Below are 144,179 nucleotides of genomic sequence, written 5' to 3'. Positions count from 1 at the left end.
TGTTATTAGACTCTACCCCATCCAGTGTTTTTGAGTTTTAGTTATTTCCCTATCATTTAGACTGAACTCTGACTTATTTTCTGGCTACAAGTATCTAAACTCATGCTTCTAAATTTTTCTCTCATTTTTTTTACTTAAACTCAAGAAATTTTAACTACCTCGTTTCCTGAGGCCTTGAAAGCTATCACTCATGTATAAACAAGCTTGTGACATACAAACCATAGACCCAGGAAATCTGTCAGATTGCCACTGTCTGCCATGCTCCGACTGAAGATGTTTCAATTCCAACCCAGCAATTTTTGCCACTGAATTCCCTACAGATTCTAGAAAAGCTAGTTCACAGGCTACCCCAGGCATTAACATTTGGTTTTCTTCTCTCTCTTTCCATAGAAATGACTCATATTAATGATGTGTTTTCCACCATTAGATACAGAGGCCTAGCTTTAAGAACCCATCTGCAATGCCAGCTTCTAAAGTAAGATGCACCTGTTTAATTGGACTGACCTCTTCCCAAAAAGGTGACATTGGTTTGATTGGGTGTGGAAAAAAAAATGCTTAGATGTGTTCTTTTCCAGGTATTTATTATCTTCCGAATCCATGTTTTTTTCTTCATTTTCAGATCTCTTGTCATTTGATTACTAATTCAGTTTATCTCTCCATAGCTACCAATCCTACTTTAGTATGTGAAATTTGCTAAAAATAAAGTTTCAAATGAGGGACTGAAGAAAATCAGAATATTTCACTCTGAAATATGGTTGAACTGAAAAAAAAAAAATTTTCCAGGTTTCCAGGTTCCCCTTTTGTCTCAACCCTTTGTCTCTCCCAAAGCATAGGATGATGCTGTTGAGGAATGCAACCACACCTGAACAGGCTTCTTTACAAGATAATGCCTATCTCTGGGGATCATTCAAATTCCAAAGATAATTAGATACAAGTTAATTTCTGTTTCCTAGGTCCATTCATTCTCTCTAATAATCATTTGCTGGCCTCAAAATAATTACATTCCTCATCCTTCTCTTTCCCTGTGAAGAAGGGTATATAAGCTTCTATACTCCATTGGATTTTGAGTAATTATTCTCCTGTTATTCCCCTGTGCTATGCCGGTTAAAACAGACTATGCATGTCTTTTCTTCTATTAGTCTTATTTGTTAGGTGATTTTCAGGGAATCTTCAGAGTGTGAAGGGAAAGTTTTCCCTTGGCCTCTACACTGTCTATAAAGTAAACCCCCTATGTTTAGCTCTTTGGTAAACATTCTGTTTTATCGAATGAAGTGTTAGTCTGATTCTACAGTTGTAAATAAAAGCCAATTGATTCTTTAAATTAAATTTGTCTTAATTTTTTCTTTTGAAAAAATGAAAAAAAAATGTACATCAAAATACAGATCCTGTACCTCCCATAATAATTAAAAATAGGCATGTGAAGACCAAACAGTGCTCTATCAGGTACATACGTATAGAACTCTGGCTTTCTTACATTTTTTGATGAAACATTGAGGTTAGCAGTGTTTTATTTTTTGGTGGTTGTTTTGCTTTGGTTTTTTTCCCCTGCTTGCTTTTAGGGTCTAAGCTACATATAAGTAAATAAAGAGTGAAGAAATACTAACAAAGGAAACAAGTAACAATCAAGAATATTTGTTTTACTGAACAAGTTTTAAGAATGTGAATAAATGTACCTATCTAAATTTGAGAATTGACTATAGAGATTTCAGCAGATGAATTCTCATGTCGTCTCAAGGTACATAGGAATTGTCCTATGTATCCTATTGTTTAGCCACATTTTGATAAAAGAATTTAAATTGACGAAAGTTCCAGCTTTTAATCTTGTTTTTCCTGATTTATGTACATTGCCTGATTTGGCTTAACCTGGAATGAACCTTTGAGTGTCAATATTTTATATGAATGTATGTTAACTCCAAGTGGCAAGGGACCCCAGGAGAGTACTGAATAATAAATATCAACATTTCTTCTTTGTTAGTCTCTCATATCTATGCTTACTGAATATCATGCTGAGTATCCAAAGAAAGTGTGTATTTGTGTGAAAAAGAAGCAAGACACCACAGAGCCAACTTCAGAGGATCTCATGCTGTGTCATCCAGACAATTAAATCACCATATTCCCTTGGTGAATTACGTGGAACACAGCAGTGCCTAAAAAAGGAATTTAAATTCATCTTGTTTTCACTGTTTTTTTAGGATTATTTCAAGTAAGATTTTAAAGATTTGATTTTTAACGTTTGTTTGCTTACTCTGCTATTGTATTTCAGGTAAGTGAATTTTTCCAATAATGGCATGTAACATATTTTACTAACCTAAATAAATCTTAAATGGAATTATTATGGAATAACTGCATTGATAAAACCCTGAACATAAAAGAGTTTTACTGGTCACATAAGAAAGTAAGTAGCTCTGTAATATTAATCAGCTGCTGCAACTCTAAAATATGATGATAGATTATGACTAAGATCAATGACAAAGTGAAACACAACAATAATGCTGCAATAATATTCGTGTATTACAGAATTGAAAAAAAGAGGTTAAATATAGAAAACTTAACTATAAATAAATCCTATATCTACTATTGTGTCCGGAATTGGTGGGTTCTTGGTCTTGCTGACTTCAAGAAGGAAGCTGCAGACAGACCTTCGCGGTGAGTGTTACAGTTCTTAAAGATGGTGTCTCCGGAGGTTGTTCCTTCAGATGTTCAGATGTGTCTGGAGCTGCTTCTTTCTGGTGGGTTCGTGGTCTTGCTGACAGGAGTGAAGCTGCAGACATTCATGGTGGATGTTACAGCTCTTAAAGGCAGCGCGTCTGGAGTTGTTTGTTCTTCCTGGTGGGTTCGTGGTCTCGCTGGCTTCAGGAGTGAAGCTGCAGACCTTCCCCTACATCTCATAAAGGCAGAGTGGACCCAAAGAGTGAGCAGCAGCAGGATTTATTGCTAAGAGCAAAAGAACACAGCTTCCAAGATGTGGAAAGTTATCCCAGAGAGTTGCCACTGCTGGCTCGGGCAGCCTGCTTTTATTCTGTTATCTGACCCCACCCACATCCTGCTGATTGGTCCATTTTACAGAGAGTTGATTGATCCGTTTTGACAGAGTGCTGATTGGCCCATTTACAATCCTTGAGCTAGACACAGAGAGCTAGACAGAGAAGTTCTCCAAGTCCCTATAGGTTAGCTGGATGCAGAGTACCAATTGGTGTATTTGCAAACCCTGAGCTAGACAGAGTGCTGATTGGCATATATACAATCCCTTTGCTAGACATAAAAGTTCTCCAAGTCCCCACTAGACTCAGGGGCCCAGCTGGCTTCACTTAGTGTATCCTGCACCAGGGCTGCAGGCGGAGCTGCCCACCAGTCCCAAGCTGCCCCTGCACTCCTCAGCCCTTGGGCCGTGGATGGGATCGAGTGCCACAGAGCAGGGGGCAGTGCCTGTTGGGGAGACTCCGGCCGTGAGGGAGCCCACCATGGAGGGGGGACTCCACCTTGGCTGGCTGCAGGTCCTGAGCCCTGCCCCATGGGGAGGTGGCTGAGGCCTGGGGAGAATTAGAACATGGTGCATGCCGGTCGGCAGTGCTGGGTGACCAGGTGCAACCTCTGCAACTGCTGGCCCAGGTGCTAAGCCCCTGACTGCCCTGGGCCGGCGGCAGGCTGGCAGCTCTGAGTGCGGGCCCACCAAGCCCACCAGCGCTGCGTGCAGCACCGTTCCCACCTGCGCCTCTCCCTGAACACCTCCCCGCAAGCAGAGGGAGGCGGCTGCGGCCTCGGCCAGCCCAAAGAGAGTCTCCCACAGTGCCATCGCAGGCTAAAGGGCTCCTCAAGTGCTGCCAGAGTGGACGCCGAGGCTGAGGAGGCACTGAGAGCGAGGCCTGCTAGCATGCTGTCATCTCTCACTATTATGACTACATATCGAAGAACATAAACATCTAGTATGAAAAGAGCATTTTTCAACCTTAAAAGCAGTCAACTATTCTTTTAAATTAGGTAAATCTAATGAATTGTTATTTAAATGACACTATAAAATGTCATTCACAGAATTATTTCAATAATGATTTCATGTATGTTGTCCATTCTGCTTTTTAACTATTCACGTTGACTCATCAATTCTTTTTAAAAATTCAATGAAATCATACAATTGAAAAATAGTTCTTTAGTTACTGGGAAAAACCAGAAATATTGGTATAATTTAGTCCTTTTTTTGTGTTAAGAGACTATTTTTATAACTAATACATCTATTTTTATATATTTTAATATTTACTATGTATAGATTCTTCTCTATATTATAGGTAGTTTAATTTATATTCTAATACATGACTTTATACTAATATCCCAGCTGACATTATACTTAGAAAAAATACATTGAATACCTGCCAATTTTCACAAAGTTTGCTTAAAAAATTCTAACTTTCTTAGAATAATTATATTATAAATTAAGTTGTTCATTATAATTATTTACCTGAATTATTTGAGTTATATTAAAGGATAATAATTGTGAAAAATTGAATTTTCAAAAGAACATCACAATTTTGTCTCCTATGAAACAAGTTGTCTGTAATGTGACCTTATCACTCACTCATTAAGAGATAGAATCTATTTCTCCAACACTTTTAACCTGGTAGATCCTGTGACTGCACTGACCAATAAAATACAACAGAATTGATGCTGTGTCAGTTTCAGGGGTTAACATTAAGTAGCCTGGAATCTTCTGCTACCTGATACATCAAAGCTGTTCAATTTTATGAAGTGCAATTACCCTAACACCACTATGCTGTAAAAAGTTCAAAGTTCAGGTTGATGGAGAGGCTCATAAAGGGTGAGCTGTCATGTGGAGAGACAGAAAGAGAGGAAGACAGAGACAGAGAGTGGCAGAGGGAGACAGAGAAAGATAGAAAGCAAAATCATCAAGATGCCAGACATTTAAGTTTAAAAAGTCATCTTATTTTGTTGCTCTTTTGTATTTTGTTAGTCCCTATTTTGTTTATTTATGATCTGGTATTTATGGTCTTTATAATCTCTTTTTTCTAATTATTTGGGGTATGGATTCTTCTTGTTTTTCTAGTTTCTAGAAGTCTAACATAAATTGTTTGTTTGTTTGTTTACTTTTTATATAGGTGTTTATTGATATAAATTTTATTCTTAGAACTGCTGCTGCTGTATCCCATAGGTTTGGATATGATGTCTTTTCATTTCCATTTTTCCCAAAAAATTCAATTAATAAAAAATTACTAAATTGACCCAGTGGTTGCTCAGTGAACATTTTGTTTAATTCCCATGTTTTTGTATAGTTTCTGAAGTTCCTTCTGTTTTGATTTATAGTTTTATTCCATTTATACTTGATAAGATTTCAATTTAAAAAACTAAGATTTGTTTTGTGGCTTAATATATGGTTTGTCTTAGAGAATGTTCTATGTGCTGTTGAGAAGAATTTGTATTCTGCAGATGTTGGGTGGAATGTTCTGTAAATGTCCATTAGGTCCACTGGGTCTAGAGTACAGTTTGACTCCTATGTTTCTTTATTGATTTTCTGTGTGAATTATCTGTCCATCACTAAAAGTAGTGTTTTGAAGTCTCCTACCATTATTGTACTGCAGAGTATCTCTCCCTTTAGATCTGTTAATATTTCATTATATATTGATGTGCTCTGGTATTGGTGCATATATATTCATAATTGTTATGACTGTGTATTCACCCGTTTATCATTATGTGATCACCTTCTTTCTCTATTTTTATTGTTTTTGAATTACAGTCTATCTTATGTAAGTAGAGCTACTCCTGATCCTCTTTGTTTTATGTTGCATGGAATATCTTTTTCCATCTTTCCTTCCATCTTTTCGTTTTTAGTTTATGTGTCTTTATTGGCAAAGTAAGTTTCTTGTAGGCAGCACATAGTGCAGTCTTGTTTTTGTATCCATTCAGCAATTCTGTCTTTTAAGGGGAAAAATTAGTTCATTACATCCAAGGTTATTTATGATAGTTAATGAATTACTATTGCCATTTTGTTACACGTTTTCTGCTTGTTGTATTAACTCCTCTCTTTCTTTCTTCCTCAAAATCAACAAACCTTTAGCTACACCATCTATGAAAAAAGAAAACTCAAATAATGTCAGAAATGGAAAAGAAGACATTGTGACTGATGCCATAAAAACATGAAGTACCATAAGAGATTACTACAATTATATGCAATAAATTGGAAAATAGAAGAAACTGATAAATGTTTGGCACATACAACTTACCAAGATGGAATCATAAAGAAATATAAAATTCAAACAGATCAATAATGAATAACAATATCAAAGTAGTCATAAAATGTCTCCAAATAAAGAAAATCTCAGGACCTGATGGCTTCACTGCTGAATTTTACCAAAGATTTAAAGAACAAATAGAGACACTACTGGAACTATTTCAAAAAATTGAAGAGAAGGGAAAGCCTCCAAACTAATTCAGTGAGGTCAGTGTTTCCCCCTAATACCAGTCAAGGACATAACAAAAAAAAAAGAAAACTGTAGGCTAATATCCCGATGAACAGAGATGCAAAAATCCTCAAGAAAATATTAGCAAATCAACTTAAACAACACATTTAAGACATCATCACCATGATCAAGTAGATTTCATCTCAGGAATGCTAGCATGGCTCAATAGACATAAATCCATACATGTGATACATCACATTAACAAAATTAAGGACAAAACCATATGATTATTTTAGTAAATGCTGACAGAGGATTTGATAAAATTTAGCATCCCTTTATGATAAAAACTTCCAGCAAACGTGGTGTAGACAGAACATACCTAAACACAATAAAACCAATATATGACAAACTCACATCTAACATCACAATAAATGTGGAAAATTTGAAAAAGCTTGTCCTCTAAGATCTGGAACAAGAGAAGGATGTCCACTTTCATGATTTTCATTCAATATAGTACTGGAAGTTCTAGCCAGAGTAATTAGGAAAGCGAAAGAAAAAAAGGATATCCAAATTGAAAATGAGGAAACCAAATTGTGCCTGTTTGTATATGACTTTATCATATGTGCAGAAATCCCTAAATATTCCACCAAAAATCTGTTAGAAATAATAAGTAAATGTAGTGAAGTTTTAGGTTATAAAATCAGCATACAAAAATCAGTAATGAGTTCCTATGCTCCAATAGTAAACTACCTAAAAAGGAAATCAAGAAAATAATCCAATTTACAACAGCTACAAAAAATAAAGTAAAATACCTTGAAATAAACGTAATAAAGGAGATGATAAATATCAACTATGAAAACTGTTAAAAAACATTGACACCAAAAATTAGAGAGGACACAAAAAGATGGAAAGATATTCTTGTGTTCATGGATTAGAAGGTGAATATTGTTACAATGTCCATATTACCCAAACCACACTCCCTAGTCCTCTCAAGCCAACTTCACAAATTCAGACATAAATAAGCCAGATGAACTCTTTCTGAACCACTAACTCATAATTATTTAGGACAAATAAAATAATTTTAAATACTTATGTTTCAGAGTGTTTTGTTTTTAATTACCCATATGGAACATTTTAACTGGAAGAAAGATGTTACCATAATAAGCCAGTGAGAGGAACCTGGAAGAGACTCAGGAGACTATTGGGGAGACTGGAAAGAAAGTCAGGAAATTGTATTCAGACTAGAGAAAGATGATCATGTTCAGCATTATTGCAAAGTTTAGTGAAGCTGGTACCTGCGGTAACATGGAAAATAGAAAATGTTTTTAACAAATCAATAGACCTGGAGAAGGAGCTATTCAGACAGGAGGTTTAAAGTGTCAAGTGTTTTGTTAAGCTATTAAGAAATAAAAGAATTTACAGAGGTCCTGGAGGATGAAACGTTGTAGAGAAATAACAAGTCCAAGGAGCCCCAAGACAACTGACACATTAGTAAAAGACTGTATTGAAAGTGGATCTTCCAGCTTCAGCAGCCCCAACTGACAACATGTTCAGATACACTTCACTCAACTACCACCTTGCAAATTCATCTGCTTTAAATTGTAAGCAAAAATAAGTTATTTTAAGCTACTTAGTTTCAAGTATTTTTATGCAGCAATAAATAACTGGAACCTAATTGTTGTTTTATCTATGTAACTATCATTTAAATAGATCACTCCATTAATTTTTTAATTGCAGAAAAGAAGTTAGAAAACTGGTTCTAAATGTATAATTTAAGGCTATGGAAATCTCTAAACCATAAACAGTATGTAGATTTAATAACTGAATAACTAGATTTCAGGACAGTTTTCTATTTTCCAAATACTATATTACTTATATATAAGAATTCATATTTTGTAATGTTATTGTCTTTATTTGTGTTTTCTTATATTTAAAGCAAACTAAGTAAAATATTAGTAAGACTAACAGGTAACACATCCATTGTAAGATTTAAAATCATGGGTACCTCTATGTATGTTTCTGTATGTTTTTCATCAGTGCTTTGCATATAGTATTCTATTTCTGCCTGGCATCTATTTTTGTTGATAAGTTTCTTTTCAGACTATCTGTCACTCTTTTATAATCAATTTTTTCTTTTCTTTAACAGTTTTAAAGAATTTTTTAATTTATGTTCTGCAGTATAACTACAATGGACTAGTGATGGATTAAGTGTATTTATCCTTTCTAGTATCCTGTGGGTACTTTCAATGTGAGACTCAGATAATTCTTCAACTCTGACATTTTCACTTTACATAAGTTTTTCCACCTATCGTTCTCTCATATGGGCTATGGTTAAGTCATAGGTGTATTCTCTGTGACTATCCATTTCTCTTCCTTAATTTTTATTTCTTTGTCATTCAATGCTACATTCTAGGTGAACTTCTCAGTACATTCCTCCCATTCAAATTATCTATCTTTGTGTTAGTAGAGGTGAAAAGATATGATATTTTTCATCATCGATCATGACTGACACTCCATTAACAAAAGATGGGTTTACAAGAGAAGGGCATAACAAGTTTATTTAATTAAAGTTTTACACAGCATGAGAGCTTTCAGAAATGGAGACCCAAAGTCTCAGGGAAAACTATCTATTTTTATGCTTAAGTTCAATGAAGAATGGGCAGTAGTGTAGAAATGTGATAGACAGAGGGTATGATCTAATTAAAAGAGACTGATTGGAGAACCCAGCAAGTCCTATCTGTTCAGGTTGTTTTTGATCTCCCTAGGTAGCATTTCTACCTCCCAGGTATAGGGCAAGGTCCCTTTGCAGTGAAGGTCTTCAAGGGAGAAGAAGAATTTTTCTAGGATCTGTAGTTTTCTTTGGAAGAGAGGAGCACTAGTTTCTGTGACCTGTCTTGTAGAAGTGGAATTCTGGTTATTATGCTTCACTTCAGGGAAGGAAGACAGACAGGGAACAGGAGGATGAGAGAAAGTCTGAAAGACTTTGCTTCTGAGCCTTTTAATTATTTTTAATTCAAAATGCTTAGCACACCAAGGCATCATACCTGGGGTTTTATATTCTGAATCCAATATGATGTCTATTTATTATGGCACCTTAGAGAATTTTATTTTTATACCATATTTTAATATCCAAGATCTATAATTTGATTTTGATATCTATCGATTCTATACGACTTTGTATTTGTTTCATAATTTCTCACTGTTTCTAAGAATTCTTCCTTCCCATTTCTCTTTTAGAATCTTAAACCTCTTGTAAAATCATTTCAAACTTACTCTAACATGTGCATTTTGTTGACTTGCTCTTATCTTTCAACTGTTGATTTTTTCTGATCTCATGTGAGAAATCTCTCTCTCTCTCCCCTTTTTCCCCCTACTACTCCCCTTCCTTGTTTGTCCAGCAGTTTTGCTTTATCCTCCAACTGGCTTCCCAGATTCCATCTGGAATCAGGAATTATATTGGCTCTCATACTGTAAAGTTCCAGGACATTCTAGATCTAGTCATTGAGATAACGTACAGTCCATCCCAGACAGGGTCTTAACTGTGCTCCTAAAAAAGAAAAAAAAAAAAAGGCAATAAAATAACTCCTAGAAATGGTTTAAGCTTTTGTAGTCTCCTTTCTTCCAGGGATAGGGAGTCTTAATTCAGCCTTCATTTTTATGCTGAGCGGCTAGTTCTTGTTCTCTGTTCCAGTGATTTGCCATTCAATATGTCTACCCCATAGGAGATGAAATGTCATGATGTCTCTGGCTTACTTAGAATCCGTCAGATCAGCATACTCATGGTATCATGGTATAAGGGGTAACTTACACAAATGAATAATTTTTTTTAATTTAGTTTTGTCATGTTTGGGAAAAAAAAAAAAAACAGGGAAGTAAAGTATGAATTTACCATTTTGACCAGAAATTCCCTAAGAATTCACTAATGCTTACCTTCCCCGACCTTCCCATTTAAACCTCAATGCCCTGACTTCAAATATCAGGCAACATTCATTGTTTCCATATATCCGTATGCCCTAAAGGATCCTTAGTCAGAGAATGTATACGGACAATAAAAAGGTTCATTGAAAAGGAAACAGTTACACACTTACTGAAAGACGTAAAGTTCCTGGTATAAAGCGCTATAAAATGAATAATAACAATAAAATGTGTTCTAATAGCAACCTCCATTTCCTGTTTCGTTACCAAAAACAGGGAATAGTTTTTAACTAGTTGAACTGAGAGTCTGCTTTGGAATCTGACTAGTCTCTATTTTGTACATTTGTGATCCTCTTGTGCATCCCTGGTTGTCTTGCCATATGTCTTACATTGAGTTGTTCGTCATTCATCACAGAGAGTCATTATTTTTCTTCTTAAGCTTTGAAATGGCTGTACAATACTGCTCCCTCTTTCTTTCTAGCCAGATTCCTGGAAGTCTATTTATCTCTGCTGCAGACTGCACTTCTACTCTGTTCTGGATAGGTGAACTTTATAAAATAACTTCGGTGGAAAATGTCACTACGAACATGCACTTGAATCTAAATAGTGATCTCCAATGGCAAAAAATCTATGTACCATGAATCTGCCTACCTAATGCTATCACATATTCTCATGATCAGCTAGTAGTTTTCCCTGCATTACTGTTAGCTACTCGATGATCAACATCACATAGGTCATCTAAGTAGGCACAGTGTCAAATGCTGTCTTAGGGGTATACATTGAAAGGCATAATTCTTTTAAGGAGTTTGCAGACTGTTTGGAAAGGACAATGAAAAAGAACTTTCAATATTTTGTTGTTGCAGATTGGATCAAAAGAAGGAGATGTGAGTGAAAGAGAGTTTGGATAGGAGAAAATTGTAATGGCAATATGAAATCACAAGGGCCTAAATGATAATGATGGCTCGGGAATGGAAGGAGCAAACCAAGAAACAAAACAAAAAGGAGTTATACCATGGGACAGAACCTGTGAAAGAAAAGAACAAGGAGTTAAACACAACAATAATGAAAGTGCAACAACAGCAAGAAGAGTAATAACAGGTGAACTTTGCTAACTGTCGACTAAAATATTTCAAACACAAGAAACCAAAACAATGTTAGTAACAGTGACAGAACCTGGAAAGAGATCCATTTTAATGAGAAAAATTATTATTGGGTCACAGAAATTCCAACTTTGATGTGATTGTGGGCCATGATAAAGTAGAACTTTGAGTCTGTTGAAGAGGTATACATTTCAGGCATCAAGGAGTCAAAATTTAAAAAGTAGTTCAGTAAGGAGGGAGCAAAGAGTCTTAATAAAATGAGAAATTAACTGAGTAGCTTATTACCTTAGAAGATTTAGTTATTTTTTTAAAACAAATCTATATAAGTTCTGAAGACTTAGAGAGGAAAAGAAGATTTTACATTCTGTTTATCACTTGAGCAAAGAAATAATGGAAGAATATATATTGTTTTACTTTTTATTTTCTAGATCTTCCTTACTATAAATATTTATGCTTTAATTGTATTGCTAGATTGCTATATAGCATCTCTCTAAAGTACCACAGCACTGTGGCAACAGTCAGTATAGACAACCAAAAATTCCTTTGCTTCTCTTTATAAATCCTTTCTCATTTTCATCTGTAATTTAATTCAAAAGAAAACTTATCATTTTAGAGATGCAGAAACATAAATTACATCTAAATCTACAATGGCCTCTGAAATTATCTCTTTAAAATGTCTTAAAGTATCATGCAATACATGGTGAATTAGTAAAATTGTAACAATTTTTCCAGATTTCATTTTCCAAGCAACTAAGATACAAAAAGAGAAGAATTACCAGTAAATGAAGATTGGAGTGATCATTCCCTGTTTGTTTTTATTGTTGTTTGACTTCAATGTAATGTTTCCTAATAAGGTAACATGTGCAGTATCTCTAAACAAACTTCAAATGAACATATTAATATGGAACTCACAGAGTCCCTTTTTGTGTCCCTTTTTACCTTGGTACAATAATAGTCTACTGTGCAGAGTGCTCCATGGAGAATTCTTTAACACTGGGTGGCGCTATATACTAACAAAAAAAAATCTTTATTTAGCATGAATATATATATTTAGTTTCAGTTCATTTTTGCAGTCTTGATATCAACTATCACTGGATATTATTTTGTGAGTCCTTCTGATATTCCACTCACACAACTGTCTGGTGCAAACTGGCCTATTAGCAAGGAAATGTCAACCATGTTGCTCCAACTAGGTAACATGTTCATGATAAAGCATTATGACAAATAAACTGGAAGAAAATACAAATATGTGATGGAGAAGCATTTGTCCCTCATGTCGATGACTGAGGATATTTGTTGGAGGGAAACATTAAGCGACTTACAAATTTGCATAGCCGGTGAATTCCAAAGTAACATCACTTTTTCTATTACCTAGTTATAAACAGTGATGCAATAAATCATCAAATGTGATATGGAAGTTATTTAATTTACTGACCTAGATCACTTGCAGAGTCACTCACATTAATTGAGCTATTTTTTTTTCAAGAAATCGGATAACAAGGTTTTTATATTCAAAAGGGATAAATATAAATGTTTTTGGAAATTTTAACACAGTATCTGTTATACAATTGAAGACAAAAAAAAGTACATTGGAATAGTTTACTGAAAAACTATCAGAATCTCTGATTAAAATAATAAAAAAATAAAATATATTTTATATTTTTATTTTTCTTTCTTTTTATTTTTCTTTTATCTTTTTATTTTTCTCTTATAAGTGATATATGTTAGTATACATTTTTTAAAAATTATTGAATAAAGAACATATTAGCATATGAATTCCTCTTCCACCAGCACCCTCCCTTGCCACCAATTACATGCCAAACTCACCGATGAAAGTTTATGTATATATTCAATCATTTTTACCTGCATAAAGTCCACTTTTGTATATGTGCGCAGATTTTATTGTATATTAGCAAGATCATACTATGTATATTGATCAACACATTGTTCTTTCAATTAAAAACAGACCTTAAGTATCTTTCTATGTCCTCATAAAGGTTTGATTCTTTTCAACAGTAGCATGATATTCTATGGCATGAGTAAGCCATACATTTTAAACTGTTTTTCTAACTGAATTTTAGAGTTTCAATTTTTAGGTTTTTTCTCCTTTATTATAAACAATGGCACAGTAAACATCCTTGTACATACATCTCTGTGTATGTGTATATTTCTGTTGAATGAATTTTAGAAGTAGAATTCCTGAGGTGAAAGGAATGTACACCTTCCTAAAAAGCTTGTCTAATTTCACATTCGCTCCAACAATGTAGTAGAGTGGCTTGTTGGAATCCTTCCCCAGTTCTTGGCAGCAATGAACAGTATCAATCTTTTTTTTCTCTCATATTTGAAGGTTGAGGTGCTATGTCTTGGCTGTTTTCATTGTTGATTATATACAGATTGTGCATTGTTTTATATTTTTATTGAAATTTATGGACTTTCTTTTTAGAATTGCACATTCACATCATCTTTAAACATCTTGATACTGGGTTAATTCTATTTTTTGCATATATAGCATTATAACAGACATTTATATCATGTGTACTTACTTTTTGTTAATAATAGAAAATGTAAATATTTTCCCCAGTCTGTCACTTGTCTGTTAGTATTGTTTACGTCATTTTTGATGATCATAATGATTATGTCATCTCTACGATTTTTTCTTTATCAATTCTGACTTTGTATCATGCTTAAGAAAGCATTTTTCTCCCCAAATTGTTTAAGATATTTGCATTTTTTTAACCAATACTTTTATAGTTCAGGTTATTATATTTATCTCTTTAATTCTTCTAAAATTTAATTATATATATTGCTTGTGGGAGGGAATTAAGCTTTTTCTCAAATAAATGGCTAGTTTTCCAAATTATTTATTTAAAAGTCGATCCTTTTCCCATGGAATTGAAATACTGCTTTAATCATAAACTCAAGAAATCTTTCTTGAGGTTTTGGACAAGTATGTTGACATTCTCTGGTTTTATTGTATACATTTTGTTTTATTTTTCTAAAACTTCTTGTAGTAACAATCAAATGATCATATCAATAGCATTCATAGGCTAATTATTTTCCTAAATTGCTTACATAGAAGTCTTATTTCTCAAATTACAATACAACTGAGTTAAGCTATGAAAGATCAGTGTTCTTCTAATGCATACTATTCAGCCTTTAAGAAGAGGGAAATCATGTAATGAAAACATGGATAAACTCGGAGGACATTATACCAAGAGAAATAAGCCAGGCACAAAATAACAAATACTGCATGGTCTCAGTTATATGTGAAATCCAAAATAATCACTCAGAAGTAGTGAACAGAATGATTAGCAGAGGCCGAGGAGTTGGGGGGAATGAAGAGATGTTGGTCAAAGAGAACAGTGTTTCAGTTGTACCAGAAGAATAAATGGTAAGCATTTGTGTTAATAGATATGTTAATTACCTTTATTCAATTATTCCATATTTTGTGTGTATATATACACATACATGTATATATCACAGCATCATTTTTTATCCCATAAACATATACAATTACAGTTTGCCAATATCTAATAAATAATAGAGAAAATGTGAAATGACTCTTTTCCTACTTTTAAGCTTTTTGAAATAATTAACACAGTGACTCTCTTCGATATTCAAAAAAAAAAAAAAAATTGCCTTTCTCAAGGGCTTTAAGAATGGCTAGCCTAAACCTCAAAATGTACAGTTACATATTGACCTCAGTATAAAACCACTTATATTGGCAAGGAAAAGATGTAATGATTTTTGTAGTTTTGCATGTATTGTATCTATTCTCAGTAAGCACACTAAAAGTGCCTACATACCCTGACATTTTTTAAAGAGTGAAACTAGACAAATGAAACATTTCTCCTAACAATATAGAAGAAACTTTTTTTTTTTTTATTTTTTTTTTTTTTTTTTTTTACTAAATACCTTGCCTTCTGGGACATATTCTAAATATATGATTTTTCGATGATTTCTTGACCCAAGGCCTCCTGTTCCATTTGGAATATCTTAAATTGGAGGAACAGCTCTCCACATTTACTTCTTCATGTAGAATACATAAATATAATGTGAGATGTTATGAAGTGTTTTACTAACAGCACATCGCTTATCAAACGTGGGATTTTTCCTCATAGCAACCAATTCTCTATTTGGACACCAACTGGGTGTACTACAATTCAATTCAATTCTGTCAGTAACCACCTGGAGTTAGTACAATCCCCACAGGTTAGAGGCTAAGTCCCACAAGACTGCCCCCCTACTTCAGACTCCAATTCCAAGTCTTGGGCCTCCTGTAGTTCTGACTGGCTACACATTAGGGGCTTCAACGACTCCCTCCTCAAGTTTTGGTCATTTGCTGGAACAATTCTCACAACTTAGGGAAGTTCTTTAGTTAGCACTACCAGTAAATCATAAAGGGTATAACTCAAGAACAGCCAAATGGAAGGAAGGCACCGGGCAAAATACTGGGGAGAGAGTGTTCATGCACTTTCCAGGTGTTTCACCTTGACAGCGTCTTGCTCTGTTTATCAACCAGAAGCCCTCTGAATGTCATTGTTTAGGAGTTTTCATGAAGACTTAATCATGTAGACATTATTGATTTAATCATTGTCCATTGGTGATTGATTTAATTTCTAACTCCTTTCCCCTCCCCAGAGGTGGAGGAGTGGGGCTGAAAGTTCCAGCTCTCTAATCATGCCTTGATCTTTCTGGCAACCAGTCCCCATCCTGAAGCTATTCAGGGCTCCCCAGCATAACTTTATCAGCGTAAACTCAGACGTGGTTCTTAGGGACTCGTAAATAATAAAGATGATCCTATCACTCAGGAAATTCCAAGAATTTTTAGAAGCTCTGTGTCAGGAACCAGGGACAAAGACCAAATATGTATTTCTTACTGTATCACCACATGCTTGCACAATCAATATCCACAGTGCAAATTTCTAATAATAGATTCAAGTTTCTAATATTAATGTTTGTGTGAGAAAAAATTAAATAATATAAAACTGATTTTTGCAATTTTTAGAAAATATTATATATTTAAAAACATTAAATCTGATTCCTTACAAGCATGATCTTACTGTAGATCATAATAAAAAAATGTAATAATCTTTATGGTAAAATGTATTGATTAAGCTATTAAATCTACCTAAGTGCTGTTTGAGTATTTTTCAAGTATGAAACACATTCATAAACAGAGTGGACTATAATCCTGTCGTAATACATATTTTACTGTTTCATAATTGAAAGTTTCCTTCAACTTAAATTCATTTTTTAAATAATAGATGTCATTAAGCTCTATGTTTTAAACAATATATATGGCAGTCGATAAGTCCTAAGAAAAAAAAACAATCCAATGTGTAATATTACTTTCATTGAATTAAATGTATTGTCTGAGATATACTTAATTCAAAATAGTAATTAATTACATCACACTTATGCTTTTTATTCCTATCACAATTATCATTGAATTAGGAATTGTGGGATCTATACACATAGCATTCAAATATGAACAATATGAACTACTCTATGTTTGTTATATTGCAATTATTTTCTACACTAGCATGTATTCAATATTACTATTCAAACTCCAGAATATCTTTATTCCACATAGGTCTTTACAGAATCTGGACTTTCTTATATTTAATTTTTAAGTCAATAATAGTCCACTCAAATTTGTATCAGTATCCTTTTTACTCACTGAGTCTGTGTAGATTTTAAACAGGAACAATGTAAAATTTGATTAATTCCTGCACTAACATTTAACTTTACTAGTAATTATTATTCCATGAAGAAGAAAAAGAGAAAGGATTGCTAACTAAAAATATTTGCATTAATTTTATTAATTGTTGCCAACGTATGATAAAGAGACTTGAATGATTGTGTGTGTGTGTGTGTGTGTGGACATATGATTAGATTTTAACAGACCGTAATATTCATATGTTTAAGGAAAACATATGACTTCAATGTGAACATGTCTATACTTGATTTTAATGAATAATTTCCACAACAATTTATCATGTTTGCTAACAGGAAATTTGAGGATCCTTAAAGGCGAACTTTGAGGCTATTAAAGTACATTTAATATTTTTAAAGTGTGTCTTCATTTTTATATATGCATCTTTTTACTTCAGTATATTTCCCAAAAAATGTGGCATAATACGTACACTTAAATGAATGATATGGATAGTATAGACATACAAATTTATTCTGTTTCCAACAAAGACTTCTCTAATAAGATTTAATATGTTACTGATACTTCAGATGCCTTTATTAATTTTTAAACTAGTCCTATTATTCTATCTAGCCTGATCCTTCACATTTCCCATTTCTAACCATCTTGGAAAGGCCAGAGAATGCCCCACCTGCCATATAGCATTGCCTTAGATACATGGGACTTCATACATTGATATAATTAAAGCCATTTTTTGTATCTAAGCAATCTCTAGGAGTTACAATACAAGAAACTTGCAACCAGTGTCCTTAGAAAATTAAGGTAAATAGAGAAGTTCATACCAGAAACTAGAAAGGACCCTGTCTGCCAATCTCAAGTGTCTTCTCCCATTGCTGAGTGGGATTTATCACCTGTTGCTGTAAGGAACTTCATGTCTGGCAGTGCTCCAATGTATGGAAATCCTCACCTAGGCATACCATGCCAAACAAACACCTTTCTTTATATCTGTATCATAGAATCTAATATATGATTATAAATTAAGATGGTGAGAGCATGAATGCATATGTATGTCTGCCTTTGCAACGTTTCCAGCTAAAATTTTAAAATCTTTAAAGTAATGAGGTATTTATTTTTGTTTTATCCCATATGACAACAATCCAAAAATAAAGAAAAAAAAGTAGATAAATTTGTACATTTGTTTTTAAAAGTTATAAAAATAATTATTTCATAACATTATAAAGATTAATAATACATGTAAAGTGGTGAAAATACAACAGTGAATGGCACACAGTAAGTACTTTCCATGTGATTGCTATTTTTTTATTTTTATTTTTTATTTTATTTTAAGTCCGGGATACAAGTACAGAACGTGTAGGTTTGTTATGTAGGTATACGTGTGCCATGGTGGTTTACTGGACTTATCAACCTGTCATCAAGGTTTTAAGCCTGCACGCATCAACTATAATTAAGACAAAATAAGTTGATTTCAGAGGTTAGTCGTCAATGGTGTGAAGGGTATTAAAGTAGGTATCAATCAAGACAGGTGTTTGCTTGCCTAAAGAACTTTGCCGGGGCTAAGGGGGGAAAATCACTTGAAGCCAGGAATTCAAGACCAGCATGGCCAGCATGGCAAAATCCTGTCTCTACTGAAAATACAAAAATTGGCCTAGTGTAGTGGCACGCACCTGTAATCCCAGCTACTCTGGAGGCTGAGGCATGAGAATCACTTGATTCTGGGATGCGCAGGTTGCAGTGAGCCAAGGTTGGGCCACTGCACTCCAGCCTGGGTGACACAGTGAAACTTGTGTCTCAAAAAAAAAAAAAAAAAAAAAAAAAAAAAAAAAGGAAGAGAAAAAGAAAGAAAGGAGAAATAAACAAACAAAAAACACCTGTCTCTCTCTCTCTGGCATTTTTTTATAGAACAAAATAGAGGTTTAATTACCTTTAATTGATTTTGGTTGTTGTGTTCTCCTTTGAATACTAGATTGAGTTTAACTTGGACAATGTTGTTTCCTGCTTTTATTCTGACTTATTTGCAATAACCAAAAATTCTTGATAAAAAGAAAAAACTATCTAATATATTTAATAAAGGAATACAAGAAAATTTTGCAGAGCAGAAAGCAAAAGAAAATGGAGGTGAGGTAATGAAAAATATTTAATAGGAATAAGTTAGAAAAGTCAACCACAGCTGAATGTTTTGTAAATTTCTCCAAGTTTTGTTCCTCTACAGACTTGAGTACCTGGAAAATTTTCTGTTGGTCTTAATCAGTCTCTCTTCAATGGAAGTGTATGCAAGGATACTCAACTGAACTTGTATTAAGGAAATTGCACACGGTTTAATAAGGCTAGAGTTTTGGATGAGTGGTAGGTATGAGACCAATCATGAGAGACAGAATAACACAAATTAAAGAATATTTCTACCAGTAATGCAGAGCCACTGTAAGATTTTAAGCAGATAGTAACATCAGATTGCATTTTAAAGAACGTACTTTAGGCCCGGAGCGGTGGCTCACGCCTGTAATCCCAGCATTTTGGGAGGCTGAGGCAGGTGGATCATCTGAGGTCAGGAGTTCAAGACCAGCCTGGCCAACATGGTGAAACCCCATCTCTACTAAAAATACAAAAAATTAGCCAGCTGTGGTGGTGTGTGCCTGTAATCCCAGCTACTCAGAAGGCTGAGGTAGGAGAATTGCTTGAACCCGGGAAGCGGAGGTAACAGTGAGCTGAGGTTGTGCCATTGCACTCCAGACTGGGCAACAAGAGTGAAACTTTGTCTCAAAAAAAAAAAAAAAAAAAAAAGGAAGTACTTTAATTCAATTGAGTGTATTCTTTCATTTAACAAATGTTCACTGTGTTGTTATATGTGCTGTGTACTGCTCAAGATGTTTGAGACAGCAAGGTTAACAGGACAAAAACCAATCTTTTTCATGGAGCTGACAATCTATCAGGAAAACTTGACAAGAAACAAGTAAATATATAACTAGTAACCTTCTCCATAGTGATAATATCATAAAAGAAATAGCTAAATTTAGTGGTGGTACAGACTGCTTAGTGGGAATAACCAACACTAAATAGTGTGGTAAGATCTTTCAAAGAGCACTATCAGATTTGAGACTGCAATACGGAGAAGGAAGTCACCACTTGAAGGGCTGAAGCAAATGCAAAGAACTGGATGGAAGAAAACGAGCTAGGCATGTTAAAGGAATAAAAAGTGAGCCAATGTGGTTACAGCAAATTGCATGAGAATTAGATTTGCACAAGTGGACATTAAAAGCTAATTAGGACACAGCTTATGTACTGTGTCATAGCATAAGACATGGGGAAGACTCCAATTTTATTTTAAGGATGTGAATCTACTGACTGATGTTTTAAAGTGGAGCAATATCATTTTAATTTTGTGTTTAAAACATACTTTCAGCAACTGAATGGATTGTGAATGAGCTCATATGGAAATTGGGAAATTAATTAGGTAGCTACTAGAAGCCTCCAAGTGAGAGATAGTGGTGGTTTGGTGGTTTGTCCTAAGTGGTAAAGGAGGAGATGATTTTCATCTCTACGTGTGGTTAAACATAGAGATAGAGCTGCAGGTACTCACTAATAGGATTGACGGTGTAGATGATGGAAAGAGAGAGCTCAAAGATGATTCCAGAGCTTTGAAATAGGAAAGAGTATGAATGAGGTGTGTCATTAACTGAGGAATATAAGTAAATTTAGGTATCTATAGTTAAGACCACATCAGATATGTAATGTGTGTTTATGAAACATTCAAGAGTTACTTCAGGGCTGGGATGATGGAAGATGAGTCCAGGTTGTACTCAAGACTAAAATGAAAAAGGTCATAGCAATGTCTTTCTCCATTTCCCAAGTTTCGTTTCCCAAGATTAAGTGTTCTCAAGTCTACTCTCCCATTGATCAGTGCTCTTATGGTTTATAGTTTTCCCTTAATAGTAATACATTCCTCACTGTGAGAAATAAATCAGATAAAAAGGGACATTATATAGTTATGACCATCGAAATAGCCATTTTTGTAAAAATATTGGCATCTTTATATGTTTCAACACAGTAATACATAAAGTTATTATTAAACATTAATAATAAATGTTATTGCTATCCAGAAGTATTTGTTTATTTAATAAATTTTTAATTTTCATATATAATGTGCTAAGTACTGCTCTAGGTGTGTTTAAAATAGAAGTGAAAAAACACAAGTAGTAATTACCCTGCACTTATAGCATATTCTGTAAAGAATTCTATTAAGTTTAGATAAAAAAGCAGAACAAGTAAATAATATGCAAAAAATAATTCATTTAACAAAAATTTACTGATATCAACATTCTGAGCATTGTTTACATGCTCACGTGTAAAAAATACATACAGTAACATAACAGACGAAAAATCTTCACCTTTATGAAAATTGTATTTAGGCAAACAAATAATACATCTGACTAAATCATAGGTAAAGATTTATAATGTGGTGATGTAATAGACTCAAGGGTGCCAACACTGATTGCTTAGACGGCAAGTCCCAGATTCCATTTGTAATCAAGAAGAGATTACACAAGGATGTGAATCCTTTGACATCATCTTAGTGTATTTCCACAGTCCCTAAATACTTAGCCTAAAAGTTGCAGATGTTCTAAGACATATAAGGATGCTCAAACATATTAATTCATTTTCAATACAGGCTTAATTTCTATACAATTTTTACAAATAGCATAGTGTGACATTACTAATATTTAATAAAATTCAATCTTATCTCTTTAAATGAAAGACAGTATTCACAATGATAATAGTATTTGGCTTTCAAGTAAAATATCTTACATTTAAAATGATCAGATGTTATTTTAGAGAAAAATTTAATTATTTTTGTTTACCTAAAGGGAAATTACAGTATTAAAGGCATGAAGGAACCCAAAAGATCAGTAGTGTCTCATTGTCATTCATTTCCTTTCAAAAGTAAAAGGAAACATTGCAATTAATATTTCCTTTACCAACTCTCTTTCCACTGATATGCTTCAGATAGTCCTGACTGGTGACACATAAGTCACTCCACTGAGGACAACTGGGATAAAATCATCAGTCAATTACATGATGCAAATTAACATAACCTAAGTCCCTTTCTCAAGAGGAACAGCATAGAGTGATGAAAAGTGAGTGGACTTTAAATTCAGACGATGTGACTAGAATTACACTTGTTAGCTGAGAGAGCTTGGTGAAATTCTTGAGGCTTAAATTCCTCATCTGGAAAATGGAAACAACAATATCTTCCTCACAGAGATATGGCCAGTCTGGAATGAGGTAATATATGTAATTCATTGAACACAGTGTCTCACACAGATATTCACCTAAATAGATTTCAGATTTTCTCAGGAATTAATAAAACTATCCTTGTACCAGCTTAGTCTCCATCTTTCTATGTCCTCAACATCAGAAAATTGTGATAGTTAGTTAATTAACCATTTAATCTTAGCTAATAAATCACAGACATATTATGCCTCATCATTTTTCAATTACTACAATGGCAACATTTTAAATGAATAGTCATTTGAAATAACATTAGAAAAATAATTTTGTTTGGGTACACTTATTGCTAGATTCCAAAATAAATGATTTTCCATAGTTGCTTTTAGAAACAGAAAATGCAAAACCTTAACTTGGCAGATATCTCATTTTATTGATTTTGCCCAGTTTCATTAGCAATATTTTTCATCATTATTTCACACTCATAGCAAATGCAATTCGATTTTTCTCATTGTACTATTGCTCTCTATCTCCGTAGATACTATTTCCTTTTTCTACTCCTCCCTCTCCACTTCTCTTCAGCTGTTTGAAGCACATTCTTTTCTCTAAGTATAGTGCATATGTGAATTTGTGTTCCCAGAAAAGCAATTACGTTGCTATCTTGCAGAACAGTGTCTGCCAGGAGTTTCTTGAGATGGGAGTTATTTCCACATCTCTATCCTCTCACATTTAGGATAAAGCCTAGACAATCAGCCCTAAATAAATAATTGATGAAATAAAATTAGAAATGTTCAGAGAGAAATGCATAGAACTCTTCTGACATGCTTTACTAGTGTGTAGGATTACAAATAATTTTTTGAAATCTGAAATAGACTGAATGTTTGTGCCCTTCTTAAATTCATTTGTTGAAGCCCTAACCCCCAATATGACTCTTTTTGGAGATAGGACCTGTAAGGAAGTTATAAACGTTAAGTGAGATCATACAGGTGGGGCCCTAATTTCACAGGACTGATGTCCTTAAGAAGAAGACACACTAGAGCTCTCTCCCTCTCTACCTTATGAATAGGCACCTTGATTTGAGATTTCCCAGCCTCCAGAACTGTTCGAAAATACATTTCTGTTGTGTAGGCCACTAAGTCTATGATGTTTTTTGATGGCACCCAGAGCTAGGGCAAACCCAATTAAACTTTATATAATATGGTGGATTTTACACTCTTTATAATACACCCACACTAAGATAACTCTGCTGGTTGAATGTGTATAATTAGTTTACCAAATGAAAATTAATATTAATAAATTGTGGAGGAAAACTGCATTTGGCATTTAAGACTTAGCTAAATGATGTGCAGATGCAAATGCAGAGTCTATTAAAAATCCCACTGGTTGCCAACGATTCTACTTAGAACTGAGCCACCTCCAGTTTTATACATCCACTACAACATTTGTTCTACTTAATGTATTTTAACCAAACAGAGTGCATTTTTGAGACCCAAATTATATCACTTAAGAAAGCTTTGAATCACAAAAACATAGATATAGCTCCTCCAAGGAACCTATAGTGAGAACAGCATCTAAGAAGATATTTCTTTCATAAAGCTACTCTGAGATTGAATCTTCCTAATATTTTATTGACATGTGAATTTGGACTTCAAATTTTAAAATAAAAACCAAAAAGAGCTTCAAGCATTTAGTAGGAATTCTTCCTGAAAAGGAGACCTCTAGTTCTATAGTGAATTAACTATATTGTCCCATAATTTTTCCCAGGTAATTAATTTGCTATTATTTTAATCTCTTGCAGTTTATCTCCATACTCATCAAGCCAAAAAAAAAAAAAGTTTTTGTCATCTAGCTGATTTATTAAAGGGAATGTATTTTTTCATAATTTCTCAACTGTGATCTGAGCCTTAAAGACACTTATAAAATGTGCATATTGAAAGGAACCCTCATATTAATTTGAGGTACACAGAAGGGAATTATACAGGCTAAATGCTTATGTCACCCTCACACCCGTCCTAAAAAGTTGGTGTTACCCCTGTTTTATAAAACAAATCAGTGGAACAAAGAATTAGTAAATAACTTGTTTAAAGTGGTATTAGTAGTGAGTGATAGAGCCAAGATTTAAATTGCATTTCCTTTAGAAAGTCTGATATTTTTACAACACTGAGGAGTAAATAATAATAACAATAATGAAATGATTTCCTCTCTTTCTCAAAAGCTTGTATAACAATGAAAGAAAAATAAGTCTTTCACTTGATAAAAATGTATATAAAAGATACTAAGTTATGTGTTCATAAATAAAATGCAAAGTCAAAAAACAGAGAGAAAATACACTACTAAAGCCATGGAAAGGTTCACACATAAACCCATTGTGCCAACATTGTTTATTTTTCATCTTAAACAGCATGATATGTTATATGCAATATGTCAATGTTTTCCCTTGAATTATACAGTGCCGGGATGTGTCATGTTTTTCTATTTTGACTATTACCTTAATCTCAATTTTAAAATGAAGAAACACTTTAAGTGGTTAAGTGACATGTTCAAGGTCACTTAGCCAAAATACATCAGTGTTAGGTCAAGAAACTTTTCCACTGCTGTCCCAGAAACCTTTTCCTAAAATCTTCAAGGCCAGAACAAATGACACTTCTTCCTCCACAAAGCTGCGCTTAAAATTGCCCTCAAGCTGTAAGTAATCCATACATCTTACGATAAGAAATGCTAATATTCATTAATCAAAGCACTTGTTTATTGGATTTGATACCAAGGTAAAAGACGTACATTAAATATTTAATTTTCTCCTCGGGGCACAGAACAAATAATACCATCTATCTTCTATCCCTTGTATATACAGGCAGAGAAAGTTTGCTGAGAAATAAAGAGCTTGCAAGGCTCAATATTAGACTGTTTAGACTTACAAATGATTGGTGGTAACAATGTTAGTAAACATAGGCCATTTGTCACCTTTAATTTTAATCACAGAATGAAAAAATACCTCTTACTTGTCGTAGTATATGCTGAGTTATGAAACCAACAATCCTGAGATCAAATATTAAGTAAAAGGACTGACATAAGCAGAACAATGGATCTAAAGTGACATAAATTTACTAAAATTTAAACTTGGAATAAAATGCAAAGAAAAAAAGCACTGAAACTGTTTAATACTTTCAGAGTACAATCTCATTTTCAGTTACATCCCCAACTATAGGACTAGCATAGAGATGCTACATGAGTGTGTTTGTAATAGGTTTAAAAGGCATTTAAAGGAGGCATTAAAGTCTTACATGGTAAAGACAGCTTTAAACACTTTAAAAGGCTGCCAGCTTGTGTTTTGTACAACATTTCCAAACATAGAAATGGTATAAAACATTATACAATCTAATGATGATTTGTATTATTTGTAAACTGGAAGTTTTTTACTCATTAGGCAGATGCTAAAAATAATTAGTAATTAGGATACCAATAAAGTTTTGCTGCTTCCAATTATTTTAGTAAATTCATATTTTGATTAATTGCATTTTCTTTCTTTTTGATGCTTTTATTGCCCGGAAGAATGTCTCTTTTATCACTATGTATTACTAAGTAGCAGCAAGCTAAGGAGAATGTATTAATGTCCTTCTTTTACAGGTTAACATTTGTACAATTAAATAAACAACATACTGCTGACAGTTCAACACATTGGATTAATTATACAAGATAAGAACAAGGCTTTATTTTATCTTAGCCATTTCTAGTCATTGTTCATTGAGTTAAAAAATATATGTAATTGGTAATGATACTTGTTACTACCTAGACAACAATCCCAGAGTTCATTAAAATCTACAATGTAAATTTTTATTTTAAAACTTCTATGAAATTTTAATTATGTTATTTTTCTCTGTATTTATTTATTTACCTAATTATACTTTTTGTAATTATAATCATTATATCTTCCATTGTTGCCAAAGGAAAGTTAACCATTAAAACTTGAAAGATGATAAAAATCCAGTGATCTCGTTTTATTCTTTTATTTCTATAGAGCAGAATATTGTTATTTTAAATGGATTTTACACATTTGACATGTAAAAATAAATGTATTCTAAGATACTGAGTTATAGGCTGGGTGCGGTGGTTCACACTTGTAATTCCAGCACTTTCGGAGGCTGAGGCGGGCAGATCAAGAGGTCACGAGTTCGAGACCAGTCTGGCCAATATGGTGAAACCCTATTTCTACTAAAAATACAAAAAATGAGCTGGGCATGGTGGCAGGCGCCTGTAGTCCCAACTATTCGGGAGGCTGAGGCAGAAGAATGGCGTGAACCAGGGAGGCGGAGATTGCCGTGAGCTGAGATCTCACCGCTGCACCCCAGCCTGGGCGACAGAGCGAGGGAGACTCCATCTCAAAACAAAACAAAACAAACAAACAAACAAAAATACTGAGTTACTAATAGGGAGTCAGTTTCTAATAACATTTTTTATCTCTGAAATTCATATTAAATAAGACCTCAGGTCCTATATATGTAAAATGGTAAAATATAAAACATTCAGAATGATGTAAAGTCAATGAAATTCTATCAAGAAAAAATACTAAATAGATAAACATTTCTAATATTTTCTATTCTCATTCTTTGTGAGTTAAAATCATTTTAACCGAAGATCAAATATTCTGTCTGAATTTTATGATGGAGATTTGATTAATCACTCCATATCTATTTCAAAATTTTAACAATTTATACTTCTGTTATTTTTAGGTCATTATTTCTTTGAAGTAAAATGTTGTCTAAATACATTGGGCAGATTAAGATAATATATAATAATTTTCTTCTATTTACAGTCATCAGTAACTATTTTTGCTCTTTTAGTTGCCTGTTTTATTTTATATTGATTATGCTTACCAAATGTATTTTACCAGGTAATTGTTTGTACTTTTTAACATTACTAATTACATGAGATTTTTCTGTCTGTTTTAATTCTTTTTTTTTTTTTTTTTTTTTTTTTTTTTTGAGGCGGAGTCTCGCTCTGTCGCCCAGGCTGGAGTGCAGTGGCGTGATCTCGGCTCACTGCAAGCTCCGCCTCCCGGGTTCCCCCCATTCTCCTGCCTCAGCCTCCCAAGTAGCTGGGACTACAGGCGCCGCCACCACGCCCGGCTAATTTTTTTTTTGTATTTTTAGTGGAGACGGGGTTTCATTGTGTTAGCCAGGATGGTCTCGATCTCCTGACCTCGTGATCCGCCCGTCTCGGCCTCCCAAAGTGCTGGGATTACAGGCTTGAGCCACCGCGCCCAGCCTGTCTGTTTTAATTCTATTAAGAATTTTCCCGATGCAGTTTTAACTTTTATCAAGATTATTTTGAATAGCCTATATTCTTCAGGAAATGAATAATACCTTTTGTGCATTCCTGGGGAGGATCAAAGAGTATGCCTAGAGCAAAGGTTTACAATCCAAATATAGTCAAATGAGACAATCCAAAATACTGAGACACTGCTATCTATAAAGTAAACTAGGAGGAGGTAAAGAGTTAGTTACCTTTATATTCAGATTTAACCCAACCCATTAGTCCAAATAGAAGATATAACTTGTCATATTTTACCCTTATTACTCATATGCTTTGTAACTGTAAAAAACATCCCATTTATTTAAGGTAATCTATTTACGCATATAATCCATAGGTAATTCCAGGCAGACCCTTGACAAAACTATTAAAATGAGAAAATGAGAAGCTTAATTTTCAAATACTTGGCTTCTCTTTTCATGTAAATATTTCATAATTTATAATCCATCATAGTTTCAAAATTCTCATTATTTTCTTCCTTTGTCTCATTGATGACGTTGTGTGAAATTAAGTCAGCATTAATATATAAGGATATATTAATTTAGTATGAATAGCATGCCAAGCTCTGACAGGTTCAAATTATTATTATTATTCTCACAAGGAAAACAGATGGCCTACAAAGTTTCAGGGGGGTGCCCAAGATGGCCGAATAGGAACTGCTCCAGTCTCCAGACCCCAGTGTGAGCGACACAGAAGACGGGTGATTTCTGCATTTTCTTTTTTTTTTTTTTTTTTTTTTTTTGAGACGGAGTCTCGCTCTGTCGCCCGGGCTGGAGTACAGTGGCCGGATCTCAGCTCACTGCAAGCTCCGCCTCCCGGGTTCACGCCATTCTCCTGCCTCAGCCTCCAGAGTAGCTGGGACTACAGGCGCCCGCCACCTCGCCCGGCTAGTTTTTGTATTTTTTTTTAGTAGAGATGGGGTTTCACCGTGTTAGCCAGGATGGTCTCGATCTCCTGACCTCGTGATCCGCCCGTCTCGGCCTCCCAAAGTGCTGGGATTACAGGCTTGAGCCACCGCGCCCGGCTGATTTCTGCATTTTCAACTGAGGTACCAGGTTCATCTCACTGGGGCATGGAGGACAGTCGATGCTCATCCGTGGGTGCAGCCCAACCAGCCAGAGCTGAAGCAGGGTGAGGCATTGCCTCACCTGGGAAGCAAGGGGGAAGGGAATTCCTTTTCCTAGCCAAGGGAAATTGAGACACACAACACCTGGAAAATCCGGTAACTCCCACCCTAATATGGCACTTTCCCAAGGGTCTTAGCAAATGGCACACCAAGAGATTATATCCCACACCTGGCCCGGAGGGTCCCACACCCATGGAATCTCCCTCATTGTTAACACAGCAGTCTGATCTAACTGCAAGGTGGCAGTGAGGCTGCAGGAGGGGTGCCTGCCACTGCTGAGGCTTAAGTAGGGAAACAAAGCCACTGGTGAAGCTCGAATTGGGTGGAGCTCACCACAGCTCAAGGAGGCCTGCCTGCCTCTGTAGACTCCACCTCTGGGGACAGGGCATAGCTAAATAAAAAGCAGCAGAAACCTCTGCAGATGTAAAAGTCCCTGTCTGACAGCTTTGAATAGAGCAGTGGTTCTCCCAGCATGGAGGTTGAGATCTAAGAATGGACAGACTGCCTGCTCAAGTGGGTCCCTGACCCCTGAGTAGACCACTAAGTGCAGACAGACACCTCACAACTCACACAGCTGGGTACACCTCTGAGACAAAGCTTCCAGAGCAAGAAACAGACAGCAACACTCGCTGTTCAGCAATATTCTATCTTCTGCAGCCGCCGCTGCTGATACCCAGGCAAACAGGGTCTGGAGTGGACCTCAAGCAAACTCCAACAGACCTGCAGCTGAGGGTCCTGACTGTTAGAAGGAAAACTAACAAACAGAAAGGACACCCACATCAAAACTCCATCAGTATATCACCATCATCAAAGATCAAGGCAGATAAAACCACAAAGATGGGGTAAAAGCAGAGCAGAAACGCTGGAGATTCAAAAAATAAGAGCGCATCTCCCCCTCCAAAGGAACGCAGCTCATCGCCAGCAACGGAAGAAAGCTGGATGGAGAATGACTTTGGCGAGTTGAGAGAAGAAGGCTTCAGTCCAACAAACTTCTCAGAGATAACAGAGGAACTATGTAACCAGCGCAAAGAAACTAAAAATCTTGAAAACAGAATAGATGAATGGATAACTAGAATAATCAAGCAGACAAGACCTTAAAAGAACTGATAGAGATGAAAACCATGACACGAGAACTGCATGACAAATGCACAAGCTTCAGTAACTGACTTGATCAGCTGGAAGAAAGAGTATCAGTGATTGAACATCAAGTGAATGAAATGAAGCAAGAAGAGAGGTGTAGAGATAAAAAGAGTAAAAAGAAATGAACAAAGCATCCAAGAAATATGGGATTATGTGAAAAGACCAAATCTATGTCTGATTGGTGTGCCTGAAAGTGACGGGGAAAATGGAACCAAGTTGGAAAACACTCTTCAGGATATCATCCAGGAGAACTTCCCCAACCTAGTAAGGCAGGCCAACATTCAAATTCAGGAAATACAGAGAATGCCACAAAGATACTCCTCGAGAAGAACAACTCCAAGACACATAATTGTCAGATTCACCAAAGTTGAAATGAAGGAAAAAATGTTAACGGCAGTCAGAGGAAAAGGACGGGTTACCCACAAAGGGAAGCCCATCAGACCAACAGCAGATTTCTCAGCAAAAACTCTACAAGCCAGAAGAGAGTGGGGGCCAATATTCAACATTCTTAAAGAATTTTCAACTCAGAATTTCATATCCAGCCAAACTAAATTTCATAAATGAAGGAGAAATAAAATCCTTTACAGACAAGCAAATGCTTAAAGATTTTGTCACCATCAGGCCTGCCCTACAAGATCTCTTGAAGGAAGCGCTAAACATGGAAAGGAACAACTGGTACCGCCATTGCAAAAACATGCCAAAAAGTAAAGTCCATTGATGCTAGGAAGAAACTGCATCAACTAATGAGCAAAATAACCAGCCAATATCATAATGACAGAATCAAGTTCACACATAACAATATTAACCGTAAATGTAAATGGACTAAATGGTCCAATTAAAAGACACAGACTGGCAAATTGGATAAAGAGTCAAGACTCATCAGCTTGCTGTATTCAAGAGACCCATCTCACATGCAGAGACATACATAGTTTCAAAATAAAGGGATGGAGGAAGATCTACCAAGCAAATGGAAAACAAAAAAAAAAGCAGGGGTTGCAATCCTAGTCTCTGATAAAACAGACTTTAAACCATCAAAGACCAAAAGAGACAAAGAAGGCCATTACATAATGCTAAAGGGATCAATTCATCAGGAAGAGCTAACTATCCTAAATGTATATGCACCCGATATAAGAGTACCCAGATTCATAAAGCAAGTCGTTAGAGACTTACAAAGAGACATAGACACCCATACAATAATAATGGGATACTTTAACATCCCATTGTCAACATAAGACAGATCAAGGAGACAGAAAGTTAACAAGGATATCTAGGAATTGAACTCAACTCTGCACCAAGCGGACCTAATAGGCATCTACAGAGCTCTCTCCACCCCAAATCAACAGAATATACATTCTTCTCAGCACCACATCGCACTTATTCCAAAATTGACCACAGAGTTGGAAGTAAAGCACTACTCAGCATATGTAAAAGAACAGAAATTATAACAAACTGTCTCTCAGACCACAGTGCAATCAAACTAGAACTCAGGACTATGAAACTCAATCAAAACACACTCAACTACATGGAACCTGAACAACCTGCTCCTGAATGACTACTGGGTACATAACAAAATGAAGGCAGAAATAAAGATGTTCTTTGAAAACAATGAAAACAAAGATACAACATACCAGAATCTCTGGGACATATTTAAAGCAGTGTGTAGAGGGAAATTTATAGCACTAAATGCCCACAAGAGAAAGCAGGAAAGATCTAAAATTGACACTCTAACATCACAATTAGAAGAACTAGAGAAGCAAGAGCAAACTCATTCAAAAGCTAACAGAAGGCAAGAAGTAACTAAGATCAGAGCAGAACTGAAGGAGATAGAGACACAAAAAACCCTCCAAAAAAATCAATGAATCCAGGAGCTGGTTTTTTGAAAAGATCAACAAAATTCATAGACCATTAGCAAGACTAATAAAGAAGAAAAGAGAGAAGAATCAAATAGATGCAATAAAAAATGATAAAGGGGATATCACCACCGACCCCACAGAAATACAAACTACCATCAGAGAGTACTATGAACACCTCTATGCAAATAAACTAAAAAACCTAGAAGAAATGGAAAATTTCCTGGACGCTTACACTCTCTCAAGGCTAAACCAGGAAGAAATTGAATCCCTGAAGAGACCAATAGCAGGCTCTGAAATGGAGGCAACAATTAATAGCCTACCAACCAAAAAAAGTCCAGGACCAGATGCATTCACAGCCAAATTCTACCAGAGGTACAAGGAGAAGCTGGTACCATTCCTTCTGAAACTATTCCAATCAATAGAAAAAGAGGGAATCCTCTCTAACTCGTTTTATGAGGCCAACATCATCCTGATACCAAAGCCTGGCAGAGACATAACAAAAAAAGAGAATTTTAGACCAATATCCCTGGTGAACATCAGTGCAGATATCCTCAATAAAATACTGGCAAATCGAATCCAGCAACACATCAAAAAGCTTATCCACCATGATCAAGTGGGCTTCATCCCTGGGATGCAAGGCTGGATCAACGTATGCAAATCATTAAATGTAATCCAGCATATAAACAGAACCAAAGACAAAAATCACATGATTATCTCAATAGATGCAAAAAAGGCCTTTGACAAAATTCAACAGCCCTTCATGCTAAAAACTCTCAATAAATTCGGTATCGATGGAACGTATCTCAAAATAATAAGGGCTATTTATGACAAACCCACATCCAATATTACACTGAATGGGCAAAAACTGGAAGCATTCCCTTTGAAAACTGGCACAAGACAGGGATGCCCTCTCTCACCACTCCTATTCAACATGGTGTTGCAAGTTCTGACTAGGGCAATCAGGAAAGAGAAAGAAAGAAAGCGTATTCAGTTAGGAAAAGAAGAAGTCAAATTGTTCCTACTTTCAGATGACAAGATTGTATATTTAGAAAACCCCATCGGCCGGGCGCGGTGGCTCAAGCCTGTAATTCCAGCACTTTGGGAGGCCGAGATGGGCAGATCACGAGGTCAGGAGATCGAGACCATCCTGGCTAACACGGTGAAACCCCGTCTCTACTAAAAATACAAAAAACTAGCCAGGCGAGGTGGCAGGCGCCTGTAGTCCCAGCTACTCCGGAGGCTGAGGCAGGAGAATGGCGTAAACCCAGGAGGCGGAGCTTGCAGTGAGCTGAGATCTGGCCACTGCACTCCAGCCCGCGCTACAGAGCAAGACTCCGTGTAAAAAAAAAATAAAAAAAAATAAAAATAAAAATAAAAATTAAAAAATTAAAAAAAAAAAAAAAAAAAGAAAACCCCATCATCTCAGCCCAAAATCTCCTTAAGCTGATAAGCAACTTCAGCAAAGTCTCAGGACACAAAACCAATGTGCAAAAATCACAAGCATTCTTATACACCAGTAACAGACAAACAGACAGCCAAATCATGATTGAACTCCCATTCATAATAGCTGCAAAGAGAATAAAATATCTAGGAATCCAACTTACAAGGGGTGTAAAGGACCTCTTCAAGGAGAACTACAAACCACTGCTCAGTGAAATAAAAGAGGACACAAACAAATGGAAGAACATACCATGCTCATGGATAGGAAGAATCAATATTGTGAAAATGGCCATACTGTCCAAGGTAATTTATAGATTCAATGCCATCCTCATTAAGCTACCAATGAGTTTCTTCACAGAATTGGAAAAAACTGCTTTAAAGTTCATATGGAATCCAAAAAGACCCTGCATTGCCAAGACAATCCTAAGCCAAAAGAACAAAGCTGGAGGCATCACGCTACCTGACTTCAAACTATACTACAAGGCTACAGTAACCAAAACAACATGGTACTGGTACCAAAACAGAGATATAAACCAATGGAACAGAACAGAGCCCTCAGAAACAATACTACACACCTACAGTCATCTGATCTTTGACAAACCTGAGAAAAACAAGAAATGGGGAAAGGATTCCCTATTTAATAAATGGTGCTGGGAAAATTGGCTAGCCTTAAGTAGAAAGCTGAAACTGGATCCTTTCCTTACTCCTTATATGAAAATTAATTCAAGATGGATTAGAGACTTAAATGTTAGACTTAAAACCATAAAAACCCTAGAAGAAAACCTAGGTAATACCATTCAGGACATAGGTATGGGCAAGGACTTCCTGTCTAAAACACCAAAAGCAATGGCAACAAAAGTCACAATTGACAAATGGGATCTAATTAAACTAAAGAGCTTCTGCACAGCAAAGGAAACTATCATCAGAGTGAACAGGCAACCTACAGAATGGGAGAAAAATTTTGCAATCTACTCATCTGACAAATGGTTAATATCCATAACCTATAAAGAACTCAATCAAATTTACAAGAAAAAAACAAACAAACACATCAAAAAGTCGGCAAAGGATATGAACAGACACTTCTCAAAAGAAGACATTCATACAGCCAACAGACACATGAAAAAATGCTTATCATCACTCACCATCAGAGAAATGCAAATCAAAACTACAATGAGATACCATCTCACACCCAGTTAGAATGGCAATCATTAAAAAAATCAGGAAACAACAGGTGCTGGAGAGGATGTGGAGAAATAGGAACACTTTTACGCTGTTGGTGGGATTGTAAACTGTTCAACCATTGTGGAAAACAGTGTGGCAATTCCTCAAGAATCTAGAACTAGAAATACCGTTTGACCCAGCCATCCCATTACTGGGTATATACCCAAAGGATTATAAATCATGCTGCTATAAAGACACATGCACACGTATTTTTATTGCAGCACTATTCACAATAGCAAAGACTTGCAATCAACCCAAATGTCCATCAGTGACAAACTGGATTAAGAAAATGTGGCACATACACCCCATGGAATACTATGCAGCTATAAAAAAGGATGAGTTCATGTCCTTCGTAGGGACATGGATGTAGCTGGAAACCATCATTCTCAGCAAACTATTGCAAGAACAGAAAACCAAACACCACATGTTCTCACTCATAGGTGGGAATTGAACAATGAGATCACTTGGACACAGGTAGGGGAATATCACACACTGGGGCATATTGTGGGGAGGGGGAAGAGGGGAGAGATAGCATTAGGAGATATACCTAATGTAAATGACGAGTTAATGGGTGCAGCACACCAACATGGCACATGTATACATATGTAACAAACCTGCACATTGTGCACATGTACCCTTGAAGTTAAAGTATAATAATAATAAAAAGAAAAAAAAAAAAAGATGGCCAAGGAGACACAGCTGATAATAGGCAAAAATAGGCATTTGAACTCAGGTCTCTTTGATTAATTGATTAATTTATCTTTGAACAACTGAATGCTTCTGTTTTTTAAAGGAATTTGCGACATTGTCAGATACTCAGTGTGAAGCCTAACAAGTCAGGATCTCTCCTCCTCAGTATTCGTTAACATTTACAACTAAATGAGTCTACACACATACACACACACACACACACACACACACACACACAAAGGAAACATTCTTATTTTCAAAATATACAATAGTAAATGATAATAGCTATTGATCTACTTTTTATCTTAAAAAAAGTCCGTTTCTGACTCCTTCATAAATAATAGCTGAAAGTCTGAGAGTCTGAAAAAAATTGGTGGATGAGTGGTTGAGCAGCTAAACAATGCTTTCTCAGTGTCAGTCCAGAAAGGAAAATAATTCAAATTCACACACACACACACACAAATGGTGGAAGTTCAGTCTTTAAATTGTGACTAACAGGAAAAGCATACCTACCACCTAGGTCTTGGTGTTTTAATACTATTATTTACTAAAAGGGACTAGAACTCCTTGGAGAAATGCCTAATTCCAAGACTGGGGCTGGGAAAGAGCAAGATAATCCTGGAACATCTTTTTTGTTCCCCAAATTAAGGAATTGCTTAAGAGTGATGGAAACATGATTCTGAAACTAGCTTAAAGGTGATCTTACTTGTCAAATCTGGAGGAAAGTTAGCTTCAGAATAGTTAAAAACGGTAACTTTGTAGTGCAATGAATGAAATATAAAAATATGAATCAATAATAATAACAATTAATTAATAAACAGAAAGTTTGAAAAAAAGGGGATGCTCCTAAAGATTCATGTACCTCACCATGAGGTGAAAAGTAACTTTACACACACCTCTGCTATACAAGCACTTCCATTATTAAGTGTTGATGTGCCAAGCAAATAGATCTGCTGAGTGAAGTTCTGGATGCCCTCCTGACATTATGAAGTGGAAGCCAATTACATAAGGCATTGCATCACATTCCTGTGAGTATTGTCTTGCCTTGCCTCCCCTTTTTAAAGCACCTCAAAGTTCTGGCCTTATATCTCCTTCATAAAGCCTAAGCTTTTTAATCATAGTCTAAGCACTGCTGTTTCAGGACACTATAAGACATTTGGTTTTACACTTATAAATAAAACATACGGCCGGGTGTGGTGGCTCACGCCTGTAATCCCAGCACTTTGGGAGGCCGAGGCGGGTGGATAATTTGAGGTCAGGGGTTTGAGACCAACCTGGGAAACACGGTGAAACACCATCTCTACTAAAAATACAAAAATTAGCTGGGCATGATGGCACATACCTATGGTCCCAGCTACTTGGGAGGCTGAGGAAGTAGAATTGCTTGGACCTGGGAGGCAGAGATTGCAGTGAGTTGAGATCACCCCACTGCCCTCCTGCCTGGATGACAGAGTGAGACTCTGACTCAAAAAAATAAATAAATAAACATAAATAAAACATACAACTGCCACATCAACAAAGTCAAATAGAGCAATCTACAAAATTATCGTGATAGATTAAGGAAAAACATTTAATAAAATTCAAAATTTAATTTATAATAAAGCTGTTAACAACCTAGTAATAGAGATAACTTCATTAGCGTAATATTGAATATCTGGAAATAAGTATCCACAAATAACAGCATAGTTGATGTTAAAAAGGGATATTTCGTCTAAGTTGAAAGTATCATAAGGCCTATCAGCACCTGTAATCAATATTATATTCAATGTTCCATGAAATGTAAGACAAATAAAAATAAGAATTTCAAAGAAATAAATTAAACTGTCATCATTTGTAGCTGGGATGATTATTTATACTAAAAATGTATTATCTAAATTACATCAATAGACAAAAGGCAATAGAGTAACATCGTTTTACATAAGTTCAATGTACAAAAAGTAACTATGTTTCCGCATACCAGAAAAAATATTTAAAAAATTAAAATACAATAGTATTTGTAATTCATTCAATGTCACAAGAGTCTTGTGAACAAATCTTTTTGTTAGGAACTTCACACACGTGCAATACAGAAAACTGTGAATATTTTCAAGAAAGATTAAACTTCTTTAAAAATTTAAAAATATACTAGCCGGGCGAGGTGGCGGGCGCCTGTAGTCCCAGCTACTCGGGAGGCTGAGGCAGGAGAATGGCGTAAACCCGGGAGGCGGAGCTTGCAGTGAGCTGAGATACCGCCACTGCACTCCAGCCTGGGCGCAAAGCGAGACTCCGTCTCAAAAAAAAAAAAAAAAAAAAAAAAAAAATTTAAAAATATAATATGTCCATGGATAAAAAGATTCGGTTTTATAAAAAAGTGATCAGTAGATTCAATGCAAACACAAACAATGTAGTTTTTTAAAACATATGTGTACATGTGTGTTGAAATTTGTTTAGTTTTTTTTCTAAATTTATATGTAAATAAAATGGATAAAAAATGCCAAGACAATAATGATAAATCAAACATTGATAAAAGACTTAAAATGGTGTATATCAAGATATATTTTATTACTTTATTAATTAGAACTGAAGCTGTTGATGCAAGGAGAGTCAAAATGAACTAATGAAATACAACATTCAGCTTGTGTCAAATATGGCATATCAGAGCAATGGGAGAAGTCTTTACAATAAATCGTATAAATGGATTATATACCATTCATTCCTGGCTCCCACCATATACAAACAAAAAATTAGTTTTATGTGAATTGTACATAAAAATGTGAGCGGTAAGGCACCATGCTTCTAGAAAAATAGCAATAACAAAAGAAAATAGTAGTAAATGACTGTATATAAAATTATATATTTTGAAATCTTTTGCTCATCCAAATGTACAATTAAGGGAGTAAAAAAAGCAAGTCATAGTATGATAGAAGATATTTACAACATATGTAACCAACAAGTTATAGAAAACTACAAAACCTCAATAGAAATGAGGGCAAAACTTTTTTGGGGGTAGGGTAATATTAATTTTATTAGATATAATTAATACACAGTAAACTCACCTTGTATACTTTTATAATGTTGACATATATACAGTTTATTTTTAAACATCACAAAAATTGCTATTTATAAGAAAAAAACTATAATAAACTGGACTATGTAAAATTTGTAAAACTCTGATTTTCAAAAGACATTATTAAAAAGTAAAAGGTCAAGTCACAGAATGGAAAAGAAAGTATTCGCAATGCTTATATCCAACAAAGTATTTGAATACTAAAAACATAAAGAAAATTTCCTAAGTGAAAAATATAAGCAAAAATAAAAGAAATGATACGAGCAGACACTTCAAAGCAAAAGATATTAAAGTGGCAAACAGCTGGGCACAGTGGCTTATGCCTGTAATCCCAGCACTTTGGGAGGCCGAGGCGGGTGGATCACAACGTCAGGAGTTCAAGACCAGCCTGGCCAAGATGGTGAAACCTCGTCTCTACTAAAAATACAAAAAAACTAGCCGGGTGCAGTGGCAGGCGCCTGTAATCCCAATTACTCGGGAGGCTGAGGCAGGAGAATCGCTTGAACCCAGGGAGTGGAGGTTGCAGTGAGCCAAGACCATGCCACTGCATTCCAGTCTGGATGATAGAGTGAGACTCCATCTCAAAAAAATAAAATAAAGTGGCAAACAAATTAAAGTATGCTCCAACTCATCAGAGGAATGCAGCTTAATATCAAACATTTGATCCTATCTTACATTCACCAATGCAAAAATAGACAAGTCTAGCGTTAGGAAGATTGTAAAGTAACTAGAACTTTTATACATTGCTGATGGGAGAATAAGGTGGTACTAACACTTTGGGAAGCTGATGGTATACTAAATCCAAAAACATATAAGCTCTATAACCCAGTAACTCCACTGTCAGTATATACCTAAGAGAACTACATATCAAAATATGTACCTGAGAATGTGCCTAACATCAGTAATAAATACCAAAAGTCTTCAGATGACTCAAATATCCATTCACAGAAAAATGAATAAACAAATAAGGAAAGGTAGCATGTTCACCCAATGCCCCATTATGCAATATAATAATTGAGCTATTCAATGACTTGTATGCAACTGAAAAATATGATGTGAAAGAGGCCAATAATAAAAGAATAAATACTTTTTCATTTCACTGAAATAAAACACAAAACAGAAAAAAGTAATCTATGGTTTCAGAAGTGAGGCAGTGTTTATCTTTGCAGACGAGACTATAAGGAGACTGAAGGATGGTTAAGGAATTGCTTCATGCAAGTTAAAGAGTGGTTCAATTCATAATAAGTCATCAAGCTTTATACTTAGGATTTGCTTACATTTCTTTAAGTATGGAATGCAGAGATAAAATATTTATTAAATTGATTGGTATTTTAGTCTCCTCCATTAATATAAATATAACCTGTTAACCTAAGTGCCATAAAGAAAATTTGACATTCACAGAAAATGTACCAGGTTTATCCTACGGTTTGGAATACTCCCTGTACTACCATTTCGGTAGTCCTGAAATTGCATGTACAACAGTTTGAGAAAATGGTAATTAAGCTATCTTCAGCTAATCTGAACTTGTTAGATAATAACGTAGCAGCAAATAGTAAGAGAGTGCAGTGGTCACCAATGTGAGCGTCAGTCCAGCCTCTCTCCTGGGGACTGCCTGTCCTAATTATAAAGTTGCTTGTGTCAATGTTTCTTCTCTGTAATTCTATTCCCCTGGATGCACGTGACTGACTATAGGAAGAAATAACACCCAAATTGGGACATTTTTATTCTGTCTCTTGGAAACTTAAGTTGGAAAACAGCAAGCCCACCATGAGTTGGTATTTTAAGTGAAGATAATCTAAACCTGGAAGCCATTACTGGGCTAGTTTTGCGCCCCTCCCATCACCCCCCCCCCCGCCCTCGCTTTGGACAAAGAAGCAAAAAATGCTGCTCTGCAGAGAAATAAAATTGAGAAAATATGCAGAAAGTAGAAAAATTGAAGTCCAGGGAGAAAGATTGGCTAACTTTCCAGTATAGAATTTCAGTTCCTTCTTAAGAATCAACCTAATTTCTGCCTTGCATTACACAATTAATTCCACTATTGTTGTAATTTTTTTTGCTCTTTTTATTTTTTATGACAAGCTTACATGCATTATAATTTTATATAGGATAATGTATATTTTATATTTGCATGTGTATACATGACAGGTAGTGGAAAGGAGGGGTAATGCAAGACTTTTTTTTCTATTTCCTTTTTTTTATTTCCTTTTTCCTTTATAATATGACATAAGATTTATTAGCTTCATACCAGCATTTAAGTATGGTTAACGTTATGTGATAGTATTTGTGTTGAGGATTGGTGCATTTCCAGTTTTATGAAGGATAGTTGTATTACGTTAGGCATAATTATGATCTTATTGTTGTCTTTATTTAAGGATTATAATCTCAGGAGATGTGTATGTGTTCAATCTGACAAGGTGTGGACTTGTGATGGTTAATATTGAGTGTCAACTTGATTAGATTGAAGGTTACGAAGTACTGATCCTTGGTGTGTCTCTGAGGGTGTTGCCAAAAGAGATTAACATTTGAGTCAGCGGGCTAGGAAAGGCAGACACGCCCACAGTCTGGATGGGCACCATATAATCAGCTGGCATTGTGGCTAGAATACAAAGCAGGCAGGAAAATGTGAAGAGGCAAGACTGGTCAAGGCTTCCAGCCTACATCTTTCTCCTGTGCTGGATGCTTTCTCCCCTCAAATATCAGACTCCAGGTTCTTCAGTTTTGGGACTTGGACTGGCTTTCCTTGCTCCTCAGATTGCAGATGACCTATTGTGGGACCTTGTGATAATGTGTGAACACTTAATAAACATATATATATATCATACCAGTTCTGTCCCTCTAGAAAACCCTGACTAATACATCCGGTTTTCAAAGGGAATGCTTCCTGCTTTTGCCCATTCAGTATGATATTGGCTGTGGGTTTGTCATAAATAGCTCTTATTATTTTGATATGTTCCATCAATATCTAGTTTATTGAGGTTTATTAACATGAAGAGATGTTGAATTGTATTGAAGGTGTTTTCTGCGCCTATTGAGATAATCATGTGGGTTTTGTTATTACTTCTGTTTATGTGCTGAATCATGTTTATTGATTTGCATACGTTGAATCAGCCTTACATCCCAGTCATGAAGCTGACTTGATCATGATGGGTAAGCTTTCTGATGTGCTGCTAGTTATGATTGGCAGTATTTTATTGAGGATTTTCACATAGATGTGCATCAGGGATGCTGTCCTGAAGTTTTCTGTTTTTGTTGTGTCTCTACTAGGTTTTGGTATCAGGATGATGCTGGCCTCATAATATGAACTACAGAGAAGTCCCTTGTTTTCTGTTGTTTAGAATAGCTTCAGAAGGAATAGTACCAACTCCTCTTTGTACATCTGGTAGAATTTTGCTGTGAATCCATCTGGTCCTGGGCTTTATTGGTCTTTTCAACGATTCAGCTTCTCTCTGGTTTAATCTTGGGGGGATGTATGTGTCTAATAATGTATCCATTTCTTCTAGATTTTCTAGTTTATTTGCATATAGGTGTTTATAGTATTCTCTGGTGGTAGTTTGTATTTCTGTGGGGTCAGTGAGGATATCCCCTTTATCATTTTTTTTTATTGTGTCTATTTGATTCTTCTCTCTTTTCTTCTTTATTAGTCTAGCTAGCAGTTTATCTATTTCAGTACTTTTTTCAAAAAATCCGCATGTGAGTTCATTGCTTTTTTCGAAGGATATTTTTGTGTCTCTATCTCCTTCAGTTCTCTATCTCTATCTCTATCTGCTCTGATCTTAGTTATTTCTTGTCTTCTGCTAGCTTTTGGATTTGTTTGCTCTTGCTTCTATAGTTCTTTTAGTTGCAATGTTAGGGTGTCAATTTGAGATCTTTCTAGCTTTCTGATATGAGTATTTAGTGCTGTAAATTTCCCTTCTAACACTGCTTTCGCTGTGTCCCAGAGATTCTGGTACATTGTCTCTTTGTTCTCATTGGTTGTAAAGAACTTTCGATTTCTGCCTTAATTTCATTATTTACCCAGGAGTCACTCAGTAGCAGGTTGTTCAATTTCCATGTAGTGTGGCTTTGAGTGAGTTTCTTAATCTTGAGTTCTAATTTGATTGCACTGTGGTCTGAGAGGCTGTTATGATTTCAGTTCTTTTGCATATGCTGAGGATTGTTTTACTTCTAGTTATGTGATTATTCTTAGAGTAAGTGCCATGTGGCACTGAGAATACATATTCTGTTGTTTTGGAGTAGTGAGTTCTGTATATATCTATCAAGTCCACCTGATTCAGAGCTAAGTTCAAGTCCTGAATGTCCTTGTTAATTTTCTTTCTTGATGATCTATTGACAGTGGGGTGTTAAAATCTCCCAGTATTAGTGTGTGGGTGTCAGTCTCTTTGTAGATCTCTAAGAACTTGTTTTATGAATCTGGGTGTTCCTGTATTGTTTGCATATATATTTAGGATAGTTAGCTCTTCTTGTTAAATTGATCCCATTTGCCATTGTGTAATGCCCTTCTTTATCATTTTTTTCTTTGTTGTTTTAAAGTCTGTTTTGTCAGAAACTAGGATTTCATCCCCTGCTTTTTTCTGCTTTTCATTTGCTTGATAAATTTTCTTCCATCTCTATATTTTGAGCCTCTGTGTGTCTTTGCATGTGAGATGTGTTTCTTGAATACAGCACACTGATGAGTCTTCACTCTTTATTCAATTTGCCAGTCTGTGTCTTTTAATTGGGACATTTAGCCAATTTACATTTAAGGTTAATATTGTTATGTGTATTGATCCTGTCATCATGATGCTAGCTGGTTATTTTGTACATTAGTTGATGCAGTTTCTTCATAGTGTCATTAGTCTTTGTATTTCAGTGTGTTTTTGCAGTGGCTGGTACTGGCTTTATTTATTTATTTATTTATTTATCCCCAATATTTAGTGCTTCCTTCAGGAGCTCTTGCAAGGCAGGCCTGGCAGTGATTAAAGCCCTCAGCATTTGCTTGTCTGTAAAGGATTTTATTTCTCCTTCGCTTATGAGCTTAGTTTGGCCAGATATGAAATTCTGGTTTGAAAATTATTTTCTTTAAGAATATTGAATATTGGCACCCCCTCTATTCTAGTTTGCAAGGTTTCTGCTGAGAGGTCCACTGTTAGTCTAATGAACTTCCCTTTATCGGAGAACTGGCCTTTCCCTCTGGCCGCCTTCAGCACTTTTTCCTTCATTTTGACTTTGGAGAACCTGGAAATTATGTGTCTTCGGGTTGATCTTTTCGTGGAGTATCTTACTGGGGCTCTCTGTATTTCCCGAATTTGAATGTTGGCCTGTGTTGCTAGGTTGGGGAAGTTCTCTTGGATGATATCCTGAAGTATGTTTGCCAACTTGGTTCCATTCTCCCCATTTCTTTCATGTACCCCAATCAGTCGCAGGTTCAGTCTTTTTACATAGTTCCGTAGTTCTTGGACGTTGTGTTTGTTCCTTTTCATTCTTTTTTTCTCTAAACTTGTCTGCCTGCCTTATTTCGGAGAGATAGTCTTCAAGCTCTGATTTTCTTTCTTCCTCTTGATTCAGCTATTGATACTTGCGTATGTATCAAGAAGTTCTTGTGCTGTGTTTTTCAGCTCCAACAGGTTATTTATGTTTCCCTCTAAACTGGTTATTCTAGTTAGCAGCTCCTAAAACCTTTTATCATGGTTATTAGCTTTTTTGCATTGGGTTAGAACATGCTCCTTTACCTCAGTGAAGTTTGTTATTACTCAACATCGGAAGCCGATTCCTGTCAATTCGTCCATTTCATCATCTGTTCAATTGTGTGCCCTTGCTGGAGTGGTGGTGTGATCATTTGGAGAAGAGGCACTCTGGCCTTTTGAGTTTTCAGTGTTTTTTCATTGATTCTTTCTCATCTTCATAAGTTTGTCTAGTTTCAACCTTTGAGGCTGTTGACCTTTGGATGAGGTTTTTGTGGGTACTTTATGGTTGGTCCTGTTGTTGTTGCTTTCTGTTTATTTTTCTTTCAATAGTCAGTCCCCTCTACTATACGACTGCTGCAGTTTGCTGGGGGTTCATTTCAGGCCCTATTCATCTGGGGCACTCCTGCACCTGGAGATGTCACCTAAGGAGGCTGGAGAACAACAATGATGGGTGTCTGCTCCCTCTTCTTCTGGGGTCTCTGACCTCGAGGGGCACCAACCCTATGCCAGTAGGAATGCTGCTGTATAGGGTGTCTGGCAATCCATGTTGAGGGGGTCTCACCCAGTTGGAGGACACAGGAATCAGGACCCATTTAAGAAGGAACTTTGGTTGTCTCTTGGTGGAGGGCGTGTGCTGCGCTGGGGGGAAACCCACGTGCCTGGGCTGCCTGGATTCCTCAGAGCTAGCAGAGGGAAAGACTAAGCCTGCTGATCTGCGGAGACTATGGCCAACTCTCCTCTGCAGATTCAGGCCCAGGGAGATCAGAGTTCTGTCCCTAAGCCCCTGACAGGAGTTCCTGTAGGGAGGCCCCACCCAGTGAAGAGGGATGGCTCAGGGTCTGGACTAAAGAGGCAGTCTGGCCACTGTCTGCCATAGCCAGTGTGCTGTGCTGTGGGGAAGAACTCTCCAGACCAAGCCATCCAGTCTCCCCAGCTCCAGCAGGGGAAAATCTTGTCCTGGAGCTATAGTGATGGCTGCCACCCTTCCCCCTCCAGGAGTTCAGTGACTTAGGCAGTTAATGGCCACAGTGATGCTGGCTGCCCCTCTCCTGGGATCTCAGAGCCCCTACCCCAGGAAACTCAGAGGGCTTAGGCAACAGGCACTTGCAGTGATGATGGCCGCCCCGTTCTCCACCAACTTGGTGGTCTTAAGCATACTCCAGCTATGTGGCTGTTGAGAATCTGCAAGGTTCTGTGGTTGGAGCCCAAGGCTCTGGTGGCATGGGCTCATAAGTGGGATCTTCTGATCTGTGGACTACACAATTATGCGGAAAAAGCACGGTTTCCCAGGTTAGGTAGCATGCTCATTCACCGCCTCCTTTGGCTGGGAATAGGGACTCCCCTGTTCCATGTGGCTCTCAGGTGGGCCCAAGCACCGCCCTGCTTTTCCTTGATCTCCAAGGGTCACGCCAACTGCCTACTCATTCATGATGACAGAACCTGGCTAGGTTGGTTGCCAGTGCAGGATTCGCATTTTATTTTGGTTCTTCTCCAAATAAGTAGTGGGAGCCTCCAACCACCACTTCTTCTAGTCGGAAATTTTGGCCCCATCTCCCCACAAATTTTTTTCTAGTGAAGATATTTATGATGGATTAAGAATTAAGAATTTAGATTTTAAAAATTAGGGTGTCTTGGTTAACTGATGATTTTTATAACTAACTAGAGAAATGCATTGAAATCAAAGAAAAACTTAAATGACAGAAATTTAGGCATAAAAATAGAATACACCAGAGTTAAACCAATAACTATTTGTACCTCATTAACCAATAACATTATCTGAATTGTATATTTGCACTCCGACAGACCACTACATTGTGATGAAAGCTTGTACCAATATTGTGTTTATACAGAATGAACATCCCTGAATTATCTTCACAAGCCATTCATTACTGTTGTATAAAAAGCACTCCTTAAAGTGACTTATAATTTAGCTGCAATTTTTGGTTTACAAATAATCTTAATGATAGTGTATAATGCTAACTATGGACATAACACAAAGTTTGGAGAATAATGTCACAAGATCAAAATTATACTACAAAAAATTTATTCATTATATATTTGTGCATTTGACAATTATAAAGCTCCACTTCTTCGGAAATTAAAACAAAACAAAACATGCTTCAGAGGAAGGAATTAGGGAAGGGGTGTATGTGTGTGTATGTGCATGTGTATGTGTGTATTTGTGTGTATTTGCATAAGCAAACTTGCTTCAGATAATATAGGAATTAAACGTTATAAAAATAAACATAAAATGAAAAGCATTCTACATTAAACAAAATATTGGTTGAAATACATTATCTTTTTACCCTAGTTTTTTGTAGAGAAAAATTATCAAACAAATACAAGCTTTACATCAGTATATCATTTTAACTCTTATACTATAGGCACCTGGGTTAATAATAAAAACTAAATTTTTCTGTTTTGCATCCCTTGAAGAATTTTTACTAATACCCAAGCTCAAATAGATATCTTTCCTCTTTATTTTTTCCCATCCATTAATTGAGCCAATGTTATTTTCATAGGCAATAATTGGGTGCACAGGGTTCAAGTCAGTATAATTCCAAAAGTTCTGAATTTGAGGTTAAAAGACTTGGGGTTATATCCTTGTTCTTTGACCAGCTAGCTGTGTGACAAATGGGAACTTACTGTTTCTCTGAATGTCATTTTTCTAATTTAAAAACAAGAGTGGTACTTTTTTATTCGCAAATCTCTTAAGAATTAACTAAAATATTAAAGATATTGTTCCTGCCAGAAAAGTATGTTTTTAGATCGCATTTTCTTCTTATTTGTAGAGATACTACTTGAGATTCTAGTAATACTGTCATCATTAATTCAATAGTTGCCAAATATTTAATTGAATGTCTCCTATGATTTAGGTTTTGGAAATATGGTGCTGAACACAACCTTATTTTCTTGAACTTTACATTATAGTGAAGAAGGTAATTAAACAAAAACAAAGATATAGTTATTTGTAATAAATTTGGTAAAATAGTAATATAGGACAAGATTATAGACAACAAGTAAGATAAGTTGGTCAGGAATGGCCTTACTGAGTAGATGATATGTGAAGGGAAAAATACAAAGGAGTTAGGCACGAGCAGACTTTGGATAAAAAGAAATAGAAGGAAAATGTTGCTCTATTGTAGTGAGAGGAAACTTTGTGAATATATTAAAAAGATAGGTACAAACTGAGAGCCTTGTCATCCTTATTAAAGAGTATGATCATTTCATATGAAAATAGAAAGTTATGTGAAGATTTTTAAGTAGGGCAATAGCATAATCTCTTCTACAGTCAGGTTACAAATCCTGATACAATCCATATTTGGTGTGCTCATGTATTAGAAGAAGGTGAGTAGGAAATCCGGACCAGTTACAGTATTATTTACACAAACCACAAATGAAGCATGTCGTCCAGTATTAGAAGTAAAGAATATTAGAATATGCCCCAAAGAAGAAATTTAAAAATCAACCCAAAACATTCAACACTTATTTTCTTCTTGTCTGTACCAAGAAGTCTATTTTATTTCATTTATTTATTTATCTTTGTTTATTTTATTTTTTTTTTAGAAAAAGCTACACCCTAAGAACTGAGAGCATACAGTTTGTTACCAACCTTACAAGTAGTATCTGTCTTACACATGTTACTGCAGCTGTCCAAAGTTTCATCAATTCTAAAACAACACTCCGAATTTACAGAGAATATAAATGCAATCAAACTGGTATAATTTGATTTTCCTGAAACAAAGTGCTACATCTTCTCTTATGTTAAGACAGATAATTGGTTTACTTTCTCTAAAGCTGTTTCTCAAGTCCAGAATTTTGCCAACTTTGGGAACGTTTTACTATGTACTAATTCTCTCATTTTGGATTATACTAATATTACCTCAACTATGTATCTCAATAAATTGAATACCTAGTCAAATTTCTCCTGTTAGTGGTTTTGATATAATTCAGGCAAGAGATGAAAGGAATTTGGGAAAAGGCAATAGCAAGAGAATGGAGGAGAGTGTGTGTGTACATGTATGTGTATATACAAACATGCATATAAACATGCTTATGAATATGTTTTATGTATATAGAATATATTCAATAGATATATGGAAAGTACAAATAATCAAACTTGACAAATCAAAAAACAGAAAGAAAAAACAGTAGTGATACAACTCAATGTTACAGATAATTTTAGAAGAAGTTCTAAAAAAATAGCAGCTGCAGAAATGGAATACGATAATAAAAAGTACAGGAAGGAGAAATGAACATAATTTACCCTTGCAAAGAAGTTTGGCTATAAAGATAAAGTAAAAGGAAGATAAAAATCAGAAAAAAAAATTTAGTTGGAGTGGGATTTTGAAAATAATGATGTTTTATTCTGCTGTTGTCATTGTTGAACTTCAAATATTTATGTACTTACGGGAAGAATTTGGTAGAACAAGAGATGTTGAAGATCTGGCATGGGGTTTAAGGAGCTAAATTTGAGTCACATCCATAATGATGCACACAGACTTACACAGAAAAGTAGTTGGTAATATTCAGTAAGATAAACACTTCTTTGAATACTGAAAGAAAAACATACGAAAATGTGTGCAAAAGCAGTCACTTATTATAGATAATAGCAGACATTTGAAGGAATTTCAAAAGGATGATGTTGCAGCCATAGACATTCATAACTCATATCTTTCTTCGAGAGGAAAACTGCTGTGAGAAGTGTAGTTAGCTGATCATCTCTAGTCACTGCCAACTCAGAATTCACCGATGTTTACTCCGAAGTCACCTACTGCCTGGATTGCTTTGAGCCAAAGTCTGAGCACTGAGACAGTATCACAGCCTGTCATTCAGGCCCAATGCAGGCGTCTTCTAATGAGCAATCTTTGTTCTGAAGGTCCCCATCCCCACTGGCTTGGTCAAGACTTTCTCAGAGCTGCATCTCAACCTGAAGTTCTTTCTACCCAATTTTTCCTCCAACCTCTCTTATTTCACAAGTGTCAGATCTGCATTGCAATTTGAAGATTTTCTCTACCTACTTCTGTTCACTCTGTCTTTATCATTTACAAGCATGTTCCCAACTAAATCTTCTGTGTTCTTAATTCCATCTTGGTATCTATTTCTCAGAGAGTTTGAACTCACAGTGATAGACTATCAATCTTTGATGTAGGATTGTATTTAATAATGACTTAGAAAAATTTAAGAGGTAAACTACAAAGAGCATTTTATGCTTAGTTACTAACATATTAGTTATGAAACATATCAATAAACTATAAGCTATGATAAACAAAATACACAGGAGTAAGGCAAATGAATTAAGCATTATAAGCTTTTCAGCAACAGATTCTAATATTATTAAACTTTTTCTTATGATAAAGAGAATGTTACAGATGACATTGAATCTGCTTCTATTTGAACAAAATTGACTTGATCTTCAACTCAAATCATTAGCTATACAACATCACAAATGAAATAATGGAATGAAAAGTATAAAAAATTAAAATAAAGACAAAATGTGGGGATTCTATAAAATAATCATTGGAATGAGGAGTTGCATTTAATCTTAAAGCAATGAAACATTGTACAGAAAATTATTGACATATGCAATTATAATAAAACAAGTGTCTATATATTGCAAAAATTCTAAACAAAACTTAAAGACAAAGAACAGTATTAATGGGTACAAAAATACAGCTCGATAGAAGGAACAAGATCTAGTATTCAATAGTGCAATAGGGAAATTATAGTTAATAATTTATTGTATATTTCAAAATAGCTAAAAGAGAAAACTTGTAATGTTTCTAACACAAAGAAAAGATAAATGTTTGAGGTGATAGATATTCCAATTACTCTAATGTGATCATTTCACATTGTATACATGTATCAAAATATCACATGTACCCCAAAATATACACAACTGTGATATATCAATCAACCAATCAATAAACAATATGTAAAAAAATTCAATAAACATTCATACAAGTGTTAATATTTTCAGTATAACCATTTTACTAAAATTTGTATTAAAGAGATGACATCAGCAAGATGGAGGACAAGGAAAATTCAGGCCTTTTTTTCTTCACAAGCGAACTGAGTTAACAACGATATACCAACAAAAATACCTCTGTGAAAACTCTAGAGACCAATTGAGAAGCTACTGCACCAAGGCCATTGTAAAACCAAGAAAGTATTCCAGCAAGAAAGTATAAAAATTAGATGCTTTTTTCACACGATCTGTGCTCCTCTTTCTACATGGCATAGCATGCACACAAAACATATTATGATAAAACTAACTCAAAAACAAAAAGAGAATCTTGAAAGCAGCAAGGGCACAGTGATTCATCACATACAAGAAAGCGTTCATAAGATTATCAGCAGATTTCTCAGCAGAAAACTTGTAGTCCAGGAAACAGTGGGATGATATATTCAAAGTGCTTGAAGGGAAAAAAAATGTAAGCCAAGAATACTGTATCTGACAAAACTGGTTTTCAAAATTGAGGGAAAAATTAGGACTTTCTCAGATAAACAAAAGTTGAGGGAGTCCATTAACACTAGATCTTCTGTGAAATACATGATAAAGGTACTCTTTTAAGTTGAAAAAAGGATGCTAGATAGCAACATGAAACCTGATGAAAACTTATAGCTCTCAAGTAAAGATAAATTACTGACAAATATAGTAATCTGAATTATTATAATTTTGGTTCATATAATTTAAATGACAAAATATTTTAAACTATAAATCCAAGTTGATAAATGTAATATTTAAAAGCATTGTTTGGGACATTAATAACATCATGTGGTGGAAATGGCAATGGAAAAGTGTAGAGATTTTGTATGCAATTAAAGTTGAGTTGTTATAAGTTTAAAATAGAATGCTATAAAGTTAAGTTATTTTATGCAATTGCAGTGGTAACCACAAAGAATATATCTACAGAAAGCTTATCACTGCAAAACATCAACAACACATAAAGAAAGGCAATATATTAGTCTGTCCTCATGCTGCTAATAAAGACATACTAGAAACTGGGTAATTTCTAAAGGAAATAAATTTAATTGACTCACAGTTCCATATGACTGGGGAGGCCTCACAATCATGGCAGAAAGTAAATGAGGAGCAAAGTCACATCTTACATGGTGGGAAGCAAGATAATGTGTGCAGGGGAATGCCCCTTTATAAAACCATCTCATAAGATCTCATAAGACTTATTTATTATGATAACAGCATGGGAAAGACCCACTCCCATGATTGAATTACCTCCCACTGGATCCCTCCCATTACACTTGGGAATTATGGGAGCTACAATTCAAGATGAGACTTGGGTGGGGACACATCCAAACCATATCAAGCAGTAAAAAGGAAAAGAAGAATAAAATGTTACAAGACTAAGAGAAAACAATGAACAAAATGAAAATGGTAAGTTCACTATCAGTAATTAAACTATTCAATCAAAAGACATGGGTGGATGAATAAATTTTTTTAAAAAGAAAACAGGATTTAAATGTATGTTAAGAGACATATATAAAGAGACTCACTTTAGATCTGAGGACATACCTAGGCTGAAAATGAAAGGATAGAAAAAGATGTTCTACAAAAATGTTAACCAAAAGAGAGCAAGGGCAGCTATACTAATGGCAGATAAAATTGGATCTAAGTTAAATTAAAATACATAAGGACATTATATAATAATAAACCAGTCAATTTGCCAAGAAGATATAACAAATATAAATATGTATGCACCAAACTTCAGAAATCCTAAATAAATAAAGCAAACAGAATTAAAGGGAGAAACAGACAGCAACACAATAATAGAAGGATACTTTAATACTCCACTTTAAATAATGGATAGAACAATCAGACAGGAGATCAATTAGTAAATAGAAGACTTGAACAATACTATAGACTAATTGGACCTGGCATCCATATCCAGAACTTTCCACTCACCAACAGCAGGTTGTACATTTTTCTAAAGCATGCAGGGAACATTTTCTAGGATAGACCACATTTAAGCCACAAAAAAAATCTTTACAAATACAAGAAGGTTTAAATCACACAAAATATCTAGTGTGATAAAAATAAAATGAAACTAGAAATTAATAGCAAAAAGACAACTGGAAAATCTATAAACATGTAGAAATAAAACAACACAGTCTTACATAGCCAATGGGTCAATATTTTCTAAGAAATTAGAAAATATCTTGATGCAAACAGAAACATAAAAACACGACATATCAAAACTTGGAATGCAGTGAAAGCAGTGATAAGATGAGAGTTTATAGCTATAAATATGCACATTAAAAATAGAAATACATGGGCAGTCCCAGACTTAATATCAAAACATAACTTTATACTCAATAAATCAGAAAAAGAAGAACTAGACCCAAAGCCTAAAGAAGGAAGGTAATAATAAAGATTTGTGCAGTGACAAATGAAGTAGAAAATAGGAAAGCAATAGAAAAGATCAAAGACATTAAGAGTCTTTTTTCTGAAAAGATTGACAAAATTGTCAAGCCCTTAGCTAGATTAACTAAATCAGAAACAAAAAGGGATATTCCAATGAATGCCACAGAAATAAAATGGATTGTAAGAGAATACTATGAACAATTATATGCCAATAAACTGGATAACCCATAAGAAATAAAAGCCTAGAAATATAAATCTTATTAAGACCGAATTTTGAAGAAAGAGAAAATCTGAACTAGTAAGGCATTTGAATGAGTGCTCTAATAGTCCCCACACCCCCCCCAAAAAAATTCAGGAATAGGTAGACTCATTGGAGGATTTTATCAAACATTTAAGGAAGAATTAACACCAATCCTCCTGTAAGTCTTCAAAAACTTAAGGAGGATGGAATACTTGTAAGCTCTTTCTACAAGATGAGCCTTAGCCTGAAAGAAAGAATGAAAGAAAGGAAATTGTCAAATACCTAATGCTAATTAAAGGTCAATAACTCACGTGATTGCATTTTTACCATCATTTAATCATGACCACAAACACTGTTCTACAACGTATCTATCTATATACTAAAACTTCATCACATTTTGTTAACTCTTAACTTTGGCCTTGGAAATTTAGCTGAGTTGCTGTTGAAACTTACAGAATTTTAACCATAAACAATACTGAATTGCTTAATTTTTTGTTGTTTTTTGAAGACTATTCACAGTGTTAATTTCATAAATGTACCACATCACCTTTAAAACAAAATTATATTTCTAACATTAAAACATTTTAACACACTACTAGAACATGACAGCCCCAACAGTTAAGTAAGCAAATATGTATAAAGGTTTTAATCTATAAATGGCAAATAACCACTCACTAGTTCAATCTCCTTAGCAATCAAAGAAATTTGTATTAACATAACAAATGATACATTTCAAATTAGAAATTAGCAGAACATTAAAAATTGGCATCATTCGAATCCAATAAGATTGTGGTACAACAAAGTCTAATGAGAATGTAATTCAGTCATATTTTTGTGGTGAAAGTGTAATTTCATAATAATTTCAGGGGAGGTTTCTACTCTTCTGCCCTAGTGAAGAAGCAGAGACTGACCATCACAGACTTAATAGTGCTGAGAAAACAGGACAACTATTGTACTCAGCTGGTTATACAAAGCATGAAAATGAAGGACAGAATTATATTCAGAAGCATAACATTTGGGCCAAAGGTCACATGTATACAGATGTAACAAACCTGCACATTGTGCACATGTACCCTAGAACTTAAAGTATAATAATAATAATAATAAAACATTTGGGCCAAAGGTGTTCACTATAACCCATGTACAGAAAAGCAGGTAGCATATAAATTAAGAGTAAAATGAAACAGTATTTGGAGCAATACAGCAGTTGGTTTCTTTTGAGCAAGATAATTGCATTAAATATGAGGAAATCTATTTGAAAATATAAATTAAGGACATAGAAAAAGAAAGTGAATCTTCAACTGATAAAGAAAAGTTGATGTGATACAGAAAATAAGCACTGGTAGCCAGATAGCTGTCAAGAGGATAGGTTACAGAATCAGATAGTTGAGCTATGAATCAAGTTCCAACATGTTATAGCCAATAATACCATTTTTATCTTTGTTAGGGGATACTGGTTGGCTTTTATACTCTAGAAATTTTCTCCATTGACCTTATTCAACCAGAAATGTTTTATTTTCTAAAGGATCAATATTTCAGTATCTTTGTCTATCTTGTCTCATTTCCTTGTAGCTATAATTTCAATTCCCACTTTAAAAAAATGTGTCTTCTTCGTAGGATTCAGATGATAATAGGGAGAAAATGTTTATATTGGACAAAAGAAAAAGCAGAGTTTTATATCCCTGGGAAAGGGTGCAGTAGGACTAGAAAGTTATGGAACCTCATGAATAATATAAAAACTTCAGATTTTCTTGCATTATTTTTATTTTGCAAAAAAAAAAAAATTACATGTTAGTATGAAGGTTGGACATTATTTGTGGAAAGGTGCAATTCTCAACTATTTCATATAGAAGGCATACATTTTAAATAATCTATATTTTGCTAATGAATAATACTTTTTAACAAGATCAGAAGCTAGTCCCACATTACTTGGGGCATGTATATGGGAATTTTATGAAAAAGTATTGAATAAAACCTAGATGCGATGCTTGAAATTGATTCTGATATTGAAAAGATTGTAATTACATGCTACGCTGCTATGTGCAATTGTTTAGTTTTTCATACTTTAGTTGAGAATCCTTATTAATATTGAATTATTAGAGGAAGGGATACATCATTTAAGGTAAGCGTCATCTCAAGAAGATTGGAAGATTTTCATGGTCCTCTCTCTAACTTCTGCCTCCACAATCCCCAACCTATATCAGCTATGTAAAGAATACAAATTAGATAGCCAGAAATTGTAATTTCTGACAATGAAGTATCACTGAGTTGAATTTAAGAAACATGTGAACAGAATTTTTTTTCCAAAATCTCAGTTGCCTCTAGTCACCCTTAAGCAATTGCCACTCTGATAGAGTAGTATTAGATAATGAGTGCTCCCTGAAACTGCGTTTTGAAACATAAGTACCAGATGTGTAAAACTTTCTTTTATTCAAACTTTTGTCTATATTCAAACACAGGGTAAAATATAGGGGCTAAGAAAATAACATTTAGATTTCTCCCAACCTGGACTTAAACGCCAGCTCTGTTACTTCCCCATTCAACGAGATTTATCACGTTACTCAAACTTTTAAATCTGTGTTTTCATCTAAAAAATTTGGAAAAAAATTTCTACCTCATAGATAGATAAAAGGATTACCTTAACTAGAATAATGTGGGTAAGTTTCAGAGCAAATATTTAATGCATAATAGCTATTATTAAGGTAGTAGTAGTAATGTCTATTACTTTGAAAATTTACCTCTATCATATCTGAATAATGATTTATTGAACTAGCAATAGCACATTATAGACCCCACTTAATATCACCATTATTATGAAAGTGAAATGTACTAATTTGATTAGTGGAAACAGAGAATTAAAGTTTTACTAAACCACTGGAACAGGTTCACTGGGAACCCATTATTTACTTGGCAAAAATAAACCTAACCTTAGTGAACACTGTCTAATGGACCAAGTACAACTACTTGTGGTGTTGACAATAGCTAAAATTTATATTCAAGCCATTGAAAAATTTTATTTTCTCTACCCTATGGTCATGGGTTTCTAATTGAATACCAGTGGGAATAAAGGAAGAAAAATTGTTCAGCAAGAATTGAATTGAGCCCAAAACTGTGTAAACACATCTAATGTCAACTTTAGGTGACATCCAAGTCCAAGAAATGGCTTCCAGAATCCATGAAGGAGGCAGCCAAATCATAAAGATTAAGATCAAAACAGTTTTCTATACAAAAATTAGCCAGGTGTGCTGGCAGTCGCCTGTAATCCCAACTGCTCAGGAGGCTGAGGCAGGAGAATCACTTGAACCTGTGAGGCAAAGGTGGCAGTGAGCAAAGATCGTGCCACTGCACTCCAGCTTGGGCAACAGAGCAAAACTACATCTCAAAAAACAGACAAATAACAAAAAACAGGTTTTATATTGTACTTATTCCAATTTGCATAAAAGCCACACGGTATGCTAGAGAATTGAAAAGTGGTCACTGTTGCTAAATGTTCTGTAAATAGTAACTACATAAGTATATTAGCTTAATCAAAGGCATTCATTAAATCCACATGTGGATTAGCTGGTGGGGATGCTGTGTTGGGCATGGTGAACAAGGCAGCCTAAAATGTAAAGAGTCTTACACTCCTTGAAACAAACAAACTGTAAATGTGGCACTAAAGACAAATGAAATAGCATTAATCAAACATAGTAATAAGAAATGTATATGTCTTTTGTGTAAGACAGAAAAAAGTAAGAAAAAAATCTTCATATTTCAAAATAATTTTATATCAAATATATCTCTTTCATTGTTCCTTCAAAGAAATAATTATCAATGCACTTACATCAACAGAAGTTTGATTCAATCCCAATTTGAAATGTTTTATTAATGACATACACTGTGACATATTTAACAGATGTCATCTGAGCACATTTGCAAAAGCCGGAGGAAGTAGTCAGTGTAGGGTACGCTCAGCAACCCACGAATTTCAAAATTGTCATCTTCAGAATTATCAGAATAGAAAGATCTCTGTATGTTCTTACATAATGGATTTTCGTATGAGTGGTTGCCTTTATTACACAATATTTTAACTAATATTTCATATTAGCAGGATATTCTAGCATATGTGTTTGTGTGTGTGTGTGTTATAGCAGGTGTGTGTGTCTGTGTTTGTAAAGAGGGCTGAATCAATGTATCTGAGAACAGGAGATAATTGTTCAGAACATTCAGAAGTCTGTATCCTGCACTTAAACCTGTCTTTGAGTCGAAATGCCAAACATTACGTATTATTTTAAAAGCGATGCCTAGAAGAACTAATCAAAAATCTTCATAAAATCATACATTTTTAACAATATTCTAATTATATATGGAGAATACCAACCTCACTTTTATTTGCACATATCAGTTCTCATGTTGTGAGATGTCATTGAAAACATACAGAAAATGTGCAGCTGTTTTATAAATGGATACACTTTGGTTTAAAATGTTTCTTTTATCCTCAGGTAAAGAAAGATAGCATCAACCAATCGAAAGAAGAAGCAAGAGCAATTCAAGGAGAAACTTTTTTATTGCTAATTTCCAGAGGGAATTAACCAATTTTCTGTATTATGATAGAATCAGCATATTGAGGATTGGACCTATAGATAATGTCAAAGCAGAAGAGGTGCTTTCAGCTTTGTGTGCCTGCTGAATCTTAAATATGAGCAACTGCTGAGCTTCTGTTTGCTCCATGATTTCCGGTCAGGTTTCATCAGATCGGAGCCTGCTGTTTAAGCTATATTTAGGACATGACCCTAACAGCTGGCTTTACTGAATGAGCCACTTCAAGGTGGTTATTACTATGCATGTAATAACTAAAGAGTTTGGAAGAGCTAAGAAAAGCATTTGTCCCTGTGTATTTTATTGAATATTTTGGTAGATTTGAAATCCAACTAAGAAAGGCACATACGAAAAATAAAAGTATGGTAATTTACACTAAATATAACTTTAATATTACCATCTGGATGAGAAAAAAATGCCATATGACTATGTCAGAGTAAAAAGAATCTATTTTGTAAATGCCCATAACTTAAAAGAAGTTTGAAAATTTTTACTAAGTTTATAAATTTGAAAGCATATTTTTGCAAATAATTGATTTTTGAATATCTGACGAAACAAAACAAAGTCAAAATACATTTACCATTATATTTACTGTCTATAAGAATGAAGATTATAGCTTATTCGCCATATAATAATAATAATTCGAATGTAGTGACATTCCGGTAAAACATGCCATAATTTAGGATGTTTTATCCTTGTGAGACATACTATGTCATAGTCACCAATAAATGTTTCTTGAATTTACTGTTGTCTTTTGACATTTGAAAATAGAAAATGAGAGCTTTGGAGAATGTCTAATGAATTTTTAAAGCACTAAAAAAAGCACATTATAATCTGAAAAATCCTGAATACTCAAGTAAACTCAGTCTTGTATTTTCTGTGAGAAAGACTAAAAAATGAAAATACAGCCTAATGATAATTATTATATTTCCAATATTATAGATGAAGATCATGAACCAAAAGTAATGACTATATTCTTGCCAGCTCTTGTAATATCTATGTGACTCCAGAGAAAACAAGATGTGAAAAGGACAGTATCATTTTTTCACACGGGTAAACAACTTGAACGCGATCAATATAGTCATCTGTGCATGCATACATGCACGGGCGCGTGTGTGTATATACACCAAATACTTCTGTACCTGTATATATTACTCACCAAATACCATTATCAAGGTTATCAAACAATGTGAAAGTTCATAATAACATATACTGAAAATAATTTCTAAGTATTTCCATGTAAGGTGGTGAATACGATGGTTTAGGGTAATATTCAAGGGTGGCTTAAACACTAAAATATTCATAGAAGCCCCAGGACGCATTGTGTCATTAGAAACAAATGTGAAACTAAAATGTTGGACTGAGGGAATGTGGAGAATGTAATAAGGAAATTTTATCAGCACTGAAACTGGGATAAGATATCAACCATATTTTATGACATTATGATTTTAAAAAGTAGTATTGTTTTCACCTTTTTAAATATGAAAAATCACATAATTTAAAATATTTCTCCCTCACCCTTTCACTAAGATGTAAGTGAATATTCTTCTGGCCTCTTTCAGTCACCCTACCCTATCTGAATAATATACCAGAACTAAATTATATCGGATCAAGAGTTGTTTGCAGTTGGTCTCTGATAGTAGACTCAATTTCTAGAATCACAGGTATCTCCATGACTTTATCTTCAGTGTATCCTATTATATCAACAGTGTCACTTGGGTGGCGATATTATAATCTCCCTGTAGGGAATTACTATAGCGTGAACATTTATCTTCCCAGGAAATCTAGGGATAATATTTAAGTATAAAGCTACTCTCACATTTAGTTTTACTAAGAAAATTCAGAAATAAACATTTTATATATAAATATAAATAAACTCTTTGAGTTAATAATTTTCTTTTGACCTGTCTCTATTCAACACAGACAATGGATTCATTTCGTTTCCACTCAGTTCTTTCCTATTCATTTCAATTGCTTAATGCAATTGCAGGTCATTACACTGGAATTGTTCAATAAGAAAATACTTTGAAATAAATAGGAGTCTATAAAATCATTTTGGATTATTTCATTTATAACCAAAAAATAACTGCATATACAATTATTATTTTAAAAAACACAACACAATAAATAGAAAAACTAGGCTTAGATTTTTTTCATGTAGATTGCTAAAACTGAAATATGAACAGTATCATTTGTTCTTTCTTTATATCAGGCTAAATGTGAAGAATGTGAAGAATGTAGTTGTCAGACAGCAATGAATTTAAACTCATTTATTCTACTGCAGCTTTCAGCATTTATATGTTAACATGTCCACATTTATTAATGTATTTTTGTTTATTTTTATTTTACTAGAACTGCGTCAGGAAAGATAACGCTTTTCAAAGTCATAATTTTAAGCAATTATAAAAAGGAAGCATGACATTTATATTTAATAAATTAGTAAGTATATTTAAACAGTTCATATTCAAGATATTTAGTATATCTAGCTTCTAACCTTTAAACATATTAGAATGACTGTAATTTTCAATTGTACATAGCATGCAACTACATAGCATTTTCAAGCTCATACTAATAATTAAAAAGGAATATTCATCTAAATAATAAAAAGGCATTATAGACTGTTAAAGTGGTCAGTATTATGATGAACACAAGTATCAATTTCTGTTTCTTTTTCTTTACATATAAATTTTCTGCATGATCCCTGATATTTTGTAATTGAATATAAGATATGTTAAATTACTGCTGTTGAATATTTAATTTTCACATTATTTCAGTATCTGTAAAGAAATGACAGATTTTCAAAAAGTTTCACTTATGATAAAGTCAAACATGAGACTGTCCCATTTAGAATCAGGGTCTCATTTTCTTTCTCCTATACCCCAAATTTATAGGAAAGTCCTATTCGCTCTTCCTCTTCTAATCAAAGTAAAACTTATACTGAGGGTGATGGCTTCCAGCTTTACCCATGTCCCTGAAAAGGACATGAAGCCACGATCTCATTCCTTTTTATGACTGCATGGTATTCCATTGTGTATATGTACCACATTTTCTTTATCCAGTTTATTATTGATGGGCATTTGGGCTGGCTCTATGTCTTTGCTAATGTGAATAGTGCTGCAATAAACATAGGTGTGCATGTATCTTTATAATAGAATGATTTATATTGCTTTGGGTATATACCCACTAATGGGATTGCTGGGTCAAATGACATTTCTCATTCTAGATTCTTGAGGAATCATCACACTGTCTTCCACATTGGTTGAACTAATTTACATTCCCATCAGCAGTGTAAAAGTGTTCCTACTTCTCCACAGCCTTGCCAACATCTGTTGTTTCTTGACACTTTAATAATTGCCATTCTGACTGACATGAGATGGCATCTCATTATGGTTTTGATTTGCATTTCTCTAATGATCAGTCATGTTGAGCTTCTTTTTGTGTGTTTGTTGGACATATAAATGTCTTCTTTTGAGAAATGTCTGTTCATGTCCTTTGCCCACCTTTTGCTGGGGTTGTTTGTTTCTTGTAAATTTGTTTAAGTTCCTTGTAAATTCTGGATATTAGACCTTTGTCAGATGGGTAAATTGCAAAAATTTTCTCCCATTCTGTAGGTTGCCTGTTCACTCTGATGGTAGTTTCTTTTGCTGTGCAGAAGCTCTTTAGTTTAACTAGATCCCATTTGTCAACTTCAGCTTTTGTTGTCATTGCTTTTGGTGATTTCATCATAAAATCTTTGCCCATGCCTATGTCCTGAATGGTATTGCCTAGGTTTTCTTCTAGAGATTTTCTAGGGTTTGGGGTTTTACATTTAAGTCTTTAACCCATATTGAGTTAATTTTTGTATATTGTGTAAGGAAGGGGTCCAGTTTCAGTTTTATGCACATGGCTAGCCAGTTTTCCCAGCACCACTTGTTAAATAGGGGACCCTTTCCCCACTGCTTATTTTTGTCAGGTTTGTGGTAGATCAGATGGTTGTAGATGTGTGGCATTATTTCTGAGATCTCTATTCTGTTCCGTTGGTCTATATATCTGTTTTGGTACCAGTACCATGTTGTTTTGATTTCTGTAGCCTTGTAGTGTAGTTTGAAGTCAGGTAGCGTGATGTTTCCAGCTTTGTTCCTTTTTGCTTAGGATTGTCTTGGCTATGCGGGCTCTTTTTTGGTTCCATATGAATTTTATTTTATTTTTTCCAATTCCGTGCTGAATTTCAATGGTAGTTTGATGGGAATAGCACTGATTCTAGGAAGAGAAAACCAAACACTCATAAGTGGGAGTTCAACAATGAGAACAAATGGGCACAGGGAGGGGAATAGCACACACCAGGGCCTGTCGGGGGGTGGGGACCTGAGGAGAGGAAGACCATCAGGACAAATTGCTAATGCATGTGCGTCTCAAAACCTAGATGACAGGTCGATAGGTGCAGCAAACCACCGTGGCACATGTACACCTATGTAACAAGCCTGCATGTTCTGTACATATATCCTGGAACTTACAGTAAAAAAAATAAAAATAAAAATAAGAAAAATAAGTAAGTTATTTCATTTCAAACCTTTAACACAATTAGGGTGCACAGGAAACTAAATGTTAACTATCATTGTAGTTTTGATGCAAATTCTGATGGTAAATAATAAGAATGTTATCAATCTATTGGTAGGATGGTGGTCATTGGCTTGGTAGCATCCCTTTATTAACATCAAGTTTGAGATAATTATATCCTGTTTTGAAAAGGTGGTATCCTGTCACTTTGTCACCGTCTTCACAATTTGAATAGCAACTATTTCAAGTAATTGAGTTTATCTGCTTAAGAAAATTACTAAAACAATTAAAATCATATCTCTAAGAGGCAACAATAAATGGATACAAAAGAGAAAAAAAAGTAAAACTTTTTCTAGGTTTTATTTCTTGCCCAGTTATCATAATAAAATAATAATGAGCAAGTAAGATAAAGCAAAGCACTAAATGAAAAAGGGCTATGGTACCAAAAAGAGTAATTTGAGATCAAACCACTCACTTTTTGGAATGGCATATATAAAATTATATAAAATTATATTGAAATACCTCAGGCTGGTACTTAATACATGTTGAAACCACATTAGGTTAACTTATCTTTAACAAAGTATTTAAAATTCAATCAGCAACCATGATCAAGTGGGATTTATCCCTAGAATACAGAGATGTTTCAACATACACAAATCAATAAATATGATACACCACAAAAATAATGAAGGATAAAAAATCACATGATTATCTCACTGATGCAAAAAAAAGCAGCTGACAAATTCAACATCTTTCTATGATAAAATCTTCCACAAATTGTTTATAGAAGTAGTGTACTTGAAAATAATAATGTCCACAGCTTCATTATATGACAGGCCCACAACTAACATCACATTAAATAGTGAAAAACTGAAAGCTTTTCCTGAGATCAGGAGCATGAAAAGAATGCCCACTCGTGACACTTCTATTCAACATAGTATTAGAAGTCCTAGCCAGAGTAGTTAGAAAAAAAAAAAAAAAGAGTATCCAAGTTAAAAAGGAAGAAGTAAAATTGTCTCTTTTTGCAGGTAATGTAATCTTACATAGAAAATCTTAAAAACTCCAGCAAAAAACTATCAGAACTAATAAATGAATTTAGTAAAATGGCAAGGTACAAAATGAACCTACAAAAATTAGATGCATTTTTATACACTAACAATAAACCATATGAAAAAGAATTCAAGAAAACAATTCATTTACAATAGCATGAAAAAGAATAAATTTAACCATGGAGGTGGAACATTTATATATCGAAAACTATAAAATATGGATGAAAAGGAACTGGGCTTGGTGGCTCACAGCTGTAATCCCAGCACTTTCAGAGGCCGAGGTGGGCAGATCACCTGAGGTCAGGGGCTCGAGACCAGCCTGGCCAACATGGTAAAATCCTGTCTCTACTAAAAATACAAAAATTAGCCAGGCGTGGTGGCACATGACTATAATTCCAGCTACTTGGGAGGCTGAGGCAAGAGAATAACTTGAACTCAAGAGGCAGAGGTTGCAGTAAGCTGAGAACATGCCACTGAACTCCAGCCTGAGTGACAGAGTGAGACTCTGTCTCAATAATAACAATAATAATGAAATAATTCGTTGAATACACACATGAATGGAAAGATATCTCATGTACATAGATTCAAGAAATCAAAATCATTAAAATGTCAATACTATCCAAAGAGATATAAAGATTCAATGCAATCTCTATTAAAATTCCAATGACCTCTTTTTACAGGAGCATAAAAATAAACCTAATATTTCTATGGAACTAGAAAAGACCCTAAATAGCCAAAGCACTCTCAAGCAAAAAGAATGGAGCTAGCAGCATCATACTATTTGATTTCAAAATATACATCAAAATTACAGTAATAGAAACAGTATGATACTCCCATTAAAAACAGACATGTAGACCAAGGGAACAGAACAGAGATCCCAGAACTATAGCCACATATTTATGGACAACTGATTTTTGACAAAAATGCCAAAAGCAAACAATGAGGAAAGGGTTGCCTCTTCAATAAATGGTGTTGGGAAAACTGACTATCCATATGCAAAACAATAAACATTGGCCCTATTTACACAATATGTAAGTTTCAACTAAGAATGATTAAAGATTTAAATGTAAGACCTCAAAGTATAAAAGTAGTAGAAGAAAACATAGGGGCAAAGATTTCTTACATTGGTCTGGAATATTATTTTTTTGGATATGACACCAAAGCAGAGACAACTATAGCAATAAGAGACAGGTTTAATCCCATCAATTAAAAAGCTTTGCACAGCAAAAGAAATAATTGATAGACTGAAGAGACAACCTATGGAACAGAAGAAAATATTTGCAAGCCACAAATCTGATAAGTTCTTAATGTCCAATACAGGAACACAAGCAATTCAATAGCAAGAAACAACTAACCCAATTTAAAAATGGGCTAAGGTCCTGAATAGATATTTTTCCAAAGAAGACATACAAATAGCTAACACGTATATGAAAAAAAGTTCAACAACCCTAATCATCAAAGCAATGCAAGTCAAAACCACAATGAGATATTAAGCTAACACCATTAACAATAGCTATTATCAAAAAAGATAAAAGATGAGTGTTGGCAAAAATCAGAAAAAGGGGAACACTAATATACTATTGGTGGGAATGTAAATTGGTACAGCCATTATAAAAAAAAGTATGTAATTTCCTCAAAAAAAATTTATAATCAAACTACAATATGAATCTTCAATTCCACTTCTGAGTATATTCAGAGGAAATGAAATCAGTATGTCAAATCATATGTATATTGCAGTGTTATTCATAATAGCCAAGATATGAAAACAACTTAAGTATCTTTTGATGGATGAAAGAAGAAAATGTGACAAATATTTAAAAATTACATATATATGTGTGTGTATATATATATAAAGTAATGTTTTCAGCCTCTTAAAAAAAAAAAGGATATCTTGCCATTTGCAAGAACATGGATGAACCTGGAGGATGTTATGTTGAATGAAATAAGCCATACTCAAAAAAAGAATGATCTCATCTATAGGTGGAATCTAAAACAGTCAAACTCATACAGGCAGAGAGTAGAAGGGTTGTTGTCGGAGTCTGGAGAGTGAGGAAAATAGGTACATGTTGGTCTACAGTTACAAAGTTTCAGTTAGGATAAACAAGTTCTGGAGACCTAATTACAGCATGGTGACCTAGTTAGTTATAATGCATTGTACACTTGAAATTTACTTCCAAGCAAATTTCATTTTTAAACATTCTCCCTGCACATACACAAAGGTAATTATGTGAGTGATGGATATGCTAATTAGCCTGATGTGGTGATAATTTCACAATGTGTATGTATAGCAAAATGTAGCACTGTACACCCTCAGGGGAGCCAGGAAAAGCCACACCCAGAGTTGTGCCACTCTTCAGAATTTTCTGTGAATCAAATCAGAAGTGTGCTAGGGAAAGCTACTGACTGCTGAGTGCTGCTGGTTGCCTTGAACTGCAGAGCCAGTTGCTACCAAAGCCCCAAGTTGAGAAGAACACAGCGGAGCAGGAAGAGAGAACCCCCTTCTCCTCCAGCATCTCTTCAGGGCACGCTGCTGGCAAAGCTGAACATCAGCTCAGCTGGCAAAAGAGGCTTTCCTGACTTGGAGGTAAACTGATCAGCATCCCATTGATATATCCCATTGATATCTTATCAATACATATATCTCTTTTTACCCACTCACCTTTTCTAACTAGGTTTGTAACACCAATTCTCCTAATAGTTTTGTTTTCTTTTCTTAACAGAATATTAGAAAGTATCAACTATAAACTCTTATGACTTTTTATAAATCTTTGTTCAGTTTCCCCATTATGGGAACTGAACCAATTCTGTTACCCCATTATGGGTAACAGAAGAAAGTAGTTTTATCTTTATAATACTTTTCAATCATAAGGAAAGTTTAGTTTAACTACCATTGACAACTGCAAGACAGATGTAGGTCTCAAGGCTTTCTAAATTCTTCATTTCAGTAATAATCAATATATATAAATAATATATATTTTATAGCCCTATATGGATTTAAAAGTTTTTCTTTCTTAACTTTTAAAACTAACAGTAGGATGGTAAAAGCTATTAACTCCATTATACAGGAGACAAATCTGAAGCAGCCAATCCAATCCATTACTGCACTCTTCTCACAGTAAGCTCTCCCCTTCCACCACCACCCTCACCCTGTTAGGAAACTGCTTAAAATGTACGTTACTTTTCTTCTTCTTGGGTAATGAAATCTAAACTCCTTAATTTGGCAAATAAATCTTCACATTCTTAACACAACTGACATTTCTTTTTCGTCCTTTATTTTCTTTGAACATATCACACTCAACATTCACTCTTACAACAGAAAGTTGTTCCTCAATAAGCCACGTCTTTTTGACCAATGTGTGACTTCGTATAGCTTAGTTCATCTTTTGGTTAAAAAAGCCAAGGCTAATAAACGGATATATTATGTCAACCTGGTGGAAGTAGAAAAACGAAATTACTTTATTGTTTTTAAATACAGTAAATTAATACATGTAATATGTTCAGAACACTGCTTTGCATATTATAAGTACCCAATAAATGTTAGCTCTTATTTGCTTAACTTCTGTTTTCTCACCTCCAACATTTGTGAAGTAAGCTTTTATATAGCTACTACAGTTTCCAATTATCCTAACTCTAGAGTGAATAGAAATTTAAAAATAAATACTGGGCAGTAGAGGTAGGAAAAACGCCAAGTTAAATGCATAAGTGCCACTTTCAGTTCTTACAACCAGAAGTGTCTCCTAATCTTTGAGATCTCTGCCTTCTTTCCCGGCCTTCATCATTATATATAAATGTAAAAAGCATTGAATCTTATTAATTTTGATGTTACCTGAATCAATCACTGTAGTCAGATAACATAATATTAAAATCGGCCAAGATTAAGTTTAACACATCCCTGTACCTATTGAAATTAAAGGAACTGAGTGTAGGATGGTAGCCTACAGAGGAGAAACCAAAATATCAAAAGAAGGCTGGATGGATGCTGGAGGGCAAAACAAAAGGACATATATCCATAGAAAATTGTTTATTTTAAAGAATTGTATAGTAACAGAATATCCGATACACTTTGACAATTTAGGTACCTTGATCATCACTTTCAACTGTATTTATATTTTACGTTATTTTCTAATTGTATTATTTTACATGAAATACAACAATGGCCCAAAGGTTATATATTTAGTCCAAGATCAAATGCTGGAAATATCAGAGCCAGGAGTAGAACCTAGTTATTTTAATTAGGTTTATTGCTCTCAAAAAGAATTATTCTCTAGAAAGGTACTTTAACAAGCCAAGAAATGTAACCAAATTAGTAGCATCAGCAAAGAAAACTAATAATTTACAAACTGCTGCATACTAAACAGCAAAGAAGGAGTATCCTGCTGAATGCTGCATCAACCCTTCAAATCTAACCAAAGTTCCAAAAACATCCTAGGAATGCATTTTTCTAACTTTTCTCTAAACTCATTTATTCAATAATGTATCTTGGCTTCGTGGTTCTCATTAGCTAAGTTATTATTTTCACGTTGTGCAGCTTTAGCATAGCTATTTGTGCTATGCTCTTCAGCACTGCTCAGGAATGCTGATGCTCTTTGCTTCCTGATAGCATGCTTTCTATTTTGACATTGATGATAATATTATATAAACTGTATGAAACCAAACAAGTAATCAAAAATGCAGTAGATATTACAGATTTGCAAGTTCTCATACAATTTTCCTACCGATAAAGCATTCTAAAATTCAGAAGATTTTATTAATTCACAAGTTCTCATATAGAATTTCTCCACCAATAAGGTGTTCTAGAGTAGGTCTTGACACAGAGGCTAAGATGTTTGTCTCAGGATTCAGATTTGAGTTCAAATCCCAGCTGGAATTCAGACGTGTGGTGACCTATGGCAAGTTAATAAACAATTTGTAACTCATATTACACATCTTTCAAACAGATATAATATTAACATCAAACCTGTAGTGTTAATTTTAACGTTAAAAAATAAAAGTATATCAAGTACTTACTACATTACCTTGCCCACAGGATTTACATAACTAATGCTGAGATTGTTGGTGTGGTAGCTATTTATGGTCTGTAGGGTAAGTCAAGGAGTGCAGTGAGGCTAGTAGTATCACCACAGTCAGAAAATTAAGTGACAGAATAAAACACAGGGACATCAGCCCTTATTAGTGGGAATGAAAAGGTCAGCATCAAATGAGCCAGATATCAAGGCCTGTAAGGTCAGAGGGAGCATTTATAATAAGGAATGTCTCAAATATGAATTAATTACAATAGCTAGAAAAATCTCCTTTCAGAAACTCATCTCCCCTAAACCTCAGCCTCTTCTCATATCTAAAATGACATTCACAGTTGACATTCACTGAGGGAAATTCTTTGGAAGGTACTATTAAAATATTCAAAACAACCTTATGAGTTAAGTTTAATTATTATTCTCTTTTCACAGATGAGGAAACAGAGGTCAGAGAGGTGACATAAATTGCCCAAGATCAACCAAAAAAAAAAAAATAATAATAATAGATGTTGGAGTAGGGCCATGTAGTTTGGATCCAGAGATCACACTCTTAGTCATTTGCCAGTTCTTTCAACTATGCCAGCATGAAAGGTTCTTTGTAAGGTTTGTCTAAAGATAAAGTATAATGCTGCACATAAAATAATAATCACTAAGCCTGTCACACAGATAAACTTGTAATAAATTTTAGCTATTGCCACAATAAAACGTTGGAATAAAAAGTCCACTGGAATTGGATGGCTTTGTTATGCAAAGATAACTTAAATGTATTTGTTTTACATAAATAATAAAAGTTGAGATAAATTCACTATTCAAAGAAAAAAATGTATACTTAGGTGACTGAATATCTGAAAAAGCAACACTTTCAATGTTTTCATATTTATTATATGATATCATTATTAGTAACATTATATTTATGATTAGTATTATGTCTTATATATGGTTATAAAATTATCACATATAGCTTCCATTTTACTTTTATGTCATTTGTCTGTTATAAGAATAAAGAAGTAATATATCCTTTAGATGTTATATTACCCAGACTTTTGGTACCATTTTTTTGATCAGGCCTTCATCATAGTTTATTAGCATGAACTCGTGTACTTATAAAAATTATTTAGGCTTCTTGAGAGTACTTTCTAAATTCTATAACATAGAAATCATAACTAACCACTTTAGAATGATCCTAGGCAACAAATTTGATGGCAGATTTGAAAAAAAAAAAAAAAAAAATCTTACTTGGCCGAGTGCTATGACTCACTCCTATTATCCCAGTACTTTGGAAGGCCAAGGCAGCAGGGTTGCCTGAAGCCAGGAGTTCAAGACCAGGCGGGGCAACCGAGCAAAACTCCGTCTCTACAAAAACTACAAAAATTAACCAGGCATGGTGGCGCATGCCCCAGTAGTTCCAGCTACTCAGCGGGGAGGCTGAAGTGGGAGGGTCACTTGCCCACAGGAGTTTGAGGCTGCAGTAAGTTATAATTACTGCCACTGTATTCCAGCCTGGACAACAGAACAAGACTCTTTCTTAAAAACAAAAACCTTACAAACTGTAACATTCTTTCTAAAAGTAGAGAAATTTATCAATTTATATTTCTAGTATGATGGCTCCAAAAGATCCATTTCAAAAGCAGAATTCTAGTCCATATTTGAAGACCATTGAATCCATGAGCAAAAAGATACCTTCAGTTTTTAAAGTGTATAATTCTAAGTTCCATCTTTAATGCATAGAAAATTTACATGAAAAGCCACGGTTAACAGAATCACCTCTTTCAAGCATACTTTTCTTTAAAATGTAGCAAAAATAAAAAAAAAAACTATGTTTCTAAGAACGTTTTAGTAAAACTTAGGTTGCATAAATTACATTTGGCCCTTCCTACCTGTGAGTTCTGCATTTAAGGATTCAGTAAACTGCAGATTTAAATGGTGGCTCACGCCTGTAATCCCAGCACTTTGGGAGGCCGAGGCGGGTGGATCACCTGAGGTCAGGTGTCTGAGACCAGCCTGGTCAACATGGTGAAACCCCGTCTCTACTAAAATACAAAAATTAGCCGGGTGTTGCGGCCTGTGACTGTAGTTGTAGCTACTGGGGAGGCAGGAAAATCACTTAAACCCGAGAGGCGGAGGTTGTAGTGAGCCTCGCACCACTGCACTGCGCCCTGGGCGACAGAGCAAGATTGTCTCGAAAAATATGTATATATACATAAATTGTGTCTGTACTGAACACGTGCAGATTTTTTTCCTTATCATTTTTCACTAAACAATACAGTATAGCAACTCTTGATATGGCATTTTCTTTTTTTTTTTTTTTTGGAGATGAAGCTCTGTCGCCCAGGCTGGAGTGCAGTGGCACGATCTCAGCTCACTGCAATCTCCGCCTCCGGGGTTCAAGATATTCTCTTGCCTCAGCCTCCCAAGTAGCTGGAACTACAGGCATGCGCCATCACGCCCAGCTAATTTTTGTATTTTTAGTAGAAATGGGGTTTCACCATGTTGGCCAAGATGGTCTCGATCTCCTGACCTTGTGATCTGCCCACCCTGGCCTCCCAAAGTGCTGGGATAACAGGCGTGAGCCACCGCATCCTGCCTTATATAGTAGTTTCAATAAAGTAATCAAGAAATAATTTAAAGTATACAGGAGGACATGCATAGGTTATACACAAATACTATGCCATTTTATGTTAGGGACTGTGCATCTGTGAATTTTGGTATCCTGTGGAGTACCAGGAACCAGGGATACCAAGGGACAATTCTGCAATCAAAAGTTATTTATTATAAAGAGAGTTTTATATAAACTAAATTTTTTAATCTAAATGTCTATTATTTTGAAGTGTATAATGTTTCATTAAAACACATTCCTGTAAGAAGCTGTTTAACACATTTTCCTTTTTTTAGTTTTCATTTGTCAAGTTCTCTGAATGTGAATCACTGTAGTCCCTCTCTGTTATATTTCTACATATTTCCAAGTCTTCGTAACAAAATTTAAAATTCAATATGCATATTTATATGTTTGTAGATATATGTGTTAAAAGATGTTCTGTGAAGTATTGCTTTGCTACCATACATCATATAATAATATATACATCAATTTAATGTTTTATAATGACAGCTCTAGCTGTTTTCCATTTTTCTGTGCCTCTGTTCTTCCTGCTCCTTTAAAATACACACCATTGAAAAGAAGTGAAGCTATTAGAATACCCACTTTTTATTAGCACTCATAGTACACAGTAAAGTTGAATAAAGAAATTGGCAAAGGATAAGAGTTTGACAGGGTTTTTTCTGTTCTTTGCTATTTTTCCTGGGCACATGCAGATGGCTGTTTAAGAATGGGCACAGTGTTCACCCTGAGGTTTGATGACAATGTAGACTTAGAAGGTAGAATAAAGAGAGTCATCAATGAGCATAGTAATGGCAGGAAATGGTTCCAAAGAGAGCCCTGCGTTGCATACAGAAATATCCTAAAAACCTAAAAGAAACTTGAGTAATCATTAATTACAAAATGTAGGTTTTCAATTTTGGCGAAGTGTGTATAGCTGAAAATAAAAATTAGAGCTGAATAATTTAGGTATCTAAAAGCTTTTAGAAACTAATATTTATAACTAGGATATGATTAATCCATTTATTTTCGTGTATAACATCAACTAATATTTATAGCATGTTAATGATGTGCCAGACACTATAACCTGAAACTAGCGATAAAATGTTGGGCAAGGTATCTTGGTTTTGGTCTCATAGAACTTTCATCGAAACAAAATAAACATACAGTTAAACACACAAATCTATTAATAATTAAGAATAATGTGTTCCATAAAGTATTTTATCTAGAGAGCTCTGTGGTGTACCTTAGAGACCCTGAGCTTTGGAGTCACAGATAATTGCTTTTAGGATTCTCATTTGAAAGCATGCTAGTTTAGATATCTTTAAAAAGTTATTTAACCCCTAAAAAACTGTTTCACTAATGGAACAATAACTAAATCTACTTTGTTGTGTTAGCTCAAGTATTAAATTAGACAGTGAATATAAAGACATCATATCTGGCTCAATATGAGTAATTGATATTTTATATCTGTTGTGCTACATTTTCAATAATAAAAGCAGAGATTAATGAGGTCCTGACATTTTACCTAAATTATTCGCAGAGAAATTCCATGGGCCATTCCAAAGTCATTACTGTATTTAAGGTGAATACTTTGAATCTGTGTAATGTTATTCCAAGGGTATTAATTATATTCTTTCTCCTTATTCTATTATAAGAAGGAATACTACAAAACAGAGTTGATCTTTAATATTAGAAGACCCTATATTTTGCCAGTTTGCCTAGTGGTTAAAATTTATTTGTAATCCCCAAAGCAATGTTTTCAGCACTTTGAGGTCATTTGCTGATGTAGGGGAGAAAAAAGAGCATAATTTTTTCATTTATTACAAAGCTCGTGGATGACACTCCTATAATAAAAGACGAATTTACAAAATAAAAGCACACAAATGAATTTAACCAAAATCTTACATGTCATAGGACCTTTGGAAATGCAGATCCAAAAACAAGGAAAACTGTGTATTTGTATGCTTTGGTATGATAAAGAATGGACAGTCATGTAGAAGTATGATAGGACCAAAAGGGTATATGACCTAATGGAAATAAAGAGGGTAAGGGAATTTAGCAAGATCTGTTTATTTTAAATTCTTCTTCACTTCTGGGTATTGGACAAGGACCCTCTTGAGTACAAGTCTTCTGACCTACTTCCAGGTGAGGTAGTTCAGATAATTCTATTATGGCCGTGCTTCAGGAAAAAAAAGGCAGGAAAATGTCAGAGTGACCTTCGAACTTCTGTAGCTTTCTCTATTACTAAGGTGCCATATTTTGCAGTAGTGTGTTCTGAGGCCCAAACTCTTTCATATGTAGAATAGAAAAAAAAAAATTGAACTGTCCAACTTGCACATTCCTATCTGATGTCATATTAGGCAATCCTTTGCCTTCTTGTTTTGTTTTCATATAGAGATGACCAGAAGCCAGGGGTTGCAAATGGAAGTGTAATGCAAGGGTCTCCCGATCTGGGGCCAACAAGAGAGTTCAAACTCCAACTCTGGCACCTATGAGTGTAGCAGACTCAGGCAAGTCACTTAACACATCTGAACTTTGCCTTTTCTTTCATATAATAAAGAAAATGTAATCTACCTGTTGAAGTGTTTTTAATATAATCTATGAAGATATGTGTGTATGGAGATGAGAGATGATTGATAGATAAATGATGATAAATGAGAGATGATTGTTGATAGATGATAGATAGGTAGATAGAGAGATAGATGATAAACAGATATGTACAAATATCTCCTAGGAACAACACCTTTAGTACTTGCTACGTCAGTGTTTGTGGAGATTTCACAAAACATAACTACCATGAATAATAGAATAGATGATTGTAATTTTTGTTTTCCAAACTTTATCTTAAATTTTGTGCTATTAAGACAACTATGAAATAATAAACTACTTCAAAACATAACTTAAGTATTTGGGTTAATTTCATTCTGAAACAGAAAAAGGCATAAATATTAGTGTTAGATGACAATGAACTCCACCCAGGAGACAGAGAAGTTTATTTTTTATTATAAAGCAATTAAATGGCTTCCTATTTATGACATGGTAAAGGAATTCAGAACTGAATTTGTTACTTCTGTGAATAAATTTTTAAAATTATGACATCTTGGGAAAGTTTAATTTTCCAATTTGTGAAACCAAAAATTATCAGAGTCTGTCACATTCCAATTACTTAAGTAAACAAAATCATAAATGAAATTACAATGGACATAAGACATCCTCAGTAATCTGCCACATATATTTTATGGAAATAGGGACAATTGATATAATCTCTGCTTAGACTGATTACAAATAGCTGTATTTCTATATTAGATACACCCATCGTAAATTGTAACCCCATTATTTGAAATTTAAATATTAAAAGAAATCCTATGCAGTTCCTATGAGCTAAATAAATATGCATTTTGTATCTGAAATACACTTCAACACAATACTCTTCCTTTATCTTCCATGATACAAACACCTCAGAGGGAATAGTTTCAACTTAAGCTATAAATTGCTCAAAATTGTGGTCTCAAACAATAAATTCTGAAAAATATGCCATGATAACTTAAAAGTCTTCCTGTGTTAAGCATGTGGCTCTTTTATATAGTTCCCAACAAGATCTGTCAGGCAATGCAAACTGCAGTTGAAATTATAATCTTCAAACATACCAGAGATATGCTAAGCAAAATCAGATGCTCAGAACTAATGTTCATATACATCACTATGTATTTTAAGCCAAGTTCATAGCTAAGAAACTGATAGAAGAGAATAAATTTCAGTGCTCAGAGTGACCTGCCAGCCTGACCCAATCTTTCTTCCTCTTTCTCTTCTTTCTCGAACAACTAATTTTCAATGTTTATTAAAACATATGTTGTATATATAAATGTTCACTTTAAAGTAAAAGAAAGTGTACCTATGTGGAAATGTATCGTATTATTCTTTAGATGCTTACCTAAAATAAATTGCCATTTTCTACAAAGAATAATTTGTGATAGTGTTGTGACCCTGATTTTACCAACTCACAATATTTTCAGATGTTCTGCCAGTAGGTGAGAAGAGCTAAAATAATCACATTGAAAGGGATAGGAATCACAGATGCAATACAATTCTTATTGTGCAATAATATGATTCTTGTAAAAAAGACATAAAACTAAAGAGGCAGATATCTGAATAAGATTATATAATTCCCTTAGTAGTCATGTAACCTGAGTACAACTTCTGGGGTTTCTCTTTTCTCATATGGAATCAAATTGCTCAGGGATCACAGATACTTTATTTTTTGAATCCTACCACACAAATAGAACTCTATGGATATCAATGCAGGAAATAGAACTTGACATTGTTTAAAATAACATGAGCTAAGTCTCTGGCTCCGTGGATTTGCCACAGAATTGAACAAAATGAAAGTAAGAAGAAAGCATCTTGATATTAAATAAGGCTGAGACATTTTAAGAGTAAGTTCAGCATTAGCAATTCTAGAATCATTAATAATAGTAACTAAAAATCAGCTTATTTGATCACTGCTGCCAGGCATTTTCTACCATGCGACTGTCCTTCCTTGAAATGGATTTGAAGCACAGTTCCAAATTTCATAAATATATTAGCATTTCATTATATCAGAGTTCATTATTAAATGTATTGAAATACATGTTGGGTCAAATCATGTCCCTTAAACCTCAACTTCCAGCAAAAAATGTCCTATAAAAAAGAGGATAAGCCCATAGTTGACATTCAATCTATAGCCTCAGAAAAGCAGAATAGCAGTATTATTTTATTTTTCAGAATTATAAACCAGGAAAATATAAAAGAAGAAAAAAGTACTACATTTTCAGAAAAGCAGAGTATGTAAAATGTGCTGTGGTAAGCAGAGTAATGCTTTCCTCCCAACCCCAAAGGAAGTTCATGTCCAAATCTCCAGTCTCACAGGTTCACAATATGCAAACACATGTTGCAACCACTATGCAACATGATAGAAGGAATTTCTCAGGTGTGATTAAATTGAATATCTTAAAACAGAAGGATCATTCTGAATTATCCAGGCAGGCTCAATGTAATCAACAGACTCCTTGAACGATGGAAGTTAGAAGTCTCAGAACCAGAAGACAGTTATATGAAAAGAGCTCAAATTTGCTAGCTTGGAAACGGTAGAATGAGGCCATGAGACAAAAAGGCAGATGAACTCTAAAGCCTGAAAAAGGAAAGATAGAAGATTCTCCCCTAGGGCACCCAGAAAGAACTACCCTGACAACATCTTGATTTTAGCCTAGTGAGATCTACTTTGGATTTTGACTCTCTAAAACTATAAAAGGTGTGTGTGCATGCATGTGTGTTAAAGCAGGTTATTTTTGAGGTACTAGAACTGTCCTATACCTTTATTTTGTTTGTAATTATATGTTAGCATGTGTTTGTTAAATCTCATAAAACTAGAAACCAAACGTACTAAATTTTATATTATAGGTAAATTTAAGTTTTTCTAAACTCTTTTTGCTTTAATACTGAGGCAATGCTTCGCATTTCTATGTAAAGTTTTCTTGATTTATCTTTCTTGTTTCCTATGTAGATTATTTTACTTTAATACAAACTTCAGAAAGTAAATTAATGTATTATTTTCTCATTAAAATACTTCTGAAATATTTGTACTGATTAGATCTACCTCTTATATTAGACCTTTAATACTGTTTTGGAAGAATAAAATGAATTATACTTAGCTATTTATTTCCTATGTAAAAATTTGAGTGCATACTCTTCTTCATATGTTTGAGTTTTGACAAGCATGAATGGAAAGATGGTGCCTGATACAGTTTGGCTGTGCCCCCACCCAAATTTTGTCTTGAATTGTAGCTCCCATTTCCCCTGTGAAAACAGTTATACCCTGCAAAGCCACAGGGTGATTCTGCCCAAGGTCCTGGGAGCCAACATCTTGCGTAAGTGCAACCTGGATGTGAGAAACAAAGTCAAAGGAGATCATTTTGGAGGTTTATGGTTTAATGACTGCTCTACTGTATTTTGGACTTGCATGGAGCCTGTAGCCTCTTTGTTGTGGCCGTTTTCTCCCATTTGGAAAGGGTGTATTTACCAAATGCCTATAACCCCATTTTATCTAGGAAGTAACTAACTTGCTTTTGATTTTGCAGGCTCATAGGAGGAAGGAACTTGCCTTGTCTCACATTAAACTTTGGACTGTGGACTTTTGAATTCATGGTGAAATGAGTTAGGACTTTGGGGGACTGTTGGAAAGACATGATTGTTTTTGAAATGTGAGAACATGCAATTTGTGAGGGGCCAATGGTTAAATGATATGGATTGACTGTGTCCCCACCCAAATCTCATCTTGAATTGTAGCTCCCATAATCCCCACGTGTCATGGGAGGTTCACAGTAGGAGGTAATTGAATCATGGGTGGGGGGAACCCATGCTGTTCTCATCATGATGAGTAAATTTCACTAGAACTGCTGGTTTTGTAAAAGGGCAGTTCCCCTACACCTGCTATCTTACCTGCCACCACATGAGACGTGGCTTTGCTCCTCCTTTGCCTTCTGCCATGATTGTGAGGCCTCCCCAGCTATGTGGAATTGTGAGTCCATTAAACCTCTTTTTCTTTATAGATTACCCAGTCTCATGTATTTCTTCATAACAGTATGAAAATAGACTAATACAATGTCAAATTCTAAAAAATCTCTAGTAGATATCTCAGACAGTTGCAACTCAGGAATAATGATAAACTATTCAATAATTCAACATTTGTGGAATTTATGCACATTAGAACCCAATCAAGAATAACTAGATAGGCAAAGAAGCAGAAAAAAATAAGAGTCAGAAGATAAAGAAAAATAGTCAATTGAAACACCCAAAAGTGACAGAGATGATGAAATTAACAGGCAGGAAATCAACAAAGAAATTTCGGACTTAAATTGGACTTTAGACCAAATTAACCTAACAGACATTTATAGGACATACTACCCAACAGCCAAAGAACATATACTCTTCTTATTTATGTGTGAAACATTCTCTAAAATTACCCATATGTTTGGCAAAAAAAAGCAAGTCTCTATAACTTAAAAAAAAATCAAAATTTTATGAAGCATATTTTTGGACCACAGCAAAATAAAAGTGGGACCAATACCATGAGGAACTCTCAAAATTATACAAATACATGGAAATTAAACAACCTACTCCGGAATATTTGCATCAATGATAAAATTAAGGCATAAATTAGAAATGTTTTGAAATCAATAAAAATAGAGACACAACATACCAAATTCTCTGGGACACAGCAAAAGCAGTACAAAGAGGGAAGTTTATAGTGTTAAATGCCTCCATGAAAAAGAATAATCTTAAATGAACAACATAATGTTGTACCTCAAGAAACTAGAAAACAGCAAGAATAAATCAAACCCAAGTTCAGCAGAGGAAATTGCAAAGATTAGAGCAGAACTAAATGTTTCTGAGTCAAAAAAAATGTTTTAATCAATGAGTTATGTGAAAAAATAAACAAAATTGATAGACTGCTAGCACGTGAACATGGAGGCAAGAATCCTCAGCTAATACTAGCAAACCAAATCCAACAGCACATCAAATAAACTATACACCGGATCAAATGAGTTTTATACTCCAGAGAAGCAAGGAAGACTCAACATGCACAAAGCAATAAATATGATTCACCATATAAACAGAAGTAAAAGCAAAAAAGATGTTATTTTCTTAATAGATGCAGAAAAAGCATTCAATACAATTTAGCATCCTTTTTTAATAACAATCTTCAAAAAAACTACACATCAGAGAAACATACCTTAAAACATAATAATGATTATGACAAACCCACAGCCAATGTCATACTGAACAGGGAAAAGTTGAAAGCATTCGCCTAAGAATGGGGAAAAGACAAGGATCCCCACTTTTACCACTCCAATTCAACATAGTACTAGTAGTCCTAGTTAGAGCAATCAGACAATAGAAAGAAATAAAAGGCATTCAAATGTGAAAAAACAAAATCAGATTATCTTTGGTCACTCATGATATAATTTTATACCTAGAAAATCCCTAAAGATTTCTCCAAAAGACTCGCAGATTTGATAAACGAATTTAGTAAAGTTCCAGGGTACAAAAACATTGTACCAATATCAATACATTTCTATATAATAATTATAATCAATCTGAGAACCAAATCAAGAAGGCAATTCCACTTATAATAGTTACAAAAAAATCTGGGAATACATTTAAACAAGGAGGCAAAAGATCTTTACAAGGAGAAATACAAAACACTGATGAGAGAAATCGTAGATGACAAAAATAAATAGAAAAACATCCCAAGCTCATGGATTGGAAGAATCAATATTGCTAAAATGGCCATACTACTCAAAGTAGTCAGATTCAACATAATTTCTATCAAATAAATCACCAATGTCATTTTTCAGAGAATTAAAAAAAAATAATTCTACAATTTATATGGACCCAAAAAAGAGCCTGAATAGTCAAAACAACCCTAAGCAAAATAACAAAGCCAAAGGCATCACATTATCCAACGACAAACTATACTCCCAGGCTATAGTAACTAAAATAGCATGGCACTGGTATGAAAATATACACAGATAAATGGAACAAAATCGAGAACCCGGAAATAAAGTCACATGCTTACAACTAACTAATTTTGACAAATTTGATACAAACACACACTAGGTAAATGATACCCTATTCAATAAATGGTGCTAGGAAAATTGGATATCCATATGCAAAAAAATGAAACTAGATGCATATCTCTTACCATATAGAAAAATTTATTCAAGATCAATTAAACACTTAAATGTAAGACCTATAGCTGTAAAAATCCTAGAAGAAAACCTAGGGAAAACTCTTCTGGACATTGGCCTAGGCAAAAAATTTACTAAATGCTTGAAAGCAAATGCAACTACAACAAAAATAGACAAATGAGACCTAACTAAACTAAAAAGCTTTTTCACAACAAAAGAAATAATTACCAAAGTAAACAGACTACATATGTAGTCTGGAGAAAATATTTGAAAACTATGTTTTAAGCAAGAGCTAACATCTAGAATCTACAAGGATCTCAAAAGACTCAGCAAGAAAAAAAACAAATAACCTTATTAGAAAGTAGGCACAAAGTACATAAACAGACATTTTTCAAAAGAAGACATAGAAGCAGCCAAAAAACAGAAAAAATCTCAGAATCACTAATCATCAGAAATATGCAAATTAAAACCACAATGAGATACTATCTTTCACCGGTCAGAATGGTTATTATTAAAACGTCCAAGAAATAAAACCAGATGTTTGCAAGGATGTAAAGAAAACGGAATACTTATAAGTTGTTTGTGGGAATGTAAATAAATACAACCTCCATGGAAAACAGAATGAAAATTTCTCAAATAACTAAAAATATAACCATCATTCAATCCAGCAATCCCACCACTGGGCATCTACCCAAAGGAAAATAAATCATTATATTGGTCGAGCGTAATGGCTGACACCTGTAATCTCAGCACTTTGGGATGCCAAGGCAGGCAGGCAGGCAGGCAGACTCCTCACTGAGGTCAGGAGTTTGAGACCAGCCTGGCCAACAGGGTGAAACCCCGTCTCTATTAAAAATACAAAAATAAGCTGGGCATCGTGGTGCATGCTTGTAATCCCAGCTATTCAGGAGGCTGAGGCAGGAGAATGGCTTGAATTCAGGAGGCAGAGGAAGCTGCAGTGAGCCAAGATTGCACCACTGCACCCCAGCCTGGGTGACAGAGTGACACTGCATCTCAGAAAAAAAAAAAAGAAAAAAGAAAATGATTATATCAAAAAGACACCTGTACTTATATGTTTAATGTAGTACTGTTCACAATAGCTGAGTCATGGAATCAACCTAAGTGTCCATCAACTGATGACCAGACTAAAAAAATGTGAGATATATATATATATATATATATATCTCATATATATGTGTGCATATATATACGTGTGTGTGTATACACACACACACACACACACACAGACACACCATGGAGTACTAGTCAGCCATAGAAAAGAATGAAATCATGTCTTTTGCAACAACATAGATGGAATTGAAGGCCATTATCCTAAGTGAAAAAACTCAGAAACAAAAAGTCAAATATTGCATGTTTTCACATATATATGGGAGCTAAACAATGTATACCCATGGTCATACAGAATGAAATAATAGACACTGGAAATTCCATAATGTGACAGAGTGAGAGGGGGTAAAGTTTGACAAATTACTTACTGGGTACAATGTTCACTAGTTGGGCAATCAAAGGCAACAACAGTAATAATAGACAAATGAGATAGCATCAAACTAAAAAGCTTCTACACAGCAAAGAAAACAATCAACAGAACGAAGAGACAACTTACAAAATGTAGAAAATATTTGCAAGCCATATATCTGATAATCTCTAAATATAGAAGGAAAACAATAGCAAGAAAACAAACCAGTTGAAAAATGGGCAAATAACCTAAATAGACTTTTCTTCAAAGAGGACATACAAATGGCCAACTGGCATATGAAAAATGATCACATCAGTAATCACTAGATAAATACAAATCAAAACCATAGTGAAATATTACCTAACACCATTAAGAATGGCTACTACAAAAAAAAAAAAAAAAGATAAGAGGTACATTTTGGCAAAGATGTAGAGAAAAGGGAACGCTGCGACACTGCTGATGTAAAGTAAACTGGTATAGCCACTATGAAAACAGTGTGAAGATTTCCCCAAAGATAAAAATAGAACTATCAGATGATCAGTCAATCGCATTATAGAACTATCAGATGATCAGTCAATCCCATTGCTATGCATATATACAAAGGAAATAAAATTAATATGCCAAGGAGATATGTTTATTGCAGTATTTTATATATATATATGTGTGTGTGTGTATATACATACACACACACACACACATATGCACCCACTCCCCCCACACACATATACAATAGAATATTATTCAGTCTTATAAAAAGAGAATCCTGAAAAGAAGAGAAAAAGAAAAAGAAAAAATAAATAAACAAATAATGGGGAACTGAAAAAAAAAAAAAAAAAAAGAAATCTTGCCACATACAGCAACATGGGTGAATGTGGAGGACATTATGGTACGTTAAATAATGCCTCATGATCTCCTTTATATGTGGAATATAAAAAAGTCAAACTCAAGAGAAGTAGAAAGTAGAATGGTGGCTGCTGGGGCCTGAGGGGAAGGGGAAATGAGGAAACGTTGATCAAAGAGTACGAAGTTTCAGTTAGACAGCGTGAATACATTCTGGAGATCTACCGTGGGGCATGGTGATTTTATTTAATAACGTATACTTGAAAATTGCTCAGAGGAAAGATCTTAAATGTTCTCACCACAAAAATAGTGATAAGTGTGTGAAGAGATGAATACATTAATTAGCTTTATTTACTCATTTGACAATGTATATATATCAAATAATTGCTTTGAAAATTAAAAATGTATAAAATTTTTGTTTGTCAAAAAAACATCAATTGAATGCCTATAATTTAAGAAGAGAGGTCTAAAATCAATAATCTAAGTCATTACCTTAGAAATCTAGAGAAAGAGCAAATTAAATGTAAGAAGAAAAAAGAAATAAGAATGAAAGTAGAAATCAATGAAATTGAAAATGGAGAATTAATAGAGAAAAATCAATGAAATGAAAATGTTTCTCTGAATTATCAATTAAATCAATAAGCCTCTAGTCAGGCTAATTAAAGAAAAAAGAGAGAACACAGAAATTACTAATGTCAGTAATGAAAAAGGAAACATTGCTACAGATTCTATGAGCATTAAAAATATAACTAAGGAGTACTACGAACAACTCTATTCTAATAAATTTGACAACCTAGATGAAATAAACCAATAAAGGCACAATTTGTCAAAACTTACACAAGAAGAAATAGACTACATTTGAAGACATAATTATATTAAAAATTTAACGAATAATTAATACATTTCCAAAACAGAGAGCAAGAAGACTTAAATGGGTTCAGTTGTAATTCTACCAAACAATTAAGGAAGAAATAATATCAATTCTTAGTAAATTTTTTAAGAAGATCAAAGCAGATGGCACACTTACTAACTCATTCTACAAGACCAACATTACTTTGATATGAAAGACAGACAATTGCATTAAATAAACCGCAGGTCAATTTAGATCATGAACATAGATGCAAACATTTCAACAAAATATTACCAAATACAATCCAACAATATACAAGACAAATTATACACGGCAACTAAGTGGAATTTATCCCTGATATGCAAAGCTGGTTCAACATTCAAAAAATCAGTATAATTTATTATAAGAACAAGCTAGAAAGAAATTACACAATTATATCTATATATGCAGAAAAAGCATTTGACAAAATCCATCACCCATTTATAACATGTAACAATAGGGTCTATAAAAGGTAATTAAGGTTAAACGAACGGTCACAAGGTGGGACCCTAATCCAATAGGACCAGTGGCTTCTTAAGAAAGAGAAGAGATGAGATATATCTCTCCTGTCTCTTTCTGCCTTTGTCTCTCTGTCTCTCTCTGTCTCTCTCTGTATGCGCACATTCAAAGGCCATGTGAGAGCACAGCAAGAAGGCATCCATCTACAAGCTAAGATGAGAGCCCTCACCAGGAACCAAATCAGCCGGCACCTTGTTTTTGGACTTCAAGTCCCCAGAACTGTGAGAAAATAAATTTCTGTTGTTTAAGCCACCCAGCCTATGGTATTTTGCTATGGCAGGCTGAGCAGGCTAAGGCAGTATTTATTTCCTAAGTCTTAATTTGCTGACTGATTAGACATGTATGTCCCACTCAGTTTCGTGCTAGAAGAAAACATTAACAGCAAGATCAGAATTCTTAACAGTCTACGGAAAAGACTATCATATTTTTTAACTCAAACTGAAATTCACAGTATGCTACAAGTTATTATCATAGCTACAATCGGTTTTCTGTTGCCTTGAATGGGTTTTCTTCCTATTCTCTGGGTGTAAGTTTCCTGTCCTTACTAAGCTAACATTAAATCACCAAAAGGTGAGTTAGATTGATTGACTTAAAATCAGGCTTACATATTAGCTCTTCATGTCTAGAATGATATGCTCATTTGTATTCTTCATATATAAAATAAATTTTAGCAGAATAGCAATGGTTTAAATATACAAAATAATTTTTATTTTTACATAAATTATTAATTATAAAAATATAGTTCTTCATTTGGTATTGGCCAAAGACCCCAAATATTGATCAAGCAAAGTGCCTGAGGGAAATGTATGTATCTATAATATGAATACAGGAGCTTAATATGAAGTGAGAATATATTCTAAATACACATCATCAATTTTCTAAATCATGTGGTTTTTAATCTATATGACATATTTAGTTCTAGGTCTGCAATAATACCAAACAGATAATCTCACTTCATATGTCATTTATTTTATATTTATTGATACATATTATTTTTCATATTTATGGGATACATATGAGTATTTATTGCATTCACAGAATGTATAATGATCAAGTCAGAGCATTTGGAATATCCATCACCTTGAGCATTTAGCATGTCTATGTATTGGGAACATTTCAAATCTTCTCTTTCAGCTACTGTGAAATATTCAACACATTGTTGCTAACTATAGTCACCCCAGTTTTTCTTTTTATGAAATTAGTGATCTTCATTTTTGCTAATGTAGTTAAAATTCATAAACTTTCTGTGTGAATCATTTAATCAATAAAGATATTACAGTGGACAGATTTATACATATATAAGAATGAAATAAAATGTTTGTATTTATGTATGTGATTATATATATGTGACTTTTAACTAAAATCATCAGCATAAAATTATTTTTTACCATGCAGTTCTCTAGTTCATTTTCTTTCCATTCAGAATAGTCTATCATGAGCATTTCAAGTGATGATCCATACAAAATGATAGTAAGAAATTAACTTTCAAGAGTAAAACTTCTTTAATCCTAATGATCATGCTTTCTATAAAAAACTAAAATGATATGTTAAGAAGAAAAGAAGATTGAGCAAGACACTAGACAGGTTAGCCTCTTAAGAGCTAATTACATATATAGATATATATACACACATATATGTTTTATATACATAATTCATATATATAAATCTATATGTATATTACATATTATATATTAGTATACTTATATATATAGATATATAACTTAAATATATGTGCACCTACATTTAACGTGCATACTCACAGAGCACACATTTTGTTCTTTTCTAATAATTAACATATTTAGGATCACCATAAATATTACATAGGATAGTGCAAAGACTTTACCTATCTAGATCTCCTCTTCCAAATTTATGTAGCATTTTCACATAAGTCTGTTAACAAAAATCATATCTTTCATCAAAAAAATTGTTCATAATTAAAAATTAGTGAAATTATGGGGATAGAGGTTCCATATTAGCAACATGGCTTCTAAAATTTAGATTTAACTGTAAAATATACATATTCTATAATACTAAAAATATTCTGTGATTATTTTCATTATACCAATATTTATTTCATAAAAAAATATTAGTAGTTAAGTAATCATTATAATTATTTTATTTAAAAATAAAGATTGAACTGTATTTAGCCAAGACAGGACTCTCTGATAGAAATACAGTGTGAGCCATATATTTAACTTTACATTTTCTGGACACCACATTTAAAAAAGCAAAATGAAAAAGGTAAAAACTTTTAATAAGATTGTTATTTAATCCATTGTATCAAAAGTATTCTCAAATATATATTTAATAAAAATATTATTCATGATGTGTTTCACATTCTTTTTTCACACTAAGTTTTTAAAATCCAGTGTGTATTTTAAACTTTGAATACATCTCAGGCCATATACAAATTGTACTGGAATTATTTCAACTGTATTTAGATTTTATTTTTTCATTTCATTTTTTTTTCCTCAACTTAACCTTTCTATACACCTTCTTGTTATTGGTTACCCTACTAGGCAATGCAGAACTAGAAGCTACTGAACTTAAGGCAGAATTTGTGTTATTTCTTGAATCTACTTCGTAGTTTGATGCTAACATATCTCTTGTTTAAAATGTGGTTGAGGTGCATGAGTTATTTTTTTAGGCATGAGAATCCATTTCTAAGTCTGAAGGTAAAATATTTGCAGAAATAGTGTTGCTTAGTATCAGCAAATAAAATCTAACAACAATAGAAGTAAACTGAAGTCGTATTCTGAATCTAAGTGTGATAAAAGCTATGAATCTGGAGGAAGATATCAGGAGGATCAAAACCAAAGGTGCGTCTTGAGGAATACGTCTGATACAGTACCAAGAAGGAAGGGAGATGAGTTGAAAAAGATATTAAGATATTATAATATGAGATATATGGTTGAAATAAATCTGAACTATTGTGAGAAAAAAATAATTTTTGATAAACGAACCGGGAAAATTGGAAAGGGAAAAGACAAGAATTTGTTAACTTCTCAGCACGAATCCCTAATCTAAAAAAACAACATAAATAAATGGAAGATAATTGGGTAAAAGCAAAAGTTTAAAAGAAATATGGTTGTAACTTTAATGTATTTTTATTAACTTGAAAGTTGACTACCATAATAGTTAATACTTAGTTAACATTGTAACAATTGTAATGCAATAATATGGTGTTAATATCATAGATACCAATTAGCTTAAATAGATTTTAATTGAAAATTGAAATGTCTCATTAATCTCTCATAATGTCCTATGCATTGGATATCAAGATAACAAATTTTTAAAGAAAAATATTTTATTTCTAATAAAACCAACAGAAGTCAAATGTTTAAATTTTTAATATGCAGTTTAAGACCTATCAAACAGTAAATCTCTTTTCCCTTTTTTGTTGTTGTGATAAAATATACATAACATAAAATTTACCATCTTAACCATTGTTAAGTGTCCAGTTCAGTGGTATTAAATGCATTTACAATATTGTGCAGCCATCACCACCATCCATCTCCATAACTCTTTTTATGTTGTGAAAATAAATCTCATGCATTTTAAACAATAACTCCCCATTTTCACCTGCTCCCAGCCCCTTGTAACCATCATTCTACTTTCTGTCTCCAGGATTTTGATTATTCTACATGTATCATATGATTGGAATAAAATAATATTTTTCTTTCTGCGACTGGCTTATTTCACTTAGCATAATGTCCTCAAGATTCATCTATATTGTGACATCTAGCAGAACTTTCTTTATAAAGCTGAATAACATTCCATTGTATGTATATACCATATTTCGTTAAACTATTCATCCGTTAGTGAACATTTGGGTTGGTTCCACATTTTAGCTATTGTGAATAATGCTGCTCTGAGCATGGATACAAATATTGCTTCAAGAACTTGTTTTCAGTTGGAGTGCCTGGGAGCCAGTGATTGGGGAACAATTTCAAGGGGAAAAAAGGAAGAGCCTGAAGCATGTTGAAAAATTATTGTCTGTTGTTCTCCTGTATGAACTGCTTGCTGGTTTATGCAATGCCCAGTAATTAAAATGGCTAGAATGCTTTTCATATTTAAGTAAACATGAAGGTGGCTCAGAGGCCTAGAGCTGGAGCCAACTGGAGGGGGATTCACTGACCCTACTCGGGCTGCCCCTTGGCTTGGCAGAGGTGAATCATATCTGGCTCAGGGAGAGGGGGTGCAACAGGGAGGTGTGAGGACTTCAAAGGTGTCAGGAGTTGTTCCCACTCCTCCCCAAGGTGCATCCAGTTGCATGCCTCTAGAATGAAGGTAGGCATAAGTCACACACCTTCTAGAAGTCTGCAGTAATTAGTGGTCATGCCTAGGAATGATAAGCAATGTTAAAGATATCTTCTATTAAATATCTGCCATGTGCCAGGTGCTAATTGTGTAGAATATATATTTGAGTCCTTTCACATTTAATCAACTTATCTATTTGGATCTAAAGTGAGTATTGTGTAAACAATACATAATTAGATAATTTCTTGTATCTGTTCTGCCTCTCTCTTTTGATTAGAGAGTTTAATTTATTTACACTCAAAGTAATTACTGATAAGCAATGATTTGATTTTGTCTTTTTGTTAATTGTTTTCCATGACTTATAGCTTGTTTGTCACTCATTTTCTGCAATATTGCTTTCTTTTGTATTTTTTTTTTGTAAATAAATATTTTAAATTTCTTTCAAATTTCCTTCTGTATATTCTATAGCTATTTTCATTGTGGTTACCATAGAGATTACAATTAAAATTTTATAATTATGACAACCTAATTTGAATTTATACCAATTGAATTCCAGTACCATACAAAAGTTCTTCTCATTACAGCTTCCTCCCTATCCCTTTGGGTTGTTTATATCATTAATGACATATTTATGCATTGTGCACCCTAGAACACAAGCCAGTAATTCTTTTTAATGTATTAGTTTCTCAACATTACAATAACACTAGCTTTTAGAATAATTTTTTCTAACATATCAGTGCCATGAATTATGTAGAAAGCAAAAAACTGGAACTACAATCTGTTCTTATAACAGTACTAGCATTTATAATTGTATAATTGTCCATGTATTTACATTTACTGAGATCTTTATTTCATTTGTATGGCTTTAAGTTACTGCCTCGTATCCTTTCGTTTCAACCTGCTAAACTTTCTTAAGCATTTTTTTCAGCACAGATCTAGTGATAATAGACTCCCTAGGCTTTTCTCTGGAAATGTCTTCATTTATCCCTCACTTTTGAAGAATACTTTTCCAGATATAGAATATTGTTTTACAGCCTTTGTTTGTTTGTTTGTTTTAACATTTGAATATGTTGGTCCACTGTCTTCAAAGTTTCTGATAAAAAAAAAAAATCTGCTTATTATGTTTTTCAGGATCCCTGTGTCAAGTTGCTTCTCTCTTGCTGCTTCAAAGATACTTTCTTTTTGTATCTTTCTTACAAATGTTTGATTATAATATTTCTCTGTGTGGGTTTCTGTTAATTCATCTTACCTACAGTTTATTGAGATTTTAGATATTTATGTTAATGTGTTTCATCAAATTTGGAAAGTGTTCTACCATTATTTCTTCAAAGATGCTCTGTGCTCCTTTTCTCATTCTTCTCCTTCTGCAATTACACAATGCGTATTTTGGTCTACTTGATGGTATCCCACAGGTCTCTTCAACTCTGTTTACTTTGCTTCAATATTTTTCTTTCTGTTCCTCAGACTTGATAATTTCCATTGTGATATCTTTAAGTTTGCTGATTCTTTATTTGGTCTGCTCAAATCAGCCTGTGAATCCCTCCGGTACATTTTTATATCAGTTATTTTTCTTTACATCTCCAGGATTTCTTTTTGGTTTCTTTCTAGATTTTCTCTCTCTTGAAATATTGATATTTCCATTTTGTTCATACATTTTGTTCATTTTGTTGTGATTTTTTTTCACATTTTTCTTTTGTAATTTGAGTTTCTGTAGGACAGTTGTTTTAAAGTATTTATCTAGTATCTCTATAATCACACCATTTGTGGGACAGTTTCTCTTTATTTTTTTTCCTTTGAATAGGCCATACTTTCCCTTTTTCTTTGTATGACTTATGACTTTTTATTGGAAATTTGACATTTGAATTTAAAGATGTGATAACTCTGGAAATGAAATTCCCTCTGTTTCCTAGAGCTTGCTGTTTTTGTCACTTTTATATTATTATTATTTTATTTATTTCTTTCTTTTGTTATAGACTCTCTGTCCCAAGAATGAACCTGAGATGTAAACTTCAGAAAAGACTTCCAAGGTCTTTTCTGAGCCTGCATCTTTCTCCAGGTTTGTTGAGGAGTGGGAGATGGATAACAGCTACTGTGCTAAAAGTTGAAATTGACTAAAATTTACTGCAACTTAACTTACAAGCCTTTCTCTGGAAGTTACAAGTCTTCAATAGTCTCTAGAGTTATGAAATAGTTATATTAGACAGATTATGCCAGGGCAATTGTTGACTAAATGGGGAAACAAATTTCCTGGAGTCTTCTATTCCACTATATTCCCATCAACATAATTTGTCTTTTAAAATTTCTTATTAATTGATCAACTTTTTTTTTTTTTTTTTTTTTTTTTTTTTTGAGACGGAGTCTCGCTCTGTCACCCAGGCTGGAGTGCAGTGGCCGGATCTCAGCTCACTGCAAGCTCCGCCTCCCGGGTTCACGCAATTCTCCTGCCTCAGCCTCCCGAGTAGCTGGGACTACAGGCGCCTGCCACCTCGCCCGGCTAAGTTTTTGTATTTTTAGTAGAGACGGGGTTTCACTGTGTTAGCCAGGATGGTCTCGATCTCCTGACCTCGTGATCCGCCCGTCTCGGCCTCCCAAAGTGCTGGGATTACAGGCTTGAGCCACCGCGCCCAGCCAACTATTTTCTTTATATTTAAAATTATTCAGTTTCCTGAAAATACAAAAAAGTTAAAGATACATCTTGTATAGAGACAATTAACACGGAGATTCATTAGAAGTAGACATACACTTGATTGAGCCAATTGTTTAGGAAAGAATGTTTCATTTCCTTTCAAAGATATTAAGATAAAGAAAATGAAAGAAAAGATACAATTAAAATGCAAAACTGAGGTTACTCTTCATTGAAGCAAGTAACAGACTGTGTAAACACTAGAATAAGACTATTTTAGCCCATAGAGTAAGTAGATTTATCATTACCCATCCACGGGAAAACATACACTCCAACCTAATGAAACCATACTTGCAAAGGACAAAGCCTATGATTTGGAATACTTTCAAAAGAAACAAAACAGATGCAGGGTAATTAGCAGTATATCTTTATAGCTCCCAGGATGCTCTTTAGAAGTTCACTGAATGCATCATTGATCTGTCAATATCTGTTAATATTATAATACATAAAACTATATGGGAAACCATGCAAATACATCAGACTACAGAATATAATTTTTCTTCTTTTGTGTTTATAGCCATTTGAATCTTTGTCATATTCTCTCATTTTTCTTTATTTGATTATACCTTTTTAAAGTTTTTTATTTCATCCTGTCAGAGCTATTATGTAATAACTTTAAAACATGATTGTAAAAATATCTCATTGCTTAGATTTGCTTTTGTTCCCAAATTCAGTTTTTGTTTTTAAGAGACAATGGCATCAGTTTAAAAGTCTCACAGCTATATCCTGGTGACATTATCTTTTGTCATTAGCACAGAAAAAAAAAAGTAGAATGTATTCTTGTAAATTTTGTCTATGTGACTATGGACAAGAATTTTTTTTTTCCTAAGATAGTTCATTATAAGTGTCTCAGTGTTTGTTTCCTTCCTTTTTGTGATAAATGTTGTGTATATGCAAAGTGTGAAATAATGGTTATCAGTTTCTGTTACATTTCTCAGATGTTTCTCTTCTTCAGAAACTGTATTTATTGTAGGTTTATTAGTCAGATCCCTTAGGTGTATTATAAATAATTATGCTACATGGTGGCATACCTAATAAAATAATACACATTGCTATGCACTACAGCACCTTTGTCCTTGTTTGTTTGTTTATTTTAATGTGCCATGCTTATGGAAGTTTGTAAAATACTGCAAAGGTAACAATGTTTTCCCATACAATAACATTTTTAAATCACACGGATACCAATAAACTCAGTAATGTTCCATGTTAATGAACTTCTACTGCTCAACAACAATGTACTGATGAAAGGCCCATCTCATAACTTTCTTTATATGTCTTACAATGCTGCTTTACAATGGTTAGCATTCATAGATCTCACTTTGGTCTGTCGTATTACAGATCACCAGAATCACTGACTGAGTGAGAGTAGATATAGAAGTATTTCTCTTGCTCAGGAAAAAATAAATAAATAAACATGAAAAATAATAATAGAATATAAGCTAAAGTAAATCCAAAGTGAATAGATTCATCATTGTAAGCAAAGAAATAATTTTTCCTTATTGTATTTAGTATCTTTTGCTAGAAAAACAAAACTTGGTGTGACAACTAACAAAATATCTCGTTTTGCAAAATCTCTGGATTTTTTTTCTTTTCTATTTTGATTTTAGGTTCAAGGGGTGCATGTGCAAGTTTGCTACACAGGTAAATTGCATGTTGCTAAGGTTTGAGTGTTTTAATAATCTTGTCATTCGGGTAGTGAGCATACTACCTGATAGGTAGTTTATCTCTCCTCTCCCCCTACCTAACCTTCCCCCTCAAGTAGTTCTCAGTGTCTATTGTTCCAACCTTTATATCTCTGTTTACTCAATGTTTACCTCCTACTTATAAGTGAGAACATGCAGCATTTGATTTTCTGTTCCTGCATTAATTTGCTTAGGATAATGGCCTCCGGCTCTATCCATGTTGTTGCAAAGGAAATTATTTTATTCTTTCTTGTGGCTGTGTGGTATTCTATGGTGTATGTGTAGCATATTTCCTTTATCCAGTCCACCACTGATAAGCATCTAGGTTGAGTTACTGTCTTTGTTATTGTGAATAATGTTAATACAAACGTAAGAGTATATGTGTCATTTTGGTAGAATAATTTATTTTCCATTGGTTATATTCCCAGTAATGGGATTGCTAGGTCAAGTGGTAGTTCTATTTTAAGTCCTTTGAGAAATCTCCAAATTACTTTCCACAGTGGCTGTACTAACTTAGATTTCCACCAGTAGTGCATAAGAAATCTCCTTCCCTTTTCTCTGCAACCACATCAGCATCTGTTTTTCTTTTTTTATCGTTTCAATAATAATTATTCTGATTGCTATGAGATGATATCTCATTGTGGTTTTGATTTTCATTTTTCTAATGGTAAGTGACTATGGGTACCTTTTCATATTTTGCTGCATGTATATGTCTTTTCAGAAGTGTCTGGTTATGTCCTTTGCCAATTTTTTGATGGGGTTGTTTAGGGTTTGCATATTAATTTGTTTAAGCTCCTTATAAATTCTGGATATTAGAAGTTGTCAGATGTATAGTTTACAAATATTTTCTCCCATTCTATACAGTGTCTGTTTACTCAATAGTTTTTTTTTTTTTTTTTTTTTTTTTTTTTTTCTGTGCATGAGCTCTTTAGTTTAATTATATTCCATTTGTCAATTTTTGGTTTTCTTCCAATTGCTCTTGAGAACTTAGTCTTAAATTATTTTCAAGGCTGATATCCAGAATGGTAGTTCCTAGGTTTTCTCCTAGGATTTTTCTAGATTTTGTTCTTACATTTGAGTCTTTAATTTATCTTGAGTTAATTTTTGGATATGCTAAAAGTAAGGGGTCCAGTTTCAATCTTCCACAAATGGTTATTTATCCCAGCATCATTTATCGAATAGAGAGTCCTTTTTCTATCGCTTACTATAGTCATTTTTTTTAAAGATCAGATGGCTGTAGGTGTGTGGCTTGATTTATGGGTTCTCTAACGTGTTTGTTTGGTCTACATGTCTATTTTTGTACCATTGCTGTGCTGTTTTGATTACAGTAGCTAGTTTAGTGTAGTATAGTTTAATGTCAGGTAATGTGATGCCTCTTTGCTCTTTCTGCTTAGGATTGTTTTGGCTATTAGCACTGATTTTTGTTTTCATACAAATTTTAAAATAGTTTTTCAAATTCTGTGAAAAATGGCATTGGCAGTTTGATAGGAATAGCATTGTTCTGTAAATGGTTTGGGGCAGTATGATCATTTTAACAATATTGATTCTTTCTATCCATTATCATGAATTTTTTTATTTGTGTGTTTGATTTCTTTGAGCAGTGATTTGTAGTTCTCATTGTAGAGATATTTCTTCTTCCTGGTTAAGTGTACTGTTAGATGTTTTATTCTTTTATGGCTATTGTAAATGGGATTACATTTTTGATTTGCCTTTCAGTTTGAACAATGCTGGTGTGTAGAAATGCTACTAATTTTTCTACATTGACCTTGTATCCTGAAACTTTACTGAAATTGTATTTCAGTTCGAGGAGCCTTTTGGCAGAGCCTTTAGGGTTTTGTAGGTAAAGAATTGTAATACATGCAAGGAAAGATAATTTAATTTCCTCTTTTCCTATATGGATGCATTTTATTTCTCTCTCCTGCCTGATTGCTCTGGCTAGGACTTCCATTACTATGTTTAAAAGGAATGCTGGGATTAGGCATCCTTCTGTTGTTCTAGTTCTCAAGGGGAATGCTTCCAGTTTTTGCTTGTTCAGTATGATGCTGGCTGTGGGTTTGTCATAAATGGCTCTTATCATTTTGAGACATGATGCTTTGATGCCCAATTTGTTGAGGGTTTTTAACATGAAGGAATGCTGAATTATATTGAAAGGCTTTTCTGGGCCTATTGAGATGAACATATTGGTTTTATTTTAAATTACGTTTATGTGGTAAATCACATTTATTGATTTGCATAGGATGAATCAACCTTGCATCCCAGGAAGAAAAGCCTTTTTGATTATGGTGAATTAAATTTTGATGTGCTTCTGGATTTGGTTTGCTAGATTTTTATTAAGGATGTAGGCATCTATTTCATTAGGGACATTGGTCTGAAGTTTTTTTTCTTTGTTTTTTTTTTTTTGTTGTTGTTGTTGTTGTTGTTGTTGTTTTTAATTTATTTATTTTTTATCCATTGCATCTCTGCCAGGTTTTGGTGTCCAAATGATGCTGGCTTTGTAGAGTGAGTTAGGGAGAAACTCCTCCTTCTCATTTTTTTGGCAGTAATTTTAGTAGGATTGGTACTAGCTCTTTTTTCTATGTCCAGTAGAATTCAGCTCTGAATCTGTCTGACCCAGGGCTATTGTTGTTGGTGTTGTTGGTAAGGCTTTTATTACTGATTCAAGAACTCATTCAATACCGTTACTAAAACAAATTTGCTATTATTATGGCAAGATGAAATAAATTAATGTATTTATTGAAAAATGTTTCAGAGTTTGAAGATTGCTCTCCAAATCAATGCAGGCAGACAAAAATAAAGAAAAATAAATTTTAAAAAGTGAACAAAACATCTGAGAAATATGGTATTGTGCAAAGAGACCAAACCTACAACTCATTGGCATTTCTGAAAGAGAAGGAGGGTGAGACAGGAAGTTGGAAACATATTTGAAGTTATGCTCCATGAAAACCTTCTTAATCATGCTAGAGAGGTCTATCGGAAAAAATTAAAGAAATTCAGAGAACCCCTGTTCAGGCCTTCAATTTCTTCCTGGTTCAATCTTGAGAGGTTGTGTGTTTCCAGAAATTTCTTCTTTCTTCTAGGTTTCTAGTTTGTGTGTGCAGAGATGTTCATCATAGTCTCTGAGGATTTTGTGTTTTGCTCTGGGGTCAGTTGTAATGTTACTTTTGTCATTTCTGATTGTGTCTATCTGAATCTTTATCTAGTTAGTGGTTTATCGATCTTATTTTTTCTGCAAAAAAAAAAAAAAATTTTTGGGATTTGTTGATCTTTTGTATAGATTTTCACATCTCAATTTCATTCATTCTTGCTGTAATGTGGTTATTTTTCTTCTGTTGCTAGCTTTGGGGTTGGTTTGCTCCTTTTTTTTCAGTCCCTCTAGGTATGATGTTAGACTGTTAATGTGAGATTTTTTCTAGTTTCTTGCTGTAGACATTTAGTAGTATAAACTTTACCCTTAACACTGCTTTAGCTGTGGCTCAAAGGTTCTGGTTTGTTGTGTTCTCTGTTTTATTTCTGCTTTAATTTTGTTTTTTATCGAAAAGTCATTTAGAAGGATGTTTAATTTCTATGTAATTGTGTAGTATTGAGAAACCTTGGTATTGATTTCTGTTTTTATTGTACTGTGGTCCAAGTGTGTGGTTGGTAGAATTTTGATTTTTTGGAATTTGTTAAACTTGCTATATAGTTGAGCATGTGGTTAATATTAGAGCTTATGCTGTGTGCAGATGAGAAGAATGCATATTGTGTTGTTGTTTAGAGAAGTATTTTATAGATGTCTATTAGCTTCAATTGGTCAAGTGTTGAGTTTAATTCCAGAATATATTTGTTAGTTTTATGCCTCAATGATCTGTTTAACAGTGGCAGTGTGGTGTTGATGTCTCCCACTATTATGGAGACTCTTGTGTGGTAATCTCCCACTCTTCTGTGGTTATCTAATTCTCTTTGTAGGTTAGATTCTTGAATTCTCTAATAATCTGTTTTATCAATCTGGGTGGTCCAATGTTTGCTTTGTATATATTTATGACAGTTAAATCTTCTCATTGAATTGAACCCTTTAACATTTTAAAATGCCTTTGTCATTTTTTATCATTGTTGGTTTAAAGTCTGTTTTATTTGATATAAGAATAGCAAAGAAGTTCTGTTTTGCTTTCTGTTTGCATAATACATCTTTCTCCATTTCTTTATTTTGAACCAATGGGTGTTGTTATATGTGAGATGGGTCACTTTATGACAGTGGACAGTTAGGTTTTGCATCTTTGTCCACCTTGACACTTTATGCCTTTTAAGGGGAGTGTTTAGCCCATTATTATTCAAGGCTAATACTGATATGTGAAGATTTGATCCTGTCATCAAGTTCTTAGTTGTTTCTTGTGGGGGTCTGTCCCACAGACAATGACCCAACGGATGAACAAAGTACACCGACACACAGATATTCTGCTTTGCCAGTTCAGCTGAGCATTCGGCCGTTTACAGACTCCCAGGAGAGTGTGGTAAACAGTCGGGACCCTGGCCCAACCAGTTAGTGAGACTCGCATTTATTCAGTAAAGATTAATCGACAAAGGCTTGAGTCAACACCATTAGAGGGTAATTGACATTGTGGACTTCAGGAGTAGAAAGCAATTAAGAACCCACAGTAAATCAAAGGTTAGCCTTAGGACCCCATGAGTAAACAAGTTAGTTAGATAAACTTCTCACATTCCTTTGTTTCTACTCTAATTTATTTAACTAAAGGGACAAGGCTGCCTTCAGCCAAGTTTATTACTGGAGTTTATGCAAACACCGCCAGACCTTCCAAGAGGGTTTGTGTCTATTACAATTAAAAATTTTCCCACCAACCTGACTGACCACCTCCCCCCCACAGTTTCTTACCTAGGCTTGATTGGGTAGCTGCTTTACAGTGTCAGTTGGCTATGTGCCTAAGTATGCTTTTATGGTGGCAAGTATTGTTCTTATGTTTCCATGTCAGCATTCCCTTAGGACTGCTTGTAAGGCAGGTCTAGTAGTGACAAGGTCCGTTGAAATTGGTCTGTCTGAAAAAGATTTTATTTTTTCTTCCCTCATGAAACTTATTTTGGCAGGATATTACATTCTTTGTTGGAATTTTTTTAAGAATATATAAAATAGGATCCTAGCCCCTTTGTGATGGGAAGGTTTCTGGCAAAAGGTCTCCTCTTGCCTAAAGGAGCTCCCTTTGTCAGTTACCAGCCTCTTCTCTCTGTTGCATTGATCTTGAGAGTCTGATGACTATATTTCTTGGGGATGGTCATCTTGTATAGTATCTCACAGGGGTTCTCTGAATTTCTTTAACTTTTACTATAGACCTCTCTAGCAAAATTGAGAAAGTTTTCATCAACCATATCTTCAAATATGTTTCCAAGTTCCTATCTCATTCTCCTTCTCTTTCAGGAATGCCAGTGAGTGTAGGTTTGGTCTCTTTACAAAACACCATATTTCTCAGAGGTTTTGTTCACTTTTTAAAATTAGTTTTCCTTTATTTTTATTTGCCTGCATTGATTTGTGGAGCAATCTTCAAGCTCTGAGAGATTTTTAAATAAATATATTGTATTTTCTCTAGCTCTAATAATAGTAAATTTATTTTATAACAGTATTTCATATACATATTTATTGTACAAAATAGTACATGACAAGCACTAAACTAGGTGCTGTAGATACATTATTTCTAATCTTTACTATAGACTTGTAAGTTTTCACCCCCACTTCAGATTAAAACATAAATTAAGCTTAAAGAGGTTGAGTGACTGGCTGGAAGCTTATGAATTGCCCAAAATGGCTGCTGGGAAGATCACTAAAGACACTTAGGTTTAGAGTAATTAATCATTGAACAATGTGATAAAAGCACATAAAACATTTAAAGAGTTATTTCCCCTAAAATAGAAATTGAACATAAAAAATTTCATAAAATATAAATTTCCTTAAAATATGTTTTATGAAATAGGAATATCTATAATTATGCCAAAATAAATTAAAAATGAAAATTTATTTTTACAGTTCCTATTTAATAAAGAGAATAATTTCAAGGACTTAAGAGTGTTTCAATTATTTTAGCTATAATTTTAAATATAAAGTAGAAATTTTCCTAATGCTATATTGAAATTAGTTTCCTATTCCTGATTTGTATCCTCAATTTTTTTATTTCAAACAGCCGTTACTAGTAGATTCATAATTTTCTTATTAAAGGATATTTTAAAAATATCTACAAGTAAACATAAGAACTAGAAATTTTAGCCAATAATTCTACTTATGAGAACTCACAAATGAAATTAACATGTCAGCATGATGCTTCAAAAATCAATTTTGCAGTGCTTTGTGAACTTGTTTCTGACTTGGGGTCCAACCATTCTCAACTTTCTATAACATAATTTGATTATGAGCCACAGTTGGAGTAACTTGGACATATGAACATTGTGGATACTAACTGGAGAGGAACAAATATGGTTGTTGAATCAGAACATAAGTCATTACTACTTTTCTATATAAGACAATGTATTTTTCCTAAATATGAATACAAAATTACTCAAATAATAACAAGATGTTTGATGACAGACTGAAGAAATACATGGTGATGAATACACTTTGATTATCTTACGATTTCTATTATTCATCCTACCTTTAATATATGCCTGTTTCTTCTACCCTTTGTATACAGCCTGGCTTAACACTGTTACTGGGTCTTGACCTCCTGATCAATGGATTGCTTATCTTGTGGTGAGTCATCCAGACATACCCTAGACCAGGCAACCACCATAGTGTGTATGAGAGTGGGGTTGAGGGTTGTTAATGCCCAAGCTGGAGTAATTGTCCTGCCCAAAATTTTAAATGACTGTTTTATTTTACTTTCTATTTTCTACATTTTGTTCCATTATCTCAGTAAAAGTTCTTTTGCTTTTCAGAACAATGCCATGGTTTGTTTATTACATTTAGCAAGTAATTTGAACTTGTATATTAGAAACAGAGGACATCAAACCAAGAAAAAAAGGCAAGAATCTTAAACTATTGAGAGAGAGATAAAGATATTTTTATTTTACTCTCAGAAAATCTCCCTCACAGTGGAAATTAATCTAATTATTCAGTTAGGTTCGAAATTAAAAAAAATTGCAATAACTTTTGTTATTTTTCCTTGATGACATTTAAGATACTTGATAAAACAAAACATGAGATATTTGACATCCACGGAGTGTATGGATGTAATACGTAAACTACTAATTAATATTAATTTATTCCTCTTAATAAAAAAACTTTAAAAATCCAAAAGATTTTTAAATTAATTAACGTAAGTCATTCATTTTAATTTTAAGAGAATTTGGCCTAAATAACCCTGCCCATTCAATGTAAAGACTATATGTCAAGAGAAAAAAAACTTGTTTAGTCTACACAAATAATGTTCACCCATTTTTCAACAAACACTTATAAGGCTTCCTTTTTTAGTTATGAACGGTAGGTGATGATGGTTAAATACCTGGTAAAAAAAAGAAAATTAATTCAAGATGGATTAGAGACTTAAATGTTAGACCTAAAACCATAAAAACTCTAGAAGAAAACCTAGGCAATATCATTCAGGACATTGGCATGGACAAGGACTTCATGTCTAAAACACCAACAGCAATGGCAACAAAAGCCAAAATTGACAAATGGGATCTAATTATACTAAAGAGCTTCTGCACAGCAAAAGAAACTACCATCAGAGTGAACAGACAACCTACAGAATGGGAAAAAATTTTTGTAATCCACTCATCTGACAAAGGGCTAATATCCAGAACTTACAAAGAACTCAAACAAATTTATAAGAAAAAAACAAACAACCCCATCAAAAAGTGGGCAAAGGATATGAACAGACACTTCTCAGAAGAAGACATTTATGCAACCAACAGATACATGAAAAAAAATACTCATCATCACTGGCCATCAGAGAAATGCAAATCAAAACCACAATGAGATACCATCTCACACCAGTTAGAATGTCAATCATTAAAAAGTCAGGAAACAAGAGGTGCTGGAGAGGATGTGGAGAAATAGGAACACTTTTACACTGATAGTGGGACTGTAAACTAGTTCAGCCATTGTGGAAGACAGTATGGCGATTCCTCAAGGATCTAGAACTAGAAATACCATTTGACCCAGCCATCCCATTACTGGGTATATACCCAAAGGATTGTAAATCATGCTGCTACAAAGACACATGCACACATTTGTTTATTGCGGCACTATTCACAATAGCCAAGACTTGGAACCAAGCCAAATGTCCATCAATTATAGACTGGATTAAGAAAATGTGGCACATACACCCCATGGAATACTATGCAGCCATAAAAAGGGATGAGTTCATGTCCTTTGTAGGGACATGGATGCAGCAGGAAGCCATCATTCTGAGCAAACTATCACAAGAACAGAAAACCAAACACCACATGTTCTCACTCATAGATGGGAATTGAACAATGAGAACACTTAGACACAGGAAGGGGAATATCACACATGGGGCCTGTTGTGGGTTGGGGGGAGAGGGGAAGGATAGCATTAGGAGATATACCTAATGTAAACGATGAGTTAATGGGTGCAGCACACCAACATGGCACATGTATACATATGTAACAAATCTGCACATTGTGCACATGTACCCTAGAACATAAAGTATTAAAAAAATATGAAAAAAAAAAATACCTGGTAAAATATGGATTTCATTCCAGTCTGTGAAATTCCAGGTTTCTCCTTGTTTGACGACTAGACTTGACTATTTCTCCCATCTTAACCTCATCTACTGTAATCAAAAGTGAGAAAGTCCAAGGGTAAAAAGGGTAGAAGTATTCTTCCTGTTTCCTTCACAAGCCTATCTCAGGTTTTGTTTATTTTTAGCTAAAAATCCTAGACGTAAAATTCTAACCCCTTAATAAGAAGCATTTTTATGATATACTCTGCAGATCTGAAAATTATTAAAAAGATTGTAATGAAAAAAGAACAAGAGAGAGCTTTGGAGAGTATTCTGAGAAGAAAGGGAAATAATAGTAATAAACATCTGGCCTTGAAAGCTGAATCATTAAAGAAAATCACACATTTATTAATGAGATTTTTCAATATAAACAGCATATTTTATTATCATTTTAGGGATGAATTAATATTGTTTACAATTATTTTTATCTTAAATAGGTAATTATGTAGCCAGATTAGTTGACAAAATTTATATAAGTGGTTCTTAGTTTCCTATGTTCCTTTCCTCACTAACAAAATGAAATTGACATAACAGTCAAATATACTATCAGAGTCAAAAGTAAAATGAGAACAAAAGAGATTTTTGGACAAAACATCTCTTCCACGTTTAAATATTATTATAACTTTTATTTTATTCCCTTTATTTTTTCTTAAAATTGTTTTAGTCAAGAAAAATCTGACAATGAAGATTTACTTTAGTAAGTTTATACATTCAGGAATATCATAATAAGTAGCACACTTATACAAATAAGCTTTATTTAATATTAATACTATAATTAGTATATCATGCTTATATGAACTGGTACTAACAATAGTTAAGAGAATAGCTTGGGTTCACTTTGCATCCTCTGCTAGAAGTCTTATGTTACCTGAACTCTGGTAAGATGCCACCTTTTGTTTTTAAATGCCTATTAATAAATCTCAATGTCTGCACATGCTTTGCTGAAAGTATCATTTTGTTAATTCCAGAGTTGACTGCATAGGGAGGTAATATGCAACCCTTCTAACCCAAGTATTCTATTAATATATTTGAGTATTCTTTTTTATCTTTTGTCTGCTTTATTAGCATTTTTTATTGGCTTTGATGAAGGAAGGGTTTCTTAAGCCCTTTTAGAGGAAAAGTCATTTTCAGGTTGAAGAGAAAGTTGAAATAGAATTACACATTTTTGAAGCATAGATGACTGAGTCATGCAAGATGACACTAGCATCACAAGAAGGAGAAAGTCATAATATTCATGCTGAGGCATCTTACAGTCAAAGGATCAAAGGAGAAGTAAAACCAAAAATGAAGCCAAATTATGTATATACTCATCTCCAAAAAAAGTGACTTAACTTATTGAATATGAGTATTCATATAATTGTCTTCTAAAATTAAGATTAATAGGCAAAGACTACATGAAGATTCAACTGTAATGATTCTAAGAATCGATTTTGAAAACAGCAAAATATCAAAATATGGCAATTATTGAAGAATTTAAAAATATTCTTATTTTTAAAATGTTACATACCTCTATATTTTGTATATCTGATTTGGAATCAACACACAAGTGACTTACAAAGTTATGTCGTTGTATTTTAGAAATTACCAATAATCTCAAACTTCCTTGCTCTTTTTATTTGTGCACAAATAAACCAAGTTTCTTAGATACTTCCTCTTACTCTAGTCTCTCTCACATAACCTTGGTGAAGGTTATGAAGTAACTGGATGAAGTAACTGGATGATTTTGAACACAAGGCTCAATGCCTCACCCCATTTCTCATGACTAAGTGCTTTTTCAGTGTGTTCACTCAAGTACATGCATACTTTCCTCATTGTTATTATCATGCAATGATGAAAATATTTACTGGCCCATCTCTCCCATTAAGTGTGGAACAATAAGAAAACACAGGCTGCACATTTTAACTCCTTATGACCAGTGCTCAATACAATTCCTTTGACAAAATCTACACTTAGTATTACTGAATAGATAAAATGTTACAACGTAACCTGACAGAATACTTTTTATAGCAGGAAAAGTATCTCAATCATATTGTAAGACGGATCCTATTCAGTTACATTAAGTGTTGCAGACAACAGAACTAAGCAATTTATTCCAAGTCCTACATGTAGTGATACCGTTAAATGGCCACACAGAAGAAAAACTTTCCATGAATTTCTGGCTTGGTCTTTTGACATAAGTGAAGGTTACAGTTAAGACTGAATATCTAGTTTAATTCTTTCCACCGTATTAAAAAGACTTTCCAAACCTGTTTAGTTTTTTACTGAGCCTGCCTATTTTTCTTACATTAATAAAAATCCAAGTTTTCCTTGTTTTGTTTTGTTGTTTTTCTCTATAGTTGTTGCTGTTATTTTATTTGTTGCTGCTGAGTCCATACTTGGAGGTTTTTTGGTGAGGATACCATCTTCTCAGCAGAAAAATGGGGATACATAATTAAACTATTAGGAAACCGTCTAGTATTTTTATCCTATGCTTTAGAGAAGTTTCAGCTTCTCCACAATCCAAGTTGATCTGTGATTTTCTATGACGGTGTTTATTTAAGGACAGGAACACAATAAGCTGCAGTGTGAAATAGCACGTTAACAATTAGCACTGGGTTCGGTTTTCACACAGCCAATGATGCAATTTTAAGAGTTCCCCAAAGCATTTTAAAGCCTGAGAAAAAAAAAATTGTATCATTACAAAGCGACAGCTTAAAGCTTATGAGCATTTTACCCTACTAAGAAAAGCTTTAAAGAACACACAGAGGAAAGGGTAGGCCAAAAATACGTGGGTCTGTAATTACTAGGAGCATTCTAATGCTTCAGCATACAAAATAAGACCATTCATTTACCTATGGATATTTAATGATAAAACATGTTTTCTTTAATAGGTAGCCACTAGTTGTCAGTTTTTCTAACCCTATCATGCCCTAGAATTTTTGACTCTAAAAACTTTGTTTATGAGGCATGCAAATTTAACTATTTGGTCAATTTGAACTTATTTTTACCTTTGAAGCAAAATCTGGTTTAAAACAGTATTTCTGTTTCAAATAAATGGTTTTTGCCTTACTAAAAGATTGGGTCCAAATTCAACTATTCTGGTAGAACATTTTTACTAGTATTGCCGTGGGTTAGCTCGTATCTTCTCATTTGGACTATTGTAATACTCACCTGGTCTCCTTCCTTAAATTTGCTCTAAATATTCTAAATGAAGCGTTTCCTAATAAAAAATACAACTCTGATCATCTTAAAAGATATTGTAGTATAGATTTTAAGGTTGGGAGTTCAGACCTTGGTGTCTCCACATATTACCAAAGTGTTTAAAACATCTATGATTAAATTTCCCTCCTTGTGAATTGCAAATAATAATAATTTAGACTACCCCATAGGACTGTTAAGGGGATTGGAGTTAATTCATATAAGACACTTATATCAGGGGTTGGCAATTTTTAAGGACCCCAAAACATGTTAGTTATCAGTGTAAATACCCTGTTTTTAAAATATGCAATTGTTCCCCACTGTCTACAGAAGTAAACCAGGAATCCCTGTGTGGAACTGGCACAAATTGGCCTTAACCTACTTTTAAAATGTATCTCAACGTATAGACTGTATCCTTTCTACTACAATACCAGACCATATTGAGATATATTTTAGTATATTGACATATAATTCCATATACCTATATTGAGATATATTTTGAATAACATAATATCAACTCTTTTAAAGTACACAATTTTGCTATTTGTAGTATAGTCAAATTTGTGTAACAATCACCACCATCTAAAAATGTTCTCTTAGAACATGTTTTATCATTCTGTAAAGAATCTTCACATCTATTAGCAGTCACTCGATTCCAAATTCTCTGCTCACCTCAGCCCCAGCTGTCACACACACACACACACACACACACACACACACACGCACACACAGCCCGTGGCACTCATTAATATACCTTCCAGATTTGCCTGTTCTGGACATTTCATTTCAATGACATCATGTAATATGTTGCCTTCTTGACCTGACATTTTTCCCTTGGAATAATGTTTTTAAGGTTCATCCATGTTGTAGCATGTTTGAGTAGTACATGCTTTTTTATGGCCAACTAATATTTTATACATTCACCTACTGAACATTTGCATTGTTTCCATTTTTAACTACTATGAATAATGCTATAAATTCTCATGCACGAGTTTTTGCATAGGTATCTGTATACACATGCTTTTTTGAGTATATGCCTAGGAAGGGGTCGTATGGTTATTCCACGTTTAAGATTTTGAAAAAATTCCCACTGTTTTCAAAAGTAGCTACATCGTTTTACAATCCTGCTAGCAAAATATGAAGCTTCAAGTTCTTCCACACCCTCACCAGCACTTGTTATTATCTGTCTTTTTTGTTTTAACCATCCCAGTGGGTACAAAGTGGCATTTTATTATATTTTTTAACTCACTCTGTACTGTAAAATCTCTGGCCATTAACTCCTACTCTTCCTTGTTATACAGTTCCAGTCCCCTTTCTCCTACCTGATTTGTGGCAAAACTTCCATTCTTCCTTGAAGGTGTACAGTTGGCTCCTGAAAAACGTGGGTTTGAACTACATGGGTCCAATTTTATGTGGATTTTCTTCCACCTCTGCCACCCCTGAGATGACAAGAGCAACCCTTGCTCTTTGATCTCCTCCTCACCCAACTTGACATGGAGATAAAGATGAAAACCTGTGTAATAATCCACTTCCACTTAATGAATAGTAAATATATTTCCCCTTCTTTTTGTTTTTTGAATAACATTTTCTTTTCTCTAGCTTACTGTATTGTAAATATATCGCATATAATGCAAATAGCATACAGCGTGTATTAATTGACAGTTGAAGTTATAGGTAAGCCTTCCAGTGAACAGTAAGCTCTTAGTAGTTAAGTTTTTAAGCAGTCAAGAATTGTATGCACATCCTCTCCAGCACCTGTTGTTTCCTGACTTTTTAATGATCGCCATTCTAACTGGTGTGAGATGGTATCTCATTGTGGTTTGGAACACTTTTACACTGTTGGTGGGATTGTAAACTAGTTCAACCATTATGGAAAACAGTATGGCGATTCCTCAAAGACCTAGAACTAGATGTACCATATGACCCAGCCATCCCATTACTGGGTATATACCCAAAGGATTATAAATCATGCTGCTATAAAGACACGTGCACACGGATGTTTATTGCGGCACTATTCACAATAGCAAAGACTTGGAATCAACCCTAATGTCCATCAGTTACAGACTGGATTAAGAAAATGTGGCACATATACACCATGGAATACTATGCAGCCATAAAAAAGGATGAGTTTGTGTCCTTTGTAGGGACATGGATGCAGCTGGAAACCATCATTCTTAGCAAACTATCACAAGAACAGAAAACCAAACACCGCATGTTCTCACTCATAGGTGGGAACTGAACAATGAGATCACTTGGACTTGGGAAGGGGAACATCACACACCGGGGCCTATCATGGGGAGGGGGGAGGGGGGAGGGATTGCATTGGGAGTTATACCTGATATAAATGACGAGTTGATGGGTGCTGACTAGTTGATGGGTGCAGCACACCAACATGGCACAAGTATACATATGTAACAAACCTGCACGTTATGCACATGTACCCTAGAACTTAAAGTATAATAATAATAATAAATTTTTTTTAAAAAAGAATTGTATGCAGACTTTTGACTGTTTTGGGGTTTTGCTGCCCCTAATCCCTGCATTGTTCAAGGGTCAACTGTAGTTATTAATTTTACTATTCATTTTTTTTTTTAATGGACTCTTGCCATAGCCCAGGCTGGAGTGCAGTGGTGCAATTTCGGCTCACTGCAAGCTCTGCCTCCCAGGTTCACGCCATTCTCCTTCCTCAGCCTCCCGGGTAGCTGAGACTATAGGCGCCTGCCACCACACCCAGCTAATTTTTTTTTTTTTGTATTTTTAGTAAAGACAGGGTTTCACCATGTTAATATGGATGGTCTCAATCGCCTGACCTTGTGATCCACCCACCTCGGCCTCCCAAAGTGCTGGGATTACATGCGTGAGCCACCATGCCCGGCCAATAATTGTACTATTCTAAGACACAATCTATCACTAACAAAATAAATCTCCATCTTCCACCTACTCCTATAGAACACTGATTAATTTTTGTCACCGCACATGAAATGTTGTGCTTTATGACAAAAGCAAGTATTTTATTTTTATCTATTTCTTTAACTGATTCCGAAATTCTTAATAAAAATGATGATTGTCTAACATAGTGTTTTCAACATAGAAGATATGTTTTCCAGATTTACATTTGACAAGGCATTCATTTTGTTAGATAAACTAACAACCTCGTCACGCATGGTGGCTCACGCCTATAATCCTAGCACTTTGGGAGACCAAGGTGGGTGGATCACTTGAGGTCAGGAGTTTGAGACCAGTCCAGCTAACATGGTGAAACCCCATCTCTACTATTAGTAAATACAAAAATTAGCCTGGTGTGGTGGCACCTGCCTGTAGTCTCAACTACTTAGAGGGCTGAGGCAGGAGAATCGCTTGAACCCAGTAAGCAGAGATTACAGTGAGCCAAGATTGTATCACTATACGCCAGCCTGGGCAAGAGAGCAAGACCCCCTCTAAAAAAAAAAAAAGAAGAAGAAGAAGAAGAAGAAGAAAGAAAAGAAAGGAAAAAGAAATTAGCATCCTTTTCTCTAAGGCACTCCACATGTTTTCCAATAAAATACTAAGAGTTTTACAATAAACCTGCTTCTTGGATTACCTAAAGATAAGATGAATTCACATTTCACAATGTTTATTAATAATGTGTTTATCTGTCAAATTTCCTCATTTTATTCCAGTTTTCTTGAGGAAGGATGTCCAAATGCCTAGAAAAATTCCAGAGCTTTAGAAAGGGTGGGGACTTTTGTTTATCTATACAATTACAATGAAATAATGATTATTATAGTTAACAATTTCTCTGTAGGCAAAGGACAATAATGCAAAGGCTAAAATATTATTGATTTTCCTGACTCTCCCAAATTCCTCTATGAGTCAAAATAATGTGTCTTTTAGAATCATGTTAGGCTGCTTGTGAATACTCTGGAACCATTAATGGAGCTAACATCCAGATATACTCATATAAAATACAGAGATGTGGGCTTTGATTCAAGTTTCTTGAGTAGAAAGAGAAAACAATCAATTATTCATTTTTTGACATCGGTTACAGCTTTTACTTTGCACTATATATTATTGAACTTGCAGGTATATAACCATTAGAACCCTGGTCTTCAGATAGGACACCTTTGTTGTTCTATATCAAATATTCTTTAAGAAATGTACTACAGAAAATTTTCTAATCATTATTTTCTTCCCTTTCAACAATAATAGCTATTATTATACATTAATTCATCTTATACTCTGGACCAGATATTGTGTCAACTCCATTATATAAATTACCTTATTTGATATTCATAAAACCTCGAAGAGGTAGCACAATTTCCCTCATTTTATACATGTGCAACTGGGGCAGATTAGAGAAGTTACTTGCCCAAGATTTCACAACTAGTTAGTGGAGTGAAGCAAGAGTTTGAACACACACTCTCTGGTTCTCTTGAAAGCCCTATGTAGCCCTTGAATTAATTCCCAGTGTCATGGATACAGCAAAGTGTCCAGAATAGAAAATAGAAGCAGTGACTTTTAGCATTTGGGATAGTTCAGGACTTCATTATTAAAGCAAAATTGTTTCATTTTCTTCTACACAGCTGTCCACTCATCTCCGTAAACTCAGATCTCTCATTTTATTTTACATATATGATAATTAAATTAAGTTTTAGCGCTTTACAGCATTAACTGTAGCAATTGGTTACTCGTGGATTATCTAAAAACCATATCTTAAGAATTACTTGAAATTTTACAAAACGAATTATGACACATGACATACAATAAATACAGAAACTTTGAAGAACATGAAGGACATCTACATCTGCATCAGACAGAGAAACAGAACTATCTACTGGGTGCTATAGCTCAAAAAAGCAGATCACGCTTTCACTAAATATAATCAGTCCCACATTATAGCCATCTATCTTCAGTCTTCATTGTGATAAGCTCCCTTGACTTGTTATGACTCCATAAACTGCTAAATATATAACCATTCTTGTAAACATTTATTACTAGAAAAGCTAACGAGTTTGGCAAGGTTTAAAAAAATGTGTTGGCATTTACGTATAAAAGTTTTCTTCAAAGAATGCTGCATTAAAGCGTATTATGGAGAGGAGGATAAATTCCTACTTTCATTCCCAGTATTTGTTGCTTGCTTCTTTGGAACAGTAATGGTGTCACCACCAATAAGAACCACAGAATCAATGGGGATGTGAGGAATGAGCAATATTTTTTTTCTCTACATACTACTCCCTGTATCCACATTTTTTAGCAGAATCTTGAAAGAAATCACTAGCATTTAATATCTCATAAATTTGGTTTGAACCTACAGATGCCTACTATAAAAATGATAGCATAGTTTTTAGACTTTTTAAGGAAAATGTACTGTAAATTGTCTAGAATCTTAGCAAATGGGTAAGTTTGGGTAAGCCACACTACTTTCAAAAATAGAGCAATATAAACATCAGCAATAAAGTCAGTTAGCAATTTGATCTCTGCATGTTTTCACAGTAATCATTCACCTACTGAGACCATCCCCTTCCATACTCCAACTGCCCCTTCTGTTTCCTTACCAAAAGAGTTTCTCCTGGTTTATTTGGATTGATTTTCCTGATTTAAGTTATTCTCTAATATTAATGCCGCTTCTCTAAATATCAAACAAAAGAAATGCCTGCAAATATCAAAAAGTGGAACAAACACTAACAGTTCAGAGTTCCAGATATTTTTGGAATGTAGAATAGACATACCAACACATGCATTCATTCACTCAACCAATCAATATTTATTGAGAGTCTGCTATATGTCAGATATGTATTACATACTCAAATTTCTCTCAGAAAAAGACATAATTCTTGGTAATTTACAAAATGTTGAAAATTGTGTGTTTCCACCCCCACAACCCCCTTTGTTAGTTTGTTAGCTAGTTAGCCCCCTTTGTTGTCCAACAATTGTTTTCATTTTTTAGTGCAAGTCTTTCCTAAGACTCATGATTTTACGATCTAGTACAAGCAGGATATACAATCATAGGGAGGAATGATGTAGCAATAAATTTAACTTCTTAATTGTCTTAGCAATCAAATCACCAAGTTATTTTTTAAATCGTGATTACAGATAATTTTAGCACATTGCAATTATTTTTTAAACTAATTACTTAAAAATAATATAAAAACTTTATTGCATAAGACCTAGTTATTTTCAACTCTTGAAGATCATATTGGCTGCATTTGTGGCATCATGACAGATGGTATTTTCTTTTAAAGAGTTTTCTTTTAATATGAAAATGTGTGCTAAATGTGGATAACCTGCTTATTCTCCTTGAAATAACAGTTTTATAAGCTTTCTGTCGAAAGTTTAATTAGCTCTTCCGCACTTTGTCCCTTTTTCAAAATTGCAGTTATTTCCATTTTTATTTGGGTTAAGAAAAAGGTTGAGATGTATGTTTAAAACATTAGCTAGTCACCAAAGAGTAGAACTGCCTTCTATGTTCTGCCAAGGAGAGTAAATTACTTGGAAGTATGTCAACACTGGAAAACTGTCAATAACTTTTTTGGCTGTCGTTGTTCAAAACATTTTATTAGTGTTTGATCGGTGTTTTAAAACAGATCAAAATACACTTGGAATTTATAGACTTGGGAAATTCTATGGTAAGCCAAAATTGTTTCATTTCTCATTATATTGTTTCTATTCAAAAGTAAGAATCCATATTTGAGCCCTGGCATTTGATATAAGGCATGTTCTATCTGAATCCTATTCAGATAACTTTAATAAAGTACCAGTGAAGCATCAATAATAGTGAGGAAAAAAACATGCAACAAAGATGTAGGAGGCCTTGATCCAACCATCACAGTATTCAGATTCCCTAGGTATCAGTTCTGAAAAGTAAAGAGAATAACAATTACTGAAGTATATATTTCAAGGGTTAGTTGTTGACATAAAATAAAATCAAAGGCTAAATAAACTTTTACGAATTAGAAACGTTCCATAAACGTGGGTTCTTTTGTGTTATAAACACCTAGTGCCAATAAAAATGTATCAAAGATAATTATACAATTTTATTAAAACCCATGAAAATGTATTAAGTGTTAGGAACAGGATAGAAATGTATACATGTAGTGCACATTCAACTGTATAAAAATATGCTTAGAAATTACAAAAGGAAAAAGTAAAATGTTAACTATAATTCTCTCTGGATGTGGTTACTATGGATAAATATTTTCTTTATAAATTTTATTCATTTTTTCAAATTTTCAGTTTAGAGCATATGTTAGTTTTATAAGAGAAATGTAAATGTAAAATTTGAGAATGATCTTTTTTCAGTTATATTTCACTTATTTGACTAACAGTGAATATTGAATTTAAACCTTATCTTTCATTTCTGGTAACTACCTGAAAAATCAAGATTGAATTATTCATATTAAAGCTTTCACGATTCTTGCCCTGGATCTCTCTTTTAAGCATCTTATCTGCATTTTCCATCCACTAGAGAAATAAAGAGAGTAATATTTTATATCTTACATTGTTTTTAAAATATAGCTTTTAAGATTGTTTCTTTTCCTTCCCTTTCCTATAATACACAAAAATTCCCATTATATCTTCTATTTGATTTTCCATGTGATTAGCCTTTCTTCATCTGATTTTTTCTCGCAGAGGGTGCCATGTTTCTTTAGCTCTTTCTGTACCATCTTTTTCTGAATGCTAGCCAGGAAGAGTAGTGATGTCTTACATGCTCCTGCAATCCAGAGATCAGACAGGCTCACAGTGTTTTACTCCTTGCAGCTCATGGAAAATGACAAATTGACTTTCATAGTGAAACCCAACAGGAAAAGATACATTGAAAACACAGTTTTGAATATGAGGCCCTCTTGAAAAGTAGGCATAACAAGTGTGAAGTTGTTTTAAATAGTTCTGTGATACTAGTAAGGTGAAAATTGAATCAGTCTCCCTTCCCATATTAGTTCCACCTTATAATGTCAAACACTAAATATGTTGTTGAAATTAAAGCTTGATACTTCATAATTTAAGGCTCCTCTTTTTAACCTTATGTGAGGAGTTCTAGAATTCAGAAGCAAAAATTAGGGTGGGAAAGGGAATTTTTGATGGTAATAAAGATAATTTTTACCCTAATATATATCAGAAGAAAATATTTTGAAACAATTTAAAAATTGAAATGTAGATCATGTATGCCTTTTATTAGTACTCTTTCTCCCTCCCATGTAAGTTCCACAAAGCAGTAGATTAATTATTTCAGTGGTACCTGTGTTATTCACACTAAGGTAAATTGGACTCAAAAGACAAGTCCTTCAATAATCTCATTCAAAGGTTATAAAATACACTAAGTAATGAATAAATAAAGCACTGTGAAAACCATCTAAAGTAAAATATATAATTGTCTACCATTAGTGTAACATATAAGAGTTTTACTTTCATTTTTTAAACAGCTGACTTCAAGCCAATTTCCCATTTTGTTTCATTTTTCTTTTCTTCCTCTGGCTTGCATTCAGGGCTCCCATTGACTTCCAGAAGGATATTTACATCTGGCTCAGCCTTAATAGTAGAAAACAAGATACTAAGCAAACCTTTACTGATGCTGAGTACCTCTAAGAGAACAATGTTGCACCCACATATTGGCTACTGCACAATTTATTTCTTATCATGAACTTTAAACAGTTCGAACAACACTATGTGTAACATTGTTATAAGGTGAATTCATAGAATATAAATAAGTTTGCCTACTTTTTCATGGAACTTTTTCATTTTCTAAGATATTTCATAAGTATTACTTTATGTAATCTTTACATTAGTCTGTGAAATTCATAGTATAGATCCAAGCTTCTCCACTGCACAAAGGAGAAAACATAGCACAGAATTATTCACTGTTTAATAATAACTCCTAGCTGTAGCCATTTTTTCCATCAGCAATCTCTGTATTTCAGATTCCTGGAAGGTTGTGGCATTATTGAAGGGAGTTTTACAGATCAGTATAGTGCACCATTTCCTGTAGAATAGAAGTATTTCTTACACATATATGAAGTATAATTTTAAACTATGTTTACATGCTGTGGAGGCCAAAGCAACTCAATCTTGGATGTTAATACACTATGTTGACTTCTGATGAACACCAGTCTGGAAAGGTCTCTTAAGATTTCCAGTCTTTCTGTTATTTCTAATGTAAGAGCAAGTACTTACTGTAAATCCTGCCTTTGTATCAAATGACCTTGATATTACATTACTTTTGTTGTCCTTCATATCCTTTCTGCATCACACTTCCCTATGGTATATAAGTCCTGGGTCTGGAGTATAATGGTATAGGGATCCACATCTTGCCATTGTCTGGGACACAGACATGGCTTCTCCTTTTAAGTTTCTACTAAATGTTTCTTTCTAAGAAACTGGATTTGCCAGCCTCTTTCTTCATCCTATCAGCTTCCCTGGACTTTTGGGGATGGGTTTAGACTTGTTTACCTCAGGACAGGGGGCCATATAGAAATACTATATATGCCAGCAATACAGTATTTCTATAGTCATAATATTTTGTCATTTCATAAAGTCTCATTTCATGGATGTAAAAGAACAATTGCTCTTACATATTAAGTCATGAAAGTTACTTTAAGATATTAAAGAGGAGTCTTAGGTGTAAAGAATTTGAAAAGCTTTGAATTAGCTTATTCTGATTGTAAAGTTACACTATGGATTAGGACATTATCAAGCCAAAACAATTTGCCTCTAAGAAACTGTATTAGTTCGTTTTCATGCTGCTGTTAAAGACGTACCTAAGACTGGGAAGAAAAAGAGGTTTAATATGGACTCAGTTCCACATGGCTGAGGAGGCCTCAGAATCATGGCAGGAGGCAAGTCACTTCCTACATCACGGCAGCAAGAGAAAATGAGAAAGAAGCAAGAGCAGAAACCCCTGACCAACCCATCAGATCTCCTGAGACTTACTATCACAAGAATAACACGGGAAAGACCAGCCCCCATGATTCAATTACCTCCCCCAGGGACCCTCTCACAACACATGGGGATTATGGGAGCTATAGTTTATGTTGAGATTTGAATGGGGATAGAGCCAAACCATATCATTCCACCCCTGGCCCCTCCAAATCTTATGTCCTCACCTTTCAAAACCAAGCATGCCTTCCCAACAGTCCCCCAAAGCCTTAACTCATTTCACCATTAACCCAAATGTCTACAGTCCAAAATTTCATCTGAGACAATGCAAGTCCCTTCCTCCTAGGAACCTGCAAAATCAAAAGCAAGCTAGTTACTTTGGAGATACAGTGGAGGTACAGGTATTGGATAAATAGAGCTGTTCCAAATGGGAGAAGTTGGCCAAAACAAGTAGTTACAGGGCCCATGCAAGTCTGAAATCCATCTGGGCAGTCAAATTTTAAAGCTCCAAAATGATCTCCTTTGACTCCATGTCTCACATCCAGGCCATGCTGATGCCAGAGGTGGGATCCCATGGTTTGGGCAGCTCTGCCCCTGTGACTTTGGAGGGTACAGACTCCCTCCTGGCTGCTTTCATGGGCTGGTGTTGAGTGTCTGCTGCTTTTCCAGGTGCATGGTGCAAGCTGTTGGTGGATCTACTATTTCGTGGTCTGGAGGTTGGTGACCCTCTTCTCACAGCTCCACTAGGCAGTGCCCCAGTAGGGACTCTATATGGGGGCTGTGACCCCACATTTCCCTTCCTAACTGCCCTAACAGAGGTTCCCCATGAGGGCCCAGCCGCTAAAGCAAACATTTGCTTGAGCATCCAGGTGTTTCCATACATCTTCAGAAATCTAGGTGGAGATTCTCAAACTCAATTCTTGACTTCTGTGCACTCACAGGCTCAACACCACATGGAAGCTGCCAAGGCTTGGGGCCGCCACTCTCAGAAGCCATGGCCCAAGCTCTATGTTGGCCCCTTTCAGCCAGAACTGGAGTGATTGGGACACAGGGCACCAAGTCCCTAGGCTGCACACAGCATGGGAACCCTGGCCCTTGCCCATGAAACTGCTTTTTCCTCTTGGGCCCCCAGGCCTGTGATAGGAGGGGCTAATGTGACAGTCTCTGACATGGCCTGGAGACATTTCCCCATGGTCTTGGGGATTAACATTAGGCTTCTTCCTACTTATGAAAATTTCTGCAGCCAGCTTGAGTTTCTCCTAAAAAACTAAACAAAACAAACAAAAAAAAAAACGGGTTTTTCAGCCGGACATGGTGGCTCATGCCTGCAATCCCAGCACTTTGGGAGGCCGGGGTGGACAGATCATAAGATCAAGAGATTGAGACCATCCTGGCCAACATGGTGAAACCCCATCACTATTAAAAATACAAATATTAGCTGGATGTGGTGGCACACATCTGTATTCCCAGCTACTCGGGAGGCTGAGGCAGGAGAATCACTTGAACCTGGGAGGTGGAGGTTGCAGTGAGCCGAGATGGCACCACTGCACTCCAGCCTGGGTGACAGAGCAAGACTCCATCTCAAAAACCAAAAGCAACAACAACAACAACAACAAAGCACGGGGGAGGGGGGGTTTCTTCTCTACTGCATTCCCAGGCTGCAAATTGTCAGAACTTTTATGCTCTGTGTCTCTTTTACAATGGAATGGTTTTAACAGCACCCAAATCACCTTTTGAATGCCTTGCTACTGAGAATTTTCTTCCACCAGATACCCTAAATCATCCCTCTTAAGTTCAAAGTTTTGCAATTCTTTAGGGCAGGTGCAAAATATTGCGTCTCTTTGCTAAAACATGATGAAAGTCACCTTTGTTGCAGTTCCCAATAAGTTCCTCATCTCCATTTAAGACCACCTCAGCCTGGATTTTATTGTCCATATCGCTATCAGCATTTTGGGCAAAGCCATTTAATAAGTCTCTAGGAGGATCCAAATGTTCCCACATTTTTCTGTCTTCGTCTGAGCCCTCCAAACAGTTCCAATCTCTGCCTGTTAACGCAGTTCCAAAGTTGCTTCCATATTTTCGGGTATCTTTCAGCAACACCCCACTCTACTGGTACCAATTTACTGTATTCGTTTATTTTCATGATACTGATACATAGTGGAGGCTGAGTAGAAAAAGAGGTTTAACTTGACTTACAGTTCCACATGGCTGGGGAGGCCTCAGAATCATGGCGGGAGGTGAAAGGCACTTCTTACATCACAGCAGCAAGAGAAAATGGGAAAGAAACAAAAGTGGAAACCCCTGATAAACCCATCAGACCTCATGAGACTTATTCACTATCACAAGAATAGCATGGAAAAGACCAGCCCCCATGATTCAACGACCTCCCCCGGGGTCCCTCCCACAATACGTGGGAATTCTGGGAGACACAATTCAAGTTGAGATTTGAATGAGGACACAGCCAGACCATATCAGAATCATATATATGTGTGTGTATATAAAATATTATATACATATATATATATATATATATATAGCCAGACATATTCTAACTATTGAAGCAGTTAAGAGAAGTCAAGAGAACTTCTACCTTAAAATATATTTTTATTGATTGCCATTTTTTTTTTCTTTTTGAGACAGAGTCTCGTTCTGTTGCCCAGGCTGGAGTGCAGTGGCTCAGTCTCGGCTCACTGCAAGCTCTGCCTCCCGGGTTCACGCCATTCTCCTGCCTCAGCCTCCTGAAGGGTTGGGACTACAGGCATCCACCACCGCGCCCAGCTAATTTTTTGTATTTTTAGTAGAGACGAGGTTTCACCGTGGTATCCATATCCTGACCTTCTGATCTGCCCGCCGCGGCCTCCCAAAGTGCTGGGATTACAGGCTAGAGCCACCCTGCCCTGCCGATTTCCATTTTTTCAGTAAGAGGTATACTATGCAACATATCACTTTCAGTTGAGACATACTCCAAGGATAAAGAGCCCCATACTCTTAACCTTAGGGAATTAAACAAACTTAACCTTAGGAAATTAACCCAAACAGAAGTAACAGGTCTTACATTTCAGTGTAGTATTGGAGAGACTGACCAATAAACTTTTGAAAGATGCCATTCTGGGAGACATTTTGCACTGTCTCAGACCATGAGAAGAAGGGGACTTTCTCATTGTAACAGCAGCATCTTCAATAGCTATGTCACTATGATAGTAACACAAATAAGAAGCCATTGCCATGTGCGAGGAAAGGAATCATACATGAAATAATACACGTTTGAATTCTCTAATTTATTAATAAAATATTGGGTCCCATAAAGCTACTCTAACTTTCACATCTATTGCTAATAGTATACACTATTGTCTTAGAACTATGTGGTGGAAAGATGACATATTAAATGGTGGCAGAGGACAGAATATGAATAAAAAAAGTTTTAAAGAGTAAATAACAAATGTGGTATGAAAAGAAGGTTGCAATCAAAGTGCACACAAAAGAGAGACACTTATGAATGAAAGGCAACAATTAAAAGGAAAGAAGATATTGATTATATTATTTGACAGATATATTGTCATAAATACATATAGTTATATATAATACATGGTTATATATAACACAATCATATATAACATATAGTTATATATAATATATTGTTATATATTATATAGTTATATATGTAGTTATAAATGGGTGTGTATATATGTGTTTTTATGTATAATATATAGTTACATATACATGCATATACATTTATACATGCATACATATACATATATGTATATAGGTAATATATAATCTATACAAACACAGATATATACGCACACATATTAATAGCTATATGTAATATATAATATATACATATATGTTATATAGACAAGTTATGTATACATATATGTATATAATGTACATATATGTATATATGTACTGTGTACATATGTTATGTATGCATGTACGTATATATAATATACATATGTGTATAATGTATGTATATTATATATACATGTATGTATGTGTAACATATATGTATATAGTGCATATATGTATATGCATAATATAATATACATACATACACACATATACAGAATATGATACACATACATATGTAATATATATACATACATGTATATGTAATATAAAGACATACTGGATACTGGGTAGAAAAAGAGGTATATGTATATGTATACGTATACATATATCAGAGGATATATGATATCCTTCAGAGGGAAATAACACCTCTCTGCTTTCAATTTTGATAAAAGTGTGTCCTCTGGTCCTAGTAACTTCTCAGCATTAAACATGGTTCTGACTCTATCAATCCCGGGAAAAAGACAATGTAATACTTCAGTTCATATTCCATGCTGCTGACAAATATTTCTCAACACGTATTCTTACAATATTACCAATTATTTTTCCTCTGTTTCTTCAAGACTTGACAGAAATAATACAATAAGCTATCAGTGTTTTGATATGAATCTTTATCAGATACATGAGATTTAGATAAAATATGTTTTCACATTTAAGGTATGCCAAAAAAGCCTATTTTCTTCTGTTTGGATGACATTTAATGTCATTTTTTCCCAAGGTAAAAATTTAATTTCATAGAAATATAATAGATCTTTTAAGTCTGAAAGCTGCAGCCTAACATTCAATCAGTGCTGAAAAGATAAAGGTGACTTTTACAGTGCTATATTAAAAACAGTATAATTATCATTACAACACATCTATAACAAGATATATTTAGGCACTACAGCTGTATAATGAGGTCATAATGACTAATAATAATCATCACCATAGTTCATATATAATTTCAAACTACACTCATACATCAGATCACACTGTGGCATTTTTATTAAAAAGGAAGTACCAAAATAATTTAGAAATTATAAGGTGGATTTGAAGAAATAAAGGGGCATGAATTACTTTATTGTATAAATACATACAGAGAAATATTGAATTGTGTATGTACATAGATATATGTATATATGTCATGGTACACACACACACACACCCCTTACTGCTTCTATTCCTCTACAGAAGCCTGCTGAATACACTGGGTAAAAGGTATACAAGAATTCCCTGTAGTATCTTTTAACTTTTCTTTAAATCCAAAATTTTTCTGAAAAAAAAAAAATGTAACAAATAAACTTAAAAATGGGACTATCATATACTCATAAGTTTCACTGGACTTAACAAGTCTGATCATTCCCAATTGTCAAGGATTGGAAAAACAAGAACACCTATTTGTTGTAAGTGAATCTTTAAAACGACATTAATCACTTTAGTGTAATATAGCCATTATGAGTATCTGTGACTTCATGTAGCAAGATTCTAATAAAAAGGAATTTATAATTTATGGGTTTATTTAAGACCTATATGGTAAATGTTAAAATATGTCACATGGATCTTCAGCTACAGAGAATATAATTTCCTCAACTGCTGTATTCACCAATTTGTTCTATAGATATGCTGTCCAGGAAAAGAAATGAAAGACAGATTATTCCTGGATTATGTGAGATGAGGCTCCTCTGGTGAATTAATTTGCTCAAAAATTTTACATCAGCCCTTCACCAAATGTTTTTAGATCTGCATTGAACTCTACAACTCCCTTTCATCCAACTTAAAATTTTTTTTTCTACATCCCAAAATACTAGACCTGCATTGTGATCTGCTATCTCTCTCTGCCTTCTCCCCATTTTCCCTCACAGGTGCTTACTCTAAAATTTATCTCTTATGTTTTGGCAAATCCCACCTTGGAGCCTCCTTCTCATCGGACTCAATAATGCAGCCTTATTGCAATAATCATTCAGTGGCAACAGGCATATCTAGCATCCAGACTGTGGTTTCTAAATACCATATTTCATTAAAAAAAACCAAAAGCTCAATGGGAAAAAAAAAAAGGCTGATTTCAGGTATGCAGCACTGAAAATACAAAAATAAAAAAAAAGAAACATCTTTTCAGAAAGCAAGAATATATATCAAACACTAAAGAGAACATTTCAAAAAGAAAGAGTTATGAACTTGGAGAAGCTTTCATTGAGCAATCTACAATCTGAGACAAGTTGATTACAAAAAAAAAATGGCAATAATAGGATGTAATACATTGACTAATAAAATAGCTTATAAGCCCATAGTGATAATCAAACACACACAAACATAAAACTGAAGCAAAAAGTTCTGTTTTTACTAAAGAATGTCAATTAGTAAATGAAGCAAAATTGATCGCATTAGAAAATGACTGCTTTTAGACATAAATAGAATAAAACAATGATACAGGCTAGTCTTCTTAACGGATGCTAAAAATATTTGGTGAAAAATGATTGAGTAGGAAATCAACTTCTTGATTAACAGCACAAAGAACTCTACAGGGCCACACCCCAGTGAAACCAGTAGAAATTCATTTTTAAAAACCCAATGATTTAAAGTCTATGGGAATGATCATAAAGGCACACAGCAAATAAGCATCTATTCAAGAAAATACACCAAAAATGTAGTAATAAAAGTGAGAGTGTGCGGTATTTGAAGGAAGACTGTGCCCTTCTTTCCCCATCCCATGTCACTGAGATGGAAGCTCCATTCTAGATTGGTACAAATAAGAACATAGGGTTTCCTCTTCCTCAAGATTCCAGTGAGAGGATTATCTCCCAGAAGGAGCATGACCTCAAAATTTCTCATTCTTCTCCCAACTACCTACTGCTGAGGCTAAATTCTCAGCAAACGCAGTCGAATGGTGAGGATTCCCTTCTCTGCCCAACCCCCACTCATAAATTAGGGGCTCTAGTTTGGGTACAAAGAGGCTGAGAATATGAGAATCCCCATTTCCTTTGCCCGGGCTCATAAAGCAGTTTTCCATCCCAATGGAAATAAATCAAGAAGAGCCCAGGCTACTATCTCCCACTCTATACTGATCATTCAGCTTCTAAAGCAGGAACATTACTCAGAGAGAAATGCACCATTGTCCCCACCCTCGGGTCCAGAGCTCTGGCTCAGAGATTTTGCCTGAAAGAAAAATCAAACTGTAAAATATATAGCTCCTAGTATTTTCCCAAACGAATTGATATTAATTGCACCAGAAGTTTAAGCTGTGTGCTCTTAAAAATATTATAGGCTGTCAAAGTGGGGAATAGTGAGGAAATTCATGGATTCCATGAAGATACATAACAAACTGTATGCTAGATAGTTTTGGGGAGAGTCAAAGAAGGAGACAACTGGGAGGAGCACCTCTGGGGTCAGAACAAATAATAAACATCGACCTTAGGAACTATTTTTTCGAGAAGCCTAAATTTGATTGAAGAAATTTGCCAAGCAATTTATTCCCCAGGAGATTGCTGAAAGCAGAATATTATCCAGCAATTACTGGAGGCTAACAGGGAAATATATGAAGAGAACCTGGCCAAAACCCCCTATTATTTCAGGGTGGCTAGGTATACTCAAAGATGTGCCTGACTAAGGAGTAACATCAGAGGATTAACACTTCAGATGGTGGGGGAAAAATATATCTAGACTTCTACTTAATGAATAAACATGAAAATAACAATAACAGGTTCTGGAGATGGGGAGCAGTACTCATAGTTCTATAATATCCAAAAAAAAAATGTGTGAAATGTAAAGACACAGGAATGAATGTCCCAAGCTCTAGAAAATTAAAAAAAAAAGTAACAGAAAATGTCTGTAGTGGGGACCAGATATTGGATTTATCACAAACTTCCAATTAGTCATTATAAATATGTTCAAAGAAGTAAAGGGAATTATGATTAAAGAAGCAGAAGAATGATGACAGTGTCATATCAAGCAGACAATATCAATAAAGAGAAAACAATTAAAAAGAGAATCAAATGAAAATTCTATATTTGAAAAGTATAATAAATGAAATAAAAATTTCCCTTGAGAGGCTCAACACTTGAACTGGTAGAAGAAGAAATTGGCCACGTTGAAGACAGATTAATTGAGATTATGAAATCTGAGAACAAAGAGAAAAAAGAATAAAGAAAAATAAACAAAGACTCACTCAGAGAAATGTGAAATATCCTTAAGTGCAAAATATATATGTAATAGAATACAAGAAGGAAAAGAGACAGCAAAAGTAACAGAAAATACATTAAATAAATAGTGACTGAATTTTATTGAATTTATTGAAACAAACTAACCTAGACATCTGGGAATCTCAACAAATTCCAAGTATGATAAATAAAAAGAAAACCAGAAACAGACACAAAGTAGTAAAAATACTAAACGTCAAAGGTAAGGAGAAGATCTCGAAAAGAGCTATTAAAAAAAATTCATCATTTGCACTGCAATTTCAGTACGATTAACGTCTTACTTCTTAACAGAAACAATGAAGTCCAGAAAGCTGTGGAGTGACACATTCAAAGGGAAGAGAAAAAGAAAGAAAGAAAAAAAAAAGAGAGAGAGAGAGAGAGAGAAAGAAAGAGAGAGAGAGAGAAGAAAGAAAGAAAGAAAGAAAGAAAGAAAAGAAAGAAAGAAAGAAAGAAAGAAAGAAAGAAAGAAAGAAAGAAAGAAAAAAGAAAGAAAGAAAGAAAGAAAGAAAGAAAGAAAGAAAGAAAGAAAGAAAGAAAGAAAAAGAAAGAAAAAAGAAAGAAAGAAAGAAAGAAAGAAAGAAAGAGAAAGAAAGAAAGAAAGAAAGAGAGAAAGGAAAGAAAGAAGGAAAGAAAGAAAGACTCATATCCAACAAATTTGATTTTGGAAAGTGAAGGTAAAATATACATGAGACTGCTTGTATTATTGTTTCAGCTTCTCAGTTGAGGCTGCAGTGAGTCATGATTACACCACTGCACTCCAGCCTGAACAAAAGAGTGAGACCTTGTCTGAAGAAACAAAGATTCACTTAATGCAAAAGAAAACAATAAAGAGAATTAGAAGAAAGACAACAAAAAAAGACATTAAACACGCAAAAACAAAAGTAAAATGTAAGACATAAATCCAAATATATCAATTATAGCATTAAATGTAGATGTTTAGACAATGCAAGCAGAAGGCAGAGATTGTCAGACTAGATTAAAACAAATAATTTAACCACATATTTTCTACAAAAGGCACACTTTAAATTCGAAAATCCAAATAAACTGAAAAGATGGTGGAAAAGACATGTCATTCAAACAGCAACCACAAGAAAACGGTATTGCCTATGCTAATATCAGACAAATGCACTTTAAAATGTAAAATTCTGTTAGAGATATAGACATCTTATAATTATAAAAGGTGCATTAGCCAGGAAGATAAAAACTATTATATGTGTACCTAATAAGGGAGAAACAAAATATATGAAGCAAAACTTATACATATTAAGATGATCGTTAATGACTCACATTTGATAATGAACGCAACAACTAGGCAAAAGATAAGCAAGAAAATGGAAGGCTAAACAGCAATATCAGCCAACTAGTCCTAACAAGTATCTGTGATATGCTGCATCCAGTCATACAAAATGTAGAAAGATTTATTTTTCTCAAGTGCACATGGAGCACCCTCCAAAATCAACCACAGGTTAGGCCATAAAACAAACTTCATTAAATTTAAAAGGATGAAAATAATATGAAGTGTATTCTTTAAAAACATTGAGGTAAAATTAGAAATCAATAACAGAAAAGAAATATTTGGGAAACTCACAAATGTGTTTTTCATTAAATAACATTGCTAAATAACCAATGGGTGAAAAAGGAAACAAAAGGGAAATCAGAAAACACTTTGAAGATGAATGAAAACTAGGATGCAACTTGCAAAACCTTAACATTCAAAAATCAATTCGTCTCCAGGCGTGGTGGCTCACGCCTGTAATCCCAGCACTTTGGGAGGCCAAGATGGGCAGATCACGAGGTCAGGAGATCAAGACCATCCTGGCTAACAGAGTGAAACCCCATCTCAACTAAAAATACAAAAAAAAAAAAAAAAATTAGCCGGGCATGGTGCTGGGTGCCTGTAGTCCCAGTTACTCGGCAGGCTGAGGCAGGAGAATAGTGTGAACCCGAGAGGCAGAGCTTGCAGTGAGCCAAGATTGCACCACTGCATTCCAGCGTGGGCGACAGTGTGAGATTCCTTCTCAAAGAAAAAAATCAATTAATGTAACACGTTACATAAATAGGGCAGAAACAAAAATCATACGTTCATCTCAATGGAGGTGGAAAAAAATTGAAAAACATCTATTATTCTTTTGTGATTAAAAAAACACTCAAACTAGAAATAGAAAGTAAATTTCTTAACCAGATAAAGTCTATTTATTAAAAAAAAAAAAAAGAAAGAAAAGAAAAACACAGTTAAGGTCATATTTAATTGTGAAAGAGTGGCTGTTTGCAACTAGGCAAGAAAAAACTTTTTAAAGGAATCCAGATTGGTATAAAAAAAATACAGCTCTCTCTATTGGCAGATGGCACTGTCTTGTATATAGATTATCCTAAGGAATTCACAAAACAACTATTAGAATAAATGAGATAAGCAAGGTTACAGGATACAAGAATCAATTGTATTTCTTTACAGTTGCAAGGAATATCCCAAAAGTGGAATTAAGAAAACAATTCCATTTACAACAACATCAAAACCAACAAAATACTTAAAAATATTTGTTAAAGTACAAAACTTATGCTCTGAAAGTTACAGAACACCATTGTGAAAGGCTACTAAAAGACATCTAATTAACAAGATATCCTTGTTCACAAATTAAATGACTTAATAGTCTTAAGATGGCAATACTCACAAAATTGATCTAAAATTCCTATAATAATTTCAAATGACTTGTTTTTAGAAATTAATAAGTTGACTCTAAATTCATACAGAATTGTAGGAAACCCAGAATAGCCAAAGCAATTTTGAAAAATAAGTAAATAGTTGGAGGATTCATGCTTACCAATTTGAAACCAATTTGAAAACAACAGTGTTCAAGATGGTATAGTACCGGAATAAGGACGGATTTAAAACTCAATAGAATAAGACTGACAGTCCAGATTCAGCTGCTATGGAAAACATACACTGGCAGTTTCTCAAAAATGATAAACAAAGAATTAATTTATGACCCAGCAAATCTACTCCTATGTATATACCCAAGAGAAATGAAAACATATGTCCACACAGAAACTTGTATGTCAATGTTTACAGCACCATTACTCATAGAAATGAAAAGTTAGAAACCACCCAAGTGTCCATCAACTGACAAGTGGATGAACAAAATGTGGCTTATCCATATAATGAAATGGTGTTCAGCAACAAAAATAACTGAATTACTGTAATATGCTGCAACATAGGTGGATCTTGAAAATACTCTGTAAATGAAGGAAGTCATTCACAAAAGACCATAGGTTATATAATTTCATTCATATGAAATGTCCAGAATAGACAAATCTCTAGGGACAGTAGATTAGTGGTTGCTTCAAGTGGTAAAGAGAAAAGCGATTGATAGCTAAAGGGTATGGGTTTCTTTTTGAGGTGATGAACATAGTTTCTAATCGACTACGTATTTATGAATATATTAAAAATCATTTAATTGTACACTAAAGGATAAATTGTACAATGTTAATTATATCTCAATAAATTTTTAAATGATTAAAAAAGATATCCACATGCTAATAAAATAAAACATTGCAGATAATTTATTACAAAGTAAAAAAGTGTTTCTGATATTTTGACCAACTGAACAAATAGAACATTTCTTTCAGTGAGGCAAGCACATGTTTCTGATGTAATACAATGGGAAATACAAACAGTGTATTTGTATACAAATAGTGTACACAACAGAAATCCAAATAGTGTACAAAAAGCTCATGTAGTGTTCTTCCAAATATATTTAATATGAATCGCACCAAAATAAGTAATGAGATAAATGCAGCTTTGTGACATTTTTAAAGATATCTCGACTGACATCTAAATGATCAATGTCATAAGAAATATTTTTTAAAAGTATTAGGACTGTTCTAGATTTAGAGACTAAAGAAACATGAACTCTAATAAAATACTAGGAAAAAGACATTTGGAGACAAATTAGAGAAACGTAAACACAGACAATGTATTAGATAATGCTATTCACCATCAATAAATTGCTTGGATATAGCAACAGTGTTGTGGTTTTATAAAAAATGTCATTCTTCTTCAAATGTAAATGCTGACATACTAGGTATAATGTGTCATGGTAACTGAAATTTACTTTTAAATAATTTATAATAAGGACAATTATATGCATGTATGTGTGTGCATGCAAAAGCAAATTTTCAGAGTAAGCATGTATGAGCTAGATAGTAAGCAAATTTTGCAAAATTGAAAAAATATACGTATTGGTTTTAGCTATAATATATGCAATATGTATGTTTTCATTTATAGTACTTTTAACTTTACTATAGATTTAAATTTTTTTATTAATAACTTCTGGGGAAAGATTTATTCTTTCTTATACTGTAAGAAGTCCATCAGGTAGTTACTAATGAGATTAGTTCAACTGTTCAATGGCACATCTAAAAGCTAGTCCTTTCCCACCTTTGTTATATCACATGTAGCATCTTGGCATTTTGCTCTTATGTTTGGTGTTTAATAGCACAAAGATGGCTCTGCAGAGTCAGGCATCACCAGTAACTTCCATTCTTCTCATTATCAATCCAAAAAATACATTGAAGAAGTTCCTATGGACTTCCTCTTACATCTAACTGGCTATAACCATTTTACATAATCTTGTTTAGCCATAATACTAGAAAAAATAACCTTTTTTTCTTAGCCTCTATTACAAAAGCAAGTGAAAAAATACCACATTGACTATGGGTGTTTGCTTAACATACTGTGTCTGAGCTGAGGGTACTTGAATCTTTTTGTAAGCAGTAAGCATGCTGCCTTATGCTCTGGAAAGAGACAATATCTCTGTCTTCCAAGAAATGTTTGCTATAAAAATAACCTTAAAAATATAGTCTAGCACAAAGGCAGTCAGTGCATGTGCTCACAAGATGTACAGAAGATTGAGAGACCCATAGAGGATTGGTTCCCAACAGTTCAAATTTGCATGCATTATATAATTGTTAAACAGTTAGTCATAATAGTATAATATCATTCTCTGTATATTTATGAAAGTCTAAAATATTTCGACTTAAAATAATGTTTAAAGCATGCCATTTTTTTAAAGCAATAGAGTTTCTGTATTTTTCTAATAGGTCAGTAGTGCCAAAACCTTGAGGAACTCCTCTATACAGTGCTAGAATTCCTATGGTGAATTAAACCTGAAGTCCATATAAATACATAATCTTGAGCCACTGGTGCTTACCAGTTAGCTGGATCAGTTAAGGTTTTCTTGGTTGCAATAAAAAATATCTTATAAAACTTAAGCACAATCTTTGGAAGAATTTTGGTATCTCTCACACTTGACAGGAGATTTTGAAGCAAGCTCTTAGAAACCAATGCCATATATATATAATCCTTTTATTACCAGCTAATATTTGCTAAAATAGAGGCATATCTATCACTTGTATTTATATAAAAGGTGCAAAAATGTACATGAAGAATGGTTTATATATTATTTGTGATCAGAACCTTCCATGAATACATGCATATATGTGTGTAATATAAACATGAGTTTTTGTATGTATGAGCATAATATATAGATTAACAAATAGAAATGTTATAGTTTTAAATTGTCACATTCATTCAAATTATATATTTGTTCTATATACATTTATATTTGTTCTATATATATTTATATATTTTCTATATATATTTATAACTTTAAGAGCTCTATAAAGAGTTATATATGAAGATTTTAAAATAATATGAAATCAACCTAAATGCCCATCAATGGGGGATTGGATAAAGAAAATGTGGTATATATACACCATAGAATATTACACAGCCATAAAAACTAACAAGATCATATCATTTGTAGCAACATGGATGGAACTAGAGGTCATTATCCTTAGCAAATTAATGCAGTTACAAAAGACCTAATACAAAATGTTCTCATTTATAAGTGGGAGCTAAACATGTAGTACACATGGACACAAAGAAGGAAACAATAGAGAACAGGGTCTATTTAAGGGTGGAGGGTGAGAGGAGGGTGGAAACTGAAAAACTACCCATAGGGTTACCAAGCTTATTATCTGCATGATGAAACAGTCTGTTCGCCAAACCCCCACATCACACAATTTTTCCATGTAACAAACCTGCACATGTACACCCTGAACCTAAAATAAAAGTTGGAAAGAAAAAAAAGTCTGATTTGGGGATTAGAAAAATCAGCACAACATCTCACTATTTTTGTATGAATACATTCATCACTCCTTTATTTATTTAATAAACTTAGAGTAGGGCTCTGTTAAGAATGTGGTCATAAAGGTACATAAGACATATTTTCTAGTCAATACTGTTTTATCTAATTATAATAGAGTGAGATAAAGCTTAATAATAAGAGACAGTTAAAAACAAGTTACTGCTGAACAAATATGTGTAACTATTCCTATATAGTAAATTTTGAGTACTCTCACATAAGTGTTATGTGATAAAACTTTAAAGTTTACAAGGTGTAGAGAGTGGATGTTATTTTTTAAATGGGGGAAAAAAAGTGCTCAATTAACAGTAAATATAAATTGTCCACTGATACAGAACACATTTTCATCATCTCTATCCGAAGCCCTACAAATACACTCAATCTGACACCAAATTGCATTGTTTTTTTTTTTTTTTTTTTTTTTTTTTTTTTGAGACGGAGTCTCGCTGTGTCACCCAGGCTGGAGTGCAGTGGCGCGATCTCGGCTCACTGCAAGCTCCGCCTCCCGGGTTCACGCCACTCTCCTGCCTCAGCCTCCGAGTAGCTGGGACTACAGGCGCCCGCCACCTCGCCCGGCTAGTTTTTTGTATTTTTAGTAGAGACGGGGTTTCACCATGTTAGCCAGGATGGTCTCGATCTCCTGACTTCGTGATCCACCCGCCTCGGCCTCCCAAAGTACTGGGATTACAGGCTTGAGCCACCGCGCCCGGCCTAAATTGCATTGTTTTACAACCTAAAGCTATGATGCATTATTTGTCAAAAGCGGGCATTTCAAAAGAATGTTAATATCACTGTAAAACTGTTATTTAGTATCAGTTGCACTCATAAATCCTTGTATATAGGGTTTTAATGAATCATTAATTATTAAGAAAGATTTAAAACAATAAGAAAGACTTTTGCCATAGTAAGGCAGGATGGGAAATTTGTAACAACTCTCCTTCTGAGAACAACTAAAAACATGAACAAAAGGAAATCTATCTTTTTGTAAGTTTTAGGAAGCTTAAAAATGAAGTGAAAAATTATAGAGTCACAATCCAGAAGCATAAAATGCAGAGAGGAAAACCCAGCTTTTCTCATCATTCCAATATTACAAGTTCACTGCTCTATAATTACTTCAGCTCTGCTCTCATGAATGGATTAATGCCATTGTCACTCAAGTGGGTTGCTTTTTGCAGGAGTTTCACCCCTTTTTCCTGTCTGTTTCATGCACTCACTTTTACCCTTCCACCATGGAATGACCCTCACCAGATGCCAGCAGTATGCACTTTGGACTTCCAAGTCTCCAGAACCATGAACCAAATAAACCTTTTTTCTTTTTCTTTTCTTTTTTTTTTTTTTTTTTTTTTTTTTTTTTTTTTTTTTTTTTTTTGAGAGGGAGTCTCGCTCGCCCAGGCTGGGGTGCAGTGGCCGGATCTCAGCTCACTGCAAGCTCCGCCTCCCCGGGTTCACGCCATTCTCCTGCCTCAGCCTCCCGAGTAGCTGGGACTACAGGCGCCCGCCACCTCGCCCGGCTAGTTTTTTGTATTTTTTTTTTTAGTAGAGACGGGATTTCACCGTGTTAGCCAGGATGATCTCGATCTCTTGACCTCGTGATCCGCCCGTCTCGGCCTCCCAAAGTGCTGGGATTACAGGCTTGAGCCACGGCGCCCGGCCAACCTTTTTCCTTTATAAGTTACTCCATCTGTGGTATTCATTTATTGCCGCAGAAAATGAACTAAGACATCTCCGGAGTAGGGGGAGCTTTTATATCCTAAGTAGAAACCCTCTCTTAAATAGCTGTCATATGCTGTTTTATTAGCAGAGAAAGTTGGTTGAAGTTTAAGCCCATTTGAATTATGCTACAACTACAAATACCTACCTATATCACTCTCGTGCCACCAATGTTCTCTACCTGAAAATTAAAATTTGAAAAATTTAAAAGTTCTCCCACCTCCTTCCTTTGTTTAACTCATATTATAGTTAGCCCAAAGATATTCAGTAAACAGACTCATTGGATGCCCTATTTTATTTTATGCTTTCCTCTGAGCCACCAGGGCTATAGTTCTCTATATTAATTTATGAATTATTTAAAATACACCACAAAGAACATTTTTATGATGTTTGTTATGTCAAAATCTATTAACTTTGTGATGTGTTACTCTTTCTCTCTTCTATTTTTCATTCATTTAGTTTGTATCTATGTTGCCTCCTAATTAAGGTTCTTAGTAACTTCTTATGAAATGTTCATTATTAACTCAAACTACTAAGGCATCAAAAATTAAATACAGAGTCTAGGCTTATAAATTTGTTTTTTTCTTCTTTCCAAAACAAACATCAACACCAATTGAGAGAGAAAGAAAGAGAGAGATGCACACAGAGAGAGAGAGACAGAGAGAGGAAGAGAAATTAGATAGAGTAATAAAGAACAAGACACTATATTTTTGTATGATTTTTGGCCTAGTTATTTTAGCAGCTCCAAGGCTAAGGAGCTGAAAAAAGGATACACTGCACAGAATTCAATATAAAAAAATTCTGCAAATCTGTTCCATTCAGAAGAGGATTACCCGTGATTTATATTCTTTTGATTGCCTAGTAATGAAGTGGCAATAACTATTCATTCTTACTTTATAATTGTCTGTATTTTGGGGGGTAGAACTTAAGAAAACAACTCACCTATTTTCTTTGGGATATGGGCTATTCTGTTCTCCCTTTCTCTCTCCCTTTCATTGCTCTCTTATCCTCTCTCTAGCTCTCTACTGGATATTTTTAAATGAAAATCAACATCTTTCTATTTTTAAAGTTCCATGTATAAAAACCCACACTCCAAAGCAAAATATTCATCTTAATCTAAAGTAGATGTCATTATGATGAGAGTAAAAAATAGCAGTCCTCTGCATTAAATATCTCCATTGAATAAATAAATGAAAAGTGAATGAATAAAACATGAATTCTAATCCGCATCCTGCAATGATCCTAGCTACCTAGGTGATCCTGGAAAGGTATCCTAGAGTCTTCACAACTTAGTTTGCTTTCCAAAAATAGAGATATCTTTTTCCATTTCCTCTCCTTAAGATGTTTATGAAAATAAAATAAAATAGTGCAATGGAAATCTTTTGTCATTCATAGGTCATTTTCCCCTAAATTTAGAAGATATTTGGATTGAACTTAAGGGAAAAATGGTCTCTACAGAACCAAACTGTGTTTGAGTCATTTCTTACTGTGTTTAAGTCATTTCTTACTGACAACTGGTTTTGAGAAAAATAAATAAATAAAGATATATACATAATATGCCATTTCCAAGCACCACATATTTGACTCTTTTTTTCCCTCAAAGTTTGGCACTTCAATTATCAGTTCTACCAGACTATGTTGAGGGTAGGTAAAACAAGAAATGAAAAAAAATTAATGCAATTTAAGTTATTCCCATTCAGTATTATATTAATTTAAATATGAACATTATGAAATACCACTGGCTTTTGATTGGAGATCTAAATAAGCCTTCCAATGTGAAAGTAAAGTGGCAGCATGATAACATTATGTTATCCTTATGAATCCATTTTTCTAGAATATTATTTCTAAAATGCATGCACTTGGAAAATAATATGCTAAATTATATTATCTGAGGAAGAAATTTAGTAAGTAGTACAATCATTGAACTTCCTTTACAAATTAGCTTCAGAAAATAGCATGAATGTTTACAATAAAATCTAGAACTAAAAACTAAAGGTTAGATTCCTAATGTATCTTCATGAAAATCAGTAGGAATACTATAAATGTAAAAGTTATTCATTGCACCCATTATCAGGATAAATTCAAACAAGACAGTGTAGAAAACATAAACATTATGGAAAAAAAAACTCCCACAGTGATCTGCATGAAAAAATGCCAGCTATCCACAGTCCCTTTGGCAACTTGATAACTATTAAGAGGTGGAAGAGGGAGACAGGGCTTGGAAAGTTTTCATCCATGCATGTTGTAGCACTCTAGTAATTATTGTCATCAAACTTCATTCAAACCTGGTATACAGTTGCTACATCACAAACATCAGCTATATTCATCACTTTTGCTACTTTGCCACAAATTTCAGCCACTTCAGTTACCAATATCCTGCAGCATTCAGGGTCAAGAAGACCCTTTTGATGTATGGCATCCTCGTAACTTCAAGGAGCCTTTTCCCAAGTCCAGCGCCATTGCTGTCTATCTCATGCTCACTCCAAGTTCTTTGTAGTCCAGAATTGTTGGTTTATATTATCTGAGCAGCACCAGAGAGATACTATTGCCAAGCTGATGCAATATATTTACCTCCTCATCAGCCTGTATCAAGGGAAGTGGTTATTACAGGGTATATTAGTTTCCTAGGGTGGCTGTAACAAAGTACCACAAACTGAGTGGCTTAAAACAACAGAAATTTATTGTCTTATAGTTCTGGAAACTAAAAGCCTAAAATCAAAGTGTTGTCAGTGCTATGGCTGTCTCTCCCTATAGGGGAGAATCCTTTCTTGCCTTTCCTAGTATCTGGTGGTTTTCAGTAATCCTTAGGGTTCCTAGGCTTGCCCCTGCTCCACGTTAATCTCTCCCTCTGTCCTCACATGGTGTTTTCCATTACTTACAAAGACACTAGACATATTGGATTAGACCCCACTCTAATGATGCCATCTAATTACAGCTGCAAATGTCCTATTTCTAAATAAAGTCATATTCACAAGTACTTGGGATTAGGACTTGAACACATCTTGTTGAGGGGCACAATACATCCCATAGCGAGGAGCTAAGAACATTTTCCTCAGCCATGAGATGCCATGGTTTGTTTTTCTGTTTTCTTTTTCTTCTTTTTTTTTGTTGTTTTTGTTTTCATTTTCATTTTTGGACCTTGCAAACCTCAATTCTCATGAGACAACCAAATAACTATACTCCTTAATTCTCTTTATTTATTTTGGGATAGAAGGGAGAAGTACAGATTCTTTATCTCCAAGCACTAACAGTACATATCCACAGCGTTTGCTATGTAATTTTGCAGTATTATCCCTCTGTCAGTGACATATACTTTTCTGCACCAATGAGCTAAGGTTTGGCCATGTGATTTGCTTGGGACAATTAAGTTTAGTGGGTGCACTATAAGCATTAGACCAAACTGTACTTGCTTCATTTGGCTTGGCTCTTGGACTTCTTCCATAACCCATGAGGATAACATGTCCTAGGTAACAATGGTAAAAAATAATAATAATAATTAGAAATATGTCTTCATTCAGTCTTCAACCTGTTAACAAGCCCAGTGAATCTATAGATTGGAGCTGAATTAGTCCTGCTGACCCACAAAACTCTGAACAAGAGAAATAAGTCCTGTTTTTGTAAGTCACTGAATATTGAGACGGTTCATTCCATAGCACTATTATGGCAATAGGTGACCAATATGCTGTGCTGACTCAAGATCTATGCCCACTGCATCATTTCCTCATCCCTGCAATTGCCCTGATTATTTTTGCATATTTTTATATTTGAACTTATGTCAGGTTTAATTTATTAAGAAAACTAGTCAATATTAAAAGAAATGTATCTGTTTTCTGTGTCATTTATTTCAGAAACCACACTTCTTAACCCATTTGATATTAAGATGCCTGACTTTTTATAAATTATCTTGAAATTAACTTCCCAGATGATGCCAAATACAAGATTCTAAAGCCATGGATATGTGAGAAATGAGTTTACAGACCTCTTATAAGTAAGGTGAGCATATATAATTAATCATGCACTCAGGGAGATCTTGAAGAAAGGAGATTTTGAAAGGGGATTTCTTGAAAGGGGATTTCTTAATTATGCCAGGATCAGGCATAAGCCAGACGTCCTGAAAACAATGGCTATGTGATCATTGTTTTTTCGGTAAAATGACATTAAAGCACATAAGTAAGGTTTGTTTTTTGGTCATTGTTCAATTTAGCTACTTAATGCCTCCCCTTATTCATGGGGATACATTCCAAGACTCCCAGTGGAAGCATGAAACTACAAATAGTACTGAATCTTATAGACACTATAGTTTTTCCTAATATTTACTGTGAAAGGAAAATTAGTCTCAAGACCCCAAAATCACTAAGTCAAAGAGAAGTCAAACTGGGAACTGCATCAGCACACCTGCCTTCCATTTTATTCCTAAATATTATAGCTACAAATCCCTCACAAATTGCCCACCAGGAAATTTCTTGTGAACAAAGGATAGACAGAACTCAAAGTTATCCCTCTGCTTATGTGAGGCAAGTGCATATCTGATTGCTTCTTCTGCCTTATTGTCTCACCGAGCCAGATTAAGGCATAAGTAACTATTCCTGTACCCTCCACTCACATGTAAATTGTGCATTCAGTGAAAGTCTAATTAGACACTGAAAAGAATGCAACCTTTTGTCTCTTACTTACCTATGACCTGGAAGCCCCCTGTCCAGCTTCAAGTTGTCCTGCCTTTCCAGACCAAACCAATATACATCTTACACATATTGATGAATGTCTCGTGTCTCCCTAAAATGTATAAAACTAAGCCATGCTCTGACCCCCCTGGGCACATGTCATCAGGAATTCCTGAGGCTATGTCACAGGTGCATTCTTAACCTTAGAAAAATAAACTTTCTAAATTGATTGAGATCTGTCTCAGATACTTTTGGGTTCACATTACATACCAATAATAAAGTTTAATTTATAATAAGCACAGTAAGAGATTAACAACGATAACTAATAATAGATTAAGTATAAAAATATGCCAGCATCACTACTCTTGCACTTTGAGGCTATTACTAAATAAAATAATGGTTTTTTGAACGTAAGCACTCTAATACCACAACAGTTGATCTGATAGCTAGAGAAGTACTAAGTGCTTAACAGGCAGGGAGCACAGAAGATGGGAATACACTGTAAAAATAAATGATTCATGACATGGTTTGGTTCTGTGTCACCACCCAAATCTCATCTCAAATTGTAATCCCCACATATCAGGCAAGGGAACTGGTGGGAGATGATTGGGTCATGGAGGCAAAAATTTTCATAAGTAATGAGGAGCAGAATGTTAATTGCCAAGACAATGGGAAAAATGTTTCCAGTGAATTTCAGAGATCTTCACAGCAGCTCCTCCTATCACAGGCCCAGAGGCCTAGGAGGGAAAAATGGTTTTGTAGGCCAGGCCCAGGGCCCCATTGCTCTGTGCAGCCTCTGGGTGCCCTGCATCCCAGTTGCTTCAGTTCCAGCCGTGGCTTAAATGTGCCAATGTATAACTCAGACCATGGCTACAGAGGGTGCAAGCATCAAGACTTGGTGACTTCCATATGGTGTTGGGCCTGCAGGTGCATAGAATGTAAGAACTGAGGTTCGGGAGACTCTGCCTAGATTTCAGAAGATGTATAAAAATGCCTGGATATCCAGGCAGAACTCTGCTGCAAGGGCAGAGCCCTCGTGAAAATGTCTACTAGGGTAGCGCAAAGGGAAAATGTACCATTGGAGCCCTAGACTCCCCACTGGGGCATTCCTAGTGGAGCTGTGAGAAAAGGGCCACCATCCTCCAAGCCCCAGAATGGTAGTTCCACCAGCACTTGCACTCTGCATTTGGAAAAGCCACAGGCACTCAACGCTGGCCTGTGAAAGCCACTTCAGGCACTGTATCTTGAAAAGCCACAAGGGTGGAGCCATGCAAAGCCTTGGGAGCCCACACCATGCATCAGCATCCCCTGGATGTGAGACCTGGAGTCAGAGGAAATTATTTTGGAGTTTTAAGGTTTAACGACTGTTCTGCCAGGTTTCAGATTTGCAAGGGGCTTGTGGCCCCTTTCTTTTGACCAATTTCTCCCATTTGGAATAGGAGTATTGGCCTGTACCCCCATTGTATCTTGGAAGTAACTAACTTGTTTTTGATTTATATAGGCTCATAGCAGAAAGGACTTGCCTTGTCTCAGATAAGACTTTGGACTTAGACTTTTGAGGTAATGCTGGAATGAGTTAAGACTTTGGGTGACTGTTGGAAAGGCATGATTTATTTTAAACTGTGAGAAAGACATGAAATTTGGGAGGAACTGGGGAAGAATGATATTGTTTGGCCCTATGTTCCCACCCAAATCTTATCATGAATTACTTCACTATATCAGGCGAGGGACATGGTGAGAGGTGATTGGATCATGGGGGCCATTTTCCCCATGCTGTTCTCATGATAGCTAGTTCTCATGGGATCTAATGGTTTTAACATGTGGCACTTCCCCCCAGCTCTCTCGTTCCTGTAATAAAATCTCATATATATATATATATATACACAAACATATATATATGATATAGATATAGATATATAGATATATGTATATCTCATTAGTTATATCCCTCTAAAAGAACCCTAATACAACAGCTAAAACGTTTAAATTACAGCAAAAACGTTTCCATTTAATTGCACAGAAAATTCAAAAAGTTTGTACTCAAGGATTAAGATTTATTAAAATCAACATATTTACTGCTCCATTAAAGACATCCTCACTTGAAATTTTCATTTTTTTCCATTGCAAGAGCATGATTTTAAAGAAAGCAATGACTGCTTACACAGTTTTGAGTCACTGCTTTTTTTATTAAGCACCCAGTGATTTTACCAACCTTTGCTTTTCCATCCTTAATGTATTGTGAACACATTGAAAAAACAAATAATGTCTTTAGTTATTATTAGAGTAGTTTTATCATTTCTTAATAGTTCTATTACTAAAATAGCTTTATCTTTATTTTTTTTTCTCTGCCCAAAACAACAATAACAAAATAAAACACGTTGAAGAATCCCTAGGAATCCCAAACTACACAGTGAAAATTTGTGGACTAGAGCAGGAAAACAAAAATCAACATCTCAAATCATCTTTTCATTCTGAAAATCTGTGTTGAAGGCTTTGGGAATAGCTAGAGTTATGTATTTTAGATTTGCTATCCTCTAGTCACCAAAGAAACCAATTCTATCTAGTCCTGGAGGTTGAAAATATCAACAGGTTATATATATATTTTTCATTTTGATGTAGAATCAAAGAAGAATATATATATATATATATATATACAGGATAGTTTATTAAGTATTATCTTACACTATCACAAGGTCCCACAATAGGCTGTCTGCAAGCAGAGGAGCAAGGAAAGCCAGTCTGAGTCCCAAAACTGAAGAACTTGGAGTACAATGTTCAAGGGCAGAAAGCATCCAGCATGGGAGAAAGATGTAGACTGGCAGGCTAGGCCTGTCTTGACTCTTCATGTTTTTCTGCCTGCTTTATATTTGCTGGCAGCTGATTAGATTGTGCCCACCTGATTAAAGATGGGCCTGCCTTCCCCAGTCCACTGACTCAAATGTTAATCTCCTTTGGCAACATACTCACAGACATACCCAGGATCAATATTACATCCTTCAATCCAATCAAGTTGACACTCAGTATTAACCATCACAGTTATAAAGGAAAGTACAAGGGTTGTCTCTCACAGAAATCTTGTATAAAAATTTGAGTACCTGTGCGATTGTTTAAGCCATAGCAAGAAAATTTTTTCATATAAGACTGTTATTACTTGATAGAATGACAGACAAACCATGGTTATTCAGACTTGAGTCTCTAGTGGACATTTTCTCAAAAATGAACAGAGTGAGCTTGGCATGTGAAGGAAGGCAAGTGACAAGGTAGTTGCCATGATTTCAAGCAAAAAATTGAATCTAGGAGAGTGTGTATTTATTACCATGAGCTTAACAGTTTCTCAACAGATTTAAAATATTCTGATGAGATCAGAGGTGATACTAATGAAAGTGATATTTTGATATTTAATTTATATTATGAAATGTACCAACATTTGTAAAACTTTCATTACTGAGTGAACAAGTATTTTCCAAATGACCAATGCACAATATGACAAAATACTGCATTGATAAATGATAAAATCGAGTACAAAAAATAAATGGAAGACTTTCAGGTAACTGTGTACAGAAAATACACTGATATTATTTAATGTTCTACATAGTAATTGACACAAGAATTACTACTTTTTCATTTTGATGTAGAATCAAAGAAGAATATTCTAAAATATCTGAAAAGATTATTGAAATAATTTACCCATTTCTAAATACATATCTGTGTAGGGCCAGATTTTCTTCATGTTTTTCAGCCAAAATAACATGTTATAGCAGTTTGAATCCAAAAACAAGTAATAAAAGCTATGTGTCTTATTAGTTCATTTGAGTTGCTATAATAAAATACTATAAACTTACTGACTTAAAAACAAACAAATAAATATTTACTTTTCATGGTTCTGGAGTCTGGGAAGTCCAAGATGAAAGCACTGACAGATTTGGTGTCTGTTGAAAGCTTTTTCCTTAAAGACAGCACCTTCTAGCTATGCCTTCATGTTGCAGAAGGGGCAAGGAGTCTACCCAGGGCTTCCTTTATACAAGCATCAATTTCTTTCATAACAGCTGTGGTAAAGGTGATTAGGTGATGACTTTATCACTCTCCCAAATGTCCCATCTCATACTGCTATTACATTGGGCATTACTTTTCAATAAATGAATTTTGTGGAAAGCAGAAACATTCAGACCATAGCACCATAGGCTATTATGCCAGATATGAAAAAGATTTGTGATAATATCTCTGTCTCTCTTTTTTTGGAGCCAGGGTCTTACTCTGTCACCCAGGCTGCAGTGCAGCACAATAACCACTCATTGCAGCCTTGACCTCCTAGGCTCAAGTGATCCTCCCCACTCAGTCTCCCAAATGGCTGGGACTACATGCACGTATGTCCATGCCCAGCATATTTTGTATTTTTTTGTAGAGATGAGGCTTAACCATGTTATCTTCCTGGTTTGGAACTCCTGGGCTCAAGTCATCCACCTACCTCAGCCTCCCAAAGTGCTGAGATTATAAGCATGAGCTGCCACACCCAGTCTGCACAAATATCTTAACATTATTTTTCACTAATTATGTTTCACTTACTTCAAAAATAGTAATTTTGGGCCAGGCACAGTGGTTCACCCCTGTAATCCCAGCACTTTGGGAGGCCAAGGAGGGTGGATCATGAGGTCAAGATCATCCTGGCTAACGTGGTGAAACACCATCTCTACTAAAAAATACAAAAATTACCCCAGGTGTGGTGGCGGGCGCCTGTAGTCCCAGTTACTCGGGAGACTGAGGCAGGAGAATGGCGTGAACCCAGGAGGCGGAGCTTGCAGTGAGCCAAGATTGTGCCACTGCCTAGGAGACAGAGTGAGACTCCGTCTATTAAAAAAAATAATAATAATTTTATTTAAAATATATGTTTATGTTAGCACAATCAACATTATTAATTTTAAACAAATGTATACTTAAAAATTTGTTTTAATTTGCAACACAAAAAAATATTAATGGACATAACTCATTTGAATAAAAGCTTTTAGGGTACTCAATAATGTGTTAAGACTATAAAAGAAAACTAAAAGTAAAAGTTTTTAACATAACATCTCTAGTCAAAAGCTTACTGCCTTTTCTGGATTCCTTTTTTTTTTTTTTTCTTTTTAGTTGATGAAGATACAAAGATAAAAATCATCATTTATTTCCTAAAAACACTGCTGTGCATAATCCCAATTTTATCCAACTCCTATTTAATTCTTATTTTAAGATGAACATTAATGAAACCCATACCATAAAGCTATCTTTTTGAGACCCTGAATTGGCAGTAGAAAAATCAATTTGTTGAGATTTATGTAAAGTACAGGCCAAAATAAGGGGTAGTGATATGATTATGATTCTTCTGTTCTGTCTTTTCCTTGAAGTATTATGTTAAATTAGAAGAGTTACACTGTGAATTTCTTCTCTGGATGAGATTATCCACCCATTTCCATCTCCTTATCTGTTGTGAGCTGCTTTCAAATTACTACAGTAATGGGTTGCATAGCTAATATATTCGCTCTGAAAAAAAGGGAATTGTTTTTGACATACATGAAGAGAAATAGTTCTGAGGTTTTCTTAAAATTAAACTTATTTATTTGTCTTCCCTATTTACTGATAATGACTTTTACCTATTTGAGTTTTGCTTTTTTGTTTTGGTTGTTTTTATTTTGGAGTTTGGGGAGTTGGTGATTTTTTAAATTAATTTTTTATTTGTTTTTAATTGACAAATAATCATTGTATATATGTGAACAGTAAGTTTTAAAATAACTCTCAGTTTCTTTGTGCTCTGATTTAAAGTTTTCAGATTTTACTGAGGAATTTACTGTGCCCTAATGACTTACTGCAGAGTCATTTTCTGTGAGAAATGAAATAACTTTACTTCCCTAATTTTAAGCATATCCTATTCGCTGAAACTTCACAATAAGACTCACTGTATAGTAAATGTAAAAGACAAAAATGCCTGTAAAAACATTAGAAAAACTAACAAAGACATAAATTAGTTTAAAAATATGATAGTCATTTCTGAAACCCAAGATCAAATTCTCATAGATCAACAAGCATATTCTTTGACCATTTGAAAGTTTAAAAGTGGCTGGGAAGCACTCCTTATATCGGAACCTTTAGCTCTGGTGGTCAAGGCAAGAGATCTTTGAGGAATAAAGGGACTGGGTAATTCTACTAAGAGTAATAATAGTAAAGGATTTTTTTTCTCTCCCTATGGCTCAAGCTTCTAAATTATATTACAAATTAGTATCTATAAAGATATTCAAAGTAATGATCTTTCCTAATTTAGACTTTACCTAAGTCTAGTAGTCTAGTATCTACTAGACTTCCTTGCACATAGTAGAGCTGAAATAAGTTTGTTGAATAATCATTTGGTTTTAGTTTCATGTTAATAACACTTATTATGCAAAAATAATTCTTCCAACAACCAGACTCCTTACTTTTCTTTTTTCAAGAAAGCATTGCCAGACCAACTCTACTAACTCTAACCCCAAAAACATCCCTAATATTTCTTTCTGTTCCAATTCCAGTTATTTGAGTAAAAAATTAAATGCTTGTGTGATCTGGAAATATAACAGCAACAAATGTTGGCTGCTCTACCCAGACATGGGAGAAGTTAAGTAATAAAATGCTAACAGTGTACCAGAAGGACGAGGGCTCTTTTCTTCCTCTCTAGTATAGAATGACAGCATGTGGTAGGGTACAACTCAGAAGAAAATGTGTGCCAGAAGTTTACAGAATAAAACATCCAAAGCTCCAGATGTAAAATAAAAGCTGCCTAGAGAAAGAGAGTGGGGGATATATTTCCTCTGAACTCTTTGAAAGCCTGCCCTTTAAATCCTTTGTGGGATGTTTGGCTGTCAAAATGGCAAAGGAGACACAACTTAAGGGGAAAAAATGATGGGAGAGTTGTATTTTATACCTGCAACTTGGGGTGCCATAGAAGCTGTGGTAAAGAGTGAACTTCACAGCAGTATAGGGTAAACATGGCTTGCTGTGAGGTTCTCACATTTCCAAGCTCAGCTGGAGGTGACTATTGGCATAACAGTGCAGTGTTATAGACATGATGTGCAAGATTAGAACAACTCATTCAATATTCCCATTCAGTAACTGTGAAAGTGCAGTTCTATGTCTTGCAATTTTCTTTAACAAAATAAAGATAATATGATATAGTTGATCTTGCCAGTGTGGTTGGGAATTTATACCAATTAAATCAGATCACAGTGAAAAAAGATCTACTTTAGATGCCCTGCACCTATAATTTGAGATTAGAGGAATACCCAGCAGAGGGGGATCTGGAAGGAGTTCTTCCTGGACCCTAGGAATAAAAATCAAGAAGTACTGAAATGCAAAATCAAGAATATTCTGAAGATCAAAATAACTTACCCTAAAACTCAAGGCCTAAATTATTTAGATGAAAAATAAATTTTAAAATATAAAATTATTTGGAAAAAACGACTTAATTTTAATTACTCCAATTAATTCCAATAGAGAGCACTACTTCATGCTAACAAGTCTAGTTCACTTTAAAATGTCACAATTCTAATTTGGAAATTCTCTCTTCTCAAAGGTTTCTGAAGCTTTTAAGACTCTGTTTTTGTTTATTAGTGTGTACTAGTGGGAACAGATTTTATTTCCCTCATATGGCTTAATTTTGTTTAATCTATGGAATCAGAGACAAATTTATTTCAAATTTTATGAGTTCTCAGTCAAAGTTTATTTTATGTTGTTACTAACAGTCTTATAAATAATCACAGTCAAAATTCATTTTATTTTTTACAAATAAATACTTAAAAGAGAAATTACCTAATGGTGTATTTTCCTGAGGAAAGTACATGTAGTAGTAGACTAAATTTTGCTTAACTAAAAATTTGATTAGTAGGTTAAATTTTATTTAAGTAAAACTGTATTTATCTTGAACTGCCTAGTATATTTAATATACTCTAAAATATCTCTTAATGTATATCAGATAGCACTTTATTTTTTAAATATCTTTTTCCTATAGCACACACTAGTTTATAGATCCAATATTTATAATTTAGTATTGATAGTAAATAATAGTGACAATATAGATATTACTAATCATTTCCACAAAAAGGAAAGAAAGACTGGAAATGGAGGTATAACTTTTACTGGACTGACTTTTGTGTGGATAAGCATTACCTCTGGATAACGTATAAAAGGCACCATAGACTTACCAAAATCAGACAGTAATTAAGGGAATTTGACTCTTGAAAGAAAAAAAAAAAAAAAACTGCATTGAATTAGATCTATGTGTATACATATTTTCCCCTGAGGGCATTTCCAAATCTGAATGGTATAGGGAAGCTACAATTAAAGAAAAATAGCCACAGACTTATTAATTTGAGGTATCACAAGACAAAGTTTGGGTCTGCCAGATTTCTGATAAAACTGAAAAAGAAGAACACACAGTTGGCAACCCTAAAGCCTGTATATAAAAGTTCAAGAAACTGTACGTCCATGTGGGAGTCTTCAAGGATCCCAACAGAAAGCAATATGCTGCCACTCAGCACTGGAGAGGCAGAAATTGGTACACATTAGCTATTTGGTAAACATGTTGGATTTTCCACTGATATCCAAGAATGGCCATTCCTGTTGCACTGGTCTAAGAAATTTACTGTGGGATTAAGGGCAAAATAAATACAAACCTGCTTTAAGAAACCATCAAACCAAACTTCAGGAATTAAAAGTAATCAGCCAGTTATTTAACTATTATGTTGAACACAATTTTTTCAGAGGAAAGTGACAGAAACCAGTGCCTAAAATAAATCATTCAGATAGCATAAAAAAGAATAAACATGTGGAGAAAGAATGAATAAACATGAGAAGAAACTATTGGAAAATCTAACCTGTAGCAAAGAAAAGAAGTAGCACAAAGAAATAAACCCTTAGATAACATAGATGTTAGAGTAAAAGCATGAACTTTAAAGGAGCTACTATAAAATGTTCAAGGAATTATAAGAAAATCTGGTCATAACAATCAAACAGATAAATAATTTCTACAGATAAACAGAAATTATAAAAAGAAACAAATGGAAATTCTAGGATAGGAAGTATAATATTTAAATTTAAAAAATCATAATCTTAAGAGAATATTAAAGTTGAGAGAGAAGAAAAAGAGAAAGAAATATAAAGAAGTTGAAAAAACATATGCAATATAGAAAACAGAGAAAAACAAAATTGAGAACACAGTCAAATGAAGATATGTGTAATATATATTCAGAAGGAGAAGACAGAGAATAGAAATGTAAAATAATATCATAATATTTGAAGAGATAATAGAATATATAACTTACATGTCTAAGAAGCTCAGAGAACTTCAATCTTTATAATACAAATAAACCCATATCTGGTCACATCATAGCCAAACTTCAGAAAGCTAAACATGATAAAAACTGTGAAATGTGTTAAAGAAAAAAAGACACTTTACAAAAAGAATATTCATAATAATGCTGGCTAAATTCTCATTAAAAACAGAAAGGAAAGAAGTCAGTGATATGATATATTTAATGTACTGAAAGAAAATACACACACACATATTTTTAGACATACATACAATATACATATATATTCAATACTTTCCAAAACAAAGATTAAGATATGTTTAAGTAAACATGACCAGAGAGAATCTAACCTTATAAGGCCTAAAGTATTAAAAAAAAAATATCTAAATGAAAAAATGACACAAAGTATAATCTCAGATTTACAAGAAAGAAGAAATAGAAAATGTATGAATAAATATAAAAAATATACAAATATCATCTTTATCCTCTTTATTATTAAAACAAGTAACAGTTTAAAATTATAACATTGTAATGTAGAGTTATATATAAACCCATACTTATATTATATTAAATGTAAATAAGAGTATCACTAATATTGGATCTACTGCATGAGTCTTGCATTTTTACATTCCTTTTACAATATAAGCTCTGAGTAGACTGATAAATTATAAACATGTATTGTGATACCTAGACCACCACTAAAAATACAAACACTGGAATTAAAAGAAAATAGATTAAAACGTACTCAAATAATAGTAACTAGATAAAAGGCAGCAAAGGAAGAAGAGAAAAGCAGAATCATGACAAAACAAAAATACAGACTAGTAGAACTAAATGCAACTACAAAAATAATTATAATAAATTTCAACATATCTAACAAAAGGCAGAGATTATCACACTGAATTGAACAAGGAAGAAACTGTTTCTATAAGATATTTGCTTTAAATAAGACAGAGTTGGTTAAATATAAAATAGAAAAAATATATTCCATGCAAATTTTAATAAAAATAAACCCAGAATGCATACATTTCTATAAGGAAAACTTAAATTGAAAATAAGAAATATTACAAGAGGTGAGAGGGACATTAATGTGAATAAAATAGCAATTCACCAAAGGGGCATAATCATACTAAATAAGCATCAATTAATAACAGAATCTTGAGTTACGTGAAAGATACAGACAAATTCACAATTAGAGTGGGATAATTTAAGACCTTATTTTGACAGTTGATAAAACAACATGATGCAAAGTCAGTAAAT

Source organism: Macaca thibetana, chromosome 5 (genome assembly GCF_024542745.1).
Source record: "Macaca thibetana thibetana isolate TM-01 chromosome 5, ASM2454274v1, whole genome shotgun sequence".
Classification (NCBI taxonomy): Eukaryota; Metazoa; Chordata; class Mammalia; order Primates; family Cercopithecidae; genus Macaca; species Macaca thibetana.
Note: the sequence above shows the minus strand (reverse complement) of the source record.